Consider the following 138567-nt stretch of genomic DNA (forward strand, 5'->3'; position numbering starts at 1 on the left):
GAGGGTCGTGGTGTTTCAACCCCCATCACAGCTGGGGGGCGAGGTGGGGCACAGGAAGTGCGTGCTTCCTGCTTGCAAGAGGCCGTTGTTTCAGTTTGTGAGCTCGTGCCGGTAGGAGAGAGCCAGGAATAAACAAACGAGTCGCTTTACTAGCATTAACCCTATCTGTGCTTTATCCACACAATGATCCACAAGAATCTACACATCTCAGACTCCAGTCAAGTCAAGTCAAGTCTGCTCTATTGTCAATTCTTCCACATGTACAGCACATACATACAGAGAATTGAAATAGCTTTACTCTCAGACCCCCGGTGCATACAGATAACATTAACAGTAGAGCCTAAAAATCTAGATCAAATATAAAATATAAAATACAACTATACAATATACTATACAATAAGGGCATGTAAAAAAATAATAACTCCATATCACAGTTACTAAACCACTGCCTTGGGATAATCAGATCCATATATGATCATCATACTGTCTGACTGAATGAATCTTTCTCTTCCCACAGCTACGCCATCACCGTTTGGTACTTTGATGCAAAAGAGCGGGCTGAAGCTAAGGAGAGGTACAGACTGGGTGAGTTTCAGACCTTTTAAAAGAAACTTGTGGCTTAGGCTGTTTTCTCACTACAAGTTTTCAGTTTGCCTTGAGCGGATACTCCACCCCAAAATGAAAATTTTGTCATTAATCACTTTACCCCAATGTCGTTCCAAAACCGTATGAGCTTTGTTCGTCTTCAGAACACAATTTAAAGGGGACCTATTATGCCCCTTTCACAAGATGTAAAATGAGTCTCTGATGTCCCCAGAGTGTGTATGTGAAGTTTTAACTCAAAATACTTTACAGATAATTTTTTATAGCTTCTTAAAATTGCCACTTTTAGGGTACGAGCCAAAACGCATCATTTTCATGTCTTCCCCTTTAAATGCAAATGAGCTGGGGCTCCGGGGAAGAGGGCGGAGCTTCAAGAGCTCAAGAACACGGCAATAAACACTCCACTATTAGTACAAGCCAGTTATCTTTACAGAAAACACACTCGGTTTAAAAATCAGTCATCTGTTGTACTGTGCATAAAAAATGCACTTTATGAATTACACAGATGGGAGCACGGCACGATAAAAAAATAACTCATGGTGCCATTGCATGCTATTACACATTTTATAAGCCCCACTTGTGATTATGAGCTTGACTAATTCCAGCGGTCGACTTCACATTGCTTTCATATGCAATTTTAAATCCCACTTTCCTATTCACGATCATTCTGGTAGCACGTGAAGGCAGCATTAGTGAAAACAGACAGACAGTGGTAGCTTTAGCAACATTAGCCTTACAGAGAGCCAAGAAGGTCTTTCAGAAAGGCAATTTGAAAAACTAACGCATGATACTTACTTCTTCTGGAGGTGTAGCTGGATCACGAACAGTTGGAACTGCTCCATCCTTCAGGAGAAACTTTTGTGCAAAAACTGCTTTAAACTGACCCTCATTCACAAAGCAGTCCGGTGTAAATGATTCGTGTAGAGTTGAGGGAGCATCTTCTTCAAAAACAAAATTAATCAAAAAACAGATTTTGTATAATATGTCCCCTTTAGGATATTTTGGATGAAAACCCGTAGGCTTGTGACTGTCCCATAGACTGCCAAGTAACTTTAACTGTCAAGATCCAGAAAAGTATGAAATACATCGTCAGAATAGTCCATCTGCCATCAGTAGTTCAACTGTAACATAAAACTTTTTGTAAGTGAAGAAAACAAAAATAATTACTTTATTCAACATTTCGTCTCCTGTGTCTCATTTTGGAGAATAGCCGCTGAACGCAAGCTTTTCTATGTCAGCCACGACAAAAGGATACATTTTCTACGTGTTTTTATGCTTTGATGTGAACGAAAACAGAAGAGCTGACACAGAAGAGCGTACGCTGCTTGCGTTCAACGGATATTCTCCAAAATGGCGCTACGGTGATGCAGAGAGATATTTGGATAAAACGGTGGCTGTCATTAAACTTATTTTTTCTTTATGGATTTATTTAAACATTTCTGCTTCTGTCTATTTTAGTGTCAATGTTATGCTGAGTAAACTTTGACAGCTGGTTCTCAGCCTGTTAAAATCTTTCTTTAGTTGTCTGACTTGAATTTTCCTTCTGTCCATCATTAAATATCTTCTCTCTCTCTGTCCTTCACAGCTACAGGACAGAAAGGAGTTAAAGTGCCCGTCACTCAGAGCAGCAAGACCTGAATCTCAGTATACGTGTGAACACTCAAGTGTGTCCCGTTGATGTGTGTGGCGCCGTTTTCAAGAGGAGATGCAAAAGGCCCAACAAGCGTGTCTCTTTCTGTGGCCTCAAACATCCAACAAAACCATTGATTTGATCGGGACTGTCTTTAAATGAACAGCATAAACAGATATATCTCAGACTCGATGGCCATGACTCTGAAAGGCTAGCAGGATTGGCCATTTTTTCTACAGCAGAAACGTCACAAACAGACATGCATTACTTTAGTATTTTGACGAATAACTGTATTTAATAAGAGTTACAGTTTCTAAAATCAGCCTACGCTTTTCAAAACGCTACACCTCTGTGTTTAAGTGGGTAGATGAGATTTTCCAGTGGCCTTTGTCATATCCTGTTTAGCCCCATGAATGTGTAACCAGCTTAACACAGAGATCTGACTTACGCCAAAGCTCAGCTAGATCATGAAAACTGACAAAATAACCAACAATCACATTATACATGAATGCTTCAGTGGACACAATCCCTTACAATTGAGCCTGAGCCCTAGGAAACATTCAGGGTGAATTCATTCACAAAGAACAGCGCCCTCTGATGGCGTCAGTTTTCACGCAATGCTTTGCTGCAGTAATTACGCAAATCTGGTAGCCTGGAAAGCAAATTTGCTTGCCATGGTTTCTCAGTTTGCAGCAGACTTTAGGGCCGTTAACATAGGATGTAGTTTTGCACTGTTTTTTGATAGTTGTCTTTGTCGGTTCTTCACATCTCGGTGTATTTTCTGTGTGTAGTTTCGCTCCAGGAGAGTTGTGCTTTAAAGACGCTGCTTCAAATAAAAAAGTAATTTAACTTTAAAATACGCATCCAGACTGTTTCCCCTGTGAACAGTCCCGTCCCAATTTTGTCTACTTTGCTGGGACTGTAAACTGATGCACCAATAATAAAATTCTGTCCGATAATGAAAAGTGATAATAATTGTCTAATTATAAGCTGATAACCGATAAATTGATATAAATATAATAAAATTCTATACTGTTTTGTAATCATACATTAAAAATGTAAAACACTAAAAACTGAATTGAATCATTTTCAATGCTAAAAGTAAAATTTGGGCGTCACAACATCATTTTGTAGAGTATGAAATATGATTACATTCAACAGTTATCAAATTATTTTTTGTTTTTAAAGACTTTCAAGTGTTGCAGCAAAGAAAACTAAATATAAAAATGCAGAAAATGAGCTATACAAATAAATATAAAATATAGATTAATTAAAAAATATTAAATATCGGCAGATACCCAATATGGCACCGATATATTATACATTCCTAACTATAACTGTAGGTCTAAATTACAGATCAGAGATTCACATAATTGAATTGCATGTAAAATCCAAATTTATTATATAATTTATTATAAACTTATTGCGATGCATAACTGTCAGTCATACATGTCCCAGGGAACACATATTAGGAGAAAATTGTTAGCTTGAATGCACTGTAAGTCGCTTTAGATAAAAGTTTAATTTAATTCATACATAAACACATTTCTATTACATAATACATATTTAATACATAATATTTATGTAACAGCACTAATAAACTGACTGTTTTAAAGACACAATAACCAGGTTAACATATTTATCATGAATAAATCCAATTTCTTTCTATCTCATAAATTTGAACTAATTCAATAGTTGCTTGTTCTAAACCTAGCCATGTTTTAACCATGTTAACCATACATTTTGACTGAATAAATATAATAGTTTTTGCAATAAACAGGTGTATGCTGATCCTAAGCAATTTGAATAAATGCATTTTAATAATATACTTGTTAAAATAAGATCGACTAGATGCAAATAGTTAATAATAAACTATGCAATGTGTTTTTTTTGTTTTACATGATTCTTACCGGTTTCATTTATGACTGACAAATATGCATCACGTTACATTTATTCATTTTTTTATGTGTTTAAAACTGTGTAAACTAAATGAATGGAAATTTTATATGTGTTTCAAATAAAATAAATCTTAAATTAAGGCCTAAATGTTTTGCAGCAACGCTTCCCCGCGGCAATCCATTCACCTGAATCAGCGCTTCACAATGCTGAAAATGCTCCAGACTGCGCCGTCTCTGGATATATGCCCGATTTGAATGCTCTTCATCATCATTTGATGAAATAAAATCCCTTTTTAAATCCCTTTGAAATAAAATCCAGTTTACCTGCTTTCCGTAGATGGCTATGGTACGTGCTATCTGGCACATTCTACATCCTCATTTACATAGAAAAAAGCTATGTTTGCCCAGAAAATAGTGACAAGGACTAGCTGTGGCTCAAATGATTTCACCACTCAGTTTCCAGGTCATAATTCACAGCCAGCTAGAGTTTGCAAATGTAACAAAATGTCAAAACGGTGACCGTTTTAATTTAGTGCATTAGGCCGATACTGCTGCATGCTGGCTTTAAAGGGTCTTTCTATAGACAATCTATAGACAATCTCCTCCCTGCCTCAGAGAGGCGCTGTACAGCTACAGAGATCAATATGGGGCTCTCCTCAAATTATGGCAACAGTTGTATCAGGTGTCCACACATGCACTACCCCTGTGCCTACATCTCCCAGAGGGCATTGCAAGTCCATCAGGTGCTTGGCTAGATGGCTATGTTCAGAATGGAACACTGTACACGGCTTATAACTTTTAAAAGAACGAGTATGCGAGAATTTTAGTAGAATGTTCAATTGTCATCAAATTAACTCATTATCATGCCTACAGCCTTTTTGCTTTTTTGATTGTGTAATGATGTCTTAAAATAAATAAATATATATATTTTAATATTTATAAATATAATTCAGATGCACCTGGTATTGCTTCCCATTCATTTGTCTCTCTGGAAAAAGAAGGTCAGGCACAATGCATTGTGGGTGCTGTGGTCAAATACTGCACATTTTGGCAAATGTTGCAGGCCGTCCAGGTATTCCATGCAAACATTTGCATAGTATGCATGCACAGTATACATACTCTGTATTGCAGAAACAGTATGAGAGAAGCGTGCTATTCTGAACATAGTCACAACAGCACAGAGCAGATTTCCCAGCATGCTGTTCTGTGCTTGAGTGCCATAGATGGCCAGAGAAGTGAAACAGTAAAGCACTTTATCAAAGAATGTGTGATGTGTGAATGAGAAGCTACGGAAAGAAAATGCTTCTATGCCTTGTAACAGTATGAAACAGAATGAATCAAACTGAGAACAAAAACATGTTTGCTTAAACTTTCTGAGTTTTGCAGTATTTAATTAAAATGTGTCCGATTTTGTACAGCTGACCACTGTGGTGTTTTTCTCTTTAGCTTTGATATAGCTATATTTGGGTCATTATTCTGCTTAATACTTCAGAATAACATTTTCTAGGTCGAATAGTAAGAATTATTGGATAAAAAAATTACAGTCATATGTTAAAACAATATTTGTGGGTCAAAAACTAAAATAAAGCAAAATAAAATGAAATAAATGTTGCCTTGGATAACAAATAAAGCTAGAAATAAAAAAAGTGCATTATTACTGTTGAATTTTAGGTTGAAGTTGCAAAACTTTCTAATAAAGTCTAATTATCCATTAAGGCTTTTTTTTTTGTTCTAATATAAATGCAATATTTAGATTCAAACAAATTTAAAGTGGTTGATATTCTGATTTCCTAAAAGGTTTGTTTGCATTACATACTGAAAATATCCATCCAAAAAATGAAAGTTCAGTATCCTGTTTATTATAATCAGCAGCAAGTCATTGAACTGGGAATGATTACTGAGAATGACAGTATATGTGTGTCTGTATAATAAATCAACATATCACATGTGACCTATACTAGTAGCATTTGATCTTTACACTAGTACACTGGCTTGATGAAGTTGAGAAGCAGTTGATTTTGATAAGCTGTGATCTTTTCAAATAGGAAGCTGCTTCTAGATCAGCGTCGTCTTGCGTTCCTCAGTAGCAGGAGAGATATTAGTCCTGGAATGTGTTGACAAACAGGAAGTGTTTTTCCTTCTCCGGTCCGAGCACTGATTGAGTGGAAGCTCCCGCTCATTCATCATCTCCACTGTTTGGGAATGTGTCCTTTGCTCTCGGATCTCTCTCAGATCACTGCAGCGGTTCGTTCAGTGCTCTCAGACGTGTACAACACAAACATCTGCCTCCAGATAAGAAAAACTTAACAGTATCTTAAACTGTGATAGTGCCTAATGTGTGTATGTATTTTTTTTGTAACAGTTTTTTTATATTCTTCAGTCTATGCTTTGTTGACAGTAAAAATAAATATGAACAATATTAGTACAATTAAAATGTAATAATAATAATAATAACTGTGACTAGTTTTTGAATGGTACAGTGTATCTGATATGCTCACTGTGACTGCATTATGAATTACATGATTATTTGTGTTGCATTTATTAAGCATTTAATGATGCTATTATCACTGCTCTCCCCTACTTATATATTAATACACAAAAAATTAACTAATAAATAAATAATGCAACCAATTCAATTCTATCATGAAATCCTAAACTACCATATTACATTCTCACAGTACCTATTTATTTAAAATAATAATAATAATATTTAAAGTAATTTAGTCTTTACTGTCCTGTCCAACAAAAGTGCAAAAGCTTAACTTAAAAAAAAAAAAAGTAAGTATATGGTGAGAAAAGCCCTAAAAGAAAATTCATTATTACATAAATTCATTATACAATACATTATTGAATTAAATAAAGCACTGAATGGGTAAAAAAAAAAGTGTCTTTAGAAGTCACTTTTTTTTTTTTTTTTTTTTTTTAATTCAGTTATATTATTTCCATTTAACTGAAGATTACATTAGGTTCACAGCAGAGTTTCTGGTAGACTGTAGGGTGGATCATTGTTTAAATGCTGCACATGCACACTTAATGAACATTTAATTGGCAGGCGTAATAAAACATGCCTTGACAAGAAAGCGTCTGGAGTCTGCAAGAGGAACAGCATCATAGCGTGACAACCCGAGTTTAGTCTTTCTTTATATCAAAGGCGGCCCTTTCCCGAATGCATTCTTCACACACATACATACAAATACACACACCGTCCCGTCTTTGCTGCAGCCCCCTCCTTCCTCTCTGTGCTCCTCACGCTATTTGACCATCAGGTTGTTCAGGCGCAGTGACCCACACTCCCAGAGGATCACATCAAGACAAAAGACCTCTGCAGTGAGAGAGAGGCAGGCCGGAAGAGGCCACTCAAACACAACAAGTTCTGCAACAACTACTAAAAATATGCAGTTGCTATCGGTTAGTCACACAAACTTATGGTGATCAAACAGGTTTCTATATCGGTAAACAAGCTAATATCCATCAAAGACCACGCAGGAACTAGCCACTGTGTTCAGAAATACAGCTACAGTCTAGATTTATTTATTTAAATTTACGCATTTAGCAGACGCTTTATTTATTTATTATTTTATTTTTTTAGTTTTGGGGTTACCAGTTAACGACATGAAACCACATTAACTTATTTATGTGTTTTGTTTGAAATGTTTTGCTTTGCAAGTGTGCTTCTGTTATTCTTTGTTATAAATAAATGCCGTTGGCTTGATATTTTGTTACCTAATCATATATTTTGTGTGTTTTACTGTATGCATCCAAATATGCATCATATTAACAGAAATTATTAAATTTAAAAAAAAGTTCCGCAAGTTTATACAATTTTCTTACAATATTCTATACAATATTTCTTACAACATTAAATAAATGAAAATAAAATAAAAATGCACTTTACACTTTTATACCTTTTTATAAATATATATTTTCTTTTGTTTCGTTTTGTATAAATCTGTAACTTTGAATTTGAAGTTACTTTTTGTTGTAATGGTAAGAAAAAAAACAATGCTTTGGTAAATCATAAATATGGCATAAAAGTCTAAATTATAAACTACTATGTCATTATTATGAGCTAAAGTGAAAATCATTATAAACTAAGTCATAAAAAGATAAAAAGTCATAATTATGAAAATTCAAAATGTCAAGGTTATTAACTTTTCTCTCTCATAGTGGCTTAGTATTTCTAAAAACTATCTAATAATTTAATGAGTCATAACTTCTTATGTCACGATTATGATTAAGTCTACCAAAGCAGTGGTTTTTAAGTGGCGGAAATGGCCTTTCATAAAATTATGTACACTCTCCCCGCGTTCAGTGTTCATACTATCCATCCTAAATAGTATGTGAGATTAAAATGTGTCCCCAAGCATAGTATGTTGAAAAGAGTATGTCATAAGTCCCCGGATTTGGTCTACTATTTCAGTCTGATTTTTGAAGTGCACACTCCATGCATACTCTGATGGCTAATATTACCCACAGTCCATTGCGCTTTGACGGTCCAGAACTACAAACACGAATAAAAACGTTAAAAAACTACAAACATGGAGGATGTGCGCGACCGAGGTTAAGTAGAGATGTTTATATAAAGGGGTTTGAGTTACTAATAATAATCATATATATATATATCTGTGTTATGATATTTCATCTACAACAACAATGTGAACTTTTATAAACATCTGTTTGGCCATTAACTTTTAAATGTGCACTAAATATGAGCAGAGTTATCTGCATAAAGACCCACGGCTGGCAGAACAATGTGCTATTTCATTTCTCTCCAAAATGGTAGAAAGTTAAATTAAATTAAATGAGGAGGATATTTGTAGTATGTCCCAAAGCTTGTCTACTCAAAAGTGTTTCCCTTTTCTTCACCAAAACAGTGCATACTTTAAAGGAGTAGTCACATTGGGACGAAGCATGTCATTTTTTTTGTTGTGTTTTGGCGTCACCTTGTGGACACATTGTCGATTGCATCTAGGATTGTACTTTAAAACGCTGAAAACAGTATGCATTTTAAAATATAGTATTTGACAAAGAATTGTAAAAAAAAACGTCTCAGTGATATTAAATACGAACTCAATATAACGACACACGAGGAGGTATAACAATAGATGGCGCCACTGAAATCTCACTCGCGGTGTCGAAGTTCAGAGGTCGGGTAAAGTTCGTGTATTCAGTTGGGTTGATTCCCTCAGCATAAGCAATGGCTTCCTTAAGTTGGTTAACGTGCAGGCGGTTTGCTCAGGTCGCGCGGCGGCCGTTGCTGCAGTATTTGAGGGCTGCAGCGCGTGCACTTCACCGGGGGAGCGCGCGGCGCGCGGCGGAGAAAACCCCGCTGAACAAATCACGAGCGCTGGAGCAACAGTACATCACTGAACTAGATAAAGCTGATGCGCTGGTAAACAAACATTCCCTCTCGGCTGCTCCTGCTTTAAATGCATGGGTTTTCATTTATTAATGTTCCTTTTTATATCAAGTTACAATATTTCTCATAGTGTCTGCTAGTGTTAAATGATTACAGGGTCCATGATTACAGGGAGTTTTAATGTCGAATTTGCACTGGTCTAATACATGTCAATGATAACAATAGTAACTATAGTACTATATGCTTATTTTCCCTTTATTAACGACCACATGGTCTCTTTGTAGACTCAGATACTAATGGATTGTGTTTTCTAGATGCTGCGGAAGTCTCATGAAACAGGTGAGGTTATCTCTCCAGCATTAATGACATATAGATATTCCTGTCATCATTTACTCACCCTCATGTCCTTCCAAACTATGACTGGCTTTCTTATAACAAAAAAAAAAGTAGCATAAATAGTCCATATTTGAACACAATCCTCTGAAGTCACCTGATATCTTCTGGTGAAGAACAGACTGAAAATCTCAAGTCCATCCAATTTGTGGACGAATCACTATTTAGAGTTAAATATTTTTAATTAACCACTGCTTATTTATTTTTTTCAAAAATGATCTGTATTATTCAGTCGAGATTATCTGTGAAAAATTTATGCAATTTAAGTCTTTTCCTCACACAGAGCTCTCATACGACTGAAGGAAGACTTGAAATAGATTGCACAAGTCATATAGACTCATATTATTGCACTGTTTTGGCATCGTTACGAAGCACGGACTCTTCAGTTCAATGCAATTTATTGGAAACGAGCAACAGACACATTTACAATTGTAAATTTTTGTTAAATGGAAAAAGAATTTGTAATGACATGAAGGTGAGTGAATGATGCAAGAGCATTCGTTTTAGGATGAACTAACCTAAAAATGTTATAATAGAGCACAACCGTGTCTGACCAGTTCTTTTTAGCGACCTTGGTTCTGGAAGGTAACCGTTGATTATTAACACACACGTCACTCACACTAGGCCTGTCTTTAAGAGTTTAATAAAAAATCCTCTAGAAATAAAATTAATTTTTATGTTTTACTTTTTTCATATATGGAACTGACTGTTCTGCTCCATAAAACGGTGTTGAATCGATATTTAGTTATGTCCTGTAGTTAGGTACTCTACATCTAGGTGAATAAGCGCTCCACTCAAACAATATTTATGTTTATTTATTTGTTTGCAGGGTTTTTGTCTTGGTTCCGGAACGGTCTCCTATCAACAGGAATCGGCGTTATTGCGTTTGCACAGAGTGATGTGGGCCGAGAGGCTGGATATGGTATCTTTTTTCAACTCCGTCAGTAGGTTTTTCATTTACATCACAGTCCTGTTTTGAATGATTTGTTCCTCTCCTCCCCCAGTGTTCTTCATCCTGGGCGGAGTGTGTGTGTCGTTCGGCGGAGCGTCGTACGTGACCAGTCTCTTGACTCTGAGGAGGATCATGCTCCTCTCGCGGGTGACCGTGCTGCTCCACGCGGGCCTGGTGTCCGCCGCCGCCCTCTTCTGGCTGTGCGCGGTATCGCTCTACATCGGCCGCCTGGAGTTGGAGATCATTCATGAAGAGGATGAGGAAGAGCACGGGGGAGATGAAGGCGGGGAGTGCACAGAGTGCAGGTCTCGACGCGAGAGACGCTCCGCTGAAGGCCAAGACAAGTGAGATAAGAGGAGACTTTGAGTTAAAATGGCCTTTTCACTGACCCAGAGATCTGTGTTCACGAGCTGTTTTAAGAGGGAAGGTGAAGCCGGGTTCAGGTCGCTGTGGAGATGTGGCTTCTATCAACATAACTGTGCACTACTCTAGTACTTGATTTATCAGGTTGAGTGAGTTTTTGTTTCTAATACTCCTGAACATCAGCTGTCCCACTGCATACACGGGGCAGTGACGTAACTTCACATTGGTCCTAGTTTGTAATATTTTTTTGTTGGATCTGGGGTTGTGGTGCTGGAACATGAAAGTTAATGTCTAAACTAGCACTTATCAGACAACCAGTTAATTATGCAGCTGTTATAAATGGTCATGTTCTCTTTTATCTAGTGAAGTGATTCAGAAATAAGGTTTTTTTTTTTGCTGTTTTTTTTTTTTTTGGGTAAATCGCTTTACAATAAGGTTTGATTTTCTAAAGCAATAATATATATATATATTTTTTTTTTTACTGAATTTAGGAATATAACATACATAAATGTCATTATTAATAAATTAATTTGTTAATTTATGCTAAATAAATTAAATTTATAATGCATAACAATTATGAGTCTCCTCATTTATATTTTAACATTTAAATATAAATTTAGAAATTATAATTATTAATTATTGTCATCCAAAAGATTTTGTTGTTGATTTCTTGTCACAGTGGCTGTTGTAAGACCATGAATCCTGAGAGAGATGATGGCACTTATCTGTCGGCATATAAATGCGTTTTAGAATTGTTGCTGTTTTGTAAATTCCAGAACACATTTAGAATTTTGTCAGGTATTCATTTTGTAGATGTGAAGAGGAAGATGATTGGCTTTGCCATGTGACTTTTGAACCTGAAGCCTGATTGGCTGATGTTCTTACTAGGCGGCTGCATATATGAAGAAAAAAAAAACACCAAACCCTAAAAAAATTCTAACAAAAGGTTTCTCAGCTGTTTTTTGTAGTATTAGGTGTCCTTAATAACATACTAAAAGTTTACCAAAGTTTGACCACTAGAAAGGTGTAATTTTCAAGATGGTGTCCAAGATGGGCAGGGAGCCCTTAAAATATCCTAACTCCTTCATTATTTGACTTAGTCAAGTAATCTTGGTGTCTAACCCAATGTTTTCTGGGTCTGTGAATCCATTGGACTTGTCTAAATTGCACTGACATGATTACATATTTATGGAATACATCATTTTGTGAGAATACTGTAAGGTTTTAGCATTGTTTGTGGTGAACTCCTACTTGTAACTTCTACTCCGTACGTGTTTTTTTTGCTAAAACACAGACTTTACATTCAATGTAAAAGTTATTGCACCCAAAAGTAACTTAAATTGGAGTTGTATAACTTTGATCATAAACAACCCTGAATTAGCCCGAACAGAGGCCTGTGTGTGAAACCTCTAAAATGGTCACTCATTTCAATTTGAATAAGGTAATACATATGTAATGCATTCTCTATAGATGTTTTTCCCCTGGTTTCACAGACAGGGTTTAAGACTAGTCCTAGACTAAAATGTAAGTCTGAGCTGTTTCCACTGAAATAAACTTGCACTGACTGATCTTAAAAATATATCAGTGCCTTTTTAGTTTTAAGATGCACATCGGTAATGTTTTTTTCTAAGCATGTTTATAAAAATTACTTAAATGTCCTAATTGATCTATAGTCTAATCCTGGCTTAGTCTAAGCCCTGTCTGTGAAACCGGGCCTGTGAGTATAAAGGTGGCATTATACTAAACCCAACAAAACTAAATTCACAATTTTCAGTAATTGAGAAGATGGTGGAAGAGAACACTGACATTTGATATTGCTTGACTCATTGTAATGTTGTTGGCAGCACAGTGTATACCATTTTGCTCAAACACAATTCATCCTTGACTACTTAAAAAAAGAAAAGTTCTTTATTTTTTGTAATTTAATTAAAAAAGTAAACTTTTGTATATTCTAGATTCATTGCACACAAACAGAAATATTTCAAGAGAAAAAAAATCAGTATCTCAAAAAATTAGAATATTCCATTTTGAGCTTGATTAGTTTTATTAATTATGAGTATAAATACTGGGTAACTCCTGGGCTAGTTCAGAACATGCAACCACAATTATGGGAAAGACTACTGACTTGACAGTTGTCCAGAAGACAATCATCAACACCCTCCACAAGGAGTGTCAGCCACAGAAAGTCATTGCTGAAAGGGCTGGCTGTTCACAGAGTGCTGTATCAGAATATATTTATAGAAAGTTGACTGGAAGGAAAAAGTGTGGTAGGAAAAGGTGCACAAGCAACAGGGATGACCACAGCCTTGGGAAGATTGTCAGGAAAAGCCGCCGAGTCCAGTCGCCGTCCAGGTCGCTCTGCTTAGATTGTTTTTATTTACTTTTTTACCTACTTTTGCTTTCTCTTTTTACACATAACCTCTGCACTGATCACTAGGGACTGTAACATCCTTTGTTTGTCTGAAACATGTAACGCTGCTGTAACGCCGTCTGAAAACTTCTCTGTTTTACGGATGGACAGGACAGCCGAGGCCAGCAAATCCAAAGGCGGAGGAGTGTGTTTCATGATTAACAAGAAATGGTGTGACCCCAGGAATATCTCCAGTCTGTTGCGCTCCTGCTCGCCTCATCTGGAAAATTTATCCATTATTTGCCGCCCATTCTATCTGCCTTGGGAGTTTTCATCGATCATCATAACTGCTGTTTACATCCCACCACAAGCAGACATCGGTTTGGCTTGATCTGAGCTTCACGATGCGCTCAGCGGCAACATCAACAAACATCCTAACGCTGCTATTATCATCGCTGGGGACTTTAATAAAGCCAAAACTCAGGCAAGTTATGCCTAATTTTTATCAACATGTATCCTGACCAACCAGAGGACCAAATACACTGGATCATTGCTACACTCAGTTTAAAAATGCCTACAAAGCTCGCTCACTACCGGCTTTTGGCAAATTGGACCATGCCGCCATTTTCCTCAAACCGGAATATAAACAAAGGCTCGTTCAAGATCCCCCGGTGCAGAGGGTGGTGACGCGATGGTCCGCCCAATCAGAAGCCATGCTACAGGCTGCTCTTGATGACGTAGACTGGGACATGTTTCACGCAAGTTCATCTGACGTAAGCGAGCATTAAGCTTTGTAAACACGCTAGCCGAACAAGCTACGGATACAATAACTATAAGGACATTCTCAAATCAGAAACCGTGTGTGGACAGATCAATCCGTGCAGCAGTAAACCAATATTTCTGGTCTAGGAGGAATACAAAGGAGTAATGGTCATTTTAAGGACCTGGCGGCTGCCATTTTGGAAACGGGGCCTTTCTTGGAGTCAAACTTTGGTAAACTTTTAGTATGTTTTTAAGTACATTAAAAGTACATTCTTAGTGGTGTTTTATAAGTACCACTAAGAAACCTTTTGTTAGAGTTTTTTGGGGTCAAGACATATTTGCAGCTGACTATACGGTCATGCACCTTCGTAGTTTTTCACTTAGTCTTTTTTTTATTATTATTATTTTATGTATATTTATGTTCATGTGAAATGAAGAACATTCTATAATTGTAATCAGCTTGAATTCAATTTAATTGAATTCAGCTCTGCCACTTAAGGTGGAAATGTCATGTCAGTGGCCTTTCGAGGTTAACAAGCTGACAGTGTTGCAGAGGCAACTTTTGAAACGTTATCTACGCATTCAGTAGTTTAACTTACACATTAAGATTTTTATTTTTTTCGTGAGTCATCTGAATAGTGTATGCTCACATGAGAGGTGAAAGTGTTTTAAAAAAGTGTTTTAATTCATATATGAATTGATGAATGCCGGTGTTTCACTAAACACTATACACGTCGCAGAGAATCTTCGCGCTCATTGGCTCTGTAGATACACAAGTAGCAGTGTTGTTTGGTGATGCAAAGCTAGACATTAGACAGCAATACTCAACGCTTATTATCGTGCCTTACCACCGAAGACAAATATGTAGGCCTGTCTGTAAAGACGAAGCATCAGAAATGGTCTAAAGATTGAAAGACAAAAAACAAGCACAAGTCCCTTCTTTTCGTTGAACAGGTAAGTGAATTAATTATTGTGTAGGCCTCTCTATAAAACTCGCTAGTATCAATGCAATTTAAATAACTTTTGAGACGGTAATGCTGATCTACGTGTATAGATAGCTGTGCAACTGCAACATCATTGTGATATCGGTACTTGAAAGTATAACAGCGATGTAAACGCCACAAAGAACTATAAAAAACACAAAAAGAATGACAACATTTTCTTAATTAATTTTTTATTATATAACATAACATATCATTGCAAATGTCTGCAAATTTATAAAATTGATCCAATATTGTGTAAAACCTATATAGACACTGTTTCATAGGTTCACAATGACTTAAATTTTGGACCATTTCAGAATATTTATGGCATATTTAAGTCTTGTTAATTGAAATCATGTGGCAGCTCTGAATCACTGATACGAAACAAATTATTCGCAAAGATTTGCATTATAAATATACATCATTCTTATAGAAGCACCCAAAATGGCTTTAAGAACACTGATATCATTGCAATTGTGTGTCAATTATCTTCATGTTTTGTTAGTCAAAACATCTCTATCTGCATGTTATTCAGCTGTAGTGATATCTGATGCATTTGTCCATAAAACAGATTTCCTGGAACACCATAAGTTTAATAGCCTACTTGAGACTCACTCGTGAAACAGATATTACATGAGTGTTTAATACTCCGTAATGTTCACATTGCCTCATTTTGGGTAAAAAGAAAAATAATACTAAAGTACTTTGTAATGCAGTGACTTGAGTAGTTTTCCAGCAAACTACTTATTTACTCTTACTTGAGTCTTATTATTTTTCTGTATTTTTACTTTTACTAAAGTAAAAAAAATTTAGAACTTTTTTTTAGAACTCTTTTCAGCAATGCTGATAAATGTAGCTAAACCTGTATGCTACAAGTGCTTGTAGTTATTGCTGCTTGTAGTTATTAACACTGAGAGCTGAAGAGGGAAGTGAAAATATGTCAGACTTTCTCCATCTGTTTCTTGCCTGTTCTCCAACTCCTCCTCATTCTCTGGTGTTTTGGTGCAGTTCGTTAGTTACTGATTCCGGGTGTGTTTCAGTGCAGTAGGCCCGCAGTCTGTCTGTCTCTGCCTCAGCGCACACAGCTCTGCTTCAAATTCAGGGTGTCTACAGGGGCTGCCACATGGCTAAAGGGCAAAGTGCCCAAACACACATCCCCATAAGGCAGACTCACACACCTGTGTTACATGAGTTCATAATTGCACAGAGCGGCATTTCCATCATGTAGAACCAGTACATTAACCCAGCTTAATTTTTTTTTGTCGCAAAATGTCAATTTGCAACACAAGATCACTGAAAAACTATTTTTTCCCTATTTATTGCCAAAATTTCCCATAAAAGGAACTAATTCCTGTTTGTATGTCAGTCTGCTCTTAAGAATGCCGTGGAGGATATGTTAGAGGAGAAACTTTGGGTCACAGTCAAGTTATCGTATGCGCACGCACACGGTCCGGCCATTCGCCTTTTCTCCCCAACAACTCGGATTCTTTAGTATGCAATTCCTTTAGTCGTCAAGAGGGAATGATCCTCACACTAATGAACTGAGGCCTGCCACTTGAATGTAAAACAGGTTTTAGCCGGTCTTCAATGTCAGAGCCCCTCCCTGGGGTTTCTTGAAACAACACAACACCATCGCTAACACCAGCACGCTCCGTGTTTCAATCACAACGCCTGCCTTTGTCCCAACCCTCCGGCCTATTACTCTGACAGCAGGCCGTTCACCGAATCCTCTTCAAAGACACGCAGCCAGAGTTATGAATCTGTACACGGATTATGATGAATGCCAATCAAAAGGCTTTTTTGTGAGCAGAGCGGAAGAGTTGACAGAGTTGGGTAGCTTACATGTGGTCCCAGAGGGCGCTGTTGTTAAAGCAGCTTATCACATCAATCCAATCCATGTTCTTTCATCTTTCCTTTCTTTTCCTCTTCTTTTGAACTTGTTAACATGGACCTGTGTGGATTATAAAATTTACACAAGATAATAGCCGATTGTTAATCCCTTTTGAATGTTCACTTTTCCAATCCATAAGCAATCCCCTTCACGCCATTCAAGTCAGTGACTTCAAATGTTTAAAGTTTCCAAGCATGCAACTGGTGTACTTTTTTGCCATTGTTTTTTAGGCTATTCTTGAAAGAATCAGTCTGTTGAAAATTTATTTTGGCATAATTTACTCACCATCATGTCACTGCAAAACTGTACTTACTTTGTTTTTTTTTTAAACACCAAACCAGATATTTTAAATAATGTGCTTGTTGAACCTTTTCATGCATTTACAATGAATGAGGACAGAAGCTTTTAAGGCTTCAAAATGGATGTCAAAATGAATTAATAGTAGCCTATATAAAAGTATACTTTGTGTGAGAATCAGAATGAATTTTAAGTTCTCGCCATTCTCTTTAACTCTTAAAATCCACCTCTTTGACACTGAAGTAGTGATGTACGATTTGTGAACAAATTATTCTTTTGAGTCATATCTTAATGAACTGCTTGATCTGGTTCACTACATTTTTCTAAGACTGCGTTTATACTTGGCACTAACATGCGATCACCTTGATCGGATCAATCAAATCAGATTACCTGTCAACAGTGCTTTAAGTGGGTCGGTACGCACCGGTACTCAGTACCGCCACTTCCAAATATAGCTCTTGAGCGTACCGCCACCTCTCCGTGCGCCCAGAACGTGCTTTTAGCGTACTGGTACGTTCATTTGGCCATCTGTTTTAATAGAGGTTTTAATCCTTTGCCTGCGCTGTCGCTTTTCAGAGCGCCCTTCACAATGCACGCTTCCTAATTCGTCCCACCAAGAGCAGAGACTACATTACCCATACACCCTTGAGTTTTTCAAGTGAAAAGCGCATGCGCCGCTGTCAGTGTCAACAACTCAACGTGGCTGGAGAGGGTGTGTGAAATGCGCACACTCGGCTCGGTAAAAATACAAATACAGTGAACAACATTTAATATGCTCTCCTGGCTTCAGACTCGGAGTACTAAAAGAACACGGTCAGAATCAGATGACTCACTGGCTGACACCCCACCAAGACTGAATGATATTCAGGTCAGAAGCAAGTTAATGAAGTAATGCAGTAGCTCTTTCTAAGGGTATTTTTTCAAAATCCTTTTGCACATTTTATTTATGTTCAGTAGCACTTTCTAAGGGTATTTTTTCCAAAATCCTTTTGCACATTTTATTTATGTTCAGTAGCACTTTCTAGCTCAAGAAAATCTACAAACTAATAAAAGGATTTATTTTTTTATAAGGTCGTCTGTTGACTGCTGTATATAAAACCCCTTCAGTATAGTTGTTGTTACCTCAGGGGATGGAGGGAGTCATCAAAAAAAAAAAAAAATTACTAAAAAAAAAAAATACTATTTTTAACGTTTTTGAAAGAAGTTTCAATATTAATTTTTTTTTCTCTTTTCTTGATCAAATAAATGCAGGCTTGATGAGCAGAAGAAACTTCTTTCAAAAACATTAAAAATAGTAATGTTTCCAAACTTTTGGTCTGTACTGTATATATATATATATATATATATATATATATATATATATATACATATATGTATATATATACATATAGGCTATAATAGAGTACCTGCATCTCTTTTGGGCCACTTAAAGCACTGCCTGTCAATAAGGACACTGCACGTTTACACTTGTCAACATAAGTGACTTCTCTATCTGGATAAACAATTGGATTGCTCTTTCCCGTGCAATATTTAGATAAGGCTTACACTGTGTCTACACCGGATGCGCGTGGCGCAGTGCGACCGCAACAAATGATGCTTCAAACAATGATCAATGATGCTGTCTACACTGAATGTGGCACTGTGTAGAGCGACACGACAAATCCTTGACAGTAAACTGATGTCTCACTCTGTTTATGACGTACTGTTCAATTAATTTGTACCAGCTCAACTCGTCTCTGCTCACTTTTCGCTCCATTTTCCTACACAATAGTACCTGGTCGTCATAGTGATGCCGCAGGAAACTGCCGTGACACACACCCGCTACCCACACACACACAGGACAATTAAGGAAATCGAGTGTATGCTGTTTTTGATCCTCGCGATGTGGTCGTTTCTCACAGCAAGAAGACAAACGTTATTTCTGGAGAGGCTGAGGGCAGCAAAACGAAACACCTGCCGACGGGGTTATTCAGGATACTCCGTCTGGCGCATGCAATGATGACGCAGTGAATAGTGATGATTCTCTCTGACCAATCAGCAGTCTGCCGTGTTTTCACGTCACATTTTAGTATCGCCTGAGCTCGCTCAGAACCTCGCCGGAGGTGATATGAAAAAAAAATATCTGGAAGCAGGTACAGGTACAACTTTTACACCGTGGAAAACCAAATAAAGTTGAATCGAATCGAGCAGGTACTGTGTAGTGGAAAAGCACCATTAGTCGGTTCTGGCCCGAGTCTACGTACTGAAACGGCGTCGACACCACTGGCATTGGGCCACAATCATACCAACGAGAAATTAAACACTTAGCCAGTACTGGCCCGAGTCTGGGTACTGAAACGGGTTTGAAACCACCGGCATTGGGCCACAATCACGCCAACCAAACTGGTACACTTATGGCACTTTCCACTGCATGGTACTGCTCGGTATGGTTCACTTTTGGGGGGTTTTGCATTGGGTACAGTACCTGCTCCTTTTTTTAGTACCACCTCGGTTGAGGTTCCAAGTCAACCGTACCATTACCAAAGCATGACATGTAAACTCTGCTGATCACAGATTGGCCGGAGAGAATCTTCACTACCTGCGTCACTTAACTTGCGACACAGAAGAACTGCTAGATTTAAATAAGCACAGCCAATGAAGGATCGAATGCGTTTTGAACGAGAGCACCTTTTTTTAATAACCAAAAAGTTTTGTTATCTGTTGAGGAAGTACAGACATTCCTCTCATTAAAAGAAGAGGAGTAGATCCAGCGAGAGCTTGATGGGGCGACAGAATGAGAACTTTTTTCATGAGTTGTGGCAGTAGAGGCAGTGCAACAAAAACGACATGTGAATAATCCCGCCCACTGTAAAGTGGTACTAAACTACAGTGGAAATGCAAAACAAGCCAAGTCGAGTCGTACCATGCAATGGAAAAGCGCCATTAGCCAGCACTGGCTCGAATCTGGGTACTACAACTGAGTTGACATCAACGGCATTAGGCCACAGTCACACAGATGAGAAATGAAACATTTAGCCAGTACTACCCCTAGTCCGGGTACTGAAACTGAGCCAACACCATCGGCATTGGGCCACAATCACACCAACCAAAATGGTACACTTAGCCAGTACTAGTGATGGGAAGTTCGGATCATTTTACAGACTCTGACTTTTGAGTCACGTTCAGCAATATGAACCAATCTTTTTTCGAGTCATTTCGTTCATTTAATTCATTTTAGCAAAATGTTTTGTGTTTCTTCCCCAACACATCTAGTACTTACGCAAAAGTTGATCACACTACAAACAATACTAAACTAAAATGCTATAAGATACAGAAAAGATTAAATCATTGTTTACCTGGGTCTTCAGTCTGTGATTAGCTCACCTCACCTCTTGTCTTGACAAGTCTTCGAGCTCAAGTCATTCCTTAATAACGCACGCACCCATGCACTATTTCTGACCATTTTAATCCAATTTTGAGTTTGCTGGAATAATAATTGCTTTACCTAGGCAAACTTTACATTTTGGTCTAATATATGTACAAGAAGATTGCTCAAAAAGGACATAATGACATGAATTAAAATATCATTTTGAATCCTAAACAAGTAACACTACAGTTCTATAGTAAATCATAAATAAAGACATAAATCATACAACAAGGTCATTTTTGAAGATTAGAAGGTTGTAAGGTTGTAAATTAACTAATTACTTTAGCCAATGTTGTCACGTCACGTGACAAAAGAACGAACAACCTGAAGACCCGAAAGATGAACTAATCAATTCTCTTTCCGGCTCAATACTGCATTCGGTAACACTTTAGATAACTGTTTCTTTCTTACTGCATAACTAATAAGGAATTATTGAAGAACTAACAGGTCATTTTTCATTAACACTTAAATCACTACTGTTAACTACTAAGGAAGATATGTTAACTAATCAGTATGTAATATAATTTTATGATTGTGTTAAGTAACAGTTAGCTAATCAATAACTGATGAATTCTGTCATACCTCCTGAAGAACTACTATTAATTATCTACTAGTTAGGGTTCAAGAAAAATAACTATGAAGTAACTGCTAATGAACAGTTACACAATTTCCCTATGTTTTCACTTTAGAATACTGTTTCAGTATACTACTGCCCAGTGGTATGGTCAAGTGCATCAAGTAAAAATTTAGAAAAATTACAGTTAGTCCAGAATAGAGCTGTAAGACTAATTCTGAATTGTAAGAGAAAGGTTAATATTATGAGAATGCACACAATTTTAGGTTGACTACTGGTGAAGGACAGGGTAATTCTTTCTCTGCTATGTTTTATAAGAAACATTTCAGTATCGAGAGATCCAAGTGTATTGTACTCTAAACTTTTGTATAGTAATGCTAGTCATAATTTTAACACTAGGCATGCATTAAAGGGATATTTTTTACCTTGGTAGTGGCTAATGGGGATCCAAATAAACAATAAACAATTTCATCGAATTGTGACTCTTTCATATAAAAGTTATTAGCAGTAGTAATAGTAGTAGTATGGAAATGCAATATTAATAAATGCAATTTTACAGAGGTTTTGGCTGTGTAGTGAATTGTTTTGTGAGTGTGTTTTGTAAGAAATCAGCTTCTGATAGGAACACCACCACAGCTCCAGTGCCTTGCGATAACTTACCTTAGTTTTTATATTTTATATACAGTACTGTATGTGTGCCTCCTCAGCATATACCACATTACCATTAATTCAATTTCTGTATGTAAGGCAAAGCCTGAGGAAAAGTGAAAATACAGGTAACCAATTAGTAATTAATAAAGAATTATCAAATAATTCTGCATGACTTATTTCAAACTTGAAACAGTAGGCCTATTCTAAAATGAGAGAGAGTAATCATCACTTAAGAGGAACATTTGTATTTAAAAAGAAATCTATAAGAACAAATTCTAAATATCAATGCATCACAACCAAAGGAGTTATTGTATGGAACAGCTGCAGTGAAGAGATGAAATCATGTACAACAATAAGTAATTTTAAAAGACTATTTAAACTGAATATACTAAATGAATATGAAAAGGACTTGAGGTGATAGTATTGTATACAGGTTCATTGGTCTACATGTTAAGTATAGTATGGAGGTGTTAATATTTGATTTGTTATAGATAAATGGAAAAGAAAGAAGAAAAAAATGGGAATGTGTGTGTATGCATCTGTATCTATGTATAGGTTTATGTGAACAGAAGGTAGGTAGATATAGGATGTATGTAAAGATGTATATATAAGTGAAGCATCAAATTGTTTTGTATTTAATTAAAGGATAAAAATAGAGAAATGGGGTAGGACCTGAAAAGTTTGTTATGAACTTCTTCCTACTCCTTTTGAACATGAGAATTTCTAATTTGAATTATTTACAATAATATGGAAAGATTGTGCTGAGAAGTACATGACTTAATTTATTTTAATTTTATATATGTATACATGCCTGTATGTATATAAATTTTTATTTGTATTTTTTTTATTTTATTTACATGTTCAAATAAATCCTAATATTAAAGTGAAAATATTGGGAACCCATTAGTAATTAATAAAGAATTATTAGATAATTCCTCAAGAATTACTTAAAACCTGAAACAGTATTCTAAAAAGTGAAAATAGGGAACCCATAGGTAATTAATAAATAATTATCAAATAATTCTGCAGGACTTATTTCGAACCTGAAACAGCAAGCCTATTCTAAAGTGAAATTATAGTGAACCCTTTAGTAATTAATAAAGAATTATCAGATAATTCATATTTTATTAAATTTTAACATGCATACTGCCCACATTTAAACTAATTTAACAAACATTTTATAATCAAAACTTAAACATTTAGAAGCAAACAAAATACATATTTAATTTCCATTATAGACTTTAACAAAGTTGCTACTGTAAAAGTAATTTGTACTTGTCCTTTTACTCAAGTAACTTTGAAAATGAAAATGAATATTTTATTGGGGTGTCTGTACTTTTACTCAAGAACTTGATTTGTGGGCCACAGCTTGATTATTATAACTGTTCATTAGCAGTTACTTCATAGTTATTTTTCTTGAACCCTAACTAGTAGATAATTAATAGTAGTTCTTCAGCAAGTATGACAAAATTCATTAGTTATTGATTAGCTAACTGTTACTTAACACAATCATAAAATTATATTACATACTGATTAGTTAACACATCTTCCTTAGTAGTTAACAGTAGTGAGTTAAGTGTTAATGAAAAATTACCAATAATTCCTTATTAGTTATGCAGTAAGTAAGAAACAGTATTCTAAAGTGTTACCCATTCTTTTACTGTCTATGGTTTTAGCATATGGGGCTGTCACGTGATTAAGGAAAGAGTCAAATACCCGATTGACCCTATGGATTGACCAGAACTATGAACTAATCAATTCTCTTTCCGGCTCAGATTGCATAGGGTTTAGCATATGGGGCTGTCACGTGATTAAGGAACGAGTCAAAAACCCGAAAGACCCGAACTATGAACTAATCAATTCTCTTTCCGGCTCAAGACAGCATTGACTGACACAGGTGAATTACTACTAGCGGAACAGTACCTATAGAATATTGCGCATGTGCGACTGAACGAATCACCCCCCGAGACGACTCGTTCTTCCCGAGTCACATTAAAGATCCGTTCAAAATGAACTAAACATTCAAGAATGACACATCACTAGCCAGTACTGGCCCAAGTCTGTGTACTGAAACTGAGCTAACACCACCTGCATTAGGCAACAATCATGCCAACCAAAATGGTACACACTTAGCCAGCACTAGTCAGACACTAGGTACTGAAACTGAGCCGACACTGAGTCACAGTCATGCAATTATACAATCATACTAGCCTTGTTCGCAAAAAAATAATATATATATATATATATATATATACTTACACTTACTCATAGAGAATTATAACTTCTAAAATATGTGTATTAAAGACTTCAAGTTTTTATATAAAACCAGAGCTTTGAATAATTTGTTTTCCACAAAATTACACTGTTATCTTAAAATCTTTAAGATGACATTTACTTCCAACTAAAATAAAATATAAATTTTACAATGTCCTGGTTAAGCCTACATGTACTTATGCATGTCAACTAAATGTCACCTTTACAAAGATTAGTGGTATATATATATATATATATATATATATATATATATATATATATATATATATATATATATATATATATATATATAAGCTACAGGACCTTCCTCCAGTAAGCGTACCCTAAAAGAGGGAAGGATTGATTCGGGCCCGCTCTTTTCTTCCCCATCTCTGTCCAAAGTGAGCAGCAGCAATCTTTTGATTAGCTTTTCAGTCTTTCCATCTAAAGCACTGCCAATACTTGTATTTCTTTGCACTGATTGAGGAAAAAAAAAAAAAAAAAAAAATTCGCAAGACTATAGACCAGTGGTTAAGTTATCTTAACCACTTTAAGCTTGTTTTTATTATATTAATTAAATCATTAATTTCCAAATGTAGTTAAAGAAAAAAGAATGTTGAATAAAAGGAAAAAAATATTAATAGGAATTAAAATAAAATAAAAAATACACCAAGAAATGACATAACATGGACAGGTAAAATATGTCACTGCTACAGACTATTTACCACATTGTAAACGGAGACCCACCCCCAGCACTCAACCTAAACTGGTCCGAGTCTGCATGGCCATATCTTAGCCAAAATCAGACCAGCCCTATGGTCTGTAATTGGGTAGAATGTAGCTAAATGTGCAGTGTCTCAGTGCAAAACGGGCCAAATCCGCACTTCCAAAGCCTAGCCAAATCTGGCAACCATTACTGGGCCAGAGCTGGCTCACTTTTGGCGAACTGCTGCCAGAACACATCCAAGTGAGCCGACACTCAACTGCAATTGGCCTTTGCTGGCTACCTGGGAACCCCTTTTTAATTTCTCTATTCAAGAACTAATGGCATTTGGTGTCATTGACATCAAACCCAATGCATCTTGATGGGTCAAGTTTGAATATGCAAAGGACAGAATGACAGCAAAAAATAATTTATTGGAATAGAGTTTATTATTGTTGTTGTTTGGATTATCATAATCTTTTTACAGTGTATCATTTTCATTTATTGCTCATGGTTCTGTATTTTCACAAACATCTCATCATAAAGAAGTTAGAATCACAGTGATGGTAAAGGTTAAGGGAACACCAACTCGTGCTGATGTTTCAGGACTGATTCTTTTAAATATTTACATATTCGCCCTCAATCACAAATACAAATGAAAACCATCTCATATCATTTAGTGCTACTGAAAACCATCATATCTGGTAATACTGCATGGGCAGAGAAACCTGCATACAAAAAAAAGGAGATAATTTTCACATGGTGAAACTACTATCTGTCGACTTATAATTAGTTACTGCTTAATGCACATTCTGTTATCTTCAGTGTGATTTCATCAGTTACCAGAACTTAATATAGTTGTTGTGGTCCACTTACAATGTCCATATTTTATTTCATAAACTATTTTAGTGACTACAACCTAAAAGGGATTGAATTTTTGTCATCTTTTTATCCTTCATGAAAGTTACCCATATGGTTTTATAAATTTTGACAAATTTAAACTACATAGACTTTATTGTTCTACACCCTGACTCCAAAACCTAGTGAGCTGCCTCACTTTGTATATCTACAGACAAAAAGTACACAAAAGAAAACTTTTACAGCAATAGTTTGATGTTAGCGTGTTTCTAAGCCAACAATTCTTTGAGCACAAAGAATATATTATATACACAAACATTGCTGCAATGTCTGTCTTACATCAGGAGCATTTAAGATGCCTAACAATGCTACGCAGCTCGCTAGGTTTTGGTACAGAGTGCCTCAGCTTTACATAGTGGGGTGAATCTCACAGTGTCACAGGTAATATTTTACCTCAAAATCCAAAAAAAAAAAAAAAAAAGGTATTGGACCATTAAGACCTTGTGCAGTGGTATTATTTTAATGAAATTTGGATACATTTTCCCTCAAATTCTCAACAAATAATGTGTCCTTTATTTTCTTGTTGTTGTGTTTTTTTTGTAATACAATGTTTTTGTGTGTGTGTAATTATTAATATTTTTTTTTTGTAGTTCACATTTCAGTAATATAATAACACAGGCAAAATAATACATTTCTTTGGATTTTGGAGTGAAATTTGACCTGGACATGTTTATGACAAAGTTTGTGATATTCGTCCAGTGGATATTTTATTTAAAAAATAAAAACATTACACCTTTATATAACAGACCATGTTCTCCACACTATAGTTTTCTGAATCATCTGCACATTTGGGAAGTCGTGGCCTAATGGTTAGAGAGTTGGACTCCCAATCGAAAGGTTGTGAGTTCAAGTCCCGGGCCGGCAGGAATTGTGGGTGGGAGGAGTGCATGTACAGTTCTCTCTCCACCTTCAATACCACGACTTAGGTGCCCTTGAGCAAGGCATCGAACCCCCAACTGCTCCCCGGGCGCCGCAGCATAAATGGCTGCCCACTGCTCTGGGTGTGTGCTCACAGTGTGTGTGTGTGTTCACTGTTCTGTGTGTGTGCATTTCGGATGGGTTAAATGCAGAGCACAAATTCTGAGTATGGGTCACCATACTTGGCTGAATGTCAATGTCACTTCACATTTCTTGCACTACTACTGTAAAACTAATTATTTTGTTTTTTCCAGGAGGAGAATTAGAATGTCTGACCATGGATGTAGTGCTACGTGTATGCAACAATACACTATAAGTGCTTGGACATGATACATGACAAATTTTACACACTTAACTACCACCACCCTCCCCACCATCCCCCAAAACACCCCAAATGTCTTTTAGGAAGATTAGTCCATGATATTTGCTCATGACTTGTGAAAAAAAAAAATATTCTGGAGCATTTGCATGTATGGAGTCTCTCAACTCAGCGTTATCTATATATGGCTATGACCCTGAATTATTATTTTTTAGATGTTTAAAGACAATTCTTTTTTAATACAAAAATGAAAATACTACACCGTTCAAAAGTTCTAATTTTTATTTTCAGTTAGACCCCTCTGTCAGTCAGGGACCTCTGGACTGTGCTTTATGTATTGTTTCTTTAGGAATGTCTTATTTGGCCATTCTGCTTTTGTCCATACTTGCATATTCCTGTGTGGTTTCTTAAATCCATGGGGACTTGGAAAAAATATGTATATGGGTGGGCCCATCTCCCTAGGAGTCAAAGAGGACATTTGTATGCAACCCTTATCAAAGGATCCAGAACAACGTCATTAGCTCTCCTTTCACATGATGGACCTGTATTTCCAGTGGTTTAGGCCTCAATGTTGGCCCCTTTGTGTACATTGCATGATGTCTTTCATATGTTCATTATGGCTTTGACTGCTTGTCCAGAGAGAGGAAGACACACTAACAAATTAACCGAGAAAAGTCTGGAGAGGATGCTAGGAAGACTGTTTGAAAAAACTCAAATTCTTCTGCAGTTCCTTCTCTATGTTGTGCAATGTCCTTTACAACCTCTTCCACCTCTCATTCACTTTGTCTTTGTCCCTCAATCCTCATCTGTACCCGTTGCCCCCCTCAGTCCGTTCATACAAAAGGGCAGAGGTGGAGGAAAAATGGGTTCAGCTGGAGAAAAACCATTAAAGGAAGGCAGAGATGCAATCCTTTGCAAGTGGGGAAAGAAAGCAGTTTTGGCCACATGGTCTGAGCAGTGCCCTTCAGCATGAGCTGTTGGCATTTCAGGTGGGGCATAACGAATAGTGCTGGAAGCATAGAGACTCTGGGGCCCCTGTGGGCCAATAGCCAAGGGATGAAAGAGAACATGTCCTGCAGTCCCACTTGCAGTCAGTCTCTGCAGTAGTTCAAAGTCCGGAGCGCGCCCTCCGTGGATAGACCGATCATCTCTGGGCAGGGATGAGGCAGGGATGGTTGGCGACAGGGTCGGGGAGGGGGGGTTGAACAGACCCTTGGATGAAGCTTCTGTCGGGGTGGAATTTTGAGGATGGGAAGGGGGACTGCTGCCATTGGTTCTTCCACTGCTGGGCTGAGCTTGGCTCCAGTGCCTCCCAGAACCCGGGCCTACACTTGTTCCCATCACTTCTTGTTCAGTCTTAATATTCGACCCTGAACTGGTCACCACACTCTTAAGATGCTGGATCACTGCACGGCCATTGTGGATTTTAATTGCTCCATTGGCCCCATTGCCTTGTTTCAATGGCCTCTCTTCTCTCTTCACCCGTTTGCTGGTGAGGTTGTGGTTCCACTTGTTCTCCCTCTCATCATCCTCGTCCACATCGCTGTCACTGGCTTGGTCTGAGGAGGTACGTGGGCTGTCCTCTCTCTGCCGGAACACCTCCATCTGCCTCCTCACCTCAGGAGGACCGCTTTCAGCATCAGACTGGTGTGATCTCTTCCTGGTGTTCTTTGATTGGCTGGCAGCAGTGTGTGAGAAGGTTTCCTTCCCCTTGAGGTCTGTCTCGGTCCTGCCTTTCAATGGCTGTGTCCCTGTTGAGCCTGGAGTAAAGAAAACTGTGCTGATTTGGGTTGTTGAGTAACATACTTCCAAGTGTGTGTATGGTGGGTATGTGGGGCTAAAAGCATACCTTGTGCCTTTGGAGAGGTGTTGTGTGGGGAGGAGCTTGTTTGAAGCCGCTCTGCCCTTAGGCTCTCTGGGAGTTGTAATAAGTCCAGAGGCATGTCTGCCAGCTCTGGGCGACTGAAAATACAGATAAAAGAGTGTGAGAAGTTCACCTCAGGGAGATTTACACATTTAAAGCAACACTATGTACATTTTGGCACTCTAGAGGTTAAGAAACAGAATTGCACGCATCCCGGGGAAGAACATTCTAACCTTTTTTTTTTTTTTTTATCGTCTCAATATAAACCCACTTAAAACCCTCCCACCAAAAAGACATTTAAATATAAAGCCAAGAGAGAAAAAAAAATAATAGAAATAAAATAAAATAGAAAAGGAACTAAACAAATTATTCAATAAACAAAGCTAAACAAATATATATATATAAAAAAAAAAAAAAACATTCTTCTCTCAAGAATCAATCCTCACTCCTTCCAATAGAAGTCAACTAATGTGTATTAGCACTGGTATCAGGAGAACAGAGTAAGCCTTTGATATGATCTAAAAAAGGTTTCCAGGTCTTATGAAAAGATTTGAGAGATCCTGAAAGCGAAAATCTTAACTTTTCAAGCTTTATACAGCAAAAGATTTCTCGGATCCACATATCATGTGATGGGGGACTGACATGTTTCCATTTGAGGAGAATAGCTCGTCTAGCTAAAACGGTAGTAAAGGCGATGACCTGGCAGACTGAAACAGTCAAATTAGGTCTTGAGGAAATGCCAAAAGGAACTGTCAAGGGGTTAGGGTCTAAGTCTATGTTAAGAGCATGGTTAAGTGTATCAAATACATCGGACCAAAAGTCTTTCAGCTGGGGGCAACTCCAGAACATATGGAGATGGTTTGCAGGAGATTGCTTGCAGCGGTGACAGGCACCGCTCCTTTCTGGAAATTTTTTTGCTAGTTTGGCATTTGTTAAATGAGCTCAGTAGAGCCCTTTACACTGCAATAGGCCATGTCTATTGGCCATGTCTTTTCTTCTTAGAGAAAAATGGTATATGTGAGGATTTCCAGTCAGGATTTAGACCGTATCATAGTACTGAGACTGCTCTTCTTAGAGTTACAAATGATCTGCTCTTATCATCTGATCGTGGGTGTATCTCTCTATTAGTTTTATTGGATCTTAGTGCTGCGTTTGACACAATTGACCACAACATTCTTTTGCATAGACTTGAATACTTTGTTGGCATCAGTGGAAGTGCATTAGCATGGTTTAAATCGTACTTATATGACCGCCATCAGTTCGTAGCAGTGAATGAAGATGTATCCTATCGATCACAAGTGCAGTATGGAGTACCTCAAGGCTCAGTACTTGGGCCGCTACTCTTCACGCTTTATATGTTACCCTTGGGAGATATCATCAGGAAACATGGTGTTAGCTTTCACTGTTATGCTGATGATACTCAGCTCTATATTTCTTTGCAGCCCGGTGAAACACACCAATTTGAAAAACTAATGGATTGCATAGTCGATATAAAAAACTGGATGACGAGTAATTTCTTACTGCTAAATTCTGAAAAAAAAGAGGTGTTAATTATAGGACCTAAAAACTCTGCTTGTAATAACCTAGAACACTGTCTAAGACTTGATGGTTGCTCTGTCAATTCTTCGTCATCAATTAGGAACCTAGGTGTGCTATTTGATCGCAATCTTTCCTTAGAAAGCCACGTTTCTAGCATTTGTAAAACTGCATTTTTCCATCTCAAAAATATATCTAAATTACGGCCTATACTCTCAATGTCAAATGCAGAAATGTTAATCCATGCATTTATGACCTCAAGGTTAGATTATTGTAATGCTTTATTGGGTGGTTGTTCTGCACGCTTAGTAAACAAACTACAGCTAGTCCAAAATGCAGCAGCAAGAGTTCTTACTAGAACCAGGAAGTATGACCATATTAGCCCGGTCCTGTCAACACTGCACTGGCTCCCTATCAAGCATCGCATAGATTTTAAAATATTGCTTATTACTTATAAAGCCCTGAACGGTTTAGCACCTCAGTATTTGAATGAGCTCCTTTTACATTATAATCCTCTACGTCCGCTACATTCTCAAAACTCAGGCAATTTGATAATACCTAGAATATCAAAATCAACTGCAGGCGGCAGATCCTTTTCCTATTTGGCGCCCAAACTCTGGAATAACCTACCTAACATTGTTCGGGAGGCAGACACACTCTTGCAGTTTAAATCTAGATTAAAGACCCATCTCTTTAACCTGGCATACACATAACATACTAATATGCTTTTATTATCCAAATCCGTTAAAGGATTTTTAGGCTGCATTAATTAGGTAAACCGGAACCGGAAACACTTCCCATAACAACCTATGTACTTGCTACATCATTAGAAGAATGGCATCTACGCTAATATTTGTCTGTTTCTCTCTTGTTCCGAGGTCACTGTGGCCACCAGATCCAGTCTGTGTCCAGATCAGAGGGTCACTGCAGTCACCCGGATCCAGTACATATCCAGACCAGATGGTGGATCAGCACCTAGAAAGGACCTCTACATCCCTGAAAGACAGCGGAGACCAGGACAACTAGAGCCCCAGATACAGATCCCCTGTAAAGACCTTGTCTCAGAGGAGCACCAGGACAAGACCACAGGAAACAGATGATTCTTCTGCACAATCTGACTTTGCTGCAGCCTGGAATTGAAATACTGGTTTCGTCTGGTCAGAGGAGAACTGGCCCCCCAACTGAGCCTGGTTTCTCCCAAGGTTTTTTTCTCCATTCTGTCACCGATGAAGTTTCGGTTCCTTGCCGCTGTCGCCTCTGGCTTGCTTAGTTGGGGACACTTCATCTACAGCGATATCGTTGACTTGATTGCAAATAAATGCACAGACACTATTTAACTGAACAGAGATGACATAACTGAATCCAATGATGAACTGCCTTTAACTATCATTTTTGCATTATTGACACTGTTTTCCTAATGAATGTTGTTCAGTTGCTTTGACGCAATGTATTTTGTTTAAAGCGCTATATAAATAAAGGTGACATAGACATGTCTGGCACATATGGAAGAGGCATGAACTCGATTCAAAATGTCATCCCATTGCTCATCGGTAATAGAAATACCTAGGTCATGATCCCAAGATTCTCTAAGAGAAACAGTGGGGTCTACATTAAGTGCATTTATCAAATTGTAAATAACTGAAATTAGATGCTTCTTAATGTGAGAAAATGATCAAGATGGCATTCAGGAGGACGGTTGGGAAAGTGGGGAAACAATTTCTTAACAAAGTCTCTAAACTGAAAGAAACGAAACAAATGACTACTGGGCAGACTGTACTTAGTGGATAAAAATGATAAAGATGCAAACACCCCATCTTCATACAGGTCGTTGAGCTTGACCAGTCCATTGACTACCCAAATGCGAAAAGCCGGATCAGAGCAAGATGGGTAGAAAAGATGATTATTTAAAATAGGTGTATGAATGGAAGCTCTATGTAAACCAAAGTGTTTCCTGAATTGGACCCAAATTTTGATAGTGCTATTGACAATTAAATTTGATGAAATTCTACTGATAGCTAAAGGAAGTTGGAAACCGATAGCAGAATACAAAGTTCCCTTTGTTGATGCAATCTCTGAATGAACCCAGGGGGGACAATCATCAGCCTGGACAGAACTGTTCCAATAGAGAATCTTATTTATATTACAAGCCCAATAATACTGTTGGAAGTTGGGAAGTGCAAGTCCTCCCTTAGACTTAGGGAGCTGGAGAACTTAAGGCATGCAGGCTTGTTTGCCCAAATGAATGAATGCAAAATACCATCAAAATTAGAAAAAAAAGACTTCTTAATGCAAATTGGAATATGTTGAAAAAAAATAAAGGAATTTGGGTAGGACATTTTCACTAAATTAATGCGGCCAACAAGGGACAAAGGAAGCGAATACCATCTAGACATGTCTAACTTGGTTTTATCAACAAGCGGTTGAAAGTTTTTAGCAAATAAATTATTAAACGAATTGGTGAAAAAAACACCCAAGTATTTAAAACCACCTGAAGCTATTCTAAAGGGAAAAAGAGAATACGAGATCTTACTAGCCTCTGGGTTGACAAAAAATAGTTCACTTTTTTGCAGATTTATTTTGTAACCAGAGAGATGACCGAATTTATCAAGAATGTTCAGAATCACAGGCAAGGAAGAGAGGGGGTTAGAAATGTAAAATAAAAGATCACCAGCATAGAGAGAGAGTTTATGAACTGAACCATAACGAGATATTCCTTCAAAACCAGTATGGCTATGAAGCCAAATAGCTATATTTGCTTGCTATATTGGCTCTATAGCAAGATTAAAAAGTAAAGGAGAGAGGGGACAGCCCTGGCGTGTCCCCCGCTGGAGAGAAAAAAGAGGTGAATGCAAGCCATTAGTATATACTGAAGCAACCGGTGATGAGTAAAGAAGCTGAATCCAAGAAATAAAGTTAGGGTCAAACCCAAACTTCTCCAAAATAAAGAACAGATAAACCCATTCAACCCTGTCAAATGCCTTCTCGGCGTCTAAAGACAGAATTATTTCTGGTGAGTCAGATGGAGGCGAGGAAAGAATATTAAGAAGCCTCCTAGTATTGAAGATTGAATGTCTCCCTGGTGTAAAACCCGTCTGATCTAGACAAATTAAAGATGGTAAAACCAACTGAAGACGACAAGATAAGACTTTGGCCAAAATTTTTAAATCAACATTAAGGAGTGATACCGGTCTGTAGCTACCACAAGAGGTGGGGTCTTTATCTTTTTTAAGAAGTAGGGAGATTGAAGCCTCACATAAAGTCGGAGGCAGGCGGCCTTCCTTAAAAGAATCATTGTATAACCTGGCTAAGACAGGGGTTAGTGAGGAGGAGAACGACTTATAGAATTCGGCTGTAAAGCCGTCTGGACCAGGGGATTTACCAGATTGCATAGTTTTAATTGCTTCTTGTATCTCTGCCTCAGTGATTGGACCACCTAGGTTGTTAGCAAGGGTTTTATCAATTTTTGGAAAAGTTAATGAATTAAAAAAATCTAAGTTCGCCGTAAGATTTGAAGAACTCTCAGACATATATAATGTGGCATAGTAATCTAAAAATATAGAATTAATACCTGTTTGATCTGAAATCAGTTCACCTGTTGTTGATTTGACTTTTGAAATCCACCTAGAGGCACCGGCCATGCGAGCTTGGTGAGCCAAAAGCTTGCCCGCTTTGTCACCGTATTCAAAAAAACGTTGCCTGCACTGTCTAAGTTGCCTTTCTGTTATATGTGTAATCAAAAGTTCATGCTCTGTCTGTAACTGTACACGTTTAGTATAAAGGGAAGAGGAGGGGGAAGAGGCATATAAAGCATCTACCTTGAAGAGATCATCTGCAACTGAATACAGTCTGTTTCAGTTTTTCTTAAATAAGAAACATAAGAAATAACTTGTCCACGAATAAAAGCCTTAAAAGCTTCCCAAAGAGTAAGACTGTTGATATCCGGAGTCTGATTAAGCTCAAAATATAAATTAATTTGCGAAGCAATGAAATCTTTAAATTTATCGTCGGAAAGTCTAGATGAATCAAATTTCCAGGTAGGAGGTGTGAACCTGCCAGGGGATAAAACTACGTCAGTAGACACAGGGGCATGATCAGAAATTACTACTGTATGATAGGTACATGCCTTAACACAGTTTAATCATTTGTTATCCAGTAGGAAGAAATCAATCCTTGAGAATGTATGATGTACATGTGAAAAGAACGAGAAAACTTTATCTTGAGGATATTTGATTATGTAAGGATCAGAGAGCCCCAATTGAAGAGCATAATCTAATACTACTTTAGCCGACCTGGATAGGAAAGATTGCTCAGAAGACGACCTATCAAGCGAAACATCTTGGACCAAATTAAAATCCCCACCAATAATTATATGATGATCATCCACATTTGGAAGGCTTGAAAAGAACTTAACAAAGAACTCGTCATTATCCCAGTTGGGGGCATAAACTGAAACTAGAACGACAGGCACATTATGAAGCTTCCCTGAGACCACCACAAAACGACCATTCGGGTCTGAAATTGTGTGGGTCTCTTCAAACATAACTTTTCTATGTATAATAATAGCAGCACCACGAGCTCTCTGAGAAAATTTGGAATGGTACAAGTGACCCATCCAGGCTCTCTTGATCCGTAGTAAATCTGCCGTTCGCAAATGTGTTTCTTGCAGAAACATAATATCAGCTTTTAGGTGCTGTAAATGCAATAGTACCTTGCCAACCTTGACACTATTATTCATTCCTTTGACATTCCAAGAGACAAAATGCAGTGCATGGCCTGTGACTGTAGTCACACCACCCATTTTATATATTTAAAATTGACAGAATTCTGATAAGGTCCACACTGAAAGAGAGGAAGATGAGAAGAATGAAGAGAATGACCCAAAAGTCCAACGAAGAAAGAAAGAAAAAAAAAAAAAAAAAAAAGAAAAAAAACACCCCACAGAAAACCTTGACTTAACGGAGCTCTCAGGCTCAGCATCTTATACCACTCCTACCTCTTTAGGTCGAGTTCCCCCATACAACCAAAAATTATAGCTCACACACTCACATACATTAAGAATAAATAACAAAAAAAAAAAACAAGAACAAAACAAGAAGTCAGGAGTCAAAAAAATGACTTCAACAGTATCATATTGCAAAGAAAGAATTAGTTAACAAAATTATAAAAGAAAAGAAAATTATACTAACCAGACAAATAAATGCAGAACCCCAAATGTGCCCTATTAATTCAATGCAAATGAGCCGATGGTAAATCGCTTAAATACAGATCATTGATTAAATAAGGCTCTTAGATGCACCAAGAAACAAGATGAACTTCTCCTCAAAGAGGCTTACATTGAATGAAACATGGATTTTTAGCTGACATGGCTGCAGTACCTGTGGTCTAGACTGGATCAGTTATAAAATACAATACAAATAAGCAGGGACGCTTTCATAATATATGTAAATTATATCATTAATGTAGTAATGCAGTGAATGTTGTTCAGTTGCTTTGACGCAAAGTATTTTTTTGTTTAAAGCGCTATATAAATAAAGGTGACAAATGTGTCACTGCAAAATTAAAATCAATGTATCCCTCTTCATAAGTAACAATAACTTCTGAGTAAAGCAGAAACATGCCATACACTTATATTGTATATTTGAAAAAATCAGCTGACGTGTAACATTTTTTTTAATAAAATAAAGGATGTTGATAGGGTAAACAGCCGGCTGCACTTCAGGTATTTTGAGTGAATGATGCACTACTGGTTACTACGGAGAGTCATTCCGGACTAATGCCACGTACTCTTCAGCCTCGAACACCGACGAGAACGACCTCCTGCTCCCATCTTTGGTCCTGATGGACAACCTCGCAGGAAAGATCAGGGCTGGTCTGAGTCCCAAATTGTACAGATCCGTCATCACCTGTCTATATTTAGATCGTTGTACCATCACTTCAGGTGCATAGTCCTCATATATGGCGATCGAGCTACCTTGGAACATCAGCTTGCCTCTTTTAGCTCGGGCCTCGCGGATGATCAGCTCTTTTTGCTGATAACGGTGCAGCTGAATAATGACAGCGCGCGGCTTTTCTCCAGCTGCTGGTTTTCCGATGAGAGCCCTATGAGCACGGTCAATCTCAGGTGGAGAAGACAAAACATCCTACCCCAGGACGTCAAATAGGAGCTGTGCAAGGGGTCCCTCAATAGATTCCGGCAGACCAATTATGCGAATATTGTTACGCCGGCTACGCGATTCGAGATCCGTAACTTTAGCTAACAACTTCGCGTTGCTGTCAGAAAGAGCGGTACAAGTCGCTTCCAGTGCAAGCACGCGTTCGTCGAGAGCATTGGCATTGGACTCAAGAGAAGCAATCTTGGATGAATGATCCGATACTGCAGTTTGAACACAGTCTATCTTGGTCTCAAGTGAGGATATAGAGGACTTAAATTCGGCCGATAAGGCCTGGCGATGTTCATCCAACATTTTAGCGATCCCTGCCATATTGAGTTCACTGGAATCGCTGTCAGTAGGGTCCGGTTTGGTTTCTTTTCTACCCTGTTTACTCGCTTTTGAAGCCATGTTGACCAAAGAGTATAAATTTTTGTCCTTATGGTCCATTTAAAGGTGAAATAAACGTATGGAGTGATTCAAAAGAAATAGTTAGAGCGGGAGAGACAAGCAAACACGTCTACTCCATCTGCCGTCCGAAAGTCTACCAGAACATTCTAACCTTAACTAAGTTAATGTCTATGGTGATTCACGTAGGTATGTGTTACTCCACAGCGGTGACAACCCGACCAGGCTACAATAGTCAAAAAAAATTTTTTTTAAATCACTTATTATAAAAGAAATGTAGTGATTTGGTATAAGACAAAAAGGTGGTTCAATTTGCAATCTTGGTGTTACATTTTACAATAAAAGATAATTGTCTGTTGTGCTTAAGACTTAAAAGAAAATGAATGCTTGAAAGATAGATTAATTATTGTTCTTAAAGACATGACATGTGGCCAAGTATGGTGTCCGAATTTTTGCTCTGCATTTATCCCATCCAGTTGCACACACAGTGGTGGATAGTGAACACACACACACACACACACACACACACACACACACTGTGAACACACACCCAGAGCAGTGGGCAGCATTTTTCGCTTTGGCACCCGGGGAGCAGTTGGAGATTCGCTACCTTGCTCAAGGGCACCTCAGCTATGGGTAATGAGGATGGAAGAGAGCACTGTTCATTCACTCCCCCACCTACATTTCCCACCAGTATGGAGACTCAAACACGCAACCTTTGGGATACAAGTCTGTATCAATACCACCGTACAATACCAAACTAGCTTATAAAATGTTTATTAACAAAAATAAGTAAGACGAGGCATGGCATACACCACATGATGTATTGTATATAGACCAATACTTTAGGCTTTTTTGAAAGTGGGCAGAGCGGGCCGTTGCCATCTTGGCAGCGCGTCACCGCGTGTCACTCTCGGATAATTGAAAATAGGCAAAGAGACGGGGGCATGGGTGTAGCTGGATGCTGAAACGACGCCCACATAGCTCGACGATGGTATCAACAGTGGCAATCCACCTGTCACTCAAGAGGCCACACCCTTAATTATGCAGAAATTTAAGGCTTTATATAATTTAAAAGGGTGGGTTATAAAAAAATATCAGCCCCCTCACAGTTGTCATGAAGGGCAAAATTAGCTATATAGCATAAAACCACTTCTTGTACCAGACTGTAAACATATTTTTTCTGCTTCCTGCTGTAAAGTTGAGCATTTTAACATGGTAGGTCTATGGGATTGACAAACTTTTATAGCCAGCCTGCAGTTTAACACTCTTCTATGTTGGTTTTAAGAGAGAGACCGGAAGGTTGGCACTTGATGTAGACAAAAAAATTACATAAAGTTTATGGTAAATGGACTGCATTTATATAGTGCTTTCAACAGACCCATGGCCATCTAAAGTGCTTTACAAATTGCCTCACATTCACCCATTCACACACCGACAGCAGTGGTGTCAGCCATGCAAGGCCCCATCCAGCTCATCTGGAGCAGCTGGGGTTAGGTGTCTAGCTGTAGGACACCTTGACACTTGGTTAAGTGGAGCCAGGGATTGAACCACCAACCATCCGGTTTGTAGACAACCTACATGAACCACTGAGCCACTGCTGTCCAAAGTTTAGCAAACACTGTGAAAATTTTTTAAAAATAATTAAAAAACCCTGTAGCATAAAATCAGGTAAAAAGCAAAGTCAACAGGCTTTTGAAAATGAAAACAAAAAGAAAATGTAAACTTTTTTTTTGCCAAGTTAACCAACATATTCATATGCTCTGGTTTAAGAAATTATCTTTTAGTTTACTTTTATGTCGCATGAAAACCAAATCCTCGCCTTAATAAAGTCGCCAAACCAGTTCAAAAACAGATTCAAGTGTGGCCAAGGGTCGTCATAGGCTCTTCAGGACTGCTTTGACACAACTGACTGAAATATGTTTAAGCAGGCTGTCACATACAATAACACCACAGACCTCCAAGAGTACTCTGAGACTGTCACTGCCTACATCAACAAGTGTATTGATGATGTAACAGTCACACAGAGACCATCACTGTCCGGGCTAACCAGAAGCCGTGGATGACAGGGGAGGTCTACAGACTCTTGAAGATGCGGAACGCTGCCTTCAGAGCTGGAGATGAGGTGGGCCTGAGAACAGCCAGGGCCAACCTGTCCCATGGCATCAGAGAGTCTAAGAGACAGTACTCCAGGAGGATAGCCCATCAATTCAGCGACAGCAGAGACACTTGGAGCCCGTGGCAGGGGATACAGACCATTACGGATCCTTCAGCAGGATCAATGCTCGCAAAGCTCCAGGTCCTGACAACATCCCCGAGCATGTACTGAGAGACATTTTCAAAATCTCACTTGGGCTGTTGTTCCCACATGTTTCAAAGCTACCACCATCATTCCAGTCCCGAAGAAGTCATCTCCATCCTGCTTCAATGACTATCGTCCTGTTGCACTTACTTCCATCCTCATGAAGTGCTTTGAACGGCTAGTCAGGCACCACATCAAGTCTGCCCTCCCCACCTCCCTAGACCCATTTCAGTTTGCATACCGGTCCAACCGCTAAACTGATGATGCCATCACAACTGCCGTCCACTCAGCAAAACTAACTGACCCCGCTGGTTAATAACTTAGCACTCAGAAGCTAGATTGTTAACTGTATTTATTGAATGAACTAGGGCTGTGTGATATGGACAAAAAAAAAAAAAACGATTTCGATTTCAAAATAATCACTATAGTAAAGGTGTAAAAAATTTCTAGACTTATGGCAAATATATGTATATATATATATATATTGTCACGGAGCGCGCGCCTGTCACTGAGCGCGCGCCTTCACCTCTCTCCGGTCTCATGCGCTCCTTGTCACCTGAGTTCTAGGACTGCAATTCCCATCCTTCCCTTCTGCTATCATTAGCTTCCAGCCCTGTCTGGTTTTCTCATCAGCATCATCATATCCACCTGTTAATCATTATCCCCCCTTTATCTGGACTGCCTGGTTCTGTGTTTCTCTGTGAAGTGTTGTTTTACCACGCTGCATGTTGCTTCGTGCTACCTTAGTGTTTTATGCTCTGTGCATCCTTGGTTTGATACCTGCTTCAATAAAGTCCTGCAGATGGATCCGGCTGCCTCTACTTCGTCATTACAGAACACTTCACCACCACAGGATCCAGCAGACTTCCTGAGTCTTGCTTCCGAGGTTCATTCCCAGGCATCTGTGTTACTCACACACCAACAGCAGCTGACCAAGTTAACGAATCTCACCGAAGAACTTGTGAGGTCTGTTCATACTCTCACTCTGCAGAGCGCGGTCGCTAATTCAGCTCAAGCTCCCGCTGCACCTGTGCCCGTCACATCAAGCGTGAGTACGGCTGCATGCAATCCCAAATTATCTCTACCAGAGAAGTTTAATGGCTCACCAGCTGCCTGTAGAGGATTTCTGTTGCAGTGTGAATTATTCGTCAGCCAGCAACCCCAGCTGTATCCCAATGACGCGTCCCGCATTTCATTCATCTGCTCTCTGGTCTGGGGGTCATCATACCTTTCCCTCCTTTAATGTGTTTTTATGTCTCAATTCAGAGAGGTATTTGAACATCCCGCTGGCGGCAAGGAACCAGGGGAACAACTCCTCACATTAAGTCAAGGGAATTCCACCACGGCGGATTAGACGCTTTCCTTCCGCACCCTGGCAGCGCAGACGGGGTGGACAGGGTCACCGCTTAAACTGCTGTATCGTAGGGGGCTGCAAACGCATCTGCAAGGGGAATTGGCGTGTCGCGATGATGGGATGTCCCTCGGAGAACTTATGGAGCTTGCCATTCGCCTCGACAATCTCATCCGCTCTCGACGCACGCCTCTCACATCTAGCTTTTTCACTCCTCCCCCTTCCGGCACGGATTACGAGCCTATGCAGGTCGGCTTCACACATCTCACCACAGAGGAACGTGAGAGAAGGATGCGGAGTAAATTATGCCTGTACTGTGGCCAAGCCGGTCATCAGAGAGTTTCATGTCCTGTAAGTCCCAGATCCAGTGATACCTCTGCGGTGAGTCCTTTGATTAATTCTCCACGTTCTCTCACCCTCAAAGTTTCATTGTATTTTAATGGGAGTAGTTGTGAAACAAGAGCTTTAATTGACTCTGGTGCCGCTGGTAATTTTGTCGATTTGGAGTTTGCCTTGTCTAAAAATATCTCTCTCATTCCTTGTGAGTCTCATGTGGCTGTGGCCGCTCTGGATGGACGCCCCCTGGGGACAGGGGAGGTACAATACATCACGCAGCCTCTGACGCTCAACTTCGGGTCTCGTCACACGGAGAGAATTCAGTTGTACTCAATAAACTCACCCCTTCATCCTGTGATTCTGGGATTGCCATGGCTGGAGAGACACAACCCTCTCATTTCCTGGGTCGACAGGAGAATCAATCAATGGTCCCCTTTCTGTCACGCCCACTGCTTGCCTGCTCTCCATGGTCCTGAATCTAGCCACAGTTCCCCCGAGAGAGTGAATCTGCAAGGAGTTCCTGCTGTATATCATGATCTGGCTCAGACTTTCAGCGAGAGAGAGGCTTCACTTTTACCCCCGCACCGGTCCAGTGACTGCGCCATTGAACTTCTACCTGGAGCCGTTCCCCCGCACGGCCGTGTGTATCCACTTTCGCAACCGGAGACTGAGGCCATGAGAGCGTATATCGAGGAACAGCTTGCTAAAGGATTTATCACCACTTCCACATCCCCGGCGTCCGCGGGGTTTTTCTTCGTCAAGAAGAAGGACGGGAGTCCGCGGCCCTGTATCGATTTCCGTGGTCTCAATGAGGTAACTGTGAAATATCGATACCTTCTGCCTTTAGTCCCTGCAACACTGGAGATGCTTCGCTCAGCCCGGTACTTCACCAAATTGGATTTGAGGAACGCTTACAACCTCATTCGCATAAGGAGAGGTGACGAGTGGAAGACGGCCTTTTCTACGACTACTGGCCACTATGAGTATCAGGTAATGCCCTTCGGGCTTCCAATAGTCCTTCTGTGTTCCAGTCTTTCGTTAATGAGGTCTTCCGGGCCATGCTGAATCAGAGGGTTATTGTTTATATTGATGATATCTTGATTTTTTCAGAGACTCTCGAAGCTCATGTACGGGACGTGCGTGCAGTTCTCAAACATTTGATTAAGAATCAGCTCTACGCCAAAACTCAGAACTGCGAGTTTCATCAGACGCGCATCACCTTCCTGGGATATGTCATCAGCGCTGAGGGGGTTCTCATGGATGACAGCAAGGTCAAGGCCGAGGTGGACTGGCCTCAACCTTCTTCTGTGAAGGAGTTACAGCGATTTCTGTGGTTCGCCAACTTTTATCGTAGGTTCATTCGTAACTTCAGTCTCATTGTGGTTCCTCTCACATCTCTTCTCCAGGGCGGGAAGCGCTTCCGATGGTCTTCTGAGTGTACTGCAGCGTTTAATCAGCTGAAAGAGAGATTCACTGCCGCACCCATCCTCCATCATCCAGACCCGGAGAGGGAGTTCGTCGTGGAGGTTGACGCCTCGAACACTGGAGTGGGTGCGATTCTGTCCCAACGTCACGGTAACCCTGCAAGAATGTTTCCCTGTGCCTTTTACTCCCGCAAGTTAAGCTCGGCAGAGCGCAATTATGATGTGGGTGACCGGGAGCTTCTAGCCATGAAGGCTGCCCTGGAGGAATGGAGGCACTGGCTGGAGGGGGCACGTCAACCTTTCACCGTCCTCACAGACCACCGAAACCTTGAATACATCAGGTCTGCCAAGCGTTTGAATGCTCGCCAGGCTCGCTGGTCACTGTTTTTCTCCCGTTTCAATTTCAGGATCACGTACAGACCTGGGTCCAAGAACGGGAAGGCTGATGCTCTGTCTCGTCAGTTCGAGGATTTCAACGAAATCACCAAGCCAGAACCCATCCTACCTCCCAATCTGATCGTGGCACCTGTGCAGTGGGATATTATCTCTGAGGTCACTGAGGCTCAACAAGCTCTTCCTGTACCGGCCGAGTGTCCTGTGGACCGCCTTTTCGTGCCTCTCGAGCTCCGTGAGCGGGTGCTTCAATGGGTTCACTGCACACCCAGCGCGGGACACCCAGGTATCACTGCTACTGTACAGTTAGTCTCCAACCGCTTCTGGTGGTCCAAACTCCGGGCTGATGTTATCAAATTCATCCATCAATGTTCCACCTGTAACACTGTCAAATCTTCCCACCTTAAACCTGCCGGTCTCTTACAGCCACTTCCAGTTCCTCAGCGCCCGTGGTCCCACATCGCTGTGGATTTCGTAACGGATTTACCTCCGTCTCAGGGATTCACCACAGTGCTGTCAGTCGTGGATCGCTTCTCCAAGTCCTGACGTTTCATTCCCCTTAAGGGTCTACCCACTGCCATGCAGACTGCGGAGGAACTTCTCAATCACGTATTTCGTCTGTTTGGTCTCCCCGAGGACATTGTCTCCGACCGTGGCCTTCAGTTCACTTCCCGTGTATGGAGGGGACTTTGCTCCAAACTCAATATCAACATCAGCCTCACCTCTGGATACCACCCGCAGTCTAACGGTCAGGCTGAACGGGCGAACCAGGACCTCATTCGGTTTCTACAGACATACTGTTACGAGAACTAACAGGACTGGAGCCGATTCTTGGTTTGGGCGGAGTACGCCCAAAATTCCCTGGTAAAGCCTGCCACTGGCCTGTCACCTGAGTTCTAGGACTGCAATTCCCATCCTTCCCTTCTGCTATCATTAGTTTCCAGCCCTGTCTGGTTTTCTCATCAGCATCATCATATCCACCTGTTAACCATTATCCCCCCTTTATCTGGACTGCCTGGTTCTATGTTTCTCTGTGAAGTGTTGTTTTACCATGCTGCATGTTGCTTCGTGCTACCTTAGTGTTTTATGCTCTGTGCATCCTTGGTTTGATACCTGCTTCAATAAAGTCCTGCAGATGGATCCGACTGCCTCTACTTCGTCATTACATATATATATATATATATATATATATATATAAAGGGACTTTTTTTCTTCTTTTTTGCCATGCATTGTTCATAGAGCTCATTAATTGTAGCGGTGCCTCAGGTGTTGAAATAGATTTGTTATACATTATACAGGTTCACATGACTTCGTCTGCAGTATGTATACAGTATGTGTAAGCGGCGCAGAAGCAGCAATGAGTTATTAACGCGAAAGCACATTAAAATCGTCATCACACCCAGATTTCCTTTGCTCTGTCACAAAACCAGACGTGCTTGCTCAGATACACGCTGCTCTTGCCCGGAGAAAGTGTGCACACTTAAAACCTGTCTCCTCTCACTTAAACTGTGTCCTGTGCACTCACAACTCTCACTATGCTCATGTGCTAGATATTAATTATTTTCACACGATTTTATTTCTAGCCTTTTACCGTGTGCAGTGTGAACGCTCTGATCCGTTAACATGGGCTCGGAAAAAAGGCGCATCACAGACAGTGTGTGAACCTGGAGTTAGGCATATGCCCAGTCTGTTCTGTTCTCGCGCTAGGTGCGTTGCATTCTGACTGGATCGGATAGCATACCGCGGGAGTTCAGGCCCGCGGAAAATCGTGCTATAAGGCGATTTAGAAATCGTGCACGCACAAATCGTGATTTTATGATGATTTCTATTAATCACACAGCCCTAGAATGAACTTGCAATGAACCGAAAATAACTCGGGCTGGCACCGCTCAGCAAAACAGGGAAAACCATATCCAGGCAGAGCTTGGCAGCGGATAGACAGTCAGTGGAGCAAGCAGTCAAGAGGGAACATGCTGACAGTCATTTATGCATGAATTTGTTGTTCTGTAGCATATGCAGCAAAAATATAAATTGGTGGTTTATTCTTAAACCAATCAGCGAGCTCGAATAGTGGAAGAATAGTTACAGTTTAATATTACTTTTTGTTATTTATATATATTAAATTATATTATTATGTTATGACTTAGACATTTTTACATATATTAAAAATATTATTATTTATTTTAATAGTAATTGGTGGCCCACCTGCAATACCACCGCGGCCCACAGGTTGAAAACCACTGGTATAGTTGTATCTTATATTTTATATTTGATCTAGATTATGGATCAGTCTCTTCAAACAGTACCTGTATGTATATACTGTACGTGTGGAAGAATTGACAATAAAGCAGACTTGACTTGACTTGACTCTGTCAGTCAGTTTCCTCAGTATACATGTCATTTTTGCCACACGCACCTTGGTGATCGTGTGGACGTGCCAAGGTTAAACCAGGCTATACACCCGAAGCCCTCTCACTGAAAGCACCTCTCTTGGTCTCTTCATGTGATCAGTGAACTCTGATTCCTTTTGCACTGTGTTGCACTCTGCAGCACAAGCAATATGGAGCAGAACAGAAGCTTTCAGTTTACAGCTGTAGCATTACAGGTGCATCTCAAATTAGATTGTCTTGGAAAAGTTCATTTATTTCAGGAATTCAACTCAAATTGTGAAACTCATTTATTAAATAAATTTAGTGCATAGATACTGAAGTAGTTTTAAATGTTTTGTTATTTTAATTGTGTTGATTTTGGCTCACATTTAACAAAAAACCACCGATTAAACAAATTAGAATACTTTGTGGCACTGCTGAGGTGTTATGGAAGCCCAGGTATCCTTCTGGAGCTCCTCCGTGGGACTTGAGAACGAGCTACTCCACCTGCCTCCCAATCATCAACTACCCCCATCCCCCCTTGCAGGCTGGGGGTACTCCCGAGACTGCACTCTACTCCTCCCTCTAGGGGAGCCGATCATGGCGGCTGCATACCTGGGGTATGGACAGACAGACGAGGCAAGAGAAAAGGAGACAGAAGGATAAGGAGAGACAGATACGAGCAAGGGGAGAGAGGGAGAAAAAAATTCTCATTCTGGTTCCCAAACACACTGCCGCTTGGTCCTCAACCAGCTGAGAGGCTCTCACTCACAGTGCCATGCGATGGTACTGGACACCTTTGGTGGATGGCCCGATGCTCCTCCGCTTCCTGGCGGACGCCGATGGCTACTCCTGCTAATGAGCAGCAGGCAGCAAGTCCCCCGTTCCCTGCTCCTCCCCAATCATGGTGGACGGCAGCAGGCTCAGGCCTCCTGGCGAATGGGGCTGACTCCTCCGCTCCATCTCAGATGGCAGCCACCCCTCCTAGACCCAGGAGCATGGCAGCGAGCTCTCTGAACAGCCTTGTCCACCTCGTCTTCCATCATTCCAGCACCACTGCCTCAGGCAGCCACTCGCGGTCTCCACGCCTTTCTGCTGCACAATCTCCACAGCACTGCGATCCCCCTCAAAAGCGAGGGCTCTCTGAGAGCATGTCCCTCCTTCCTTCCGGGTTTCGGCACCAGTGTAACACAGTTCGTAGTACGGGAAGGAGGAGACAAGAACCAGCGAACATTCAGATAAAACTTAACTTAACTAAACACATAACAGTGCGACAGCCCCTCGCGGACGAATGTTGTGCACAAACAGAACCAAAACACAAAATAAAATCCAGGCCTGGTCCTCTCTCGTCCATCACTATCGTTACTCCTCCTTTTATCCTTCTGGAGCTCCTCTGTCGGACACGAGACCAGGGAGTGGTCAGGTGTCACTAATTTCAATTACTCCACTGGCCTCGCTCCATTCCCAATGCTCTCTCCCTGTCCCACTCATCAGAAGCACTTTATAAAATACTGATTGTGTCAAAGCAGGTTCACAGTCTCAAACAGGAAAACTGTTTTTCCAATCATGCAATCAGACAATAACAGTCAACAACAGGACTTTTTTTGTCCCCAAAAGTTGTGTATGCTATGCATTTTATGCTTTTTAGAGTATTGTGTCATTTTCTTAGCAACATGTGCTAAAGGGAAACACCATTAGGATCAACTGTAAACAGAAATTCTCATGTGCTCTGCAGCAAAACTGCTATACTCCTGGAGTCAGTAAATTACCTTTGCTGACTGTGTAAAACATTCCAAATCAGTCACAGGAAGGTACCTTACCAGCAAGCAGCAACACAGTTAACTAGATTTTGGAACACAGCTACAGAGTTTCCACCTCACAGAGATTAACAGCACAGTAAGAGAGGTACTTGCTGATACCGCTTTCAAAAAGCCCTTCTGAACATGAACTTGACTCCAGCAGGGTACTATAGAAGTTAATTAGCTATCGTAATTACAAAACTAATTAACTAAAACACCATTCAGCCAGAAAATGTTGACATCCATTCGGTGTGATTATATATCACAATTCCAATTATCATTGAAATTCAGCCAATTTTTTCTTGTTTTTGTCTGACTTCTTTGAATGTGTGCACTTGTGTGATGAAGATTACAGTAGACAGATGGAGAGAAAGAGCACTTACGAGGGCCTCTGTGGAAACTATCAGCTCATACATTTTTTTTACTGTAGCACAACACTCACAAACAAAAAAACACAAGGTCACTAAGAAACTAGTCTCACGTAGCCAGACCTTCGGGCTGAAGGTCTGGAATTCATGGCAGCTTTCATTGGCCAAGGCCCACCCATGAGGCCATTTGACCAACATGTCCAACAACCAATCACAGTTTGTTTCGTTCGTCATCATGTTTCGCGGCATGGAAATGTTGCACCAATAACATACCAGTGTTTAAAATTCCCGGATGTATTTTAAAGATTCTATGCCGCGAACTGTAAATATTTCACATACTTTCTGAAAATCCAGCGATTAGTTGATCCTGATAAATGCTGTTCGTCACAGTTGTAAACACGACAGATTTTTTTCTTTCGTGAGGGGGTTTGGCATCTTTGTTTCCAGGAGGAACGTTAAAGAACGCAGCACACACGTCTTGCGGAAATCCTGTAGAATTCAACCAATCTGATAACGACTTCGACATTCCCAAAGTGTTTCCACTTTTGTGTCCTATATGCATCAGACAATGGTCCGTGGGCGTGATGTCTGAGGCTGAGACTTCTAAGAAACTGACCTGAGCACATAGTTGACCCAGATGATGTTACGCTCATGGGGCGCTTTGTGGTTAATGGACACAGTGGCACAGGACTGAATCCACAGATAGCCTCCTCTCCTCTGCAGCCATCGATAGTACCCGGTCACAACCTGCCCTTTCCGCAGCACTAAGAGAGAATGATAAAATATATTGTTAATTAAGGAGTCTAATTAAATATCAGATTTCATGCAAAAAAACACATGAGATGGCTAAAAAAGACATGCGGAAAAGAGTTTATTTGGCTAGGGGGTGCTGTTGTCAAAATGTATACAGCAGCTTCAGGTTATTAAACTAACAACAGATACAGCTGCTCTTTAATGATGAAAAAAAAATTCCGTTCTATTCCTTTTATTATCCACTTTTTTCTGTAACCCTCACTAAAGCTCTTCATATTTCCTTATCATCCTACAATCTACTGTAGGTGAAAGCTAATAGCCTGCTGTTGGTCATTATGACAAAATAAAATACATTAATGTGACAGGAAATGTTTACTAATAAAAAAATACATGAATATGATTTATTTTATTTAATGTAGAACCTCAAGATATATGTCTAATAAGCTTTTTTAGAGATGGGGTTGCAAGTAGATCACAAATCCTAACAGACTAACAGTCTTCATGGCTCTGCCTGATGGTGTCCAGGTCTTCTGCATGGATGAAGTGGTAGCAGGTACATCCAACCACCTCAGCTGGGCTTAGGTCCATATACTCTGAAATCCTACAAAATCCACATTAAAGTGACACTGTTTATGACACTGGCCACCAAATGAGTTGTAATTTGGAGTGCATGTAACTTATCAAATTTTTCAAACATACTTTCAGCCATGTAATGTAATTCTATTCCACAGGCTTGAGACATAGTGTTGATGTGACAACACATATTTGGCACACATCATTTACACCAATAAGGGGCAAACATTAGGGCAAAGGTAGGAGTGAATGGCATGCTGGGGGGTTACCTGTTCTCACAGTAGGTGACCTGCAGGTCCATGTTGACTCTGAAGACAAACATGTGACTTTCCATGCGCACCTCATTGAGTGTGGAAGGTGGAAGTGTGTGAGCCAGAGCGACCAATCCCATTGGTCGATGCAAGCCGCGGGAGGAACCTGGCACCAGAGCTGGCCGACACCGAATCCGACCTGTCACATGAATTACCTGATAAGAAATCAAATGAGTAGTTCAGTTTATGAAATCGTTCAATCATAAAAAATGGGTAAATGCTAATATGCTAGTCCAGCGGTTCCCAACCACGTTCCATGAGCCCCGTACTTTATACCTGTATTTCACATTATCTCTAACTGTGATAATAAAATGCCACTTATACACTGATGCAAAGTAAGTTGCACGGGGTGAGAATTGCAATGTCTTAATTGTTGGCTAACATTATTTACAATTCAATGAAAAATACATTATGAAACCTCTTAGTAAAAATGAAAAATTCTGATAAATTGATGGTATGAGACTCTTTGTGCTGGTCTAAACAGAAGCCCATTTCTGCCATTGTATAAAAAATAAAAGATTATTGCGACTTTTTATCTCACAATTCAGTTTTTTTTCATTGAATTGTGAGATATAAACTCACAATTGCAAGTTATAACATTAGAAATAGCAAGATATAAAGTCACAATTGTGGATAAAACCTGAGACAGATGAGACAGTTTGTCTCACATGAAGGACTCACTTTATAGCCCGAGGATTTAATGTGGATGCCACGCTTGGTGAGGGTGGATTTCATCCTGATAAAGAAGCCACGTTCTGAGAACTCACTGACTGAAGAACGGGGACTAGATAGTGCTACAGGAGACAAAACACACACATCACAAAGATATCCATCCTTTAAATAATATTTAACTATCCATGGATATATGCCAACAAAAATTAACAGCTAAACCAGGCGTGTACAAACCTCCTTCTGGAGGGCCAATGTTCTGCAGATTTTAGCTCCAAAATCTGCAGGGGTGCACCTTTATGCTTTTTTTGTCTAAAAATTTAAATTTTGCAGATAACTCAAATTCATAAGTATTTGCCAAAATGTAAAATAGTTAAATTTTCTCATTAGTTCAGGTTGGAGCAGTTCAGAACAAGCAATGTGGAGAAAAAAAGGAAATTTTCAGTATTGTTTTATTTTTATCAGTGGTCCACTATGCTGCTGTGCTTCAAGCCTTCTATGCAAATACCTTCTTGAAAATGAAAAGCAGCACTTTCCTGCAGAGTGGCTAGTGTTCTGCCCTGGATCAGAGCAAGATCTGAAGGCTATCGGTGTGCCAAGACCAAATAGTGTATGTTTGGTGGTCATTTTAATGCATGCATCTTACTGATGACAAAAAATTATTCCAGGTAGCATAGTTTCATCATAGGTTTTGAGTTCTGAAATTTACAGTATGATTTTTGCTTATCTAAACTAGGGCTGGGCGATATATTGAATATACTCAATATACAGTGTTGGGGAGTAACTAGTTACATGTAACGGCGTTACGTAATTTAATTACAAAATTATTGTAACTGTAATTAGTTACAGTTACTAAGAAAAAATTAGTAATTAAATTACAGTTACTTATGAATTTTTTTACGATTACAAAGGGGATTACATTTGAATATTTACACACATTTAACTGATTTCTTTCCCAAATTGCACTGACTATTCTGAGACATACCGCCCTAATAATTTCTGGGATGCGGAAATACAGTCTGGTTCGCCCAGTCATAAAAACGAAATGCCTAACGCGGACGGAATATGCCACATTTTGGATGACTAAATCAAAAGTAGGTCAGTACACTTGAATCAAAACATGACATGGACTAGTGTCTGTGAATATTAAGCCCCACAAATGCAATATATGACTTGCACATTCTGGATGTCTGTGGAAATCAGGCGCAGACTGGACACCGGGAGAACCGGGACAATTCACAGTGGCCTTGCAGCCGATTTTGCCCCATTATTTAATATCATTATTGTATAATTGCCTGCCGAATGTACTAAAGCGATCATTTGCGAATCCGCCATTTGATAATTAAATCTCTAATAAATCATGAATTGTTAGTCATGACTCGCGCGCTCTCCGTGCCTCCGCCAAACGGTTTGGATCAGACTCAGAGTAATCAATGCGAGAGAGAGAGAGAGAGAGAGAGAGAGGGAGAGAGAGAGAGAGAGAGAGAGAGAGAGAGAGAGAGAGAGAGAATAGAGTGTACTGCTGGAGCAGAGAAGCAGAACTACTGTTCAGGGTTTCAGGTCAGTTTCATCTGTAAAGATGCTTTTTTGTCTTTGTTTTTTTATTTATTTAATCAAGCAGCAGCACGTTGCTCACCAGTCATCACTCAAAATACTATATAAAGGACATCATTATTATCTGTTGTAATGTTACAGTAGTAATTTAGCTGAAAAAAAAAAAAAAAAAAGATTTATTTTTTTATAGGTTTAGGGGGAGCTACGACAGACAACAACACAACCCTTACGAAAATTAACATTTTAATATTTAACTATAAATCCAGAGAAAATGGTTACTATTGTTTAACAGTGATAACCAAAAATGTAAAATTATTTTACAAATGTATTTATTTAAAAATAAATACAAATCCATTTGCAAAAAAAACAAGGTTATTTTACTTTTATATAGGCTAATAAAAGCAAGGTTAATTTTTGTAAGGGAAAAACATGATTCGTGTACAGTATTAGGATTTTTCTATAAAGATATTGTAGTATTGTAGAGTATTGTATTATAAAGTATAGTTTTGTTCAATCTTGAGTATTTAAGTCACGAGAGAGATGGATAACAGGGCAAAATAAAGAGACTGAAGAGAAAAATGGAAGTGAAGGTGCAATTCAGGAGAAAACTTTTAATTATTTTGCATATACCCAAATTAAAGATTTAAACCTTTTTTATGTCAGGTCCATACAAAAAATAGTTTTGTCCATGAATTTGTTTGTATGAGTTTGAATTTTCCAGTCTGAATTTTTTTCCCAGTCCGCCCCTCCTGTAAATTAATGGCAAAGACATGGTTTCATTTACCACACGTAGGCCTACTGAAGCTCGTAGTGTTTTCAACCTCTGCTGCCTCAATATAGGAGTACACGAGCACATACACATAATTTCTAGAACTGCTCTGTGTCACTTCATGTGCATTTTACTTATTTTGAGAAAACTATCATCATATACAGAGACAGCAGTTTAAAAAAACACCAATGTTTCAGGAGTTTATTACACAGAATACGTCACATGCTTTTTAGATAACTGTATTTAAGTTGATGTATATGCTTTTATCTATTATTCTTTAATTTTCATAAATTTAGAAAAGTAATCAAAAAGTACTCAAAAGTAATAAGTTACATTACTTTAATAAAGTAATTGAAAAAGTTACACTACTATTACATTTTAAACAGGGTAACTTGTAATCTGTAACCTATTACATTTCCAAAGTAACCTTCCCAACACTGTCAATATATCGCGGCTTGTAGTCCGTGCGATGTAGAAAATGACTATATCCTGAAACTCGCGGACATTTTTTTTTCCCTTTGTTTTTTCCCCCTCTTGTCCTGTCCAGCATCGAAGCGCAAGCATAATGATCACCTTGATAACCTAAGTTAAGAAGCTTATTTTATTTTATTTTATTTTTGATGCTTGTTTGTAGATTAACTTTTACATACTCGTGGTCTTTCCCTCTCACAGAGAGACAAAACAAACGCACATAGTTACAAACGTCAGTCTGTCGCGCATGCAACGTCATACGCCCTCGACCAGCAGAAAGATAGTGGCAGCAGGTGCTAACGGTTACACATGGAGGAAGACGAATTAATAAAAAAAAGAAACAGCACAGGATCCATCCTCTGGCGGTGGTTTGGTTTCAAGAAGGAAGATGTTGAACAAACAACGGTGATATGCAAAATCTGTCGCAAAAGCATCGCTTCAAAATGTAGCAGTACATCAAATTTATATCACCATTTGAGAACCCACCCGCTAGAAAATGAAGAGTGCTTGAAACTCCGCACTACAACATCTCATAGCGGTGCAATATCAAAGAAAGTGCCTAAGCAACCAGCACTCACGCAACTGAGTCTGGCCTCTTCTATTTCCAGATCAACGCCGTACGACAAAAACAGAAGGAGATAACATGTGCAGTAACCCACCACATCGCGAAAGACATGGCCCCGGTTAATGTTGTTGAAAAGCCCGGGTTCATAAAGCTCATCAACACACTTGACCCAAGATATAATCTGCCGGGTCGCAAATATTTTGCAGAGAAAGCGCTGCCTGAGTTGTACATTAAAGTGAGGGAAAAGCTGGCCAGTCAGCTTGTAAATGTGACCCACTTCTCAACAACTGCCGACATATGGAGTAGCCGAACATATGAGCCATACCTCAGTTTGACGGTCCACTATATAGACAATTGGGAGTTGAAAAGCAAGTGCCTTCAGACGAGCTTTCTTCCTGAGGATCACACTGGCGGGATCATCACACAAGGCCTGCAAGATGCTCTCATGTCATGGAATTTAAATGAAGCTCGTCAGGTGTGCATCACCACCGATAACGGCGCTAACATCGTCAAAGCTGTGAGCCTGAACCACTGGACACGTCTACAGTGTTTTGGCCATCGCCTGCATCTTGCAATTGGTGAGTGTTTTTTACCACTGTGATAAAATAGTAATTATCTTTATTGATATATGAGTCCGCGATAATTAATGAGATATGGCTCAGCTTGTCATAACATATGATTCCCATGCCAATAAAGCTGTATTGAATATTAGAGAGAGAGAGAGAGAATGAATGCGAGTGATTTTTCAAAAAAGTACATACTGTACTATACTAGCTTAGGCACCTTAGGGTTACATGTTCTTTCTTTTTCTGCATTAGTGTGTCAGTAGACTGCTCTTTATTGTGCATTTTTTATATTTTGAAACTTATATTTTTTGATAGCATCTTCACTTTTACACAGTACTATATAAATAAATAATTACCAAGAATTACTTTAGTGTTAGGCTGAGTGGATTTCTTCACAATTACTATACCCTTTTAAATTATTATAACATTTTAAATGTTTATTTTCATTCTCAGAGAGAAGCATGAAGGACCCCCGTATTGACCGTTGTTGCTGTGTGTAAGAAGGTAGTGAGCAGCTTCTCAGTGAGTCTCCTACCAGGTGGGGATCCCGAGAGAAGATGATTGAGCAGGTACTGGAGCAGGAGCAAGCTATTTCTCAAGTCTTGGCTGCAGACAAGAAAACCCGGCATCTCGTTCTCACCTGGCAAGACCTGGAATTTCTAGAGTCAGTGCACAAGGCTCTCAAACCTCTCCTGGAATTCACTGATGCTCTATCCGGTGAGAGCTATGTCACAGTGTCCTATGTCAAGCCTGTTCTCCATCTCTTCCAGTCCAGCCTCTTGGCACGTCAGGAGAATGACACCCCACTTACCCAGTCTATCAAAGCCTCCATCCTGGATTACCTGAGGGAGAAGTATTCTGATCTTTCCACTAACGACCTGCTGGACATGGCAGGCTTAGTGGATCCCAGGTTCAAGATAACATACTGCACAGAAAAAAAGGTGGATGCCATCAAGAGCAGAGCCATAACCGAGATGGAGGCAATGCTTTATGAGACTGACCAGGGCACAGCTGAGTTGGCTGCTTCACTGCCTCAAGATGCAACAACAGTATCACAGCCAGAAGAGCCACTAAGGAAGAAACCCCTGGGCAGCTTCTTTAAAACTGCAGCAACATCTTCCGCCACACCGTTGCAGAGAGAGCTTATTGAAAAAGAGTTGTCTGCCTACTTGCAGTCTGTTAATGTTGACAGTGAAGCAAATCCATTGCAGTGGTGGAACGACCATGAGGAAATGTTCCCAAACCTGAAAAATGTGGCAAAAATATATCTGTGTGTGCCTGCCACCAGTTCCCCATCGGAAAGGGTATTTAGTACGAGTGGTAATATAGTTACATGCCATTGAGCAACTCTTAAACCAGACGCCATAGATAGGCTTGTGTTTTTGGCACAAAACCACTAAACAACCTGGTATTTCCTGGTTGTTGTTACAAAGGGACAACATAGTATGCACGAAATACAACTACATATTTTTTTACTTTTTATTTTTGTGCCATATATTTCATGCAGAAGAAACCAAAACTAAAGCTGCAAACTTTTCCATAATGGACCAGATTCACCTTTTGTGAATTGTTTTATGTTTAGGTATTGTGTTTGAAACCATAGGATTGTTTATTAAAAAACTAAAAGGCGGGTAATTTTTATAAATACACTTTCTTTTCCAACATTTAATTTCCTATTATGCAGCTATTTTTTATTTTACTGATTTTGAAATTACCTGTGACATCCTGCACAAAAGCGCATTATATATATTTGTTTTAAATATCCTAGTGGCATTATGCACAACAGTTGCACTTAAATTTAGTGTTGTTTTGAAATGTCATCTTAATGACAACATGCACAAAAGGGCACTTTTTTATTTGTTTTAAATTATTGTAGTGGCATTATGTACAAGAAGTGCACTTTAATTTCGTGTTTTGAAATGCCATGTGAGTTACAGCATGCACAAGCGTGCCCTAATGTCTTGTTTTGAAATGTTGTCTCTGACAATTTTGCACAAAATATGCACTTTCTGTTGACAATTTTATGTTTGTGCCACTCACTGTTTAATAAATACAATTATGTTAACTTTGACTTAGTTGTGATATCCCCTTTTTTGCATGAAAGTTTAAAATTAGCATATATTAATGCAGTATGAACAAGAATGTTTTAATGTAGACATATAGAATCATCATACTGGTGTGATTGTATGCATCAAAGTTTTAATTCAAGGCTAAGGCAAAATATCGAGATATATATCGCGTATCGTGACATGGCCTAAAAATATTGCGGTATTTATAAAAGGCCATATCGCCCAGCCCTAATCTAAACTAGTTTTTCCTCGATCTTTTTGACCCAAAATAGAGTTGAATAAACTTAGACAGCTGAAGGCGAGTTACCTGGTTCTGGAGTGCCGGCCAGTGAGGATGTGGAGGCGGAGCTTGAAACGCTTTCGTGGGACGTTTGACATCCTGCCTCTGCCCGGAGGTGTGGCCTAATGCCAAGATGCTCCGCCATCTCAACATGATCCGCAGGGTGGATGTAATCGAACACGCTACTGCCAGTCAACTCAACCTAAACATGCGGATACACACATATACAGGTGCTGGTTATATAATTAGAATATCATCAAAAAGTTTATTTCACTAAATCCATTCAAAAAGTGAAACTTGTATATTCATTCATTACACACAGAATGTTTATTTCTTTTAATTTTAATGATTAGATCTGACAACGGAGAGAATCCCAAATTCAGTATCTCAGAAGATTTGAATATTGTGAAAATGTGGTGCCACACTCTTATCAGCTAATTAACTCAAAACACCTGCAAAAGCCTTAAAATGGTCTCTCAGTCTAGTTCTGTAGGCTACACAATCATGGGGAACACTGCTGACTTGACAGTTGTCCAAGACGACCATTGACACCTTGCACAAGGAGGGCAAGACACAAAAGGTCATTGCAAAAGAGGCTGGCAGAGCTCTGTGTCCAAGCTCATTAATTGAGAGGCAAAGGGAAGGAAAAGATGTGGTACAAAAAAGTGTACAAGCAATAGGGATAACCGCACCCTGGAGAGGATTGTAAAAACAAAACCCATTCAAAAATGTGGGGGAGATTCACAAAGAGTGGACTGCAGCTGGAGTCAGTGCTTCAAAAACCACTACACAGAGACATATGCAGGACATGGGTTTCAGCTGTCGCATTCCTTGTGTCAAGCCACTCTTGAACAACAGGCAGCGTCAGAAGCGTCTAAAGACAAAAAACTGGACTGGACTGCTGCTGAGTGGTCCAAAGTTATGCTCTCTGATGAAAGTAAATTTAGCATTTCCTTTGGAAATCAGGCTCCCAGAGTCTGGAGGAAGAGAGGAGAGGCACACAATCCACGTTGCTTGAGGTCCAGTGTAAAGTTTCCACAGTCAGTGATGGTTTGGGGTGCCATGTCATCTGCTGGTGTTGGTCCACTGTGTTTTCTGAGGTCCAAGGTTTACGCAGCCATATACCAGGAAGTTTTAGAGCACTTCATGTTTCCTGCTGCTGACCAACTTTATGGAGATGCAGAATTAATTTTCCAACAGAACCTGGCACCTTGAACACAGTGCCAAATCTACCAGTACCTGGTTTAAGGACCATGGTATCCCTGTTCTTAATTGGCCAGCAAACTCGTCTGACCTTAACCACCTTAATCAGTCTGTAGATTTTCTATGGGGTATTGTGAAGAGGAAGATTCGATATGCCAGACCCAACAATGCAGCAGAGCTGAAGGCCACAATCAGGGCAACCTGGGCTCTCATAACACCTGAGCAGTGCCACAGACTGATCGACTGCATACCACGCCGCATTGCTGCAGTAATTCAGGCCAAAGGAGCCCCAACTAAGTATTGAGTGCTGTACATGCTCATACTTTTCAGTTGGCCAAGATTTCTAAAAATCCTTTCTTTGTATTGGTCTTAAGTAATACTGTAATTTTCTGAGAATTTGGGATTTTTCTTAGTTGTCATTTATAATCATCAAAATTAAAAGAAATAAACATTTGAAATATATCAGTCTGTATGTAATGAATGAATATAATATACAAGTTTCACTTTTTGAATGGAATTAGTGAAATAAATCAACTTTTTGATGATACTCTAATTATATGACCAGCATCTGTATACACCTGCACACAGATCAATACTGAGTAACATTCACATAAGAAACTTGACATAAATAACAACATATTGGCTAACAGCCAATCAGAGACCTTGAAAAACACAAGCTCGTCTATAGCTATTCCTACATTTGTAATGTGTAAGTGTACACACACATTCCTAAATCCTTACACTTGGGAAGTAACATCAAAAAGAGATGAAAGCAATGCTACACATAAAACATTAATTATAGCTACCATGACCTAGACTGAATATTCTACCTTCTGCATTTTACAAAATGTATAAGAAACTCAGAACACATGAGCTTCATAAAACAAACCAACCATGTATAGACTTAATGTTACAAATCGTTGCACTTCATATTTATTCTTAAAGTTCTGTCGTCTCACCCTCATGTTATTCAAATCTGTATGGTTTTCCTTCTTCTGTGGGACAAAAAAAGAAAGTCCATTCTAAACCAGTGGTTCTCAATCATTTTGATTTTGTTGTTCACTACAATATCTGAATGCCCAACAAACCTAGTTTCTGTAAATTTCAATCAAAATTTACAGATTAATTTTTAAGCTTTCCACTCTTTTCAGCCAATAAATATACATTCCAGTTGTATATGATTTACTGGATAAGAACTAAGGATAAGGATTTGTATAGTTTGGCTAAATTAGAAACATGTCTATTCATTAGAAAAATGTCCACAGAGTTTTGTTTATATGATTTCTCAAAGTCTAGAAATCGCTCTTTTAAAACTAGATCACCTTTTACAGTACTGTGTATTTTCACCAAAAAAACCTGAGAAAAAATAATGGTTTTAAGCCAGTTATTTCTATCTTTTGCTGTAGTGTGTCAGTAGTTAATACCAGTTTACATTTCCAAACATTCATTTTGCAATTAATTGGAATAATCCAGTGAGATTTTTGAATGCACAAAAAGACTGATGACAGCCAGAGCATTCACACAGAAATCTGATCTCACAATCACCCAGTCTGTCTGGGATTACATAAAGAAATATAAAAAACAGAGACAGACACAATTCAGATGAACGTTGGCAAGAACTTGCTTAAAACCATTCATTTTGTTGATGAAAATACTAATGGCTAGTATTTTCGTTTTTTTTTTAGTTTTTTGCACAGTACTGTATATCCAAAAAAGAAAGAAAAAAAAAAAAAAAATAAGAAATATCTTTATATTTGCTTTAACTTATTTTAATGCTTATTCTGTATTTTATTTTAATCAAGTTATTTTGAGCCCCCCAGTTGATAACAACTTTCTTTTACAATATGATGTGATATTTATAAAATATGAAATACATTTATACATTTATTTAAGATGTATTTTTAAATAATTTTGTTCATTTTATTTGTATGGCTTAAAAAATAGGAATGGTCATACAGATTTATATGGTTTAAAAAAAAAATATATATATATATATATATATATAAAAGTTTGTGTTTATATAATATATGTGTGCATGTACAGGCTTGTTAAATATATTTATATATAATATAATTTATATTAATTATAAATATATTTTTCTAAATATATACTGTATGTGTGTAATTATATATATACATAATACATAAAACGTTCACAGTACACATATATTATACACAAACTTTCATTTTGGATGCAGTTAATTGATTTGGCAGCACTAAAATAAAGAAAAGAAGGGGGGAGCTCATCTTTCTTTGTAAATTAAAAAAGAGCAGCTTGGATATTCTGGAAAACATCTCCTTTTGTGTTGCACAAAAGAAAGAGGGATTGGAATGATGGGTACATGAGTACACGTAATATATATATATATATATATATATATATATATATATATATATATATATATATATATATATATATATATATATATATATATACATACAAACCTGATTCCAAAAAGTTGGGACACTGTACAATTTGTGAATAAAAACAGAAAGCAATGATGTGGAAGTTTCAAATTGCAATATTTTATTCAGAATACAACATACAGTAGATGACATATCAAATGTTTAAACTGAGAAAATGTATAATTTTAAGGGAAAAATAAATTGATTTTAAATTTCATGGCATTAACACATCTCAAAAAAGTTGGGACAAGGACATGTTTACCACTGTGTGGCATCCCCTCTTCTTTTTTATAACAGTCTGCAAACATCTGGGGACTGAGGAGACAAGATGCTCAAGTTTAGGAATAGGAATGTTGTCCCATTCTTTTCTAATACAGGCTTCTAGTTGCTCAACTGTCTTAGGTCTTCTTTGTCGCATCTTCCTCTTTATGATGCGCCAATTGTTTTCTTTCGGTGAAAGATCTGGACTGCAGGCTGGCCATTTCAGTACCCGGATCCTTCTACTCAGCCATGATGTTGTAATTGATGCAGTATGTGGTCTGGCATTGTCATGTTGGAAAATGCAAGGTCTTCCCTGAAAGAGATGACATATGGATGGGAGCATATGTTGTTCTAGAACTTGGATATACCTTTCAGCATTGATGGTGCCTTTCCAGATGTGTAAGCTGCCCATGCCACACACACTCATGCAACCCCATACCATCAGAGATGCAGGGTTCTGAACTGAGCACTTATAACAACTTGAGTTCTCCTTGTCCTATTTAGTACGGATGACATGGCGTCCCAGTTTTTCAAAAAGAACTTCAAATTTTGATTCGTCTGACCACAGAACAGTTTTCCACTTTGTCACAGTCCATTTTAAATGAGCCTTGGCTCAGAAAACGCCTGCGCTTCTGGATCATGTTTAGATATGGCTTCTTTTTTGACCTATAGAGTTTTAGCCAGAAACGGCGAATGGCATGGTGGATTGTGTTCACCGACAATGTTTTCTGGAAGTATTCCTGAGCCCATGTTGTGATTTCCATTACATTAGCATTCCTGTATGTGATGCATTGCCATCTAAGGGCCCAAAAGTCATGGGCATCCAGTATGGTTTTCCGGCCTTGACCCTTACACACAGAGATTGTTCCAGATTCTCTGAATCTTTGGATGCTATTATGCACTGTAGATGATGATAACTTCAAACTCTTTGCAATTTTTGTCTGAGAAACTCCTTTCTGATATTGCTCCACTATTTTTCGTTGCAGCATTGGGGGAATTGGTGATCCTCTGCCCTTCTTGACTTCTGAGAGACACTGCCACTCTGAGAGGCTCATGTTGCCAGTTGACCTAATAAGTTGCAAATAGGTCCTCCAGCTGTTCTTTATTATGTACATTTAACTTTTCTGGCCTCTTATTGCTACCTGTCCCAACTTTTTTGGAATGTGTAGCTCTCATGAAATCCAAAATGAGCCAATATTTGGCATGACATTTGTAAATTATTTCATTCCTTTTTTTACTCACTATTTGTACAGCGTCCTAACTTTTTTGGAATCGGGTTTGTGTGTGTGTGTGTGTGTGTGTATATATATATATATATATATATATATATATATATATGAATTATATTATAAGGATGAAGTAATCTAATTTGCATTTCTGTGACTCCTGGATCTATTAAAAAAATCATGTGTGGGTCAGATTTCATTCTACAGTATCTTGATAAAAAACCGGTTTCTCCCTCACACCATTGTCTGTGGGACAAAAGGTCCCATTTATTATGGGATTAGATCCATTTACAGAGGGATTTTAAAGGATTTTCTGCTGGCCGTCAAGGACACTAATGTGTGTGTGGAAAGCAGGTTGTATGCAAACAAAGGGAAGAGCAGAAAGAAGAGGGATAGAAGGTGGAGTAAAGAGTGGAGCTGTGTAATTGGGTATCAGTTGAGGGATGAATTGTGAGGTTTTAAGCCCGTGTTTGCTAATTGACAGGTAAAGGTGGAGGTAAATCCAGCAGACAGGTGTTCTGAGGAGAACTTAATCTGATCCGCAATGCTTAGGAAAGGATTGTTTAGTTTGTTGGAGTGGCACTGATGGGATCTCAAATGTTTGGACGCAAGAAGTCACCAAAGGTGCATGCAGCGCTTTTGGGTAATATCAATTAAAAAGATACACTGGAGGACCCTCGGTTTGTAAGAATAAACACAATTGTGAACAAGCATGCAAGAGACTATTCGAGGTCTAGAATACTATTTGGAAGTCTGGTTTACTGCAATGAATCTGTTCATTAACAATTCATTTCAAGGAACCAGTTTCAATAAATGGTTCACTAAATTCTTTCACTGCTATATTTAAGTATTTATTTTACTTTCCAATACTAAAGTACAAATAACTTTTTTTTACATTGGCTATATACCTGGACTTTAACTTGAGCAAAAACTTCACAAAATACCAATATAAAATACATAATAAAATGCCTAGAATATATTTATTTCACATTGTGTCTTCAATGGGTGCTGTGATTTTAAAACAGTGAAACTTTGAAAAGCTTGTCTCGAGACGCCTGCATTGTTACACTCCATCTTGCTGTTTTTGAACACAAGAACACGTCCTGTATGAACATCTCCTTACTTATTCTGTGATCCGCAGTAAGTGTGGTCAGGTGCTGTTCACACTGGACACATTCTTGCATTCGAAATCAGCTAACCACAGTGAAATGGAATAAAACACAAGTGTCTTGAGACACTTAAGTTTAACTGTGTTTAACTAGACACAGTAGTGCTGCAACACATATATACTGCAGTGCCATAAACTACCATTTAAATGTCTGGGGGCAATAAGAATTTAGTTTGAATTTATTAATTACCTTCTGAAAGCCATCATAAGAACCCAAAAGCCAAAAAATCAGACATCAAAAGATCTGTAAAAAACCAGAGAGATGCTGAAGGAGGAATGAGAAACAGAAGAAGCGAGAAAAGGTTGTTGGTAAGTGTTAAGAAGAGGGTTACGAAGAAAGGGAGAGAGCAAGAGAAAGGCATGATATAAATAATAGTTAGGATTTAATATGTATGGGGCGTCTGGGCAGTTGTCCACAACACTCTCTCAGTCTGCTTCTGACTGATGGGAGAGGAGCAAGAGAAGAGGACGAGCAGGAGGCAGAGGACGAGATTGGGAGGGGGCAAGGTGATGGGTCTGCATACTAATCGGCCCAGGATCAATTTCCCAGCCCATACACCCCTTTGGCCGTGGAGAGGAGAAGAGAGGCTAAGCTCCTAGACCTCCATCTAGGCCTGGAGCTGGAAGCAGGCATATCATCCCGCTCTCAAGGTCCCTGACCCTGCGTAATCCGCCTAAGGAACCCTACTGTCTTTCGAGAAGTCACAGGAACTAACCAGAACGGATGGCTCAATCTACGATGGTGTGTCATGACCTCTGACACAAGGTAACAAGCGGGGTCTTATGCTTACAGTTAATGTATTTCCTCCTGTGTGACCTCTGAGACCCAGACAGAGGCCGGAGTGAAGGAGCGTGGCGGTGTAAACGCTACCAGGCAGTAGTAACCTTTCAATCTTAGGCTTTTTAAATGCGTGTAATTATTTTTGTATACAAAAATAAAGTCTTCCAGTTTATTTAATATTTTAGAATTACACATTGAAAAAATTTCATAGAAATAGTATTTATTTGAATAATAAATGTCAATATGAATTTTTATTTACTTATTTGAATGAATTGGACCAGATAGTAAAGGAAATGCAACAAGTCTCCAACATTCCTGGAGGTCCCCCACAGAAAACATCCACAAAATTTCGATGAAGGGTGGCAATTTTGACTTGCTTTCTGTTGGTCAGTGCAGCAACATATTGTAATTGTGTGGGGAATATTTCGCCTAGATTGCATGGAGAGAGTGCTGTACATTCACTACAATTCCTGCCAGCCCGAGACTCGAATTGGCAACGTTTGAATCATGAGTCTGAATCTCTAACCATTAGGCCACGACTTCCCCCACCAAAGTTAATTTAGGATTTAGGATGCTGCCTAAAGGTGCGGTCACATTTACCATTGTTGGATGAACGTACACAGATGAAATCCAGTCATTTTAATAGTTTAATAATTCCACACAGTCTGGAATTTTGGAATGGGTTCAAGTCATGATTCGCTGCATTGACCCAACAGAAAAATATTTTTTATTTTGTTCATGAAATTATGCCAAAATTTGCTATCGCCAGAGGCATTGCTAGAGCATTTTCACTGGGGAACGAGCTCCAGTGAAACATTGCTGTGCCCCAGTAAAATAGTACTGCTAAATTATTTTGTGGCAGTAAAGATTACCAACCTGAAAATCAATCATTGTATCCTCACTATCACTTATTATGAGAGCCAGCCAATGAGATTGCCATTTGCACATTAGTTCCGCCCACAACCAAAGAAACCGGAAGTGGCCTCTGCTTGTTCTTAAAGGCTGAATAATTCCAAATAACTCCACTTTTTTGACAGGAGAATCTAACAAACAATATATTTTACACGTAGAGCATCAATTCTGTCTTCCTCTCCCTCTCTTTGCATAAAGAGACACTGAGCACTGGCAGCTAAGCGTCGGCGAGTCAGGCGCCTTCACACTAGAGTTTTATGGTGCGCCAAACACGCTGAAAAACTTTGAGCACACTTGATGTGCTTGTGCCTCAGTGCTAGAAAAGGCTAGAAACACCCCTGGCTGCTGAACCTTGAGAATCTGGTTCAATGTAGAAAGAATCTTTAATTTCTAGACAACCAGACAAAATAAAACTTCTTTTGAACATGCGTCCTGCTCGTGTAGGTATTCGGGAATCAGAATCTTGTCAATAATGAAACAGCAAGACGGCCATAAAGGGCTGACCACTTACAATTCCACTTGTTCTCCTCAACCGACCGAACTCATTCACATCTATTTTCCCTCCTAATCTCACTATCTGTCCCCCCCACCCTGTGTGTTTGTGTGTGTGTGTGTACTCTTTTTTGCCACACAATCAATGTGGCTTTTAAGATGTCTATTGATTTGTTCACGAGACAGACCTCGGCTCGCTGGAGCGACGTTTTGATTGCTGTGCGAGTAATTACTGTTATTATATATGCATCTGGGTGAAATGGCAAGACTTAACATTCACTGTACAAGAGACCACAGGCAATCAACAGAGAGAAAGCACCTGGAGAGACGAGAGGCTCAAGAAAGGAAGAGAGCTGGAGAAATGAGCACAGGGACACAGGGAGATTCACAATACACACAAAAAAACACAATCATAGACGAACACAGATGAAAGTGTATGCATAAACTAGGACTGTCAATCGATTTCATATTTAAACTGAATTAACTGCAAGACATGTCAGTTAATTAATCTCCCATATTAATTTAATATTTCAATATTTGTCCAATATAGACATATGGATCTACGCAATAAACATTCTTGCATATCGTGTTATTACACTCACACACAAAAAATTGTAATATTTAAAATGTAACAAAAAATACATTTAGTTAATATTTATAATAATGATTTCATATATATTAATTGTTTGTCTATGATATAACTGTTAGTCAGATTGATGTCTTTGGCCTTTGTGTCACTTTTTTTCAGTGTCTCACGACATGAGTGCCATGTTTTTAAAGACAGGGACAATTTAAAATAATAATAATAATCCAATAATCCAATAAAGTCGCATTAGTTATTGTTAGTACTGTTAGTGCATTTACTAACAACGAGCAATGCAATTGTTACAGTATGTATTAATCTTTGTTAATATTAATAAAAATACAACTGGTCATGGTTAGTTCATGTAAGCTAATAATTTAGTTCACGTAAGTCAATAATTTTAAAAGACAACTTTTGATTTTAGTAATGAGTTACTGTTGATTTTGAATAATGTTTCAATGTTGACGTTAACATTGACTGAGATTAATATAGGTTTTAAAAGTATTTTTCATTGTTAGTTCATGTTAACTAGTGTAGTTATCTAATGTTAACAAATCAAAACCTTATTGTAAAGTGTAACTAAAATAAATGCACCTAATTAACACAATATATTAACAGCCCAAGGATAAAGTATGCTACAGTTTATAAGTGTTTTCGTCTCACCTGTGAAAGGCCAAGGTAGATGGACACAGTCTCTGAGATATACAGAAATCGGCCTTCCTGACTGACCACAAACACAAATCCATCCAGAGACTGCAAAGAGAAAAACAATTACCAATCAGTTGGTTGTTCTACCTGAAAGCAGGAGTCTTGCACAACACAACACAATCATATCCAGTCATATCTCATATTTAGTGTCAATATGAAGACAAAATTGTCATTACTTTAAAAGAAATCATAATCTTTCATTAAAATAACAATTGAAAAGTGACTAAAAATACTTGATTTTTTTTCTGTTTTCATTTTATTTTTAATATTTGATTTTGTTATTTAATGTAGAGTCCATTTTTCATGACGTTATACTTAAATGATGAAATTAAATTTTCTTCTTCATTAATTATCACTTTGTCACATTATGGAAGTACTCCTGGCCGTGAATGCTGTTTTATCGGTTTTAAAAAGTGAGGACATTTCAGACTTAAAATAATCAATCCTGAGCAGAAATACAACACTTCTGAACAAATCTCAAGATTTATATGGAATCAAGATGTAGACATAAGCATCAATATCAAAGTAAAAAAAAAAATTGAGCGAAGAATCAAGACTTCAAAATAAACAGCGGCCTGCAGATGAAAAGCATAAGTCACCCCATTAAAGGACTCATTTAAGACCAATATTCATTATAATAACACACAGGCACAAGTGAAGCAGAGTGGGCACTTTAGTTGAGACTGACTGATGTTGTGGCGGTAGTAATTTATGCAAGATCATCTTAAACAATGAAGCTGATTATTTACAAAAGTGCACCCAAAAAATTTGGACACACAACATGTATGAATGTTATTGCATTAGCAGGGGTGCACATAAGTGGTCCTCAGGTCCGCATGCATGACCAAAATAAAAAATGCTATGTGTAAATAAGTTCTGACAGCGCATTTGTGAACCGATATGATTGACAGCTGTTGATGCACAATTACCATTTTAGATCGACAAATTGTACTATATAAGATATAAGAGGCAAGCAAAGAAAGTATAAGAAAAATATTAGCATTTTATTTTTGTTTTCTATAATAATTGTATTTGTGTTTAATACTAGGCCTACCTATTATTTTTAATAATATTAATCACACATTATTATTTAGTTTATTATTTTATTAAAAAACTAAAGAAACAAAGTGAAATAATATCATTACTATTATTCATTGATTTGTATAGTTATATTTAATGGGTCACGCTATATGCAGTGTGAGGACCAAACCAAATCTCCAGGTTCTGAAAAATTATATATTTTTTTCTCAACTGCACTGCTGTTTTTATAATTTTTCTATGTAAACACTAATTAGACAGACATCTTTGAACATTGCTTGCTCTCACATCTTTTGCAGCATCTCACATGACACACATTGTGAAAATGTTACACTTTTATTAAATACGTTTTGAGAGCTTGTGTTTTTTTCCCCATTCCCCTGTATTAATATATAAAATGTATTTATATAATTATAGAAATATTGTGGCAAATTTAAAACAACTTTTTTTATTTTTTATTTTAATGCAAATCTGAATTTTCAGCATCATTACTCCAGTCTTCAGTGTTGAACGACCCTTCAGAAATCATTCTAATAGTCTGATTTGCTGCTCAAGAAATGATCCCTAACATTATCAAGAGTTGTGCTGCTTAATATTTTTGTGGAAATAATTTCTGCAGGATTCTTTGATGAACAGAAGTTTATTTCAGCATTTATTTGAAACAGAAATCTTAAATACCATTATGAATGTTTTTACTGTCACTTCTGATCAATTTAATGCATCCTTGCTTAATAGAAGTATTAATTAAAAAATTAAATAAACAATAAAAAAATCTTGTTAACCCAAAGCTTTTAAATGGTGTGTAAAAGGCCGAAAATATCAAATAATCGTAAGAAAAAATAAATAAATTAAGAAATTTAAGAGTGCAGTAGTCACATAAAAAAGATGCACTTTACATGAATATTGTTCATAACATTAACATCTGTAAATGTACTTAAATGAAACTTATATTTACCTGTAGTAGATGAGCTCCCAGGTGCTGTTCAAATATGTCATTAACCAGCGAATGACTTGTTATTCGCACTGCAAAAACAAGTTAAAAAAGCAATCACATAATGTGTAAAATAAGCTATACAATTATATTTATAGATTTATATCTAATGAAAACAAAGCCCAACATAAACAGATCAATCGATCACTAAATGTAACTTTTAATTATTGTGATGATATAAACATAAGCAAAAAGAACAATTCCAACCTCTTTAACATAAATTCTAAAATTATAATATTCAGAGAGACTATCAAAGACAGCAGTTTATAGAGCTGATAAACGCAGACAGAGACATGCTAATTCACCCTCAGCACACAATAGCATCCTGGGCCGCATGTCATCTCAAAACAAACAAATTTACAAATCACACAATTGACATTGGTGGTGCATTTTAAACATGCCCTGGCTCTGATCTCTGCTGTGGAAGCCCAGCTGACATTCCCTGCACTCACAGCAGGATGTTCGTGTGTGTGTGTGTGTGCGTGTGTGTGTGGCAATCAATAAGTGTTTTGAGAGAGGATGACAGCATTTGTCTGAGTTACTACTAAACGGGAGACAAACCCGTGAGCTCACTTCTCGAAACCTTTTTCCCGTGGTACTACTGTCACGATACAAGTGTTCACTCGACAAAATACACAGCTTCAAGAAGAAGCATTCGGCGAGACATTAGATACAGAAATAAAAGGTATACTTGACCAAAATTTTAAATTCTGTCATCATTTATTAACCCTAATGACAACCAATGGGGGTACACTTTAGCATTATAAATAAACATAGAGTACTTATTAGGCAAATAATATACTTAGGCCTAAGTGTGACCTGTACTGTAATAATCTTGGACACTTAAATGCATGTTAATTACAATTAAAATTAAGTTAAATTTTTGTATACATTTATATCAAATGCAATTAGCTGCTTTTGACCCACTTTAGTAGGGTTTAAGTACATCTTTAATTAATTATCAAAATTCTATTGAATCAGAAATAAGGTTGATGTTTACTGCTTAATGCACTAAATAGTATTTATGGTAAACTAAAATATACTTGTGTGTCATAAAGCTGTATTCATTTTGTAAATAGTAATTATAAAATTTCATTTTCATATTCATTTCATATCCATTCACACTAAAGTACTTTACATGTTTTATTATATTAGTCAATACATCAAATTAAGTGTTCTTCTTTATTAAAGTGCCCCATTATGGATTTATGAAAATGACCTTTCATGCAGTGTGTTGTCTCAGCCTCAGACGTCACGCCCACGGACAGTTGGCTAAACGTCTGATGCATATGGGACGCAAAAGTGGAAACACGTGGCCGTGGCGCCAAACGCCCTCACGAAAGAAGAGAGCCAGTGTGTTTACAACTGTGACGACGAGCACTTATCAGGATCAACTGAACGCTGGATTTTCAAAAGTCTGTGAAATATTTAAAGTTTGCGGCATAGAATCTTTAAAATACGTCTGAGAGTTTTACACACCGGTCTGTTATGCCCAATCCCAATTCTACCCCTTAGCCCTTCCCCTTCCCCTTGTCTCAATTCTCTTTTGGTTGGAGGGGTAGGGGGAAGGGGAAGGGCCAGATAGCCCTTCAAACGAAGATTTTTCGGGACCACACTTCAAACGAAGGGGTATGAATTATCTCGGCAACATGGCTGCTGCAGTGAACAAAAAGACAACTAAATGTAAGCTTTTTTGGCGAAAAGTAATCATTTGTTTTATGTTACATTCAATTGTGAGTTCATATTAACGGTCATGTTACTCAAAGAAATGTTTGCAAAAAATCGCTGTTTGTTAACGTCATATCATTACAGACAGCATGATAGTGCCACAGCATATGTCTGATCAGGGCGATAACTGCTTTAGACATTGATGGGGGCTAATCCCCCCAATAATAACCATTTTCTCAAATATTGCCTATTCAAGAGAGAGAGAGAGAGAGAGAGAGAAAAGAAAGTTGCATGTATTCGCGTCTGTGCGTTTATATTTTTAGAGTGAGTTTACTTAAGAACAGTGATTGTATCCTCTCGTCACTGGAAAATATAATGTAGTGATTCAGTATTTAAACTGTATTTAATAAAAGTCGTGGGGCAGCGTTGATAAGTTTATTTTTTCCTGGATGTGTGAGCTGCGTGATTTCCGATATGTGTGTGTGTGTGTGTGTCAGTAAGCAGCTCAGAACGATAATTAAAGGCTCGAATGCACAACAGTGTATGTGTGTATTGTAAGAGCTAGACGACGAATGCTGATGACGTGCGATGGCATGGTAGTGGTGTCCCAATTCTTAGGGGAATATTTTCTCCCCTACCCCTTGACACTCTGTTTCAAGGGACAAGGGGAAGGGGTAGGCACAGTGGTAGGGGAAGGGGTATAAAATAGAATTGGGATGGGGGCTTATTGTGGCGATATTTCCATGCCGCGAAACGTGACAATGAACGAAGCGAACTGTGATTGGTTGTTGGACATGTCAGTCAAATGGCCTCATGGCCTAATCCCAAACTGTTTAATGTTTATGTCAACATGAAACATTAGCATATTTCCCGCCCAATTGTTGCACGCAGAGACCCAGGAAAACATTTATTCTTTGCCACTAGGTGCCGCTTTTGAAGCATAAAAATAGTGGTTTCCCCGTACACTAAGCAGCACTGCGCTCACAAACACTGCTTTATCAGACATGATGCGGACCAATCACTGCAGATTAGCTTCACGCAAGGAGGGGTTTGGAAAAAATGAATCATTGAGCGAATCATTTGGGAGCAGTCGGCCAAGTAAAGTAAAAATAAATACTATTCTTAGACAATAACAGTATTTTTTTTTACTTTGCCAGTCAGTTTGGGGGCTTAACAGCCCTTTCCCTTTTTCATCTTCATTATCAGGAAAAGAGCAGCCAGGACAATTCACAAAGTATCTCCTTTTTAGTTCCATTTAACATCAGAACACATGCACCCAAACTACACACCCCAAAACTCAGTGGCACTTTAAGAATGATGTCTGCTCAAAGGAATATCAATGAGTCAGTGCCATTCAGAGGCCTGAAAAGGGGTTTGGCTCAGAGAGCAGGATCACCACTCAGTGCGTGTGGGTACACAGAGAACTGCTTGTTTGTCTTTGGGGGTCACATACATGTTGATGTTTAAATAGTTTAGAAACCCCCCTCATCTAAACACTGAGGGTCTTCCCACAGAGTCTGAGTGATGAAGTCCAGCTATAGGGCAGGCCTGACAGGATCCATACTGCCTGATGGATGGACAATGGTTGGCCCTCATTTCCCAAAGTCAGCCGCTACAGCAGAGGCTAATGCGAAGTCGAACCTGGGTCCGATAGGACAGAGAGTGAGAATGATGGTGTTTGTTTCTCAGCCCGGGGGTAAACAGGGTCTTTTTGATATAGTTAATCGATTAGTGGATATTTAATGATCTGTGTTTTTCATGTGGATATTTTAATAATTGCTTGTTTTTGTTACAAATAGATCTATCTATCTATAAATAAACAAAAAATAAAAACAAAAAAGGTAGATTTTCTTATTTTATTTTAATTAATAAATTATATATATATATATATATATATATATATATATATATATATATATATATATATATATATATAATAGCAAGTTAATCCTGTTTTAAAGATGTATAGGTATTTTATTGAAGACCACAATAATGGTTAAGAAAAAAAAATTATGATGTTTTTGTTTAGAAAGTTTAATTTATAAAGAAAAATCTTTGAAAACAAGATTATTTTACTTTATAAATTTTTTGGTATACTTTAACATAATCTTGTAGGATACAGTTTTAAACTATATTTCAGATACATTAAATTTCAAATTCACATTAAATATTGTAACTGTGTCGTCTCAAGGATTTTTTGGGGGGAGAGGGGGGTGCTATGGGGTGTTGGCTTAACAGTTCAGACGGGGTGCTAAAAAACTCATTAAACTGAGATAAAGTAATGAACACCTAACTTCAGCTAAGCATGCAAATTCAGGCACCTTGTGGTTTTTTATATACAACAGCTTCGAATAATATTGTAAACATTTTTTTCCGTTGTATTAAACTTCTCATGTCACTGCTATTAGTAATATAACTGCCAAATATGACACTTACAAATTAAAAAAATTATGAATGCAAATAGAAAACAGAGATAGTAGGGATTTTTTTTCTTTTGTTATTGTTATCTTTATTTACACATATCTATTTTCTACTTTATATATACAGTACAGACCAAAAGTTTGGACACACCTTCTCATTCAAAGAGTTTTCTTTATTTTCATGACTATGAAAATTGTAGAGTCACACTGAAGGCATCAATGGCTATTTGACCAAGAAGGAGAGTGATGGGGTGCTGCGCCAGATGAGCTGGCTTCCACAGTCACCGGACCTGAACCCAATCGAGATGGTTTAGGGGTGAGCTGGACCACAGACAGAAGGCAAAAGGGCCAACAAGTGCTAAGCATCTCTCGGGGAACTCCTTCAAGACTGTTGGAAGACCATTTCAGGTGACTACCTCTTGAAGCTCATCAAGAGAATGCCAAGAGTGTGCAAAGCAGTAATCAAAGCAAAAGGTGGTTACTTTGAAGAACCTAGAATATGGCATATTTTCAGTTGTTTCACACTTTTTTGTTATGTATATAATTCCACATGTGTTAATTCATAGTTTTGATGCCTTCAGTGTGAATCTACAATTTTCATAGTCATGAAAATAAAGAAAACTCTTTGAATGAGAAGGTGTGTCCAAACTTTTGGTCTGTACTGTATGTATAATTTGTTTTTTGTTTGTTTTTATTTTTTTACCATTAAGTCACTCTCAATTCCAACTGGTAGGAAAACATAGTAAATTCAAAAAACTATATTTCCACATAAGCTAGGAGTTGCTACTCTTTGTGATGACAGACACCTCTCCATCCTGGACTTTAGACTGAGACTCTCGACTAGGCATGTGAGAGTATAAAATTTTCATTTGATACTGTCACAAAACAACGGTTTTGGTAATGGGAAAAGTATTCTTTAAATTAATGTAAAAAAACATAATAATTGGTAATAATGAAATATTCATGGTATTTTGAAGTGCTCACGATAACAATATTGTGCATGTTCATTATCGTGATATATCTCACTAACGAACACCAGCACATGTCAGCTGTCTACTTGTATTATTGTTCTCATTTGAGCTATTCAGCAAAGTGTCTGAAATTTGCGGTCTTTTACTTGATACTAAATTGCGCTCCAATGTGATAGCTGTTGATACTAAACTTAAAATGAAAGCTAATACACTGTACCTAAGTGCGCCTAATTTACACCTCCCCATAATGTCAATTGTTTATAGGCCACATATTATGCACCTTTTTTTTCTTTTTTTTATGTTTATGAAAGTAACAGGAATATCATTGTGGGCTGCATCTGTGCTGGGGCCATCACACCCCACCCTAATGTAAAGTTATTATTATTAGTAGTATATTATTATTATTATAATTTGTTTATTTATTACTGAAAAACTATATTTTTTTCTTCAGTGCCTCATTTATCTGATTTAGTTCTATTTTTATTTTGCTTAGGGAATTTGCTTTAAAGGGGTGGTTGATTGCGATTTCCTTTTTTAACATTAGTTAGTGTGTAATGTTGCTGTTTGAGCATAAACAATATCTGCAAAGTTGCAAAGCTCAAAGTTTAATGCAAATGGAGATATCATCTTTTAAAATTCTGGCAGTTTAATGCGTACAAAAATGGCTGGTAGGGACTACAACGAGTTACTTCCCAGGTTTGTGATGTCACAAACCCAGATAAACCCCGCCCTCGGGAAAAGGCAGCAAAAGGGATGAGGCCATGCTGTACTGCTTAAGAGTAGAGGAAGAGAAAACTAGAGGTGCAATTAAAATCTATTCATCTATGAATCACGATTCTGTCTTCTAACAATTCTAATGGATTCACAAGTTTCAAAATCAATTTTCTAAAGCCGTGGATCTTAATCCTGTTCCTCTTGTTCCCTGCTCTGCACATGCTCTATCTCTCTTTCTCTCTCCCTTTCTCTCTCTCTCATTTAGCTCAGCTCTAACAATGAACTGTTACAATTACACACTTATTTTCAAATAGCTATGAGAAGCATTAAACATGGACACGCGTACGGTTGCTGTGCTGTATTAAAGCTGCAGTCAGGATACAACCGTATATTAAAAGCTAAGATAAGCAATCGCATTTACAGATAACAGCTTATCTAAAAGTATGAGACAATAACAAATATAAAACATAGGCCTACCATTAAAAGCCGTGCTTGCACAGGTTCTGCACGATCCTCTTCAATAATATCCTCTGCTTCTCAATCGGGCTCAACCTGATAAGCAATATTAACAATGCTGTTGTTTACAATACAACCGGAGCACATGCCGCTGTGGTGAGGGGCGGGACATTTAGATGCACACTAGAGGCGGTTTAGCCAATCACAACACACTGGGCTAGCTAACCAGTCAGAGCCCATAACCTATTTCTGAGGGAGGGGCAACATAAAAGCAGGAAATGAACAGTGTGTTTCTCAGAGAAGGGACAGAGCAGTGTGGAATAAAGGTAAATTATGTAAAATATATAGGCTTGATTGTGTTTATGGGGTGCACTCTTAATGCTTCGTAATATATATATATATATATATATATATATATATATATATATATATATATATATATATATATATATATATATATATATATATATATATATATATATATATTACGAAGCATTAAGAGTGCACCCCATAAACACAATCAAGCCTAGGACATAAAATAATTCCATCTCGACTCATGGGTCAGCTGTAAGGGTTTCTGGGATGCTGAATCTCAATAAAGAATCAAATAACTAAAGTAATTTCACTTTCTTCTCTTCCACACCCAGCTCAATTTGACTCTCTTTCATTTCTTTCTTCTTTCTTCTTTCATCTCTCCCCCTCCTTAAAGCTGACAGCCTTTTAACAAAGTTCGAAGGTTACTATGGGAACTGCATGGCTGGACTTTCATTTCGTGTTAGTTTGCTCAATCCAGCTGGCTGATGTGGATCGTAGGCCGATCGCCTAGCAACTTGCTCCCCCCACATCTAACCTCACGCATGGAGACAGGATGAATGACTCTCAGACAGACGACCAGAGGCCGAGAAAGCATCTCCATTCGCCATGTCTCTCTCCGCTGCAATTATCCTTTCACTCTGCCATCCCCCCTCTCTCTGTGTCTCAGCTGTTACCTCTCTGCTAGCACGGTCGAACATAATTTGAGTGCAATTAACGTCCCTTAAACGCCCTCAGTGCTTTAAATGCTTGAAAACAGAAGAGAGAGACAGACACAGAGAGCTAGCAGAAGGGGGAGAATAAGAGAAACAAGTGAAAGAAGAAAAGGAAAGACGGCGTAAAAGTCAAAAACATGACAGTGTGGGACCTGGACAAAAGGAAATGAGAGAAAATCTGAACTTTAAATTCCAAAACTGTATGAACATGACAGCACTCATTCATAACTGTAATATATTACGGTCTTATTTTTATTTATTTATTCATTTATTTATTGTAATTTTTACATTATTTGGTTGTACAAAACATTCATGCATCATTATTACTGTACGGCACACAAGAATTACAGGTTTTTATTTATTTATTTATGTTTTTATTTGTTTTATTTTTATAAATTAACCATTCTAAATTTATATATGTATAAAATTAATAAAAATAATAATTAAATTATGTAGGTTTTTTTTCTTAAAATATGAGTATTATATGAGTATTAGTATTATTTTATTATTATTTTAATATTTGAGGAAAATTATATTTTTTAAGAATATATCTTGATCTACAGTTACTGATTTTGTTGTCAAGCCTCATGTTTATTCAAAAATATATTATAATAATTTTATTTTAAATAAAACGTATAGTTTTATTTTTTAAAACAAGAAAAATGTTAATTAAACTGAAGTAAATTAATCTAGTTTCAAGAATGCTTATATATTTTTACTGGAAAACAAGACTATAATACTGTTTAGGACAAATATTTTTCTAGAGAAAAATTGTTTTGGTTGAATTTTTTGAGTTGTGAAAATTTGCCATATTTGACATGATAAATTTAACTGAAAGCAAATTGTGTGAGATAATTAGACATGTTTTCAAAGAGTTCATTTATTTTTATTAACTAATACATATATATAGACTAGTATATAATGAAGGTTAGGGGGTCATTTAAATCATTAACCCCAATTATGAGCAACAGTAATAGTGATGCTTGACTTATCAAATGCGACTAATAACAAACTGTACAAAAATTGTTTGGAACTGAAGCCGTTTGTTTTGTGCTTGATCTGCTGATCCGCAAGCACTGGGGGCTAATATATGTGCATGTCTCCTTTCAAGGGCCATAGGTCTGGCAGTCGGACATAAAAGGTTTAATCACCCCATTATCCATAAAGACTGTCGCTCACCGGCAGAGCCTGCACAACTACACACTTGCGCACACACACACACAACACATGTATACACAGCATATAAAGAGAGATAAAATATCACTTTTTTTGTCACAGCCATTTTACTTTTCTTCTTGTCTCTCATTGTCCCTCCATTACTCCTCGGCTCGCCCTCCCCGTCTCTTTCCCTCTCTCTTCCACTTTCGCCCTGTGTGAAGGTCATGCAATTGATTTTCCTCTGTCTATTCATTTTTCAATCCTGGTTTTGAAACGTGAGAAGCAGATAAAAGCCATGCCTCCCCGCCGCCCCTCCCCCGCCTCACGGCGCTCCACTCGCACCCGTCATCTCCACCCGTCCTCAGAAGAGCCGGGCACGGCCTCATGTTCCTCCAGTGCGGTTCAAGATATGCATCATGACCGTAGCAGCCCAGTTTATTCCAGCAAACTTCAACACCAGTACACATTCAGCGAGCGTCTGTGGCAGTTCAGTGCAACGATCTGCATCTTACCCACAGCTAACCACTCGCAATTCAGTTTAACCAGCCACTGAGTGCGTTAAAATAACACTGTGCAAAAAAATAACTACCTCAACTTATTATATAAGTTAATTATTCTAAACAAAACTCCAATGAAGCTACTATGGCTGCATCTTAAATCCCATACTCTCAGACATCAACTTTTTTGGACGTCATTTGGACGTCTATAACAGGTGCAGGAAATTTACATGATTAATATGTCATATTTGTTTTATAGGGCCTATCAACATGATTAATACATGAAGAGTTCAGATGCTAAAGCCTCTAAGTTTTTTTTTTTCTTCTGTTTTTCTTTAACTGGTTTATTTAAGGTAGCTGAATTTCTTTATGCATACATGTATTTTTGCATGTATATGTTTATTTATTTGGAAATGCAATTTGTGGGAAATTATAGTTCAAAAATAATTTTATGGTAGCATATATTAGGCCTATCCTCATTATTTCTAATTTAAAAATAACCAACAGCAGCTAAAGGACAGGCAATGACAACTCTTTATCAAGCGCTTTGGATTTCAACCAAAGAGACAAACCAAATCAGTCGACATCACTCTGATCGAGGTCGAGGCAGCACATCATCATAACCCAACCAGTAAACAGCACTCTGATTGGCCGAGGCAACGCGACTTCGCGCGAGTGTTCAACCATTGCAAAATGACGGCACAGCTTTTCAGCCTGCATCGGCCAATTTATTTTTGAATAAAGATGAAAATGGTGATATTGAATTGTGATTTATTTGTGATAACAGTAAACCCCGCCTACTTTGATTTAATTGCCCATCTTAATTGAGATCGACATTGACTATAGGGCTGTTAGACTGCTGATGCAGACCAGCTTAAAATATAGCCTTACTTTTAAACCTTTTTGACATCCTAACAACAAACAAAGTACTGCGTAACAGAGTGCATCGGAGGAGTGCAAGAATTACAAATACTGTGTATTATGAATATAATATCAATGTTCTACATCTGCCTTGTTGTCATTGTCACATGACCAAATATCATGCATTTGTCACTTTACTGCGATTCACAGCTCCTCGTCTGTGGCCTCATGGGATAGTAAAGGGTTACTTTAAGAGGTAAATTGCATCTACTTTGATTTGATTGGCCATCTCAATCATTTTGACATTTATGATCAATGTAAGCAGATCATTATAAATAGTTTTTGTACACTTTTTAAATTTTTTATTACACTTTTTTGTCAGCCTAACAACAAACATTGCACTATATAAGTTATTTTATTATTGAGGCGCTTGTCCCTCTTCAGTGTCGATAGTAGTTACAGTAATTTTAGTACTCCGACCTACATTTATTTTATTTCAGTTGTCAACATATCAAACTTGAAGTTTTATAAGTAAATGGATAAAAATAAAAGTTCTGTCATCAATTACTCACCCTCAACTTGTTCCAAACATTTTTGAGATCTTCTGTTGAACGAAAAAGAAGATATTTTGTAGCATGTCGGGACCCAAACAACTGACAGTAACCACTGATTTTCAGTTTTCTTTTTTTCATTCTATGGAAGCTAATTTTTTTTTATTAATATTGGTTAGGCTATACTTTATACTATATATGAATGTACAGCATGTGGTTTATAATATCATTAATTCTTCTAAATCATAACTTTAGTCCCTGATTGTGGGTAATGTATGATAAAAACATACACAATCTTATTACAACAATTTGGAAGTGCGATAATCGTTATGTGAAACACTCGTCTGTATCATATCATTTGTTTTTTACCGCCGCCTACATTCATCAACTCACAGGTGCTGTCTGTGTCCACACACACACACACACACACACACACACACACCTATATAATAGTTTGGCCTGGTTCACTTCCTTACATGTATGTTTGTGTATTACACAAAACACAGATACACACACATTCACACACGTAGTTGTAGCTAAGACTACGTTTACACGACAACAATGTAGTCAAAAACTGAAAAGTTTTTCCCTTGTGCTTTCAAAAAGTTTCACGTACTGTATATACGATTCACGCTTACACATATTTGCGAAAATGGCCAAAAACGCTGTATCACGTATGCCAGGCCAGTAGTTGGCGCTGTCACCTAGTTAGTAAACAGTACCTGTAGGGAAATGAAGATTATATGTTGTATAAGATGCTGTGGGTTGTAATATTGGTGAAGTAAATCCACACTTTGCTGAAGAAGCGTTAGCAAACTCTTGAGCAGCAACAACAGTACCATGTACTCCACCATTTTTGTCTATGTTTGTTCACGCTTGCCTTTAAAATCAACACGTACTGTGCATGTCTACATGCCTAACGCACACGCATGAGTTAAACTTGCACTTTGAAACCGATTTCAAAAATATGCGTTTTCAGTCCCCAAAATGACGTTGTAGTGTAAACGAACAGATAAAACACATGAAAAGTTTCCCATTTTTGACTGAAAACGTTATGTAAATGGTCCCTAAGTTGTTTTCCCTCAGTAATAATAGCAATTAGACAACCCTTGTGATTACCCTCTCCTTGTGGCATAGTTAATTTCTATAATTACAAATCACACAGATCATTTCTTCCACCCTTTGTCTGGTTTTTCTTCTATCCTGTTACACTATTCTTTTGGTTGAGGGGGTGCGTGAGAGACATCAGCTCTGTACAAAAACCTACTGAGCTGCCTAACTAGATAGCATTTTTAGGCATCATAAAAGCGCTCTTGAGATAAAGTCTATTCTAATATTTATTCTGCCTTCTAAAATACTTTCTTACGGCCAAATTCTATGGCAGCATCACATTCTTCCCAAAAAGTGGCAATCCCAGAATACACTGCAGTATGCTTCATGAGAAACATTAAATTCAAGATTTGAACCGAGTTGAGAGATATGCCAGTTAATACAATATAAAAAATTACTAATTTACCCAGTATTATAGTGTGATTATGCTTATCAGAGAATAGAATTGGTAGCTTAGCAACATGCTAGCGTCAAACTCTATTGGAAGTCTGGTCTCCCATCGCGCTCTGTTTGTCACACGAGTTGTTGTCTACATAGGGGAGAAACTAAATGTAGTGATGCTAAATCATTAGCATAGTAGTATCCTAGTTATTTTTAAGTGGTTCATTCTTGCGATTCATTTGAATGAACAGTTAAATGAACCAAGTTAGTCCCTTTGACATCTGTGTATAAAAATATTTATTTAGATTATATATATATATATAAATATAATTGTTTAGATTATATATATATAAAATCAGATGATATATTTGATATACTTTTTAAGATATAATTCTCCCGTAAATAGTGTAATTAGCCACGTTTTGATAGTTGCTGGCAGTGTAGATAATATATTTTTAAACAGCTAGACTGTCGAACGCTTCTAGTAAGTCACAGTAGACAGCAGACAGCAAGGTAGCTCACCAGGCTTTGAAACAGAAAAAGAGACATTGGCCCAGGTATTTTAACAGGATGACTGGCTTCGATGCGGCAGGTATAATGAGGCTCGCAAAAGGACCATCTCTCAGAAACAGACTTCCTTGGTCTGGGCCACTTGTTAACAAGCTTCAGCGAGGATTCTGGCTCTTTTGTTCATCCCCGCCAGCTTCCACACACAGGCAGCAGCTAATTGGCTGTTAGATATATTGTTCACCTCACAACTGAGATGAACCTATCAGAGGATGTAATGAATGACAGAGCATAGCCTGCTCTCAAATTAACTCAGATGACAGAGACCCCACTGAAAAGAGAGAGGAATATGTATCCCGATGATAGCTTTGACAGTGGATTCTGCTCCTGCAATCTATATACAGTCTGTATGCTGCAACAAGGTGGAAGTGAACTAGCAAATGCATTATTTCAGATGAGCTGTGTTTAACTCTGCATGACTGCAAGTGATTACTCCTGTGGCGCAATCTCAATTACTTTTCTGTGTGTGTGTGTGTGTGTGTCGGTCTGCATGTGTAAGCGCTCTATCGCTCTCTTCTCCAGCAATTTTCGACGTGAGAGTATCCCAAGCGATGCACGCGAGCGAACTATAAGACAATAATAGCCGATTCCATTTAAATGTATAATTTAAATTAATAATGCATTTGTATTCATCGACACTGTCATGTTCTGAATTTCGCTGTGGTTTACTCAAAGCCATCTCCTCTGTTAATGGCACCACAAACACAAATCGACGTCAGGATTGATGTTGTCGATGAAAGCCTCATATAAATCTGCCCTCAAAATATGCAAGATGTAGTGAAGGATCCCGCATTTTCCATTGCTCATCTTCTTTATGTGTACTGTCAGGCTTGCTCTTTCAAATGTTATAACAATGAACACACCCTTTAAGAAGCAATATTGAAAAAATAACCCCAAAATATTTGTCTTTTAATTGGTGTGAAATATAATTTAACCACTTCAAACCAGCATACAGTAGTTACCACCACTGACAGGTTACTTTTGGCTACATGCTTTACTGTTTATTACTATTTTCTGTTATTTATTTATTTTTACTTATTTTTATTAATATTATTATTCAATGTTTATCTAGAAAAAAAAACAACAACAGAAAATATTTTGAAAAAATAATTCTCAGTCATTTTTCAATATAGTTACATAAACATACTTTTTCCAAAATGTTACAATTAAAAAATAAAATGTTTTTTATTTTATTTTTTATTTTAATTTTATGTTCTATCAGTTTGTGATTAGTTAACTATAAATTAACTATAAAACAACATCTGGTCTCAAACTAGTTGCACCTACTGGCAGATGATTCATTATTTTTATATTTGAAACATTTTTATTTAATGTTATATGTCCAACATTTTGTAAACAAAGCTCTAACCTCTTTTAAAATAATTAGAAAATAAAACAGCATACATAAGACTTAAATTGATCTCCTAGGTCTGTCGATTAATATTTCCTTCAGTTTTTGGACCTATTTAATCAGGTAAGTTCTCGTTATTTAGCAGTTTTATTTCCAATTTTGTATAGAAATATCTAGTCTGTTCATCCATACTACTTTCTTTTCACATAAAATGGCATTTCTCTTGGTCAGGGGTATCAAACTCAATTCCTAACCAAAAGGTCCCGAGCCCTTTTGTTCCAACTCTACTGGACTCGGGCCCTCCAGGAAATGAGTTTCTCAGTTTGACTCTCCTTCTCTAGGTGTAATGCGCACACTTACTCTTGTTGCAGTTGTTCTCTCCCTCCAGTAGAGGGCTCCAGGGTGGGTCTCCCTGGCTGGCAAAGTGTCTCATGTGCAGGTAACTGATGGTGAGGCGGATGATTGAGGCCTTGTCCAGCTGGCTGGTAATTGCCCCGGGGAGCGGAAGCATCTTTGCCAGCTCAAAGAACTCAAAGTTCTCCTTACCACGCCGAGAACGAGCTGCATTGCGCGACTTCTCCTTCCTCATGTTCTGCAAGCTGGGAAAAAGTAAGACAGGATAGAAAAGAAAAGAAGAGAAGTGAAGGAGAAAGGATGACAGTGATTAGACAATGTTAATGTAGAAGGACGTCAAGGCAAGTTAGTGCTGTTTGATTACTGACTGATGTTTTATTCCTCATAACATAAAGGGTGTGAGAAACAGATATTTTATTTTATATAGGCAATATATAATATTATATATTTATCATAACAATATACACTCACCTAAAGGATTATTAGGAACACTTGTTCAATTTCTCATGAATGCAATTATCTAATCAACCAATCACATGGCAGTTGCTTCAATGCATTTAGGGGTGTGGTCCTGGTCAAGACAATCTCCTGAACTCCAAACTGAATGTCAGAATGGGAAAGAAAGGTGATTTAAGCAATTTTGAGCGTGGCATGGTTGTTGGTGCCAGACGGGCCGGTCTGAGTACTGTATTTCACAATCTGCTCAGTTACTGGGATTTTCACGCACAACCATTTCTAGGGTTTACAAAGAATGTTGTGAAAAGGGAAAAACATCCAGTATGCGGCAGTCCTGTGGGAGAAAATGCCTTGTTGATGCTAGAGGTCAGAGGAGAATGGGCCGACTGATTCAAGCTGATAGAAGAGCAACTTTGACTGAAATAACCACTCGTTACAACCGAGGTATACAGCAAAGCATTTGTGAGGCCACAACACGCACAACCTTGAGTCTGATGGGCAACAACAGCAGAAGATCCCACCGGGTACCACTCATCTCCACTACAAATAGGAAAAAGAGGCTACAGTTTGCACGAGCTCACCAAAATTGGACCGTTGAAGACTGAAAAAATGTTGCCTGGTCTGATGAGTCTCGATTTCTGTTGAGACATTCAGATGGTAGAGTCAGAATTTGGCGTAAACAGAATGAGAACATGGATCCATCATGCCTTGTTACCACTGTGCAGGCTGGTGGTGGTGTTGTTATGGTGTGGGGGATGTTTTCTTGGCACACTTTAGGCCCCTTAGTGCCAATTGGGCATCGTTTAAATGCCACGGCCTACCTGAGGATTGTTTCTGACCATGTCCATCCCTTTATGACCACCATGTACCCATCCTCTGATGGCTACTTCCAGCAGGATAATGCAGCATGTCACAAAGCTCAAATCATTTCAAATTGGTTTCTTGAACATGACAATGAGTTCACTGTACTTAAATGGCCCCCACAGTGACCAGATCTCAACCCAATAGAGCATCTTTGGGATGTGGAGGAATGGGAGCTTCGTGCCCTGGATGTGCATCCCACAAATCTCCATCAACTGCAAGATGCTATCCTATCAATATGGGCCAACATTTCTAAAGAATGCTTTCAGCACCTTGTTGAATCAATGCCACGTAGAATTAAGGCAGTTCTGAAGGTGAAAGGGGGTCAAACACAGTATTAGTATGGTGTTCCTAATAATCCTTTAGGTGAGTGTAGACTATCTAATAATATAATATATAATAAAAGGTTTAGTGACTCCAGGACTTTCCAACAAAATAGTTGGCAGACACAAAGTTACGTTACGCGTTATGCTTTCAGATAATATTGCATCACTTTTAGCCGAATAAGAAATAATAAAGATGTTTAGTTGCCGTTTCTCTCTGCTTATACATACTGGTCAGAAATTATGAGATTAACGGTGGTCATTTTATTATTTTTTTATTCTGCATTTTTTTATTATTTATTTTGTATAACCCTTGTTTCGAATAGTAAAAAAGAATAAAAAGATGCTGTCTGCTTAATAAAAATATTTAACAGAAAATTTGTTTTGAATTCAGTACATCAAAAAATATATATACAAACGGATAATTCAATCTTTTATATAATCTAATATGATATTACATGACACTTATTTTAGGAATGGGTTCTTCAAAAATGAATGTTATATTTGGGAGCAAAAAAAAAAAAATTATATATATATATATTTTTTTTTTTTTATTATTATTATTATTTTTTTTAATTATTTTATAAATTTTTTGCTCCCAAATGTAAAAATCGTTTTAGATCATTTTGCACGTTTTCCTTTGAACCAATATGATTCTTCAAAACACCCTTAATAGTCCCCAATAATTACTACAAGTTGTCTACAATTTAGGGCCGGCCCGCGGCATAGGCGGTATAGGCAAATGCTAGGGGCGCCACTCATCCATAGGGGCGCCAGACTGAGTGAACGAGTGAATTTTTTTTATGTATTTTTTTTTTTTATAATAGGCTACTATTTAAAAACCATTAATTCGAAATACTACCAAATAAAGCAAAAAAAAAAAAAAAAAAAGTCTGGCTCTTCAATCTTCCCCCGCCCATCGAGTGCTTGAAACGCGTCAGAAACAGAGCGTGCGCACGATCAGTTGTTGGTAATTTGTTGTGTAGCGTGCCCGACGCCGCATCCAATGTAGACAGCACTGCTTTTGTTAACACACAGCTCGTAGAAACGGGCCTGGCAGCTCGCGCCAGTTCTAGACACGGTGAAAGTTTCCTGATTGTGATGGAAGGCCGAATTTACATGACACATTATAAATGAGCATAGTCTGCGATAGATACAGTGCCAAAAAGAAGAGAAGAGGATAAAGACAGGTAAAGAGATGTAGTGAATGAACAATTTATTGCATAGGAGTAAGATACTATAATTTCATGGCAGTTATTTTTACCTTAAACTTAATGTTAGCAGTTGTTCTGAGTTCTGAGTCCCCAGACTGTGATTTTGTACAATCATGTCAGTTTTAAGACGCATTTTTTATTATCACTTTTTTATCAATGTTTTACTCTACAGTTGTGCAGTTTTGGGGGGATACAGTACAGGACAAAAGTTTGGACACATTACTATTTTTAATGTTTTTGAAAGAAGTTTCTTCTGCTCATCAAGCCTGCATTTATTTGATCAAAAATACAGAAAAAAATGTAATATTGTGATATATTATTACAATTTAAAATAATTTGTTTTCAATTTATTATACTTTAAATTATCATTTATTTCTGTGATGCAAAGCTGAATTTTCAGCATCATTACTCCATTCTTCAGTGTCACATGTGACATCCGGTCTATCACATGATCCTTTAGAAATCATTCTAATATGATGATTTATTATGAGTGTTGGAAACAGTTCTGCTGTAATGTGTGTGTGGGTGTGTGTGTGTATATATGCTAAATCATGAACACAATGACAGGGTGAAATGGGCTGTGATGCATGGGGCGCCAGGTAAAATCTTGCCTAGGGCAGCAAATTGGTCAGGGCCGGCCCTGCTACAATTAGTTCTAATGTTGCAATGAAACAGAAGTAGCCAGATACTTTCTTTCAACTGAAAAAAAGAAGAAGAAAAAAGAAAAGTAAGGTAGGAACATTCATTGGTTGTTGATCGGACGAAGGAACATCTAAATGCAAGCTTGCAGTTGACTGTAAGAAAAGAGCAGGTTTTAGGCAGGCAAAATGATCAGAGAAGTCTGTTGCTTCACAGAATATTGAGTTAAAAAAGTCATTATAAAATGAAACGTGCATAAAAAAAACATGCATTTAGAAAAAATGGTGAATTTATTTATTTAGTATGATTTTTTTTTCTAGCAGAGCCCTTAATGGAGATCGCCAGTAAGCGTCAAGCTGTCACTCTGCATCTCTTTTGATCCCATCAGGTGTTCTCCAGACATCTCAGAGCATGATGGCTGATCTGTGATCAGGTTCACCAGCGTCCAGCCCAAATCCAACGCATGCGTTTCTTATCAAGGCTCCCTCCTGGGTGGTGAGCCCCAGTCTTGATCGAGGGATCGATGGAGGGAGGGGTTGTTTCGGGGGCAGGCCCAGGTAGCTGTCACTCTGATTGGATATCGACTCGCTCTCAATGGGGCCTGAGTGGAGGAATTATGTTGTCACGGCCACTCTACAATTTGTGACTGCGCTGCGAGACGGAGCCGAACGCGCCTCTCTCGCTCTCTTTCTGTGTCTGTGACATTGATTCTCATTCATCCTGCAGATGCAGGGCAGTATGAGCACGGGATGGAGGGAAGGCGAGGAAAAAATGTGTGTGTGTTGTGAGAGAAGAGGGCGATCCACAGAATGTTTGTGTTTGATGAAAAGCTAATAATTAATTATATTCACTGATTGTGATAAAGCTTAGTGCAGTTATCAAATCTAAAGCTGTGATTTAATTAAATGAATTGATAGTCGGATGCACTGCATGTTTCAAAGTGAAGTGATTTGTTTTTTCCTCATCGTCTGAGGACTTGTCGGTTCACAGCAAACTCAACAAACTCTAATTCTGCTCATGCTGCAAGTTTTACATGCATTTGGGAACGCGGCATATGCAAAAAAGATGTACTACTTTATAATACTGCATTTCAGCAGTGTTCTGCCAGAATAAAGGCTTGAGGATTGGAAATGTTTAAAGCTTGAGTTTGAATGTTTGAAAGTGGATTTAAGACACATTAACTTTTAGTGTTACAGTAGATAAAAGTATTATTATTATCCCAATTTTTTTTTTTACTTTTCTAGTAATATATTTCTATCTGCATTTGTGTAATTACAGTTAAAATAATAATAATAATTATTATTATTTAAATAAATTATAATTATTATAAAAAATTGCTAAAACAATAGTGTGAATGTAATGTGGACTGAGGCCCTGTGAGATTTCTCGGTGTGTAAACAGCATTGTTCAAGTAAAAAAGTCTGAGAGCACATCTCATTGTTGTACTAAGATGGCCCTGGAGGCTTCAGTCAATACAGAGCCATTGATTCTGTTGAGTTTTATATCCTCCACAGCTGAGCAGACATTAATAATTCTACTAAAACTTAGTTAATCTCCTACTAATGGAACCAAGCCAAGGGCTTACACTGAGCCGAGGCAGGAGCCAAAGCGCAAAAGAGAAATTGAATTGTTAGCTACTGTACTGTATGTGTATGGGAAGACTGTTCATTTGATGCATCAAAGTGTTTGTGTGTGTGTGTGTGTGTGTGTGTTTGTGTGTGTGTAAGGTCCTTTTATATCCATGAAGTGGAAAACACACGTCACAACATTTAGCACATTTTGGAAGAAAATCTGAAGTAGCGCTGTTCACGTAATCAAATCGTGATATGGATTAGTGTCAGTGAATATTAAAGTCTAATAAGACTGCTATTTAAATACAAAGTCTGCTAGTTATTCGTGTCTCTGCGTAAAAACACAAACTCAAAGTGTGGCTTAACTTGGAAGAAACATTGACCATATAGTACAATTGTACAGTAGAATGTACTTCTCAAAGTAATATTTTCTTGTTGAGATTCACACAATTGTCTTCCATTTTTTAATTTTAACATTAAGGGCCCTTTAATACACCAAGCACAATGTGACGCAAGGTGCAGCGCAAGTGTGTTTGCTAGTTTCAGTCCGGAGCCATTTGCATTTTCACGTCCATGGGTGTGCTGGTCTAAAAAAGAGGTGTGTTCAGGCGCATTGCTATTTTAAGGAGCTGAAAATAGACTGCGCCATAGACCAACTCAAACCTGGTCTAAAGTCTGGCGCAATGTTTTTTCTTTCTTATTTAAAGAGTGTGTTAGTATAGGCAGGTCTGCAACGCGCGTACACGCTGCTTATTATACACAGGGACACATAGCAGCACACAAACATGCCAAATATAAAAAATTAAAGGATTGCAATGCATAATAATTTTTTGTAGGCTAATTAAATATATTCAGAATTAGGCTATCTATTTGCTCGTACACGAACAGCTCTGTTTCATCTTGGAGATGCGTTCTGTCTTTGCGCTTGCCAAATTCCGCCGTGTAAATAGCAAATCTGTCATGGCACAAGCGCAACTGACTCTTAAAGGGAATGGAAGATGAGACTCTGATTGGTTTATTGCACGTTATGCCCAAAAAACACCCATTACTCATTAAGAGAATAGGGACAACCCGTTTAGACCATGCACCCGGGCGCGCCAACCGTTTTTCCATCGTTAAAATAGCAAAAGTGGATTTGGACACGCCCTGAGTGCACCTGCACCGTGCACTTTACACTTTGCGTTTAGATCGTTAAAATAGGACCCTAAACTTTAGTTTTGTAGTTATGAATTCAATTGATTAGACTTTTTTTTTTAAGTACAATTTTATTAAATCATAATGGAACATTTCTAATTTGGCAGAAAAAAAAAGAATTTCACGCAGTGAAAAAAATACATTTTTGTTGACAAGTTGTTAAATTCTATCATGATTTCAATTAATTAGCCTTTTTGAGTACTAAAATCTAATTTAACCATAGAAAAGGAACAAAGAAATTTACAAAAAGAAAATAATCCATGAATAAAAAAAAAGAAAAGAAAAGTCTTTGATGTTTGTGTGAAGGTGTGTTTGTCCTCACCAGGGTAAGGTGGGTGGTTTGGCGAGGAGCCCCTGTAGGAAGTCCCACTCCACGCTCACACACTTTCCCTCGCTGACGAACGGCATGGCCGCCATCACGCCCCCTATGGGCCGCCACCTCTAACTCAGGCTGTGATTGGCCGAGGCTATGTCAGTCCGAGACCCCCAACAGAAAAGCTGAAAGACAACAGAACAGAGGGAAGAGACAAATGAGTATTGAAATAAACTGCTATGACGTGAACTAGATTTTTACATTTTATGATGTAAAACTGTGTTCTGAGAGTTTTGTTTTTGCATACTCATATGCCATTCTGGGTGGCAGTTTTGAGTTTTGAAAGAATAGCAAACACTGTTTACTATTTTTAAAATATATGTTTTAAAGTATAGGCCTGTAATACAGTACATGACATATCCACGCAGTATCTTACAAGCACAAGTGTGTTTCAAATATGCTACAGACAATTTTAAAATATTGATTCTAGGGGTGTCCCCGACTAAGGATTTTCAAAGTCATATCGGAATTTTTAAATCTTGCAGATATTTGACTGATAGTCGAATCATATGTTTGGGGGCGGGGCAAAATACATTGAGTCAAGTCAGACATTCGACTGCCATAATTACTGACGTTAACACACAGGGAAAATGTGTAATAAACGCCTCGCAGATACAAACGGGGTAAATAATGTTTTTATGTTTTGATTAAAAGATAGTTAACACTAAACGTCAGCGAAACCCTAACAATTCACAATTTTTTTTTATTTTACAATAGTGTTCTCCTTATTACGTTAGCCTATATGACAGTCGTATTAATGTTCTGCATTTCTGTTTTAAGCTGCTCGTGCTGAAGATGACCAGTAGAGTGACGCATTTAATAGCAAGTTTTTAATCAGTGGGATTAACTCATTATTTCAAACAGAATATGCTTCGTTATTTACACATCATGACTTATAGGCTCTCTGAAAAAAGGGCCCGAATGCACATGAGCGTGTCTGAATGAACTCATTTTGTGGACGCTTTCTTCACGCAACAATGTGCAGAAACACAGCAGCTAAACTCTAAAAATTCACAGCGTTTTATTATAATGGTGTTTTCATTATAATGGTATGTGTATGACAGTCCCAGTCATAGTTATTAATATTCTGCATTGTAGTTTGTCCTGCTCGCGCTGTGCGTTGAAGAGATATCACCATAGTACTACAATAAAGCGTTTGTCCATCTTATATCATAAATAAAATATCCACGGATTCACTTTAAAATATTTATTTGAAGCTTCTTTCTTTTCAGATTCTTATTCACGGCTTTATCATAATAGGCTGTATATTAACTTATTGGGAGAAAACCAGTAGTTCTATGTGAAATCAGACATTTGAGCTCCCCCATATAGTCAAAATGGCATAATAATAACAGCCTGCGAATACTGGACTGTGCAATTGGTAGTCGAATCAAGCTCCTCGAATCAAAGCTAAGGATTGTCAACTATTTTGGGTCATCCCTAATTGAGTCACTTACATTTCCAACACATTACTGTCAGATACTTCAGTTCAGCTCTGAATGAATCTGTTGAATGATTCAATGACTCACTAATTCATTCAGAAATAATCTAATGTATCAGTGCTTTGAATGAAAACCGTCAGCTTGTTCATTCTTGACATTCAGTGTTTTTGAATCCATTGGTTTAAAGAACGATTCAATGACTCATTCATAATGACAACCCATCAGCCAAATTTCCGTTTCCGACCCCACTTGTCGTGAAGCATTAAAAAAGTAAAACAGCATTTACATGTTTTCAAAAAGCTGTTTACATTTTTATATACTGCATTGGTGTTCATCAGACAGTACCAAATACAAAAGTACACAGACAAGAGAACCGGTTCCAGATTCTTCCTTTGCTATTCACTGTATCTTAACAAAACAGCCTGTTCTAGAGTGTCTCACAGTTAACAATTTGTGACAATGCAAGCAATCAAGCAGTTGAGATATGCAATAGAGAATATGTGGGTATACTGTATGTATATGGATAAAGTTAGACATAGTTTTATATCCAACTTTACAAAGAGAGCTGGGCAATAATATAGATATATTTTGTGATAAAAATAAAAACAATTTAAAATCAGGCAGTTAGCTCTACTAAACAGTGTGTATCGCTTTATGTATGTGAGAATGTGACATACATGCAACTTTATATATAAAGCTGTGTTTACATTTTGCAACAATGTAAACACTCAAGCAGTTTGTATATAGTACATATCACTTAATGCTGGTATGTACCCATATATGGATATACAGTGTTATTATTATTACAATCTTTTCTCTTTAAATCCAACTGGTCTTGTGGATGTACAGCAAATCCCAAATAACAAACACACACAAAAACAGACTCCATTTCCATGAGTTTCCAGGGCTTTTTGGCCTCAGTGCTTGTCTTTCTGACATTTAAAGGGCCAGTGTGCCCTCCAGCAGCTTGATGCCATACCCACAGGTGTGAATTGCCCGCTGGCCAGCTCTGGGTAAATCACAACACGGTCATATTGGCTACATGCCACAGCCCTTACACTACCACTTTGACCTGACCTGGCACAGTACAAACACACAAACAGCACAAAGTCAGCAGATTCATCATATCACCATGCCACCTCTGGCACAACATGAACTTGTATAAAGCCCTGTTCATTTCAGGTGAGCCCAAGACAAGTACTATTACATCATAGCTCACAACAGTTTAACATTAGCTGCAGAGACTGTATGAGATGTGCTTTAATATCCTTGTTAGCTTAAAACAGCCCTTTGACCCTGTTCTGATGCCCAGAAGAGAATTTTAATACAATAAAAAATATATAGGTGTAGAATCAATTTTAACTCAGAAATTGAGTAAATTTCACAAATAACTAAAAAGAATTGGCAAATAACACATTCAACTGTGGCCAAATGGTGACGTTTCATGCTTCTCAGATTAATCTTCTAGATGACGATGTCTAAGTGAAACATTAGAACTCTTAAATTGCTGATAAATTGTATATGAAACAACACTTGCACCAGATTTTGCACATATAAGAGATCAGAAGCACACACAGACAAACAAAACACATCTACATGTGAAGGAGCGCAATCAGCATTAGGAGCTGTACCACACACACATCCTGGTCTTTAGCCTATCGCACCTCATCTAATCGCGTGCGGGATCTTGCTCGGCATCTCACTATCTCTGCAGACATAATGGAGGTCCTGTCCAGCGTAATTGTTCAATTAACTCTGTAACCTTGATGCAAGGTGTGCCCATTCATGCCCTTCACAAACAGACAATGGTATCAAAGAAGGTCATGGTCTGCTGTGAAATTCAACCATAAAGTGACTTTCCACATCCGTACTGAGAAAGAGAGGCAGTGTCCTCCACTGAAGGACTGGACTTTTACAGGATATTCATTTTTGGAAGTGTTAGAGCTGCTTCATATATTTGTGAAAGTACTTGGTCAATCAATATGCTTTTTGCAATTTTTAATTATTTAACATTTTACTATGTTTTCTAGGCATGAAAACAATTATTTTGCAATTTAATTATTTCCATGACATTCTGCATTAGATCCGGTTCAAACAGAGCCAGCACAATGGACAACTGTATGGATTTTAAAATAATGTACTTCTTTAAACTTTAAAACATTTTATAATCCCAAAGACTTCAATGAAATACAAGTGTGTGTGTGTGTGTGTGTGTGTGTGTGTTTACATAGATAGATAGATAGATAGATAGATAGATAGATAGATAGATAGATAGATAGATAGATAGATAGATTTTTTTTAATACTTCATATTTTAGGTAACTTTCATTTTCATATTTGTTCGTTTTAATTTCAATATTTCTATTTAGCTTTATTTGTACTTCAGTTGTAGTTTTAGTCATTTTACAACTTTTCCAATTTACAGTCATTTCAAGTTTTTTTTTTTACATTCAATTATTAATTTCAATTACTGGCTTTTTAAAAATAGTTTTAGTGAAAGATAACATAATAGGTAAACGATGAAAGAATTTGTATTTTTTAATACTTATATTGTTCTAATAGCAACAAGGGTGTCGGTCCTAACTGCAGCATGTGTGTACAGTACTTTGTGTGGCTTGTATGCGGTGTTATTTGGCTCAGGCCGGGGTACGGGAGCAAACCAAGCCTGGGTGTGCATTTGGGTGAGCCTGTGGCTGTTTTTTTTCAGAGGGGATCGTTAATTAGGGCCTCCAGCTGTCAGAGGTTCGTTAGTGCGCTCCACCCCTCCCTATGGAGCCGCCAAATGGGGAAAATGAACACATTTAAGCCAGTCTGCACGGAGACAATACACCACACACACAAACTCCCTCTCTCTTCTCTCTCCCAACAACATTTATTGGTCCCACATTTCCAGAGCAGATATAACACTACCATTCCATTCTAAATGTCACATGCAGTGGTAAGGGTATGCGTGAAGGACCTCTGGAATGGTCTGGATTATTCATTTTTCGTAATGCAGGGTGACTCTGGTGACTTTGACCTTTGAATGCCTTTGACAGAAGAAGAAAACAATTTCTGTATGTGGCCACCGGGCACTTTCTCTCGCACGTTCCTGGCACCCGCCTCCTTTTTCTTAATAAATCTAAACAGTAAACAGCTGTGGCAGGCCAGTCACATCACACAGCTCTCTAGCCATAACTGTCTAGAGTAGGGTGACCATATGAGCCATTTTCACAGGACGTGTCCTTGCCAGGATTTCTATATTGCCTAAAATATCCAGATTTTGGCTGTTTGTGCTGTGCAGATCGATCATTGTATGACATTCATAAGAGCTATAGAGAGCAGAGCTGGCGGCTCCTTATGCATTAAAATCACTCTCTTGGTACTTTGGTGTCATACAATGATCGGTGCGCAGCGACGCTTCAAGTTGAATGAACGAACAAACACCTAACATGTACGTGTATTTGCATTGCTTTGACCGTTCTCTGTAGATCTCACCTTCTCACACGCCACGATTGGTTGATTATGTACCATACCTGCATGTTATTGGTCAAACTTCTTTGGATGTTTTAGGCAATATAGAAATCCTGGCAAGGACGCGTCCTGGGAAAATGGCTCATATGGTCACCCTAGTCTAGAGGTTAATCTGACACTGAGAGATCGACTACTGATGCTGAAATCTCGTCTGCAGCACCAGCTCACCCAAAAATAACAGTTCAGTCATCCTTTACTCATCTTTTACTCATCATTTACTCATGAAACACATTCATCAAATGGATGTAGAAGACTTTTACATCATATTTGAAGTTGGAAAGCTAAACTTCAGAGAAAATGCATGGAAAACAAATGAAATCTTTGAAATTTACTATTTTTGTATTGCAGAAGAAAGCAATAGCAGTATGTAATGATAAGAAGGTGAAGACCTAGAATTAGTTTACCAGTAAAATATCAAATTTAGTGTAGAATTTACAACTGCTAGTACATTTTACAAATAATGTGAAACAAGTTGAATTAAAAGTGGAATTTTGAGTTAGAAAGACTATTTTCCCCTCATATGCTCTCCTCTGACAATTTTTCTTCAAAAGTGAAAGTCAATCAATACCTTCCATATTTATTTACTGTTAATGTTCATTGTGGCTTGTCACCTGAACAGCAAATATCACTTCTTTAAAGTTCAACACATCGATTTTCAATGCAATTCTGAAAGTCCAGTTTGTTCTCTTGTAAAAACGGTTTATTTTCCAGCAAACTTTGGCTTAATTAAAATCAGGAAAGAAAAAAAAAGGGAAAAAAGTTATTGGTTGATATTTCTGCAAGGGCTGCTAAAGTCGCAAAAACAAAGTATTTATGCCACTAAAATCATCCGAGAGAACAAAAGTTATCTTTAAAACATTAACACAGAGTCATGAATAAAAGAAAATGTCGATAATTTAACTCCTCTCAGTCTTTGATGCATATCGAGGTAATATGTAATATAAAAAACTGCAGAAATGATGTTATAGCTTGTAACAGTAAATTAAATTTGCTTTTGAAATTATTAACCCGATATCTTTGAAGTGCAAATAGTTCAGCAACACACACGCACACACACACACACACACACACACACACACACACACACACAAACACACATATATATATATATATATATATATATATATATATATATATATATATATATATATATATATATATATATATATACTGCATGTAGTTTTCCATCAATATATGGAGCTTCTTCTGCAGAATACTAATTTCTCTTCGCATCTCTCTGCATTTGAAGTTCAGCATTAGGAAGTCAGATGTTGTCTCGTTTTCTCTGAGCGCTGATAAATCAGCTCTGGTCAACAGCATTTCTCTCTCCCCATCTCATTTAACTGGAGTTCTCTCGCTCTGCGCTCTGGCTGGACACGGCTCCCGTGGTTTGCTGCTGACCTTGGCAGCTTCCCATCACTCCCAATCCAAGGTTCCTCTCAAATCCTTAGAGCTGGAGGCTGCATCTTCATCTTCACCTGCAGGCCCATTAATTATCAAATGGAATCAATACCCCATTTGATTAGATCAAACTGACCTTACACGCCCGACCCGCAACGGTGAAGCAGAAAGCAGAACGGATGCTCGACTGGTCCCGGAGATCTTCCATTCATCCCTCAGAGGGACATAACTTTTGTGTTTCTTTTTAAATAAAATTTTAAATATCAAAACAGTGACTAACTGAAAGCTTGAGAGAGGAAAATCTATGAGTAATTTTAAATGTTTTAATTCTCAACCCTTGCAGCTCTAAGGACATAAGCAATCATTCAACAGTGAGAAAATGAAGTGTTCACAAAGAAGGTTAACAGCATCTCTTTCTCTCTATATTTTTGTACTTGTCTCTGTGGGGGGCTGGGGGGGGGGGTCACAATGAGATTTCTTTAATATCTCAGTTTTTTTTCTAGACAGTAGTGAGATAAAATGGAGGGTATGTAGAAAAAAAAGAAAAAAAAACAATCCAGTAATCTTGACATGTGTCTGGTCCAGATATCATATAAGATCTGCCAACATAAATCAGATATTTCAATATGAATATGTCTTGTTCAGTTCCAAGACTGAATGATCTATATTTCATTGAAACTGGTTGGATGTACACAATTTTATTTAAATTGTATTTAAATTGAAAGATTTGGAAATTAGAAAAATCTGCATTTCAAAATAGTAAAGACTTGCATTGTAGTTAACCAAATACTGCTAAATCTGACACACTCGGGTCCTGAAACACACATAGATTCAAACAGCCAGAGATGATGTCAGAAAAAAGTCTAGTCTATATCCAGCCATATATGTGCACATTAGTGCATTTAAACATCTCTGTATCAAGCAGAGTACCATTTGCGAGTACAGTGAGGATACGAGGATTGTGCACTATTATGGATACATTTAGAGTGTATGTTTTTTCCCTTTTTTTCCCCACATGGACAACTCGCAATATATTAAACCGATACCTTATTTTATTGTCAAATAGTACAATTTTCCCAAAACCTGTTAATTTAATAACAAGAAAAGTTTACAACTTTGAGATTTTTTTTTCCAATGTCCCAATCGAATTTTTTTTAAAAATATTAATTTTGTTTTCTTATATTTAATTTTTTTTTTTATGTTAATAGTTTGTTTATTTTGGGGTGAGATGCGACCTAAACATTTTCATGAGATACACCCTTGGTTTCAAAAATATTCTGACTGTCAAAAACATATATGACTGTCGTAAGGTGCTCTCTCTCTCTCACTTGTGTGTTGCTTATGTACATGTTATGGATGATGAGCGATCATTTCAAGGCTGCAGTAGGTCAAAAGCAGTTAGTACGATCACATCTTGTTGACTGCAGAAGACTGAGGGGTCTGTGTATCGACAGGGGCTCTTGTTTGTGTGTGTGTGTGTGTGTGTGTTTATAAGGACATATTGATGTGTGTGTGGTGTGTGTATGTTGAGTATATAAATATCCACGCGTGTCCCTGCAGAGCTGGGCGTGAGTGGCAGGAAGTGGTTATGTAAGGAGTCACAACGGGCTGCAGTGGACAGTCTGACCACAGATCAGGTCAACCAAGTGTGACACCAACAGCTTCTCACTGACACCTCACTGACACTTTCTGTCACCAGGCCTGTCTGTCCCACTCCAAGTGTGTGTGTTTGTGTGTGACGGCTTTTATGGTCCTATAGCTCCCTCGTACATACCTGCATAACTTCTATCAATTTTCTCTGCACGTTCTTTTCAGAGATGCCTCCAAATGCGGATTTGGATGTGTATGCATTACTAACAGGGCAGCTCGCTCTACATAAAATGGCATTTTTGGGTCTGTGATTAATACAGTTACAATATGTTAAATTATATTAACCATCAGTAACATGTTTTCTTCAGAAAACATAGTCCCGCCAGAATGTAAAATAAAAAGAAGAAGACAAAAAGAAAGAAAGAATTTATCCTCGCCAAGATAAGCAATAAAAACTGTAAAAAATAAATCAATAAGATGTTTCAGGTAACCCAAACAATCTGTTATATGTACTGTAGTAACGTCTAAATAAACAGCTTTTATTCAAGTGAAAAAATATAATTTAACATGACTAAATAATTTTGCATTACTCTACATTATAACAGTAATTTTAAACCGGTATGTTAGGTAGAAAAACTTAAGCTGTATTATCTGCTCATTTTCACTTTTTACAATGTGTTCAGACATGTGCATTTAAAGATCAACCGGTAGATTTCCAGACTGATATGAAACCATTGACTGAAACACTCAAATAGAAAAGTGATGAAAAGAAAACAGCAAGTAAACTTCCAACCTCCTAAGCCTAAAATGACAGAGTCCCAAGCAAGTTCTCTCACTTGTTGTGCTTTTCCTGGGCAACTGCTCCCATAGTAAGTCTGAAAGTGTCAAAATAATTCCTGCCTTATGAATTCCATTTGTCCAGCATTGCTGTAAAACAAATAAACAACTTAAATTTTCTGTTTATTAAGCAATCTAGCTGGAAAATACACAGTATAAATGAAAATAGTACTTACACTTTACAATATGGTTAATTACATTGTAATAACTTTGTAAGTACATAGTAAGTACAGAGTAATAATGAAAAATGGATTAAATGTAAAAATATTTTGTGGAGCTGCTTAAAAATACACTGTCATTATTATTACTTTAATAACAATTGTACTCACATGCAATATGTGTTAAATTAATATATAGAAATATGGTGACTTGGTTTAAGATTGATTTGATTGCAATCTAAAGCGTTGCCAATATCAAAAGAATTTAGCAAGATGCATGACAAAATAATAACAGTAAGATAAATTATTATTATTATTACAACTATTATTATAACTTTTCTTGTTACAATATGATTTATGCATTTAAAAAAAAAGTTTTTTATTTTTTTATTTTTCTTCACAAAAAGTTCATTTCAAAAACAAGCTATTTACAAACTATTTAGATTCTTTAACAATCCCATGCTAAGCCCAAACTGACTAATGAAGGAGAAGGTTAATATTTACCCGTGCTTTTCATTCCTAATTTAAATCCAGTCATTTAGAAGAAGCTGTTAATTCCAAAGACATCAGATAACAGAACGGCCGTCTTGCCGCTACCATTCACTCCCATCCACAGAACACGCCGTCAAAGCACAGCGCACTGATCTTGTAAAATCCACTAATTAAGTGAGAGATGATGTTTGAGAGCGAGCCGAGGCGGTTCGCACAGTTAACCCCAGCGTTCCTCCCCTCCGTTCCCAATACCCCCCTCACTGAGGGAGAAAGACAAGTGCACTTATGAGCAAAGTGTCTTTCCCAAAAACTTTCCCAGGAAGCCAAGCCTCCATGCATGCAGCGATCAACAAGTTTAAGAGGAGAAAGGAGAAACCCTTCGAATGAATCTACACCAGTGAGACTTCAAACTGTCAGATATGCATGTGACAGTCTGGCATGTGGACGTCAACATGGACTAGAACAAGAGGAAGTTGTGTTTCCCACTACAAGGGGACTCACCTGATGTGCATGTCCACCCAGGTGTTTTGGGGGCAGATGTTTCCCTCCACCTCTTCCTCAGATGCCTCGGACCCGTCTGGATACCCGAACCAGTGACCCTCCCCTCCGCTCAGTCCACGTTCCAGGACCCTCGTGCTCCCACACACACACACACACACTCACGAGGTGTGACAAGGGGGTCAGACGGGGCCAAGAACAATCCCAGCTGCCCGCACAAAAGTGCAGTCGAATACACAGCGGTCTGCTGCCGCAAGAGTGTGTGTGTGTGTTTGTGGACGCACATCGGCGGTAACTACTGACCACACTCTCACTCTCTCTCCTCCCTCACTTCCCAAGCGGGATCGCCTCTGATATGACTGGAGTGAGAGGATGCCAGTCTGTTTCCTTCTCTGGCGTGCTCCCCACTTTGGCTCTCTCTCTCTTTCCTTGCTGAGCTTCTTTTCATTTCCTCATGGGAAAGCTGCACACACCAGTCGTCTCTTCACCCGCTCCCTCTCTCTCTCTCTCTCTCTCTCTCTCTCCTCAATCAGCAGTAAATATAAAAGAAATGCTTGTAGCCCCCCCTCTCTCTCTCGTTCACACTCCCTCCTCCCCACTGCCCTCACTTTTCTTTCTCACTGTCAAAGCTGCCTTTCAAATGCTGATTAGCACACGGAGTAAAAGAGAGCGAGGGAGAGTGAAGTTATGGCTAGCGTTCAGCTAAGATTCCGTCACATTCGACTTGAACAACACTTCTTTCAGACAAACACATACTTTACTCTCCGTCTTCAGCGTAACTGCTCTATTGATATCATCTCGCCCCAACGGGCTCATGCTAACAAACACTGAGCGAATAAACCCGCTCCAACCCCTCCCCGGTTCATTCTTCTTGCCCTCAAACACTACTCAGAATATTGATACATCACCCCCTCCTCCTTTCTTTCCTCCGTTTCTCTCTCTCTCTCCATCACTCACTTTCTCCGCTGAATACTGATAGGCTGTCTAGTCCGTGGTCTGGGTTTCAAATTCTCATTCTCTCTCTTTCTCTCTTTCTCTCTCTCTCTCTCTCTCTCTCTCTCTTTCTTCCGTGCAATCGGACAAAAGCTCTTCGTAACATAAAAGCAAAAACGGCAGAAGTTAATGCACTTGTCACAACATAAATTCACTTAAGCACCATTTCAGATTATGTCAAGTCAAAAATTGGCGTTAGGGCTCCGGAAGGAGGAGAAAAGAATGCCTGCGGCTGTAAAACATGGAAAGTGATGCGGAGGTGATGGGATATTAAGAAAACAGAGAAGTGCGAGAAAAATGTGTTCGAGAACTCTTACTTTTGCTGCTGTCAGGGAGCGGAACAGAATAGTGAAATAGTGAAAGAGAGAAATAAAGGACAGCGGGACGGTCCAGACCATAGAAGACTCCCACAGAAGTTTAAACCGTTTTGTCAAACACACATCTGATAGCACAGATACACACATTTAGCCAGAGATTATCAACTGGTGGATCTCAAGTCTGTTCTTTTGTGGATATAAAATAATTGTGGAGAGTTTTGGCTCTCAGTTTGTGGGGTTCAGAGTATTCTTTTTTTTCCACATAGATTTCACATGTTTAGTACAAATATGGTGTCTTGTTTCATTAATATAGTCTATACTCTTTTATTTATTTACCCCGAAGAAATATAAGTGAAATATGAGAACATGCCCCATAGGTGGGACACATTGTAACATTACTATAACAGCTTAAAATGTTATCTGATATAATCATCATTATTGACCTAATTAAAAAACTTTTTCCTATGAAAAAAAGGCTAAATTTACTCATTTTGGAGTTTCAATGAACACACCACAAAATAGAAGTATATTGCAGAGTTCGAAACACTGTGTATATAGACGGAGAAACATCTGGAGATTCAGAAAAACACACACACACAGAGCTCTCAGACAAACAGACAGACCAGTATGAATGCTTTACATTTTTTGAAATATTAATTTCAAAATATTCATGTTTTCTCTCTCAGCTTTTATTTCACAGTTTCTCATTAAATGAATTACATTGCTTATAGAATAACATCTAATAGTGGAGCTCATTTGAATACAGTATAAGAAATAGCAAATTTGTCACATTTTAAATAGACACTAAAACTAAAGAAACCTTAAGAAATATGTTTACTTTTTGATGAAAATAATAAAAAGATAGGCCTCCCAAATAGGCCTCTTTTAGTGCTCAAAATGTAATTTAATTTAATATCGAAATGTGGTTACATTTTTATATTTATTATGTATGTGCATCATTACCAAATGATTTATCCAAACAGAAACTCTATAAGTGAAAGAAAAGCTTTTGCAGTTTTAAAATAATTGAAAAAATGCATGCACATAAAGACAACGAAACTCAACGTCCACAGACATGACCATCATAATAAAAAAGAAAAGAGAGTACAAACATGATATGACAGAAAGAAAGTGTATCTGGAAGAATAGAAGAGGAAGACAACAGTAGTGTAGTGTCCAGTGTCCTTGATGCAAAGATTCAGACAGTGTTTTAACGTAGAGAGTGTTATTGTCTTTATGATTTCACACACACACACACACACACACACACACACACACACACACAGAGAGAGAGAGAGAGAGAGAGAGAGAGAGAGACAGCAGTGTCCTCTCCTGATGTCCTCACCTGGACCATTTCAGTTCTGGCACAGGCCCAGTATTCACTCACTGTATTAACATCAGCTTCTGCCATAGAACAAATGTGCTTCCACCATTAGCCTACTTTAAAAATAGTTTCTAGTCTTTAATGTGCTTAAATAATTAAATGAATGCTTCAGTCAAAAACGTAAATGTCACCATTGCAAATCTGTATGATTTTCTTCCTTCAAATTCTGTCTCAATCAATAGAGTGGCTTTGGGGGCAGGGCTTTGACAGAGAGGGGGGAGTGGTTAGGAGACCTGTTTGGAAGCTGTCATTATTTTAACTTTTAACTTCACTCAGGATGGTTGTTGGAGGAGGTATTGAGTCACGATTAACGATTTACAATATCAAACCTTAAGAAATATATTTTTTATATTTATTTATAAAAATAAGGTTAAAATAAAATATATATTTTATATTAACCTTATATTTACTATTAGTATATATACAATAATAGTATATTTATATACAATTTAAGTATTTAACAATATCTTAGCTTAAATTTCAAATTAATTAAATTTTTAGAAATGTGCCATTTTTTATGTAATCAGCAAGGATAAAATTGAAAGTGTATCAGCATATTGGATTTGTGCATCGGATACGTGCAGCCTAATAACCTGCTGCTCTCTGTCATTAATGTTAATCAAATAAAAAAGAAAAAAAAAATCACTCACTGCTCTTGACTGAATAATTTCAGTAGCATTAATAAGAATCAGTGTAAATAGACTTACGGTACATGAAATATTGAAAGCACTGTTTATTAAATTTGTACATTGTAATTTGCATCTTATAGTAACAAAAACAAAACAAAAACAACTACTGGGATTTTCTCACACAACCATTTCTAGGGTTTACCGATAATGGGCAGGAAAATGCCTTGTTGATGTCAGAGGTCAGAGGAGAATGACCAGACAGTTTCGAGAAGATAGAAAGGCATCAGTAACACAACTACTCATTACAACCCAAGTACAGCATGCAGAAGAGCTTCTTTGAATGCATAACACATTGAACCTTGAAGCAGATGGGCTACACTGGGTGCCACACCTGTCAGCTAAGAACAGGAAACTGAGGCTACATTTCACACGTGCTCACCAAAACTGGGCAAAACCGCTGTTCAGTCTGATGAGTCTCGATTTCTGCTGTGACATTCGGATGGCTGGTTCAGAATATGGCATAAAAGCTTTGTGCTTTGTTACTTTTGATATGCAATAAAGTTTTAGATTTCAAATTATGTCCATTTTAATTCAAACAATACCTAGGCTACCATTTTAATGCTCTTTAATGTGGCGTTACAGATCATTGTGAATTAAGGGGCAACATGTTAACTGATCATCTCTTCCGCTTTACTACTAGGATACACTTAACTATTAGTTACAGTACCAAATAAACATCAATGAACATTAGAAGGTATGTTGAAAGATACAGTACCAAGTATCCAGTATCTTAGCAAAATCTATATCATGTAATGATGTAATATAGAGTTTCAACCGTGGAAAAACATCAATGAAACAGAAAAGCCATTCATTGTGTCCATAAACTGGATAGTCAGCTAGAAAATAACTCTAGCAAGGAGCAGTTTGCTAAATATATGCACAATGTCACATCTTCATTATCTCAACCACCAACTGGAAAGGGGTGGGAATTACAGTTACAAGTCAGACCACCCTCAGTGTGATCTGTCAAAAATTACAGACAGCCTTTAGATTTTTCTGTGATGGAATTTTTTTTGGGTTAATGCAACCTCTGGCCATAATGTAGAGAAAGATGTCAAATTCACCATCACTCCTTCAGCAGTTGTATTAAAAAGACCCTTGAAAATATAAAAAACTCTGCGGGATTTAAGATGTTAATTACTGATGAAATGTGTCACAGTCAGTGAAAAGGGTCCATAACATCAGTGTGACTCAGAACTTGGATACTCTTTTCGACTTTTTACCTGTCCATCTGCTTGTCTGTCTCTCATTCAGCAGTGAGCCACAGCTGTCTTATACAGCATCTCTCAACCTTTAGTAGCTCTGACAGCACAAAAAGTAATTACCTCTCTAATTTACCTTGTCCACTTATAGAACATGTCTCTGTCTGTATGGGTGTGTGTGTGTTAGCAGCCATGTCAGCAAAAATGTAACTGTGGTAATGTGTGTGTGTGTGTGTGTTTGTATCTGCATATTAATGTGTGTTCATGTGGATCACAATGTGTTTGTCTGTATGTAGGCTCCCCTCGGTCCAATTACTCACTCGACACCCTTCCACCCCACTCCTCATCCTCTAACCCTCTTCAGCTTTCACTCATCCCCAAATCCGTCTCTCCCATGTGGGACACCCTGCTGTACCTCGCCCTGACCAGCCAGACCTCCACTACCCTTCCCTCCTCCCCATCCCTGTCCCAGGTGAGCTGACTACATCAGGAGGGCTTAATGATACTGGAATATTAATTAGCTATTTAGAATACTAATAATATGAGCAATTCAATGAGATGGAAAATACATGGATGTCTGATCCCGTCTAATGAGAGCTTCAATGTTATAGACCAGATAGAGCAACTGTGTTGTGGACTCTTATGCATAACAGAAAACAGTATCTTCAATGATTACCAATAAAATTGGACAAAACTTGATTTTATAAAAAGCTATTTGGTTGTATAGGTGGCGCCACTGTAAAAGGAATTGTTTAAAGGCGTCCTATTATGCGTTTTCACTTCTTCAACTTTAGTTAGTGGGTATAATGTTGCAGTTTGAGCAAAAAAGTTCCATACATTTTCATTAACAGAAAACACTTTAAAGGAACACTCCACCGTTTTTTGAAATAGGGCTTATTCACATTATTTCCTACATTTAGATAGGTGGGCAAATGCATTTTTGTGTCAGTGCATGCATTGTTTTAGTTTGACTGGGTCGGCGTTAGCTTAGCTTAGCACAATGAATGGAATCCTTTGTTGCCAGCTAGCATGGCCTGAGTAAAAGTGATCAAAAAAAAATAAAAAAAAACCCACCTAATTACTTCTTGTGGCCTGCGTATTTACAACGAGTACAAATAGCGATCCAGATTAACACTAGGCGATTTCCTAGGCAGATATTGACTTGGGACTATATTATGGGGAAGCACAGGCGAAGCACTGCTGCTTAGGCGAAGCACTGCTACTTCGGCGCAGAGATATCACGCAACACATGAAATCCCACGAATTCCGTCAACATAGTGGCGTGCAACGCGTAAAAAAAAACAGAAGAACAACAACATACCATGTCATGGAAAAGTTCATTTATTTCAGTAATTCAACTAAAATTGTGAAACTTGTGTATTAAATAAATTCTGTGCACACAGACTGAAGTAGTTTAAGTCTTTAGTTCTTTTAATTGTGATGGTTTTGGCTCACATTTAACAAAAAACCACCAATAACCCTAATCCTAACCCTAACCCTAACAGCTGGCTGTTCACAGAGTGCTGTATCCAAGCATGTCAACAGGAAGTTGATTGGAAGGAAAAAGTGTGGAAGAAAAAGATGCACAACCAATTGAGAGAACCGCAGTCTTATGAGGATTGTCAAGCAAAATCGATTCAAGAATTTGAGTGAACTTCACAAGGAATGGACTGAGGCTGGGGTCAAGGCATCAAGAGCCACCACACACAGACGTGCCAAGGAACCACAGACATCATCAGAGGCGTCTTACCTGGGCTAAGGAGAAAAAGAACTGGACTGTTGATCAGTGGTTCAAAGTTCTATTTTCAGATGAGAGCAAGTTTTGTATTTCATTTGGAAACCAAGGTCCTAGAGTCTGGAGGAAGGGTGGAGAAGCTCATAGCCCAAGTCCAGTGTTAAGTTTCCACAGTCTTTGATGATTTGGGGTGCAATGTCATCTGCTGGTGTTGGTCCATTGTGTTTTTTGAAAACCAAAGTCACTGCATCCTTTTACCAAGAAATTTTGGAGGAATACATGCTTCCTTCTGCTGACCAGCTTTTTGAAGATGCTGATTTCATTTTCCAGCAGGATTTGGCACCTGCCCACACAAAAGTTGGTTAAATGACCATGGTGTTGGTGTTTTTGACTGGCCAGCAAACTCACCAGACCTGAACCCCATAGAGAATAATTTCTAGAACACGCTCTTCGCCAATCACAATGCACTGGGCCAGCTATCCAATCAGAGCACATTTCTTATTTCAGAAGGAGGTAAGGGGTTCATTGAAACAGGAACTAAAACAGTGCTTGATACAGAATGGGAAGCAATGTGATGCAAAAATGTAAAATATGTGTTTTTTTTTTTTTGGAACAATCAAACATAAAAACCTTTATTTTCCATACACTCCAAAACAGCTCATTTTTAGAAACACCCCAAAAATGACATTTTCCAGCTGTTATAATAATTGGTCTGTTGGGTATTTTGGCCTGAAACTTCACAGACACATTCTGGGGACACCCAAGATCAATATTACATCTTGTAAAAGGGGCATAATAGGCGTCCTTTATTTTATTTTTATTTTTTTATTTTTTGAGCAGTGTATTTGCAGGTACAAATACATGTGTGAACACTAAATATTTCTAAGGTCATTTTTGACCAATAAAGCCAAGATCAACAAGATCTTAATTCCGAATCAAAATTAAATACAAAACCAGTCCTAATTGAAGGAAAACTAATTGACAAAAAACTGAATTCCATTTTTGGTGATAATATAGCACAACAAGAGATTTATAATACATTTTTGGTAGGCCACCCATTTTTTTAACAGGAACAACAAAAGTGTTATTTTGTGTAATATTACCTTTTCTAAACATTAGAGTATGCTAGTGTGATTTTTTTTTCATATTTTATTTAATATTGACAGTTATCCACAAATATGGCTTTATTTATTTTTTTATTTTTTTTCAAAAACCGTGGTGGGTAAATTCAGATTAATGAGGCCTAAAAAAAAGGTTTTTCCAAAAGTTAATACAAAACCAGTCAATTGAAAGAAAACAAGCTAACAAAAAGATTGAATCCAAAATTAGGTGATAATATAGCATAACAAGATTTATAGGCTGGTTGACTGGTAATTTTTGACAGTGTAACAAGGTTGAATAAAATAAAAATGTTTAACGAAAATTTTTATAAATAAAATGCTAGATAAGAAATTAGCCTTATTAAGAGAAAGGATTGGCCATTTTATTCAACCATTTTGACATTTTATTCACAATTTTTAATTTCCACCACAGAAAGCTATAACACATATGTTAGAGATAGGGTGGAAATGTTCATGTTTCATAAAAATGACATGATTCTTCTGTGATGTACATCAGTTTATTGTTTTTCCAAATTATTAGTGACAAATAAAATATGTTTGTACTGTTACACTGTCAGTAATATATGCAAATGAACAATGTTTACTCTTTCCCTGAGTTACCGGTTTCCAGATTTCTTTATTTAATTGCCATGAAAAAGTTCACCAGATGATGCAAAAAGTGTTTTTAAAAAGCACTGATAAAAAAAATACAAATAAAAAAAATAGTCTGTCTACTGCACAGACAGCCAAGTTTTACTAAAAGCCCGTCTTGGCAGTGGTGATTTCCCCCATTAGGTTTATTTTAGAATTTATTTTCTAAAAGTCCAAATGGACAAAATGCCTGTAGTTGAAAAAACTTCTTACAGATGTCAAGAAACTAATTACATTTTGATGATTTTTTAAAATTATTATTTATTTATTTAATTATGTAATTATTTATCATATTGTTTATTTATTTGAGTAATGAGTTCAGATTAATAATGGACAGTGAGACCAGCAAGGAATGAGCATGAATGAGTAAAAACAGTCCATGTGGATTTCATGTGGATGTGAACTGACCACCTTTTCTGACTCCGCTTCAACTCACCTCTCCTGTTGATCAAATTCTTGTGTTTTTGTCTGCTCTGCCGGGATCAGAGTCTTCTATGTGTCCTGTCCTCGTCCTCCCTCTCCCTTCCCTGGTCTCTATCTCTCTCTCTCTCTCTCCCTGTTCACCTACTCGATATTCCAGCCTTGTTTCCCTGCGGTCTCCAGCACAACTTTCTGACCCACTTCCCATTTCCTCCTTGGCCCTGTGATCAAAGCCTGCAGGACGGCATTGCCTTGGGCAGCGGAGAGAGGGAGAGAGGGATGAGGAGATTGAGGAGAACGACTAGAGGAAGAGATGGATAGACCGGGAATATGGCACATGGGTGGAAATGGAAAGATCACAGAAAGAGGGAAGGGAGTCGGCGCAGGTGATCTCTCTGTTCAAGGACAAAAAGATGGCAAAGATGAGGCCAGCTAGTACAGCAAGCCATGGTCATCCAAACATGTTCCCTGAAAAATGTCCACCATAGTGGGTCTTCATTTTAGTCTACATTCTACCCTGAGAAACATATAGGCGTTAGGTTATTTAAAGGAAAAGTTCACCCAAAAATTTTAGTCCTGTCAAAGTCAAAGTCAAAGTCACCTTTATTTATATAGCGCTTTAAACAAAATACATTGCGTCAAAGCAACTGAACAACATTCATTAGGAAAACAGTGTCAATAATGAAAAAATGATAGTTAAAGGCAGTTCATTATTGAATTCAGTTATGTCATCTCTGTTCAATTAAATAGTGTCTGTGCATTTATTTGCAATCAAGTCAACGATATCGCTGTAGATGAAGTGTCCCCAACTAAGCAAGCCAGAGGCGACAGCGGCAAGGAACCGAAACTCCATCGGTGACAGAATGGAGAAAAAAACCTTGGGAGAAACCAGGCTCAGTTGGGGGGCCAGTTCTCCTCTGACCAGACGAAACCAGTAGTTCAATTACAGGCTGCAGCAAAGTCAGATTGTGCAGAAGAATCATCTGTTTCCTGTGGTCTTGTCCTGGTGCTCCTTTGAGACAAGGTCTTTACAGGGGATCTGTATCCGGGGCTCTAGTTGTCCTGGTCTCCGCTGTCTTTCAGGGATGTAGAGGTCCTTTCTAGGTGCTGATCCAGCATCTGGTCTGGATACGTACTGGATCCGGGTGACTGCAGTGATCCTCTGATCTGGATACAGACGGGATCTGGTGGCCACAGTGACCTCGGAACAAGAGAGAAACAGACAAATTTTAGCGTAGATGCCCTTCTTCTAATGATGTAGCAATTACATAGGGTGTTATGGGAAGTGTTTCCGGTTTACCTAATTAATGCAGCCTAAAAATCCTTTAACGGATTTGGATAATAAAAGCATATTAGTATGTTATGTGTATGCCAGGTTAAAGAGATGGGTCTTTAATCTAGATTTAAACCGCAAGAGTGTGTCTGCCTCCCGAACAATGTTAGGTAGGTTATTCCAGAGTTTAGGCGCCAAATAGGAAAAGGATCTGCCGCCCGCAGTTGATTTTGATATTCTAGGTATTATCAAATTGCCTGAGTTTTGAGAACGTAGCGGACGTAGAGGATTATAATGTAAAAGGAGCTCATTCAAATACTGAGGTGCTAAACCATTCAGGGCTTTATAGGTAATAAGCAATATTTTAAAATCTATACGATGCTTGATAGGGAGCCAGTGCAGTGTTGACAGGACCGGGCTAATATAGTCATACTTCCTGGTTCTAGTAAGAACTCTTGCTGCTGCATTTTGGACTAGCTGTAGTTTGTTTACTAAGCGTGCAGAACAACCACCCAATAAAGCATTACAATAATCTAACCTTGAGGTCATAAAAGCATGGATTAACATTTCTGCATTTGACATTGAGAGCATAGGCCGTAATTTAGATATATTTTTGAGATGGAAAAATGCAGTTTTACAAATGCTAGAAACGTGGCTTTTTTAAGGAAAGATTGCGATCAAATAGCACACCTAGGTTCCTAACTGATGACGAAGAATTGACAGAGCAACCATCAAGTCTTAGACAGTGTTCTAGGTTATTACAAGCGGAGTTTTTAGGTCCTATAATTAACACCTCTGTTTTTTCAGAATTTAGCAGTAAGAAATTACTTGTCATCCAGTTTTTTATATCGACTAAGCAATCCATTAGTTTTTCAAATTGGTGTGTTTCACCGGGCTGCGAAGAAATATAGAGTTGAGTATCATCAGCATAACAGTGAAAGCTAACACCATGTTTCCTGATGATATCTCCCAAGGGTAACATATAGAGCGTGAAGAGTAGCGGCCCTAGTACTGAGCCTTGAGGTACTCCATACTGCACTTGTGATCGATAGGACACATCTTCATTCACTGCTACGAACTGATGGCGGTCATATAAGTACGATTTAAACCATGCTAATGCACTTCCACTGATGCCAACAAAGTGTTCAAGTCTATGCAAAAGAATTTTGTGGTCAATTGTGTCAAACGCAGCACTAAGATCCAATAAAACTAATAGAGAGATACACCCACGATCAGATGATAAGAGCAGATCATTTGTAACTCTAAGGAGAGCAGTCTCAGTACTATGATACGGTCTAAATCCTGACTGGAAATCCTCACATATACCATTTTTCTCTAAGAAGGAATATAATTGTGAGGATACCACCTTTTCTAGTATCTTGAACAGAAAAGGGAGATTCGAGATTGGTCTATAATTAACTAGTTCTTTGGGGTCAAGCTGTGGTTTTTTGATGAGAGGCTTAATAACAGCCAGTTTGAAGGTTTTGTGGACATATCCTAATGACAATGAGGAATTAATAATAGTCAGAAGAGGATCTATGACTTCTGGAAGCACCTCTATTAGGAGCTTAGATGGTATAGGGTCTAACATACATGTTGTCGGTTTAGATGATTTAACAAGTTTATACAATTCTTCCTCTCCTATAGTAGAGAATGAGTGGAACTGTTCCTCAGGGGGTCTATAGTGCACTGTGTGATATGATACTGTATCTGACAGCTGAATGGTTGCAATTTTATCTCTAATAGTATCGATTTTAGAAGTAAAGTAGTTCATAAAGTCATTACTGCTGTGATGTTGGGAAATGTCAACACTTGTTGAGGCTTTATTTTTCGTTAATTTAGCCACTGTATTGAATAAATACCTGGGGTTATGTTTGTTTTCTTCTAAAAGAGAATAAAAGTATTCGGATCTAGCAGTTTTTAATGCTTTTCTGTAGGATATGTTACTTTCCCGCCAAGCAATACGAAATACCTCTAGTTTTGTTTTCCTCCAGCTGCGCTCCATTTTTCGGGCTGCTCTCTTTAGGGTGCGAGTATGCTCATTATACCATGGTGTCAAACTGTTTTCCTTAACCTTCCTTAAGCGTAAAGGAGCAACTGTATTTAAAGTGCTAGAAAAGAGAGAGTCCATAGTTTCTGTTACATCATCAAGTTGTTCTGAGGTTTTGGATATGCTAAGGAATTTGGATACATCAGGAAGATAACTTAAAAAGCAGTCTTTTGTGTTAGAAGTGATGGTTCTTCCATACTTGTAACAAGAAGTAGGATTTACAATTTTGGCTATATGAAGTTTGCACAAAACTAAATAATGATCTGAGATATCATCACTTGGCTGAATAATTTCAACACCATCAACATCAATTCCATGTGACAGTATTAAATCTAGAGTATGATTTCGACAATGAGTAGGTCCTGAAACGTGTTGTCTAACACCAATAGAGTTCAGAATGTCTATAAATGCTGATCCCAATGCATCTTTTTCATTATCAACATGGATATTAAAATCACCAACTATTAAAACTTTATCTGCAGCCAGAACTAACTCGGATGTAAAATCACCAAACTCTTTAATAAAGTCTGTATGGTGCCCTGGTGGCCTGTATACAGTAGCCAGTACAAACATAACAGAGGATTTATCATTAACATTTGTTTCTCTGGATAATGTTATATGAAGCACCATTACTTCAAGCGAGTTATACTTGAAGCCTGCCCTCTGAGAAATCCTGAAAACGTTGTTGTAAATTGAAGCAACACCTCCACCTTTGCCTTTTAGACGCGGCTTATGTTTATAACAGTAATCTTGGGGGGTGGACTCATTTAAAATAATGTAATCATCAGGTTTTAGCCAGGTTTCTGTCAAACAGAGTACATCTATATTATGATCAGTGATCATATTATTTACAAAAAGTGTTTTCTGTCATCATTTAATGTTTATGTCAAGAGGAGAAATTGTGAATAATGTACTTATCATTTGATTTTATTGCATTACACTGAATAAGGACTGAAGTGTTAAAACAAATGACATGAAGACAACAAAGTATCACAAAAAAAAAATTCCAAATGTATTATGCCCTTTATTTATTTTTTTATTTAAATTTGTTTGACTGGGTCCTGAGCTTCTCCTTAGAGCTAATGGATGAAGAGTTTTAAGAAGAACAAAGATGTGGACAGATACACAGAGAGAGAGAGAGAGAGAGAGAGAGATGAAGAGAGAGAGAGAGAGAGAGAGAGAGAGAGAGAGAGAGAGAAGGAGGGAGAGAGGGAGAGAGAGAGAGAGAGAGAGAAGGAGGGAGAGAAGGAGGGAGAGAGGGAGGAAGACACTGGCCCATTTGTACCCAGACCAGAGCATCTTGTACTTTAACATTCTCCCTGCATTCTGACAAAGAGCACTAATTATAAATAAATTAGGGACACGACACAGTGAGCCACAGAGGGACAGCGAGAGGCGCGGGAGAATGAATGAGAGAGAGGGAGACAGATTGAGGGAAAAGGTGGGGGTGAAAGGAAAACAGCGAAGAAAAGAAAACAGATAAGAGGAGAGAGGGATGAGCAAGGAGACACGAGCCAAAAGAAAGGAAGGGAGAGACATGGATAAACAAGACTGGAATTACTAATAAATGGCATTCATTAAATAGTAGAATTAGAAACATTCTACAAAATATTTGAATTGTTATTGATTTCTTTTTACATATTGTATCGTAGGGTGAAATCAAAAAAGAGATACCGTACACTTTTCCAGGGAAACTTTTTATACAATAAAATAAATAACATGCATTTAGAAAACTGAATTTACATTTGATACTGACATTCCTTAGCTGATTTGAAATACTCTTGTTGAGGAATAACTAATCACATTTATCTAAAGCATGGCTGTTTTCAAAAAAGCTGCTTTTCCCAAATGAAATCACCAAAATATCATGCATTAAATCAATTCAGCTGCTAGAAGAGTTATACTTCTTGCTACTCTGGGCTCTTTAACGTCATTTGTGGTTGTATTGTAAAACTATAAAGTTCAACTCACAACAGATTCCTAAGCTACTAACAACACGCCAATAAGTAGCACACACAAATGGAAAACTGGATAAAAGGTTTCTTTTAAAAAAAAACATATTCAACAATTGTATCTACTGAATGACAGATTAAAGCAATATCACATGAGCAAGAGTGTGTTATATGACCACAACACGCTTGTCACTCGCACTAATAAGAGTACAGCAGTGTGTACTTCATGTAAATTAATAAGGCAAAAATATACAAAGATCATTGTGTGTGCCATGTATTTTGTTCATTCAAAAACAAAATATTACAATAAGCACCAACAGCTTGGACTGGCTTTGGAGAAACAAGTCTGTATTGCAATTTTGTGATATTATTTTTATAAAAAGGTTCAATAAACAAGAAGTTAATATTAAGTAAATAATACACATCAGCAGTTTTCTCTGTCAATGTAAATAGCTCCAAATGAAGGAACACACAGTAGTGATGTTTTAATCCTGAATAATTCAGTGTTTTTGAACAAATTGGTTAAGTAAATGATGCAGTGACTCATAAAGTTGTTCACTTGTTTTCTTTCTGAATAAATCAGCGTTTTTAAACAATTCATTTAGGTGAATAATCAGTGACTCCCTCACTGACTCAATTTCTTGGTTCATGATTGATTCTGTGTTTTGGAGTAAAGTAAATGATTCACTGACTCATTCATAAAGTCAGATAATTGTATCGTTTCTGGAATGAATCAGCTTCTATTAATGAATTGGTTTGAATAATTCAATGAGTCTTGATCATATAGTCACTTGTCGCCACCTACTGGTGTATCAGTGTATAAAGACTAACTGAAACATCCCCACCATTAATGCAAAGTCTGTCTGGAACAAACAGCAACAAGAGATGCAAACAATAAAAAGTACCAGCTGTTCAACAAGACTGAATCTGATACATCTGCCAGTTCGCTCCATCAATTTAAATCATTAGAATATGAATTAGTATTTGAATATACACAACATTTCTGTCCTCCCAATTTCTTTCTTTTTTTCCTTTCTCCACGAAAGATATGTGAAGCTGTGTGAGGTGGATCTGCCATGCTTTGAAATAATGCTTTTGGAAAAAAATAATAATATTAATAATTCTTGCAGATCTGAACATTTAAATGGTAATCAAGTGGTTTTTAGCCAAGGCCCCTGTAAACATAAAATATTTACTTACTGTCATTCAAGCTTCTCAGCCCTGACTGTCAAACGGAGGAAAGGAAAGGGCAAGTTATCTAAATAGATCACACTTCAACCCTTTTGGCCCTGCAGTCATTTCTGTCCATACAGCATGACTAAAGAGCCAGAGACGTCGCACCCGAAAGGCCTGGATCAGTTTTAATACAGTATATACTGAAGATGATTGACAATATCGCATTCATTGATTTTTTGCGATCACATGAGAGGTGCGATATATAATAATAATCCATCACTCCAGTGGGGAGAGAGAGGTGAATGGCAGGAACACAGACGGCAAAGGTCACAAAGGTCACCCACGTCTGCCCCTCGCTGGCCTTCTCCAGGCAACAAGGCTATAACCATGGCAACTGGCTCATAAACATATATGATGTCACCGATTGTAAGAGGATGAAGGGGGCTGCTGGGGGGTGGGGGGGGGGGGGGGGGGGGTCTCACACACACACACACTATGCTGTTTTTGCTAGTGACCAAGCCATCAGTGCCTATGTCATGTCCAATGATCACTTCAACTTCCCAGACAGCCATGAAAAGAGGAAGTTGAATCAAAAGAATTAGCATTCCCGTAACAACAGGGACTGTCTGTGTGCCCCCTGGCAGCAATGAGAGGGGCTTTCTCTCTCCTTTCTCTTCCTGTTTCTCCCTTTCCTGCTCTGTGTCTCTGCCTGTGTCATTGCAGCAGAGCAGCTCTGGGTGAATGAGGCGGCGTTTTTCAGGATGATGGCGGTGAATAGGAAAATTACGAGTAAGACTAAGACTGCTGTCAGTCTCCTGTGTTCATCTATAATGGGGTCCAAAAGTCTGGGAACACTTTCTGTTCTGCCTTCTGTTTTGTATCTTCTTCTAACCAAACATACTGTATTTCTCCTTTTTTCATGACAAATTAGATCATCAGAGTCAATGACAAATTACAGCCACCAAGAAAAAAAAGATCAAACAAATAATAAAAACGACTTTTATCAAGTTATTAATTATCATTGCTAATAATAAATAAAATGCTTCTTAAGCAGCAAATCCACAAATTAAAAGCATCATGTGTGACACCGAAGACTGCTGAACATCCAGCTTTGTCATCACAGAAATAAATGACATTTTAAAATATATTAAAATTGAAAACCGTTCTTTTAAATTGTAATAATATTCACAGTATTGCGGTTACTGCGTTTGCGTTGGTGAGCATAAGTGATTTAAGAGAAATCATATCGAAGCCAAAATTTTCTACATTTTAAAACAAACATCTTATGCTTGAACTATCCTTTAAAGATGGAAAATGATCAGCGTGGATGAGAGATGTCACCAGTGATCAACTGATCTCAAAAGAAGCTCTAGAAACACACACATAAAAGTATGCATGCACAGAAACACACGCAGATCTCTGGTCAGGCGCTCACATGAGTGCAAAGACATCTATGATCAGTGATTTGCTATGAATGAATGACTCTATCCTAAACCCACACTCACGGAAAGGCTCTTTCTAATTGGACAGTGATTGTCAAGGCCAATCTCCAATCTCCTTTCAATATCTAGAGCATGTTAACTGAAGAACGGGGTTGGGTGTATCTTCATGCTCAAGGGAGGAGACTGACACAGACAAATGAATGTACTCTCACAGACACAAGTACAAGAGCTCACCCATGAGCAAACGTACACGCCACGGCATAAACATGAGCTCACGGCAACTTCATCCTTCTTTTACAAAACCATCATGACAAGAGACTGTTGTTGGGGATATTCTCAGTAAATTTTCCAGTTTTATATTGATTTTATTGCATGTTTTATCATCCATGATGTTATATCACAAATCATCACAAGTTAAATTTGTTGATAACACTTTAGATTAAGGTTCCATTAATGCTAGTTAACTACTGTAGTTAACATGAACTAAGCAAGAACAACAATTCTACAGCATTTATTAATCTTAGTTTATGTTAATTTCAATATTTACTAATGCATTATTCAAATCAAAGTTGTGCTTTGTGAACATTAGTTAATGCACTGTGAATTAGCATGAACTAACAATGTACAACTGTATTTTCATTAACATTAACAAACATTAGTTAACATTAATTAATGGAACCTTATTCTAAAGTGTTACCAATTTATTTATACATTTAATTCTTTATTTTTTATTTAAAAAATGTATATCAGAATTAGAACTTTTCAAGGTTGACAAGGTGATTATATTGAATTATATTAAAAATACGCCCTACTTGGAAAATTATTATGAAAATATTAAAAATTGTGATTTCTCGCATATATACAGTATATTGAAGGAAATCCAAGCACATTATTTTTACCTGTATTTGTACTATTGCATAAACCCCTTTTCAATTAATAATTCTTTATTTACCTAATTTGGATGTTTTGTGTGAATGACATTATATATAGATATTTATGTTGTTATGTATTGAAACTTTTACCCTATACCATTTTTGAAAATTCTTGAAAACAACAACAACAACAAACATATGAAACCAACAGGAACATCTCAAAGAACACACTTTTCTTTATTGTGGAATTCTTATTTGTCACTGAGCCACAGTTTGATATCATGTACAATGCATAGGAGTTTGAATGAGCAAACACTACTAATCAATGCCACACACACACAGGCACATCAGAGTACAGCTTAACCTGCAAGAAATGCCATGAAACACCTCAGTTCCTTTCTTTTCTCTATCCTCATGCACATCAATCACAGTGCCACGGCATCATCAGAAAGAGTACATCTGAAATCATGATGGATGACAACTTCCTCCAGACTTCCCCTCCTGTGCCAAAGCCATTCAACTAAAGACATCAAAACGTTTGGACGAATAAGAATCTCCTAACTCTCCTGTCCATCCTGTCGTACCGAACCAGAAACGCTTTCATAGTTTGACTGTGTGAGCTCTCACAATCGTAATGTTGATATTCCCTTTAAATGATTTCTGTATCCAGAGATTATTTATTCAACTTCTTGTCATTCCAAACGTGTATTACTTTCTTCTGTGGAACACAAATGTTGAATTTATTAACAACTTTTCCATAAAGTGACTCGTTTCCATTTAATGAAAATCATTGGGGACTGGGTTTGTCTAAATTCTTAATTACAAAAAAAACAGCTTCATATTATTCTCAAAGTGGCCTATTTTACTCATATGATATTCCAAATCTTTTGAAGCTATACAGTTTAGTATGAGAAATAGAAATCAGAAATTTAAGTTGTTATAAACTGAAAAATCTTGATTTAATGGACAAGTAGTAATGTCTCATTGCAAGTTTTGGTGAATTGGTATAAAATCGTATGAATTTGTATAATTAATTTGTACATTTTCACATATCTTCCCTTTTTTTCTAAAAAGCATACATTTTGGAATGAATCAAATTGTACAAATTTATACAATCTCGCAATCAATTTGCCAAAATGTAAAATGTTTTCTTATGAAATCGGGTTCTAATGTCTGATTCATAAACAAAACACTCTTTTGAGTCGAAAGCTTTAATTGACTGAATCATTCAGACCAGTTTGTGACTTCCAACATTCATGAACCATAGGTTTGGATTCATTTCAAAAGCATTTTTTTGTTGTTGCAAATTTAGAATGACTCAATTTGAATCATAATACAATTTTATTAGATTTGACTAATATGAATATGTATTATTTAACTGATTTGGTTTTTAAAAAATATATTTTTTCTAATGAGTCTTGACCAAGAAAAAAATCTAAAGAAATTACTCGCACCAAAATAAACGGTGGCTTATTCATATAAATTTGTTCGATCTCATTGGTACCTTTCCGTAAAATCCGCTTTTTTAAAAAAAAAATCATACAATTTCATTCAAATCACATTATACAAACTCATCCAAAGATCCAAAGAACAGTAGTCATATGGATTTGGAAGATGAGGGTGTGTAAATATTAATTATAGATTTACAATGGGATGTATTGTTTCTTTAAATTCACACAGTACATTGGGCACATAGAGACGTGCAAACACACATCCACTTCAAAGCAAACAAAACATTCTCCATCATTCCAGCCTCATATATTCTGCCGTAAACAGACTATCAGTCCAAACGGCATGGCGCACAGGACGCAGTGTTGGGAATGAGCTGTGATTGCCAGTTATGTATAATATGCTGTGAATGTGCATTGACATGGCTGACTGCTCGGCAATATACAAGGCAATTAACTGGACTGCCCTATCTGAGACTAACGCTACCAGCCTGAGTAAGAGAACGAAGACACAAAGAAATACGGCATCAGACCGTCTTCTAGCGCTAAGGCTATGAGGGCCGGAAAGAACAGTTAGCAGCAGACCAAAGCTGGCCAGTTAATATTGCTATGCTTTGTATATCTGTAAGACTGGAAATACACTGACAGTTTGGAGCATCAAAAGGAGAACCAAAGTACAACTATATCTGGACGTTTGAGAAAATATCATATGTACTGTTCGAAACCTATCTTTATGATGCTGTTGGTTTTGGTGCTTGTTACAGTGTGGCATTCCTAGGTGGTTGTTTTTTCCAACAATCTTTTAATGATTCTGTGTTTCCCAAAAATATAGTTCAAGAAAACATTCAGAAACAGCATCAGAAACAAAGTTTCTGAAGGGGAAAAATGCAGACTAAGATGCAGTAGAATATCTTACATTCCATATATACAAATATAATTCTAGTATATAGTATAATTTTAGTTTAAGAGAATGAAAGTGCAGAGGAGGGCTATATGTATTGTCTATGATAATAGTGTAAGTATTGTTTTAACAACGTGTGAGTTGACATTATCAAGTATCAAAAAATGAAAAACTTCCACCGCTTGAAGCTATTTTAAAGTCATTTGACCTTTAAAATCAAGATATAAGCCTACTGTGCCATCTTGCCTCACGAGATCTGTCTTATACTTTCATCAAATGATATAGTTAAGCAATATCACGTGCAAGCTAGCTGTTTTCCCGAATATCTGCATGATTGTGAATGCCATATACATTTTATTAAAACAGTTCAACAAACAAGTTAACATTTTAAGTTGTCAGTATACAGTTTTTGCTTTGTTTCTTCAATGAACATTTCTAAATGAAACCACAGCAGAAATGTTTCAGTTGATTGGATACAATTCAATGATTCAGTGTATGAATCAGTTTGATGAATGATTCAATTAGGGAAGTCGTCAACTAGGGAAGTCGTGGCCTAATGGTTAGAGAGTCGGACTCCCAATCGAAAGGTTGTGAGTTCGAGTCCCGGGCCGGCAGGAATTGTGGGTGGGGGGAGTGCATGTACAGTTCTCTCTCCACCTTCAATACCACGACTTAGGTGCCCTTGAGCAAGGCATCGAACCCCCAACTGCTCCCCGGGCGCCGCAGCATAAATGGCTGCCCACTGCTCCGGGTGTGTGCTCACAGTGTGTGTGTGTGTGTGTTCACTGCTCTGTGTGTGTGCATTTCGGATGGGTTAAATGCAGAGCACGAATTCTGAGTATGGGTCACCATACTTGGCTGAATGTCATGTCACTTTCACTTTCAATGACCAAATGAATCAGCCGTTTGGACAAATCTGATTCAACTCATGAAGACAGTGACTTACCTTCACCTTCTGCCAGTTTTACTGTCAAATTTAAAGTATCGTTTAACTTTTAAAAAGTTTAAGGGGGCCAAAATTGGGAAAGTTAATTTCAGTCTGCTGTGAACTCAGCATCACTCAGAATATGAAGAATGAGCTTTTAGAGTCAGCTGTCCATAAGCACCAGCACAAAAACACACATCACTGTAAAATCACAGAAAATATCGAGATATCAATTTTTTTGTCAATTGTCAATGTCACAAACCCCTCATGAAAGCACAGTTTCTGAAGAGTAAACTTGTGCAAATATGCTCTTGAACCCCATGATGGAAGAGAAAACCCATACCACTGAACAAACGGTAAATAAAGTAGTCCTCAAATGCCATGTTTGTTATTTACATCAATAAACAGGCATTTATTCAGTCTTACACCGAATTAGCAGAAATTATTACTCAACCTGTGTGACATCAATCATGACTGTTAAATTGTCTTGAATGAATGTTTTAAATGACACTTGTGTCACAAAGGTATTACAGTCTAGCTAGTTCATATCTGAAACAATGCATTTTACTATGGTGGTTCAGCTGCGAGTTATGTTGTTGTTGGGAAATGCACCACTGTTGGTTGCTTAGACAAAATTGTGAGAAGGTGATTAGCTAAACCTGATTAGTTCACAAGTAATTTTTAAGTCAAGTCAAGTCAAGTCTCCTTTATTTATATAGCGCTTTAAACAAAATACGTTGCGTCAAAGCAACTGAACAACATTCATTAGGAAAACAGTGTCAATAATGCAAAAATGATAGTTAAAGGCAGTTCATCATTGTATTCAGTTATGTCATCTCTGTTCAGTTAAATAGTGTCTGTGCATTTATTTGCAATCAAGTCAATGATATCGCTGTAGATGAAGTGTCCCCAACTAAGCAAGCCAGAGGCGACAGCGGCAAGGAACCAAAACTCCATCGGTGACAGAATGGAGAAAAAAACCTTGGGAGAAACCAGGCTCAGTTGGGGGGCCAGTTCTCCTCTGACCAGACGAAACCAGTAGTTCAATTCCAGGCTGCAGCAAAGTCATATTGTGTAGAAGAATCATATGTTTCCTGTGGTCTTGTCCTGGTGATCCTCTGAGACAAGGTCTTTACAGGGGATCTGTATCTGGGGCTCTAGTTGTCCTGGTCTCCGCTGTCTTTCAGGGATGTAGAGGTCCTTTCTAGGTGCTGATCCAGCGTCTGGTCTGGATACGTACTGGATCCGGGTGACTGCAGTGACCCTCTGATCTGGATACAGACTGGATCTGGTGGCTATGGTGACCTCGGAATAAGAGAGAAACAGACTAATATTAGCGTAGATGCCATTCTTCTAATGATGTAGCAAGTACATCGGGTGTTATGTGAAGTGTTTCCGGTTCACCTAATTAATGCAGCCTAAAAATCCTTTAACGGATTTGGATATTAAAAGCATATTAGTATGTTATGTGTAAGCCAGGTTAAAGAGATGGGTCTTTAATCTAGATTTAAACTGCAAGAGTGTCTGCCTCCCGAACAATGTTAGGTAGGTTATTCCAGAGTTTAGGCGCCAAATAGGAAAAGGATCTGCCGCCCGCAGTTGATTTTGATATTCTAGGTATTATCAAATTGCCTGAGTTTTGAGAACGTAGCGGACGTAGAGGATTATAATGTAAAAGGAGCTCATTCAAATACTGAGGTGCTGAACCATTCAGGGCTTTATAAGTAATAAGCAATATTTTAAAATCTATACGATGTTTGATAGGGAGCCAGTGCAGTGTTGACAGGACCGGGCTAATATGGTCATACTTTCTGGTTCTAGTAAGAACTCTTGCTGCTGCATTTTGGACTAGCTGTAGTTTGTTTACTAAGCGTGCAGAACAACCACCCAATAAAGCATTACAATAATGTAACCTTGAGGTCATAAATGCATGGATTAACATTTCTGCATTTGACATTGAGAGCATAGGCCGTAATTTAGATATATTTTTGAGATGGAAAAATGCAATTTTACAAATGCTAGACACGTGGCTTTTTTAAGGAAAGATTGCGATCAAATAGCACACCTAGGTTCCTAACAGATGACAAAGAATTGACAGAGCAGCCATGAAGTCTTAGACAGTGTTCTAGGTTATTACATGCAGAGTTTTTAGGTCCTATAATTAACACCTCTGTTTTTTCAGAATTTAGCAGTAAGAAATTACTCGTCATCCAGTTTTTTATATCGACTATGCATTCTATTATGCCATGTGTAACATTACTCCTTCCTCCCCTTTGGAGGGCGCTGTCATAGGTTAAGCTCAACTACTGTTTGATAAAACTTTATTTGTTATGCTTTCAAGCAAGCAAAGCTCAGCAGCCATTTTTTCCCGTTCTGTGCAGCAGAGAGATCGTGAGCTCCTTTAAACTGTTTCTTTTCGTTGTATAATGCCCTGGAGAAGCTTTGCTTGTAAGTTTATCATTTATATTTGCTATTTTATATACTTTGTGGTTGGATCATGTTCATATTTATATATATTGAAAGCATGTTAACAGTTTCACGTGCATTATGTGTACATTCAAAGGATCGCCATGTGATAACATAACAACTACCATAATTTAGCGATGTTAATGTAAAAATTGAAGAACGGGTTTGTTTGTTTATGTAAAGTAAGCATTTTTGTATTTATTTTGCAGTTTCACAACAAGAATGTAACAGAGATTGAGAGAAACAACTTGATTGCACTCAACAAAGTCAAGTAAAGAGGAAGTTTACTTAATCATCTGAGTCGTCATTGAAGCCTCTTCATCTCTTTACAATGTCTGGCTATCTGTATATGCATGCTCAATGCACACGCATGCAGAGGACAGAAAAGTGAAAAAGCATCATAGCAATAGGCAGAACACGGCACTTACAAGAAAAACAGCTATTCAGTTATTTCACCCATCGCAACTGGCTCAAGATGGATGTTAAAGAGAAGGCTGAGGAGCAACAGCAGGCCACATCTAATGTCTCCCTCAATCAGCTGGAAACCAGGTCATTGATATCTGCCTCTTCCAAGAGCTCAAGATCGTCCACTGCAAGTATGGCAGCAACCAGAGCACGAGCTAAAGCGGAAGCAGTTAGAGCACGTACAACATTCGTCCAAAGAGAGGCAGAAGTACTGCTAGAAAAGGATAAACTGGAATCTGAACTGTTATCTCTACAGCATAAAGGAAATTGCAGCGGCAGCAAAAGAAGCCGAGATTCTGGAAGCAGCTGCATTAGAGATTGAGTCAGGAGAAATTAATATGGCGATAGATGTCACAGCATTTCCACAGGAGACTGTCGAAAAACGCACAAAGGACTATGTGGACAGTCTTTCTGGATCAAGTTTTCATTGTCTCCCTCTCGTTAAAGCAGAGCCTGATTCCCATGATGACAAACAGTTCATGATACCGCCTGCACTGCCCACTATGACTGCCACAAGCCATGTCACACAAGATGCTGACAGACTGAACCGCATGTCTACTCCTAAACCATACCAAGTCAGCCCAGAATGCCCAGCACACAGCTATCATTTCCTCAGCACACTCCTGTTAACCTGCCATACACATCGTTCTCTCATAACCAAGCATATCAACAAGTTCCAGTTTCAGAGAAATCAAACAAACCTCAGACTTCCTATCTTAGCAGTACAACGCAACAGCCATCCTCTTCAAACCATGCAGGTATGAGTGAAATAGCCAGATGCCTAGTACGTCGTGAGCTTGTGAACTCGTGGCTTAGTAAGTTTGATGATCGCCCGGAAAATTACTTAGCCTGGAAGTTATCATTTATTAATGCTCTAGAAGGACTATCGCTCACCTCTATGGAGGAGCTCGATCTTCTGATAAGATGGCTAGGACCCCAGTCCTCAGAGCAAGTTAAAAGAGTGAGAGCTGTTCATGTCGCTGATCCGGCAGCCGGCTGTAGAATGGCATGGTCCTGTCTAGAAGTAAGCTTTGGGAGTGTGGAAATAATTGAGAAAATGCTCTTTGATAAACTGGACTGTTTCCCTAAAATCAGCTACAAAGAACCCCAAAAGTTAAGAGAACTTGCAGATCTGCTCAAAGAAGTGTAGTCAGCAAAGCTTGGAGGCTACTTACCCGGGCTCTCTTTCTTGGACACAGCACGGGGCGTGGCACCTATTGTCAACAAAGTTCCTCCTAACCTCCAAGAGAAGTGGATGTCCCAAGGGTCTCAATACAAGCTTCAGTTCCAGGTACCATTTCCTCCATTCACATTTTTCACAGAATTTGTAAGCAGGGAAGCCAACATGCGTAATGACCCAAGTTTCACATTCCACTCATCTTCGAACTTCGACAAACAACCAGCTCTACTGATTCGCCGAACAGTAAGCCAGATATCAAAAGACAATGTCCCATTCACAAAAAACCCCATCCCTTCAAAAGGTGCAGAGCCTTCAGAGCTAAGAGCATTGAGGAAAGGAAAATGTTTTTGAAGGAGCATAACATCTGTTTCAGACGTTGTTCTTCAAATGATCATGTGGCCAAAGACTGTGATGTTGGCATACAGTGCATAGAGTGTGGCAGTAACAAACATGTCACAGCTCTTCATCCTGGACCAGCTCCTTGGATGCTAAAAGCACCCAATACAGAGCATGGCGGGGAGAAAGAAAGCACAAACCCTTCCATTAACTCTAAATGCACAGAGGTCTGTGGGGATGCTAATAGCTCGCGATCCTGTTCAAAAATCTGTCTCATCGGAGTACACCCCAAAGGAGAGCCAGACAAATCACTGAACATCTATGCTATTCTCGACGATCAAAGTAATCGTTCACTTGCCAGGTCTGAGTTCTTCGACCTCTTTAATCTCAAGAGCACAGAATTTCCCTACACTCTGCGCACATGTGCTGGAGTCACAGAAATGTCTGGGAGACGAGCTATGGACTTTATTGCACACCCTCTAGATGGCAGTCTTTCAGTTCCACTCCCTACGCTCATTGAGTGCAACTACATGCCCGAAGACAGGTCAGAAATACCCACACCTGAAGCAGCAAAACAACACCCACATCTCAAATCTATTGCTCATCTCATCCCTCCTCTAGATCCAAATGCTCAAATACTTCTACTTCTCGGACGTGACATCCTCCAATTGCATAAGGTAAGAGAGCAACGTAATGGGCCACAAAATGCTCCATATGCTCAAAGACTGGACCTAGGCTGGGTTGTGGTTGGTGAAGTGTGTCTAGGCGCTGCTCACAAGCCCTCAACTGTGAGTGTTTACAGTACAAACATTCTACCAGATGGACATCCATCCTGCTTTAGCCCATTACCCAATAAACTCTACCTCAAGGAGCAATTAACTGCCCAGTCAAGTGTTAAAGTCTCTCTCCTTCCCCAGTTTGCTCCCAGCCCATTAGCCACCTCAGTCTTCGAAAGAACAAAAGATGATGAAAGGATTGCCCCTTCAATTCAGGATAGGCAGTTCATTCAGATGATGGACAGTGAAATGTTCATGGATAACACTAATAGCTGGGTAGCGCCCCTTCCATTTCGTTCTCCTAGACAACGCCTTCCAAACAACAGAGAGCAAGCTCTGAGTCGTTTCACCTCTCTCTGTCGCACACTACGCAAAAAAAAACAGAGATGAGAGAGCACTTTCTAGAGTTTATGAAGAGGATCTTTGATAATGATCATGCTGAGCTAGCACCTTCTGTGAACCCAGGGGAGGAGTGCTGGTACTTACCCTCTTTCGGTGTGTATCATCTACAAAAGCTTGGTCAAATTCGCGTAGTGTTTCGCTGTAGTGCGCAGTAGCCCTTCCCCAGCTGTTGCCATTTATGGTCTTAGACGTGCTGCCTTGTACGGTGAAGCGGAGTTTGGTACAGACGCAAGACATTTCATCGAAAGATACTTTTACGTTGATGACGGACTTAAGTCGCTTTCTTCAATCAGCGAAGCAATCAGTTTGCTTAAGGCCACCAAAGATATGCTGGCTATCTCTAACCTTAGACTTACTTAGTAATTAAACATTACTTACAATTCCTAGACTTGAACTGAGTGCGGCCGTCCTTGCCGTTCGAAATGGCTGAAAAAATTGTCCAAGAACTAGACATCAAACCTGACACCCTACTATTCTACACTGACAGCAAAGTCGTTCTGGGGTACATCTGCAATGAGACCCGACGATTTTATGTGTACGTCAGCAACAGAGTGCAAAGAATCAGAAAATTTACTCACCCAGAGCAGTGGCGGTACATTCCAACCTCACAAAACCCTGCTGATGTTGCTACTAGACCAGTACTTGCGTGTCGCCTAACTGAAACAAATTGGCTCACTGGTCCACCATTTCTGCAACATACAGCATCCACCCCCGTGAAAGAGGCTCTCTATAGGCTCATTGATCCAGATACAGACATGGAGGTGCGAACGCATGCCCAAACCTGTTTAAACCCTAATCCTTGTCTCGGCTCTCAACGCTTTGAAAGATTTTCTTCTTGGAAGTCTTTAAAAAGAGCCATAGCTTCAATTCACATTGCACTGTCATTCAAAAACAATGAAAAGATATGCCGCGGCTGGCACCGAAGTGAGAGTTCATTCACAACCGAGAAAATAACTCAAGCTGAAAATGTCATCATCAGATGCGTACAAAGAGAGGCTTACAAAGTAGAAATTGCTTGTCTGGAGAATGAAAAGGCCATTCCCAAACAAAGTTCCCTCAAGAGGCTCAACCCAGTCCTGGAAGACGGACTTCTAAGAATTGGAGGCAGACTAGAACATTCCATCCTCCTCAGCAGCAAGAAACACCCACATTCCCTGCCATAATTACATAGCAACCCTCCTAATAAAGCATTATCACGAGAAAGTAAATTAGCAACGTCGAATATTCACCGAAGGAGCAATCCGTACTGGAGGATTCTGGATAGTCGGAGCAAAAAGACGCTGTGACGAGTGGGGCGGGGCCGAGAGACGTGGGAACAGGAGCGAGGCCGGTGGAGTGATTGGGAAATGAGCCACACCTGCTCGACCTACCAGTCTCGAGTCCCACGGAGGAGATGGAGGGATATAAAACCGGAGCAACGACAGTGACGGACGAGAGAGGACCAGGTCTGGGTTTTAGTTTTAGTTTTAGTTTTGATTTGTGTGCGTCAGTCGTCCATGAGGGGCTGACGCGCTGTTTTGTATTTATTTTGAACATTAAAGTTTCATTTTGATTGTCCGCCGGTTCCCGCCTCCTTCTTCCCATAGTTATGGAGATTTTAGCGTTACAGTGGTGCCGAAACCCGGGAGAAGGAGGTACGCGCTGCTGAAGATCCCTCGCCGCTGTGGTGAATCCGCGGTGCCATCGAGCAGGCGAGGGAGTGTGCCGCCATGGACGCTCGAGGCGGTGGGCTGGAGTGAGTTGCCGGGGACGGGCGAGCTCGCTGCCAGCTGCCTGTGATGTGGAGGGGCAGCTGCCTTCCGTGAGGGAGCGGAGGAGTAGGCGCCGTTCGCCAAGGGGCCGGAGCCTGCTGCAATCCACTGGAATGGGGAGGAGCAGGGAACGGGGGACTCTTGCCGGCTGCCCAAAATCGGAGGAGCCGTCGCCGTCCACCAGGCGGCAAAGGAGTGACGTGCCGTCCGCCGAGGGCCGTCCAGTGCCACTGCCAGTCACCACGGAGGAGATCGCCCAGCTGGTGGAGGGCCAAGCGGCAGTGCGTCTGGGAGCCTGAATTATTTTATTTATTTTTTCCTCTCTCCCCTCTCTCGTCTCTGTCGCTCCTCCTTCCATCTCCTTTTCTCTCGCCTCGTCTGTCCTACCCCCTGGTTCCCGCAGGTCCCCGTGACCGTTCCCTCCCGGAGGGAGGGGGGGGGGGGGTTGGAGTAGAGCGCAGTCTCGGGAGTACCCCCGGCCTGCGAGGGGCGATGGGGGTATGTGACGAGTGGTGCGGGGCCAAGAGACATGGGGACAGGAGCGAGGCCGGTGGAGTGATGGGGAAATGAGCGACACCTGCTCGACCCACCGGTCTCAAGTCCCACGGAGGAGATGGAGGGATATAAAATCGGAGTGACGACAGTGACGGACGAGAGAGGACCAGGCCTGGGTTTTAGTTTTAGTTTGCTTTTTATTTGTGCTTTTTATATTTGTTTTGTATTTATTTTGAGCATTAAAGTTTCATTTTGATTGTCCGCCGGTTCCTGCCTCCTTCTTCCCATAGTTATGTAGTTTTTATCGTTACAGACGTATCAATAGCATCCTTAACAAGTGCATCACTTGCCGCAAACAAAGAGGTAAAACAGCTGAACAGAAAATGGCAGACCTCCCACCTGACCGCATCAGCATGGAGCCACCCTTTACTAACGTCGTCTTAGACGTGTTCGGCCCTTGGAACGTGTCAGCACGCCGTACCCGTGGAGATCATGCTTTTAGTAAAAGATGGGCAGTGATTTTCACATGTTTATCTGTGTGTGCCATCCATATTGAACTGATAGAGTCAATGGACACGTCAAGCTTCATTAATGCACTTCGCCGGTTTTTCGCCATTCGAGGCCCGGCAAAGATCATACGATCTGATTGTGGTACTAATTTCACGGGAGCATGCAAAGAGCTGAACATTTTTGCGGTCTCTACCAAAGATTCAAGCATGACAAAATACCTTAGTGAAGAAGGTTGCAAGTGGATCTTTAACCCACCTCATTCATCCCACATGGGAGGAGCATGGGAGAGGATGATCGGACTTGCAAGATGGATTTTAGACTCCATGCTTCCTCAAATCAGCTCCTCACATCTGACTCACGAAATGCTGTCAACTCTAATGGCTTAAGTGTGTGCTATTGTCAATGCAAGACCTCTCGTATCCATTTCTACCGATCCTGAATCGCCACTTCTCCTCACTCCAGCAATGATCCTCTCCCAAAAGGTGTGCACTCAGTCCGCACCCCTTGGACCATTTGAAGGTGCTGATCTTTATCGGAAACAGTGGAAAAGAGTGGAAAACAGTATCTTGCCAGCTTATTTTGGGAAAGGTGGAGACGAGAATACCTTGCATCCCTTCAGCCCCGTAAGAAATGTCAAGACAACAAGCCTAATATCAAGGAAGGAGACCTGGTTCTTCTGAAAGATAATCAGGTTAAGAATGGCCAATGGCTTTGGTCACCAAAGCTAACGTTGACTCGGATGGCAAAGTCAGAAAACTGGAACTAAAAGTCACTAAGAGAGGAACTGCTAAAACTTTTTTACGACCTATTACAGGATTATTTTGCTTATGTCTTAAATTATCATGTGAATACAGAAATTAGGAGTGGTATTATACTTAATACCAGATGGGGAGTATTATGCCATGTGTAACATTACTCCTTCCTCCCCTGTGGAGGGCGCTGTTTGTCATAGGTTAAGCTCAACTACTGTTTGATAAAACTTTATTTGTTATGCTTTCAAGCACCCAAAGCTCAGCAGCCATTTTTTCCCGTTCTGTGCAGCAGAGAGATTGTGAGCTCCTTTAAACTGTTTCTTTTCGTTGTATAATGCCCTGGAGAAGCTTTGCTTGTAAGTTTACCATTTATATTTGCTATTTTATATACTTTGTGGTTGGATCATGTTCATATTTATATATATTGAAAGCATGTTAACAGTTTCACGTGCATTATGTGTACATTCAAAGGATCGCCATGTGATAACATAACAACTACCGTAATTTAGCGATGTTAATGTAAAAATTGAAGAACGGGTTTGTTTGTTTGTTTATGTAAAGCAAGCATTTTTGTATTTATTTTGCAGTTTCACAAAAAGAATATAACAGAGATTGAGAGAAACAACTTGATTGCACTCAACAAAGTCAAGTAAAGAGGAAATTTACTTAATCATCTGAGTCGTCATTGAAGCCTCTTCATCTCTTTACAATGTTTGGCTATCTGTATATGCATACTCAATGCACGCGCATGCAGAGGACAGAATACATTCCATTAGTTTTTCAAATTGGTGTGTTTCACCGGGCCGCAAAGAAATATAGAGCATCAGCATATCATCAGCATAACAGTGAAAGCTAACACCATGTTTCCTGATGATATCTCCCAGGGGTAACATATAAAGAGTGAAGAGTAGCGGCCCTAGTACTGAGCCTTGAGGTACTCCATACTGCACTTGTGATCGATATGATACATCTTCATTCACTGCTACAAACTGATGGCGGTCATATAAGTACGATTTTAAACCATGCTAATGCACTTCCATTAATGGCAACAAAGTGTTCAAGTCTATGCAAAAGAATGTTGTGGTCAATTGTGTCAAATGCAGCACTAAGATCCAATAAAACTAATAGAGAGATACAACCACGATCAGATGATAAGAGAAGGTCATTTGCAACTCTAAGAGTTACCTTTACGAGGTGGTAATCCTTTTTCCAACTCAGTGATTTGGTTTTTATTTTATTTTATTTTATTTTTTTTCTCTGACATTTCACTTGGAGGCTATAAGTTCTACTGTAAATACAGCTGGATAAAACAAAAACTGTGTCCGTCCTCATTTCAGGCTGCGAAGAAACAAAATGTGATTATTTTAAAGGGGGGTGATTCTTTTTATTACCCACTGTATATGCATAACACATTGCCAGACAGAGAAGGGGCAGACAAACAAACGGTGAATAAACAGGAGATTGGAGCTCACAGAACTTATGAATCCTGAGGGATGAAACCTGACTCACTGCCAAACTCATGACTCCAGCTAGTGAACATGCCATGACTGAAAATCAGACAAAAACATTATTTGATTGTGCATATAAGGCAGACTTTTGATGAGTTTTAGTACAAAGAAGAAAGAAAATGTTTAGCTGTTAATAAAGTCATTTGATTTGCAAATTACCAGACTGACTTAATACAGCATTCACAATGCATTTCTTAACAGACAGAATACAGAGTGAGGAAAAAAGGTGTGTTCATGCCATGTTTGAGTTACTGCAATATCGAGATTGTAAAAGCATAAACTGAAGTTTTAGACAGCTCTGACTACTGCAACATAATGAGTAAATGCATAAAAAAAATAAATGAAAAATTCAAGCTCTGAGAAAGTTCATGCTAATTTCCACTATAGTGGCACTTGTGGCAGCACTGAGATTGCAAAACATACTTGAATTGCATTATGAGGTGACACATTTCATCACACAATAATGTATAGATTTCGAGTTTTGGGATTATAGCCTATACATTTGAATCACTTGAGCTTTTTTCTCTTTTTTGTCAATAGCCAGTTCTTCTACTCTCTTTCCGATCCTGTGTGTGTTTTTGCAGGTCTTTCTCTTCATTTAGGTTTCAGGTTACAGTGTCACCGCTCTCTAGTGGCTCTGGCTGGCTGCTGTGATGGTGTCGGTTGGTCCTGGCTTTGCCCTCTCACTGATCAGTCTCTAATCCTCACTGATGGGGGTCTGCGCTGGGATTAGGGGGCCACGGGACCACATCTCTGGGGCAGCTGGTTGTCCCCCCTGGAGAGAGGAAACTCAGAAATATATGCTGAGATGGGAACTCAGAAGTTGACTGAAACGATACAAAGATGAGACATTGTTAGTGGTGCTCGCTAAGGCAAAGATAAGCATTATTATTCACCACGTTCAAACATTATTACTGTAAAAAAAAGATTAAATCTTAAATCCGAGATCTTTAAGATCTTAAATTTAGCTTTTTGGTGAGAAGAGGTGCAAGGTTTGGCAAGGTTATGTTCAGTAGCCCCTGTTGGGTTTGTAACTACACATTATGCTAGCAAAAACTTATTTTTCCTTTGATGGTCATTCAAAAGTATTGAAATATGATCTTATTTATGTTTGTTCAAAAGTTTGTGGTCAGTTTTTTTTTGTCTTTTTTCACCATATAAATACTTTTAATCATCAATGATACATTGAATTGACAAGAAATTACTGTAAATACACTCATAATACTCCAAAAGTTTTCAATGTCAAATAAATGGGATTGGTTTTCTATTCATCAAGGAACTCTTTGAAAATTATCATGATTTCAACATTAAAATAATCTGCTTCATATATATATATATATATATATATATATATATATATATATATATATATTCAATGTTCCTATTTTCATTTCAAAATTTTATACTTTTCCAGACTCTAAATTGCAAACCTCTCAGTAGATTTTTTTAGAACATATTTAACATAAATGGTTCATACAGCTTTATTTTCAGTACAATACAATATACAGTACAATCGTCTGTAAAAATTTGTATTTTCTCAGGGGTTTTTCATTGATCATCCCACATTCATACATACAGTCTTTTGCATGCACACAAGAAACTTTTTTTGTGCACTTAAGAAACTATTCACATGCACACAGGAATATTTTCCATGCTTGTGCGTCACATTTTCTAGTTTTACAGTATATACTTTAACACATTTCTTTTGTGTGTCACTCACTGCTATCTATGAAGAAAACAAGAGCATGGATGCACATGAATTAAAAGAGTTGTATCAGAATGCATTGTCCGATATGCTAAGTTTAATAGTTTCTCGTGCACACATGAACGTCCATATATATATATATATATATATATATATATATATATATATATATATATATATATATATATATATATATATATATATATATATATGTATATGTATAAATGTTTTTTTTTTTTGCAAAGGTCCTTTACAAAGGTCCATTACTGTATAACATCTATATTTCATTATCAAACAATTAAAGACCAGAAGACAACATTCATTTTGTACCATTTTCTATCAAAAACTTTTTTTACACATATTTAGTGCTTGCATCACATCAAACTGTGTGTTTCTTGTGTGTTGACTGTCAAAATGAATGGAAACAGACTGCACAATCAGAGAGAACAACACGGTGTAGCTCTAACATACAGAAGGTGGGCATCTCGAGGATTTAAATGCACTCCTCCCCCCTTTCATGAATTAAAAGACCAGTCTGCAGAGGAAAGTTAATAGAGCATAGTTAATTCTGATCAGATCTCTCTCTCTCTCCCTCCACTTCCCCTGGCGTCTCTCTCTCAGCCTGACAGACATGGATGAGATCTGACAGTAAACAGCCGAGCGGACGCCTTGCACGTGATTGACCGCCCAGCACCTAATCCTGCCCTGTCAGGTCTAATTGGAGAGGTGGAGCCCTGTGTCACCGGGGCAGCTGATTGGCAGGACCCTGGCTTTGCATATGAGCCGCAGATGAAGAGTGCAGTACTGCTCCACTGGTAATAGAGATATGGAGACTGATATGAACGCACACACGCACACACACACACACACACACACACACACATATGTGCATGTTTTACACACAAATGCACAGTTATTTACTATACTGTGAGAGTTTACTGATCACATATGCCTGTACACAGTGAACTATGATTGATCATAATCTAAAGATAACGAGGGCTTGAGTTTTGGTCACGCTATATAGAGGTAAAGGCAGAGTTAGATTAGAAATGTCAAAGAGTTTCTATTGAGGATGTCGCCAGTGTTAAATTCATATTATTTATATAATATTAATATTCAAATTATTATTTGAAACTTATTTTTATATTTTCAGTTTTCATTTTAATTTTCAGTAATTTTGTTATGTCCTTTTTACAATTATTATTATTATTAATGTATTTTTTATTTTTTAATAATACTACTTAGGTATACTTTTTATTTATTTTCAGTTAGTGATATTTGTGCTTTAACTAACATATCAGTTAGTTGCCCTCTCTCTCTCTCTCTCTCTCTCTCTCTTTATAGGATTTTCATCAAATAGTTGATTTTATTTCAGCTTATATCAATTAACAAAATGTTTTTTAACAGTTTTGGTTAACAGTAATAACCCTGGATGCCACCTGCATTGCCTGCACAAATCTCACAGCACTAATGATGTGTGTCAAACATTTCTGCGAGATTGGGACTGTGGGCATTACACATATGAACACAAATTAAGAGGCCTAATAAAACCCTTTTCAAGGCATAATATGCATTATATATTTTAATACATTAATATATAATAATAATAATAATAAAAATAACAATAATAATAATATACAAGTAATTAATAATGCCCTCTTAATTCATGTTAATTACATTAATTCATAAAAAAATAATGGCATTAATAAATTAATTGCCCAGAGGTGGAAATGCAGCCAAAATGCAAAACAGTAAATTTAATTGCTAAGAAATTATTAATTTATGTCACATAATGGTTTTTATTTGGGGGGTGTACATACTAAGACTTGAATGCACCTTTTCTGTGACAATGTTTTCACATTTCTGAATTTTTGAGGGAATAAAAGGCGATACAACTGTTGTGATGCAATATGAATAAAGCCCCACAAAATATTTAAAAAACATAAAAAAAGTAATATCATATTTATTTAAAAAAAAAATCTTACTAGTAAAAAAAAATAACAAATGCTGCTTCTCTACTATTTATTATAAAAAAATAAATAAAAAATGTAATAAAAAATTGTGTCTGCTAAATCAAAGTAAAGTGGTTGCAACCAACATTGCGGGGGAAAAACAGGAAGTGATGTAACAGAGAGGATTTCTGCAGACCCTCTTGACTATGTGTCAAGGATAAATAAATAAATAATAATAATAATAATAATAACAAATGATAATAAAGCAGATAATTTGACCTTTTTATGGCAGGATTAGTTGAGGTTGTAAAATGTTGTGGTGTGACTCACCATTAACAATGATTTTGAATACTTAACAGTAATAACTATCTTTTATCTATTTGTCACGTCCATAAAAAAACGTGTCCTGTTGCATCAAGCAATGGCCTTGCACTCGTGTCATATGGTCAATGTGTTAAAGTGTATATATTTGGCATTATTGTTCTTCCTCAGATCATTAGGTGTGTGCTTGTGGTGGTTTGAGTGTTTGTTGCATGACCTCACCGCTGTGTGTGTGATTGACAGCTGCTACTGACCTGTAGCAGTCAGAAAGCCAGAGGTCACCAGGTCAGACAGAGCAGCGTTGCTCTAGAGATGACCTCAGCCCCTCATCTGCATACAAGCCTTCATTAGTAGCACCACGCAGCCTGCATAACAGCACCAGAAATGACTAAAGCAGCTATAGGAGAGTCTGTGCTAGAGAGCACATTTAATTAGGGCAAGGTGGCCATATTCAAGTGTAAAACAAATATTGTAGATCAGATTTCTGGGCACGCTATCCAATATGTTTGTTTATTTTGCAACATACAGATGGTTTTATGAAAAAAAGCTCACATTTAGACATTAGTGCATGAACTGTTCTAGTCTTCATGGATCTTATGGGAATTAATATGCAGGCAAGACTTGTTGTTTAAATATTACAAACATTTGGGAAAATATTGTATACTGAAGCAAAGTCATGTGATGCCACCAACATGCAGAAACATGCAGGAACCCCTATGACAATAAGTTTTTTTCAAATATTTTAATAATTTGCCCTTTTTTTGACTAGGCAATAGGCATGTTGGTTCAGGTGATACAATGTTGTGTGGTGCAACTATAGAGATATTTGTAAATGACCAATTTATGAAACTTTTATTATGAAAAACTTTTTGCTTTAAATACATTGGATAATTATATATATATATATATATATATATATATATATATATATATATATATATATATATATATATATATATATATATATATATATATATATATATATATATAACAGTTAAAATGTGAACACACACGCAATTTAGAAGTTTGGGGTTTGTAATGAATTTTTATGTTCTTAAAAGTCATGCATTTATTTGATAAAAAAATGTAAAAGTAATATTGTGAAATATTATTACAAAAAAAAAAAAACTGTTTTATATATTTTAAAATGTAAGTTATTGTGATGCTAAATCTGAATTTTCAGCATCATTACTCCAGTCCTCAGTGTCACATGATCCTTCAGAAATCATTCTAATACGATGATTTGCTGCTTAAGAAACATTACATTTTATTTTATTTCATTTTTTCCAGGGCTCTTTGATGAATAGAAAGTTCAAAGGAAAGTCATTTATTTGAAATTTTCTTTTGTAACATTATAAATATCTTTACTGTCACTTTTGATCAATTTAATGCAACAACAACATCAACAACAACAACAACAACAACAAAAAACGTACCAAACCAAAACCTTTAAAAGCTAGTGCATGTGTAAGGAAAATGACCGTAGTTTTTAATAATAATTACTTTAAAGTTTTGATGAACATTGTATAAAGGTTTTTTTTAAATCAACTTGAACACACAGTTAAAAAAACTGTAATAAAATTAAAAAAAAATCTAAGTTAGAGTAAGAGTACACTTTTTCTGCAGTTTTCCTACTTCAAAATTCCATGTTTAAATCAGTGTCACATGCTGTACATTTCCTCTTTTAATTTAAACCAATTATTATTTTATTTTATTTTTTTCATGAACGTTCTTATTTGCCATCAGCTCAAGGAGACCCATGACATACTGAGGCGAGGAGACATGAGAGGCGAGGAGCTAACCTGGAACTGTCAAGTGCGCATGAAGGGCTTCTGAAAGCCAGGCAGGAAGATTCGCAGGGGCCGCTTCAATGCACGGAGCCGCTCGCGCGTGCTCACCATGCCACAGTAACCTTATTCAATATTCTATGGAAGACGGAGCTACTCAAAGTCTGAAGTTGGAGGGGAAAAAAGCAGCTGGATGTGCTTAACTCACTTCTCGCTACTTGCTATAGAATCATGCCAGGCATCCATATTGATTCTGAATGGTCAATGCAATCATCTTCACTCGGTGCTCCCCGGGGTGAAACCGAACTCGTGACTCATTACAAAATCAGAGTGAAAAAAACACACGCGCACAAGAAAGACCATGGGGAAATTACAGGAGAGCTATGGTGAATGTCAGAATTAAACAGCATAATTAATCATAGCAGAAAAAAAGATGAAGGAAAAGGGGGAAAAACAACCACATTGTTAATAAACTTAATAATTGCATTTCTTATCAGTTCAACCATGAACTGACTAACTGATCTGCATCAGATGTCTGCCTGGCTTTCAGTGCCAAAAACCAGTGACCTGAACACATCAGCAATAAATCTATCTGAGAAAGTTGATTTCATCTGGCAAGTTTTGATTAAAATGATCACCTAATCTGAATTAAAATTATAAACTGATACAATTTACAGTGGACACAAATCAGTTCACACTTAAAAATGTAGTATGTTCAGTACCGCCCAAAAGTTTGGGAGTGGTAAAATGTTGTTGTTGTTGTTTTAAAGAAGTTAATACTTTAAAAAGTGGCAGTAAACACATTTATAATGTAAAAAATCAGTTATAAATAAGAGCACAAAGATCACGTGACACTGAAGACTGGAGGAATGATGCTGGAAATCAGCGGAATAACTCACATTTTAAGATACATTAAAATAGAAGACATTTCTTTAAAATTTTAATAACATTTCACAATGTATTTTTTATCAAATAAAAGTAGCCTTGGTAAACCAAAAACTTTAACAAATCTTTTGTAAAAAAATCTTACAACCCCAAACTTTTGAACACTGAGGTGTTGTTGCATTACATTATAAAATATAAAACCAAGAGGCATCTGGTGCAAAGCTTTTCTAAAGATTAATGTCACTTTAATGAGTATATATATATATATATATATATATATATATATATATATATATATATGTGTATACATTGTGTATTTGGTGCAATGTGTTTATGCGGTTTAAGGTGAAAAAAATAAAAAATACTAATTTTCATATCATGCACATTATTGTTGCTCCACTATGCCCTGCCTTCTGAAATGTCGATTTTTACACAAGCTCATCATTTTGAAAAGCACGGTGTGCTCTGATTGGCCAGTTATCCAGTGCATTTTGATTGGCCAGAAATGTCAACGGCATACTGTAAACATTAAAGTGATAGGCCTAGTTCACCCAAAAAAGATCATTTTGTCATCATTTACTCACCCTCATGTCGTTCCAAATCTGCATGAGTTTAATTCTTATGTTGAACAGAAAAGATATTTTGAAGAATGCTGATAATCAAACAGTTTTACACTTTTACCAAGGAAGTGAATGGGGACCAACAACTGTTTGGTTCATCAAAATTCTTCAAAATATCTTCTTTTTGTTCAACATAAAAACATAATACATAACAATAAAAACTACTGACCCCAGGCTTTTGAATGGTAGTGCTTATTTTTGCACTAAAAATCTTTTATCTGCACTGTTTGTTCACTTCACTGGTTTGCACTCTATCTGCCATGTGCCTTGCGCTGCTTTATTTAACTTGATTTTTAATTTTATTATATGTCTTTTTTACATTCCCTTATTGTATAGCTCTATCTTATATTTTATATTTGATTTTTAGGCTCTACTGTTAGTGTTATCTGTATGCACCGGGGTCTGAGAGTAACGCAATTTCGATTCTCTGTATGTATGTGCTGTACATGTGGAAGAATTGACAATAGAGCAGACTTGACTTGTGTGTGTGTGTATTCACATTCCTTGGAAAGCAAACAGGAAAAAAGTTATCTGGGGCTTGGGTGTTGTTCAGCTGAATTTGAGTGTTTTCAGCTGATAGTACCAGCATCATTCATCAATTTGACCATCAAATAATCAATAACAGCATCCTTACTCCCAGCAGTGCCATCAATGGAGGAATCAGAAACAAAACACCAACAGAGAGCCGGACAATCGAACCGTAGTCGAAGGACAAACATGGGCCGAAGGAAGCCGTCTTATTCTGTTCTGTCACAAAGAGAGACTGGGGTAAGTTGTGACAAATTTTACAAAACTGAATATTGTTTTCTGGTTCAGGCTAATACAATTTATTAAATACAGTTGATTAATTACTGTTGGTTAAAAACTAAAAATGTTGTGAATGTATTATGCATGCATGCTTTTCATATAAAATCACTATTTAGTTGACATGTCTTAATGTCAGTATCGTATTCAATAGGCCTAATCAAATTTAACCTTATTGTTTCTACTTAAAGAAACACTTTTTGTAGTAGGCTAGCCTACAGACAATGTAAGAATCAGGATGCATGTTACAGGAGGATCTCTGATGCTGGTGTGGTGGTATTAATAAGAAAGAGCTGTGAATCGTTTGGAGTCGGACGCATCTGAATTCAAGCCTCGCGAAGACACGGATGAGCAGCGAAACGTGCCTCGACTGATCATAAGATGAACCGGACACCGGTACAGATTTACCTCCAGACTCTGAAACTCTCTGGAAAGTTCGGATCTACCGAAACAATAGATTCACGAAACAATAATGACTGTTTGTTTGGCCTATAAAAAACACATTAATGTGAATAATATGAGATCGTTAAGTTGAAATCTTTAGTACTTGTAAATTCTACAAAGCGTGTTTATATCATTAATTCTTACGAAAAAAAAAAAAACTTAGAAATAAGCTGGAACTTTAAATTATGAACATGCGTCTCTAATGAAAATAATGCACCCGCAGCGTTAAACAGGTGTGAGTCCAAGGACCTTAATAACGTCCATATGGAGAGAATATAACGTCAAAGACCCAGTTCTTAAACAATCGAGACACCTAGTGGTCTGCTTTTGTCATTGCATGTGAAACACGGATAAACTTAC

General features: G+C 38.1%; 3 protein-coding genes across 5 annotated transcripts in view; 2 read left to right on the top strand and 1 right to left on the bottom strand.

Annotated features, from left to right (window-relative positions):
• egln2 (egl-9 family hypoxia-inducible factor 2) overlaps positions 1-3090 on the top strand; it is a 19316-nt gene extending 16226 nt beyond the window's left edge. The window contains exons 5-6 of the mRNA XM_059533436.1: positions 518-585; positions 2189-3090. Of these exons, the coding sequence (XP_059389419.1) occupies positions 518-585; positions 2189-2241 (121 nt within the window). The 3' untranslated portion in view covers positions 2242-3090. The remainder of the gene's footprint in view (positions 1-517; positions 586-2188) is intronic.
• A 6157-nt stretch (positions 3091-9247) lies between these two features.
• On the top strand, positions 9248-11275 carry tmem160 (transmembrane protein 160). Its single transcript, XM_059533858.1, has 4 exons — positions 9248-9523; positions 9805-9829; positions 10713-10805; positions 10888-11275. Exons 1-4 carry the CDS (start codon positions 9329-9331, stop codon positions 11181-11183), a joined length of 609 nt encoding a protein of 202 aa, XP_059389841.1. The 5' UTR covers positions 9248-9328; the 3' UTR covers positions 11184-11275.
• A 15837-nt stretch (positions 11276-27112) lies between these two features.
• npas1 (neuronal PAS domain protein 1) lies at positions 27113-99015 on the bottom strand. 3 transcript variants are annotated; one of them, XM_059533437.1, is made up of 12 exons: positions 98522-99015; positions 88538-88713; positions 81964-82202; positions 67835-67902; positions 65797-65886; positions 56130-56304; positions 49841-49953; positions 49118-49314; positions 48770-48876; positions 48139-48286; positions 29073-29185; positions 27113-28983 (listed from the first exon to the last, which is right to left on the bottom strand). In XM_059533437.1, the coding sequence occupies exons 2-12, from the start codon at positions 88630-88632 to the stop codon at positions 28019-28021; spliced, it is 2310 nt and encodes a 769-aa protein (XP_059389420.1). In that variant the 5' UTR covers positions 88633-88713; positions 98522-99015; the 3' UTR covers positions 27113-28018. The 3 variants fall into 3 exon arrangements, with proteins under 3 accessions (XP_059389420.1, XP_059389423.1, XP_059389421.1); XM_059533440.1 differs by lacking the exon at positions 98522-99015 and adding an exon at positions 98033-98343; XM_059533438.1 differs by lacking the exon at positions 98522-99015 and adding an exon at positions 97370-97461.
• Between the last annotated feature and the right edge of the window lie 39552 nt (positions 99016-138567).

Source organism: Carassius carassius, chromosome 41 (assembly GCF_963082965.1).
Source record: "Carassius carassius chromosome 41, fCarCar2.1, whole genome shotgun sequence".
Taxonomy (NCBI): Eukaryota; Metazoa; Chordata; class Actinopteri; order Cypriniformes; family Cyprinidae; genus Carassius; species Carassius carassius.

Coding starts and splice junctions, on each gene's coding strand:
- npas1 (XM_059533437.1), bottom strand. CDS start 88,632: ATGGCGGCCATGCCGTTCGTCAGCGAGGGAAAGTGTGTGAGCGTGGAG. Junction 49,315..49,840: donor TTAAATCCTCGGGCTATAAA/GTGAGTCCTTCA, acceptor ATTTCTTATCAG/GTAATTCATGTGACAGGTCG. Junction 29,186..48,138: donor TGGGTCAACTATGTGCTCAG/GTCAGTTTCTTA, acceptor CTGTATTTTCAG/TCGCCCAGAGCTGGCAGACA.
- tmem160 (XM_059533858.1), top strand. CDS start 9,329: ATGGCTTCCTTAAGTTGGTTAACGTGCAGGCGGTTTGCTCAGGTCGCG. Junction 9,830..10,712: donor GCGGAAGTCTCATGAAACAG/GTGAGGTTATCT, acceptor ATTTGTTTGCAG/GGTTTTTGTCTTGGTTCCGG. Junction 10,806..10,887: donor GGGCCGAGAGGCTGGATATG/GTATCTTTTTTC, acceptor CTCCTCCCCCAG/TGTTCTTCATCCTGGGCGGA.